This window comes from Emys orbicularis, chromosome 9 (assembly GCF_028017835.1).
Source record: "Emys orbicularis isolate rEmyOrb1 chromosome 9, rEmyOrb1.hap1, whole genome shotgun sequence".
Lineage (NCBI taxonomy): Eukaryota > Metazoa > Chordata > Testudines > Emydidae > Emys > Emys orbicularis.
The window spans coordinates 39,188,350-39,328,232 of NC_088691.1; the positions used below are offsets into that span (position 1 = coordinate 39,188,350).

Below are 139,883 nucleotides of genomic sequence, written 5' to 3' on the forward strand. Positions count from 1 at the left end.
CCCTCTCTCTGTCCTGTACCCCAGTTCCCCCTCCCTCATGCATTTCCGTTGCACTCATTCTGTTGCAGTAGCACTGACCTGAAGCCACAGTAAATAGCGAACACATTTTTTTCCCCATGCCTGTTCCAGTCGAGCTGTCTGTAAATAACGTTAGCTCCCCTGCCTTGGCCCTAACACCTGCCCTCACTCAGTGGATCTGCCTCCAGGCTCTGCACTGACTGAATCCTACAGAAGGAGAGTGAAACTCTAACTCAGACAGCAAACAAACCTGGAGAGTCAGTCACAAAAACTCTCCCCATGCTGGAGAGTCTGGAGCAAGGCCCTTCTCCAGAAACCCCCCTTCTTTTTGCTCTGGACAGATGTCTTACTAATCAGTACATTTAGCTGGCCTCTTCCCTTGAAGGTTTATCCTCTCTCCCATAACCTCCACTTTTCTATCTGTTCATATGGGGCCCAATCCCCCTTTGCCTTGTGCAGTCCTTTGCACTAGCACCAAACAGATGTTAAACACTCACACTCTGCTCCAGTAGTCTTTCTACTCACTGCAATGGTGCAAATGATCACACAAGATGTAGGGCAAGGGTGAATTGGGCCCTTTGATTCCAATAAATAACATCTGCATGTGCTCTAGATTTTGGTGAATTTCAGCTAGAAATGGGCCCAGATTAGAGTCACTTATCAGAACCTGGGGCCTCGTCTCAAACTACCCACTTTGGAGTTAGCAACGAGTTTTACTCCTTTCTAATTTCAGCATGAATTTCCTCCACATTAAAAAGCCCTTGACTCAGTGGAAAACAGTGTTGCCAACTGTCATGATTTTATCAGGAGTCTCATGATTTTGGGGGGATTTCTGAAAGCTCGGGGGATCCAGTGAGAACCTCCCCTTCCATTTTTTTTAAAAGGAAGTTTCTAGCCCTCTTGGTTGCAGAGAAAAGCTTGAAAACATGATTCCCTGGGGGCTCAAAAACCCCAGGAGGCACATAAAAAGAGCCCAGAATTTGTTATTTTTCAAAATCTCATGCTTTTTAAGCGACTCATGCTTGCAAGGGATCCGAGTCGTGATTTTTGAATGCTTGGGGTGGACACTACTAGGGAAAAATCTGGATCTGACCAGCATGGACTGGAAAGCAAAGCTAGGGGAGAATACAAGCATGTGTGGGTCAATAACACACCAATGGCCAGGGGTTGTTCTGTTTTAAACCCACTTCCCTTTATTCTAGGTACCAGTCCACACTGCTGCCTGCTGGGCTCTCCGGGCTGCAGCCTGCCTGCTAACGTCAGAGTGCACTACCAGGCAAGGTGCTAGCTCCCGTGGCCCAGGCCCACCCTACATGCTAGAATGGCACAAGGAGAAGCACCACTCCTGCTGCTTTTCCTCACCAGGCTGGTGTCATCAACATGGTATGAAGGTCAGTGTCCACCCAGCACAGGAGAGTTAGTCAACAGCAGCTGGCGCTACAAGGGAGTGAGGAATCGACAGGGGCGAGTAGGACTCTCTCGGGGCACAGGAGGAGCTGCTTTTCTTTTTTGTGGTGCAGGGCCACCCAGAGGATTCAGGGGGGCTGGGGCAAAGCAATTTTGGGGGCCCCTTCCATAAAAAAAAGTTGCAATACTATAGAATACTATATTCTCATGGGGGGCCCTGTGGGGCCCGGGGCAAATTGCCCCACTTGCCCTCCCCCACTCTGGGTGGCCCTGTTGTGGTGTCTAAGAGTAAATGAGTAGAGCAGAGGGAAGCAGGTGCAGTTCATAGCTGGGAACACTAGGGGAGTTTGGTGAAGGAGGAGGGGAAAGGGAGCATGGTGGGGAGCTCTGACTCTGCTGGAATAAAGGATTGAGTTCAGCCTTGCAGCCAATCCCAGGACCCCTTTTCCTCCAGGCACTCCGGGAAAGGTGACCCAGTTTGGAACAGGTTCAAGGCCTACTGATGGAGGCCAGAGGAACCTCAGCAAGGTGCTCTCTCTCTCTCTCTCTCTCTCTCCTTGTGGAGGTGTCGGGGGAGTCAACTAAAGCATCACTTAAAGTGGACGTGCCCTGAGGGCAGCGGTTTGCTGAGTGCCAGGGAGCAGGTTTGGGTTAGGGGACTAGGGAGGAGCTCGATAACAAAAGACAAACCTACCCCCAGGAGGTTGACATGACTGCTCAGAGGGCCCTGGCGTCTCTCTGCTGGGGGTGGGGGAGGGAAAAGACAGACCCAGCGCTGGGGTTAGGAACACATCCAGAGAGGAGTAAACAACAAACTTCCCCCATCCCAGCCACAGTGGCAGGAACTAAATTTTCCCACATGCCCTCAGCTCCTTCGGGAGCCTTTGGCAGGCGATTGTTTGTCTGGAACAGCTGCACAGACCAAAACCCGAGCCTCTTCCCATCCTTAGCTAACCTGCCCACTTACAACCCCTCAGCTTGTTTGCTATAGAAACCAAACTCTCCCCCCCAGCATCCCAGCTACAAACCATTGCCAGGTTAGCATGGGAGGGGCTCTCAGGAGGCCCAGATCCCCCTCCCCAACACTGTAAAGGCCTCTGCAACCCCCTGGAGAGCTTTGACCCCCAAATGGATTAGATTGGTCTCAGTTCCCACCCCCAGCTCATCCTTGCACCGATAGATCCTCCCTGCTTTGTTGTCTCAGGCTCTGCTCTCTGCCTGATTCATACTGAGCCATGAAATCACTCAATAAATACAGACTGGGGATGAAAAAGCACATTTCCATGTATGCATCACTCTCTCCTGGAGGGGATGGCTCTGTGGCCTCAGCATCAGGTTTATAATAGTGAGACTCCCTGCAACCATACATTCAAATCCCAGCAGGGCTGAGTCAGCCCATCCTTCCTATGAGGTAGATGCATTGAGTTCCACACGCTTTGCTGTGTGTGAGCCTTAAAAACGGAGGTGCTGGCTGCTTAGAGTGGATATCAAAGATCTCACAGCACTTTGCAGCAGAGTAGGGGGTTTGCCTCTATGTTCTAGCCACGGTCTTCCCCTCCGGAGGCTCCCTGCATGCTGGGTGGGTGCCCAGAGGTGGCTGCATTTCAGTGGCACTGCATGTATGAAGTGTGTGAAGGGCTCTGGGGTGAAAGGCTCTGTAGAAACGAGTGGGTCAGAGGAACAGTGCAGTTTAATTGGGGATCAGGAACGGGTAGCGGAAGTTGTATTATTATGGTTCATAAAGCTTCCCCCAACATGGAGGCTCTTCAGAGGGGCTGGTGGATGGAGTGTGCTCAGGTGACAACCCCTCTCCTTTCATCCCCCACCCATCAGCACTTCAGCAGGGGAGGGAGAGAAAAAGAGAAGGCAAGTCTCTGGACTGAGTGTGAGTCAGGGGACGGTATGAGCAGATCTCAGTGAGACTTACCCCGCTCCCCTAGAGCCTGTAGTGCTCCGATCCTGGAGGCCAGGGTAATGCGCTCTCCCTGGTCACTCTGAGCTGGGGTTTCCTTTCCCCACTTCTTCCTCACAGGAGCCTGCATGCCGAGCTTGTAGAGAAACATCTGGGATCCTGCTTAGCACAGACATTTGGTTTCAAGGCTAATTCAGAAACAATGCACGGGGCACAGGCACTAAAAAAAAAAAAATAGGAGCAAAATTGAGCACGCTCACATGCAGTCACTGGAGTGGAGAGGGAAAGAGAGTCTGGAATGAGAGGAAATCGAGCTGAAAGGTGAGCTCACAGCTCGAGAATGCCACTCGTCAGCCCATTTCATTCATTGGGGCTCAAATGCATCCACTGCTGGCCATGGCTAAGAGGGCAGTTCAGTCTCCGTGTTCATTCAGCTCTGGACGTCTGCATGTGTCCCGGCCCTGGCATAGTGAGCATTCCCTTTGCTGAGTCGCACAGGAGTGGGGGCCCAATCCTGTTCTTCCCACCACTCGCCCCATAACTCCGTGGCGGGGGTGTGAGAGGGGAGTGATGGGACGCCACTTCCTGGAATTTTGTTCATGAAAGGACTGAGTTGTCCCCTGTCCAGCTGTGCTCCGCTCCGACACCCACTTCCTGTCATTAATGAGCCTGGCACACCAGGCTGTTTAGTCTGCTAGACAGTGCCAGCCACACAAACCACGTCACTGCCAGCTGAGGGCTGAGGTTTCTGCATAGATGTGCTCCCTCCTCAGCGCTTGGCTGGGGCCCTGTCTGTGGAGGAGCTGAGACAGGGACAGAGTGAGAGAATCAAGTGTCAGCGAGAAAGGAGCACAACCCCCAAACTGCTCCAGCAGCCAATCCATGCAGGACTCTAGGCCTGCTGCTGGTGCAGCCCTTTACCCATGCACAATGGGTATAATATGTGACCACTGTCATCAGATAGCACCCACTGCTGCGCACCCCTCAGACCTAATTCCCCCTGGCCCTGCACCTCAGGCAGTTGTTCACACCAGTGCAGAGTGGGTGTGAAGTGCTACCAGCTCTGAATGGCAGTGTTTTACCCCCCTGGCTGTGGCAATGCAGGCCTTCCCCCTGCTTCTCTCAGTCTAGTGTCTGCCTCAGCACACCATTCCTGGGTACCAAGGAGCCTGAGAGGAGACAGGCATTCCAGGTTGCCAGGGGGTGGAGACAGTATCTTAACAAGGGCTGTGAATGCTGAGGGAGAAGCCAGAGTCCATAGATGGTTCCCCCTGAGGGAGGCCCCACACTGGGAGGCATTGCTGTAGGAAGCAGATGTTGCCCAGGGAGCAAGTCTCTTTCCAGGAGTTCTGGAGAGGGATAATTCCCTAGAGCCCAACGTCAGCGCAGCTCCTGTCACCATTTCTCTGCAGACCCCCAGCACCTCATACGCTATTCTGAGGGAGAATCAGGGGTGGGATGCAGAAGCATGACACTCAGGTTGAGACCCCACCTCACCATTCTCTCCTCCCACTAGGTTCTGGCTATGACACTACTGAGAGGTACAACAATGAAGTGTATGTGGAAGAGGCTCCCCAAGCTCCTGCCTTGGACTATCGAGGTAACAGTTGCACAGTGAGCTTCCACCAGGCCAGGGGAAGTCATCCCAAGCCTTCTCCATGGCTCCCCAGATGCCCATAGAAGGGCGCCCCTGACCGGGACTGATGCTGGGCTGCCCCTCATCCGGGCCACATGCTGCCCCAAGACCCTGGAAATGAAGCACAGAGTTTGCCCAGCTAGACTAGCCCGTCTGAACATTTAGCACTGACATCTCCCCTCCTTTCTCTCTCTCTCCTTAGTTCCCCAGTGGTGCTATTCATTAAACGTCCACCACGGAGAGGCGACCTGCTACTCCCCCAGGGGAGGGAATTACCGCAGCAGCCTGGGGACGCGCTGCGAACTCTCATGCGATCGAGGTTTCCGGCTAATAGGACGGAGGTCAGTGCAGTGCTTGCCGAGCCGGCGCTGGTCTGGCACTGCCTACTGCAGACGTAAGTCCTGTATGGGAAAGGGGTGTGTGAGCATGCTGTCCTTATGGTGACTAGTGCTGAGGCAATGGGGAGGGACAGAGGCAATGGGGAGGGACTGTTTGGTGTCTGTGTTGGGTGCAGCACTTCATGTCCATTAGGACCTGATCTCCACTCACTGCCTGCTCTAGTCTCTTGCTTATTTGCTGCCACCCCAGGGCTCTGGTGTTGCATCAGTTGCAATCGTCTTTCTTTTTACATCAAAGGAAGAGCCTGCTGAAGAGAGACATGAAGCATCTGTGCAGGGGCAGGGTGAGGAAGGGCTTTTTAAAATTGCATTGGTCAAAACCAAACCCTGGAAGCCCTAAAGGAGTCCTGACCTGAGCTGTCCCTAACAGGAAATGGCAGTGACAATGTCGCTGACTCTCTTGATTTTATCACAAGTCTCCTGATATTTGATGTTTGTCTTAAAGCCGCAGCTCCGGGACTCGTTTGATTAGGAGAGATTCTCAGCTTTCATTAAAAACATAGGGTCCCAGTCCTCCTGGTTGGGGAGAAAAGCGGCAGAATGTGACCCAGACACACCCTTAGGGCTCAGGAACCAGTAGACAAAGCCCCCAACAGTTATTATTCTTTTAAAAATTCTCATGATTTCTAAGCCAGACTCGTTTCTGAATGCTTGGGGTGACATACCACATTGGAGACTGACAGATGGCACCTGCTGGGGCAGCAGCCCCTCTATCAGGCACCCAGAAAGGCTCTGAGCAACACCCTGGACCACACACTGAGTACCACTGCAGTGCGCAGCTTGTAAAGCACTTTGGGCTCTGTAGAAGAGTGACTTACTGGCCAGTGCACCCCCTCCTGGCTGGGTACGGCCTAGCAGGCTCTCCTTTGGCACTTCTGCAGTGCTCGGCTTCTTTTCGTGGCTTAGCCTGCCCCAGGTCCCGTTCTGGGTAACAGAGAATCCCACCAAACAATAGTCCAGTGACCTTACAGCAGGCCTTCCGCCCCGACTCTGGGTTCAATGGTCTTTCCACCCCTTACCTCAGGGGCTTTCACCCCACCTTCCTTGGTGGCCGTTAGGGGAACCTAGATCCTTCCTCTACTCTGGGTTCCAGCAGAAGGATCCTGTAGCTGGCAGCTAAGCTCTGCTTCCTCAGCATTCTTGTTGCCTCTCTGGAACTTCCTACCATGGCTTGGTTCTGGGCCCTTTCCCCAACCCATTCCCGGGCTCTGGAGAGTTCTTTCTCTCTGGAGCCCCAGCTCCCACCTGCCTTCCCTAGGCTCTCTGTGTCCATGTCTCTTTCCACCAGAAACCTGACTCCAGGTCCTACCTCCTCAGGTCTGTGATGGTTCTCAGGGTGCCCAGGACTGGGAGTCACCTTGTTACTCCTCCTGCCTGCATTGGGAGGAAAATGTGTTTGTGCTTAACTAGGTGCCAGCTCCCTGTTACCACCAGCCTGTCAGCCTTCCAAGCACTCTCCTCCAGGCTATGCCAGCCCTTACTTTGCCTAGAAGGTTAACAATAGGTGTACCCCAGTCCTTGAGCCCCTTTGAAGCATTCCCCTGTAGTGTTCAGCCCCTCCTCCACCAAACGCTCACAGAAATACCAGGTCTTCTGCCCCAGGGGAACAGCGCACACACCAGCTTGAATGATTCAGCTCAGGATCAGCTACTTGAGCAATACCACAGCACTGAGATATATTGACAGTGCAAACAATGATAAGTTTACCATCACAGTTTCAAGAGCCAAGAGATAGTGAGTGAGGATAGTGGAAACAAAAGGGTTACATATAAAACAAAATCTGAACTCGATTTCTAGAGACTAAACTTAAACTTCTTTAGACAGAAGATTAGTGTAAGTTATCATCTCACCCTGAATGTTCTTCTCAGCCTTTCAGCCAACTTGGGTTTGGATCCAGTTTTCACAAATGTCGTCATGCTGCCCGTTACTTCCTAGGTGCAGGATCAAGGGGTGTCTTCCTTGTCTTCTCCTTATATCCCCAAAGTTCATTGTGCCAGAACCAGGATAATCCCTGTGGCTTGTTCTCCCATGTACTGCCTCCCAGTTGATTTCTCTCTCACACACACACACACCTTGACTTTGTATGTAAATGGGGCTTCCACTGTGTTGGCTGACCGTGTTTAATTTACATGTCTAACACAAAGGCTGTTTGCCAACTCTGCCTTGATACAGACTTGGAGAATGTATTTTCAGCCTATATAAGACATTTCACAACAAACGTAATGACCATCATGACCCTGACTATCATTTAAGACCTGACCTGGCATTCTTTGGTGAACCAGAAGGTACATACCAGAATCAAGAGATTCCTATAGCCCCTTGCTAGCTGGGATGGAGGGGTTCCTGGGTCCTTTTGTCCAGGATCACTCCAGGAGCTTGCTCCTCTCCTGTGCCTTCCCACAATCTCTCCTAACCCTCGGCTAGGCTTCCCTCTGCAGACAGCACCCCAAGACCCATTCTTTCCATGTTCTCCTGCCTAGGTTCCTTTCTTTCTTTATCACCCAACGCCTCTCAGCTGGGCCAGGTGCATCTGGAGCACTAATTGCTCTCTGGCTCCAATTAACTCTTTCTTTGCCAGTGTGGGGCTAGACATGCCATTACAGACTCTTTCAGGATCACCCTACTTAAGTCCTACAACCATCACTAATGTCTGAGTGCCTGGATGGAAGGCCCTTCATTTCCGTGTCCTGCTCCCCCTCCTGCAGCTTTCCCCTGGGGTTTATTGCCCCACATTAGCAAAGCTGCATGAGGGCTGGAATGGAAAAAAGACTCAGGAGCCCTATAAGCCAAGCCACCCCATGGCCCAGAGCAGCTGAGCTCAAGGCCATCCTGTCTGGTTCTGTGTCATTCCAAACCCTCCCCAGCCCCAGTGCTGCAGTCCCGAAGCATGTGCTGCCCCCAGAGGGATTTCTGCACGCCTGTGTCTGCTGAGCAGATCTGCTCGTTCCGTTGCAGAGATCCGGTGCCATGTGCTGCCTGCAGTGATGAGCGGCTCCTACCAGTGTTCAGCCGGGGCGCTGCTGGACTCTCACTGTGATTACTCCTGCCTCCCCGGGTACCACCTGGAGGGTGACCGCAGCCGGATGTGCATGGAGAACGGGCGGTGGAGCGGCAGCGAGCCAATCTGTGTAGGTAAATTCTCACCCTGCTGTCTTTACTGCCAGCCTGGCTCATCTTGCACATATGCCCTAGAGACTAGGATTGCCCAGAGTGTCTCCTCAGTGCCTGCTCTGTGGGGATATTACTGTGCTCATGGTTGATCCCTGGTCCCCTCACTCCCAGAGGATTACAGACCCCAGCTAATCCTGGATACCTTCCACTGGGGACTGCTGTACCAAAGTTACTTCCCATGGTTTACCCTGCTTACCTCCCCCAGAGGCATTGTATTCCCCTTGGTTTAAGGTGATTGCTTGGCTCATGAAAGGAATGACTCATATCCCTGTGCTTTGTCCTAGTTCCCTCACACTGGGCATGGCATCTCAGTGGGTTATTCTGGGTCTCTGCCCCAGGGGGCATTGCTGTCTGCATGGCTCACCCTGGCTAGCTTCCCTAGGGAGGGAACTATTGCATGTCCCTGTGCTTTCTCCTAGTTCCTTGCCCCCGTGGGTTTTACTGCCTCCTCCCAGGGTTTATTGCTGAACGTCACCTACCCTGTACTGTGGCCCTGCCCCACGTGGTTCCCCTGGAGTTTCTCTCTGCTTTGCTCGGGCAGATATTGAGCCCCCCAAGATCCGATGCCCGGAGACACGAGAGAGGATGGCGGAGCCAGAGAAGCTGACAGCCACTGTGTACTGGGACCCACCCCATGTGAAGGACTCTGCTGATGGCATCATCAAACGGTGAGTGCTGAGGGCTGCAGGACCCTCAGCTCAAACAGGGTCTGGTGGCTTTGTTGCCCTGATGTCGCTTCGTAGGGATCAAAACAAAGGCCCAGCTGGGAGAAAGGCACCGCACACTGAAGCAACTCTGTGTCTTTTGGGTCCAGAGTGACACTGCGGGGCCCAGAACCTGGGTCTGAGTTTCCAGAGGGGGAGCATGTTATCCGTTATATCGCCTACGACCAGGCCTACAACCGAGCCAGCTGCAAATTCATCGTCCGAGTCCAAGGTAAGGGACGGGTCACCTGCTGCACCTGGGATCCCAGCTTCCTCACACCTTGGCTGGAGGAGCCGATTCTTCCCCTGCGTGGGCTCAGGAGCTGCGCTCACACCAAGGATGTGTGGGAACAAGTTTTGGTTCCTGCACGTTGTCCCCCATGTGATCAGTGTCATCTGCAGGTCCTGTGCTCCTGCCACCATCAGAACCCTGCTAAGCCCAAGCCATTCCAGGACACCTGGCACTTTCTCCCACTCTCCCTAACTGTCTCATGACCTCTGACCATACCCCAGGACACATGGTGCCAAATCCCCAATCCTGCATCCCTGGCTCTCTTGGACCTTGGAGCTATGGGCACTCAGGTCATTCCTGGCCCAAATCCCTCTAGGGCCTCCTGGCACCTTGGCTAACCCACTCCTCACTCCTCCAGCACTGCAGCCTGTGCTAGGTCAAGGCGTCCCTTATCCTTGACATCCGCTCTCCCTTTTGCAGTAAGACGCTGCCCTGTTCTGAAGCCGCCGCAGCACGGCTACCTCAGCTGCACCTCTGAAGGCAATAACTACGGTGCCACATGCGAGTACTTATGTGATGGGGGCTATGAACGCCAAGGGAGCCCCTCCCGCGTCTGCCAGTCCAGCCGCCACTGGTCGGGATCCCAGCCCATTTGTGTGCGTAAGTGTTACGGGGAGAGTTGCTGGCGTGGTTGCGTGCAGGCTGAGGCTATAGCCTGGAAACAACTGAACTGCCTTCACCAGGACACCTGCACAGGGCTTTATGAATCAGGCAGCTCCCCCTTGTGCTGAACTGGGTCTGTTCTGTCTCCAGTTCCCAGGAGCTCATCAAATCAAGGCCCTGATATTCATCGGTGAGCATAGGGCTTTCCTGGCAGCATCCGCACTGCCTGAGCATCCCCCAGCCAGCCTCCTCATGAGGGACATCCCCCTCCATCCAGATATGGAGCCTCCTCCCTTCTATGGTGGAAAATCACTTATGGTGGAAATAAGGAATGGCAGTGCCAAGGCTTGGGAGCCATTGGCAGACAGGGATAGCATCCCACAACGGTCCTCTTGGGTCTCTGGCCCAGCCTCTCACCTACTGCTGATCATGTGACTCTGAGCCTCATTCTGGGCCTGATCCATAGTGGGGATGAGTCTGTGATTACCTCAGAGCTTGAGCTCAAGCTGTAGCTGCTTGTGCTTGTAGCTCTGGAGGTGTTCGGCCAAGATGGCAGCTGTCACCCATGCCTCCCCCCAGGGCCGGTGCAAGGATGTTTTGCGCCCTAGGCAAAACTTCCACCTTGCGCCCTCCCCGAGCCCTGAAGCAGCCCCCCGCCCTGAGGCACCCCCCCCCATGCGGCAGCTCCCCACCTCCGCCCTGAGGCGCCTCCCCCATGGCAGCTCCCCCCCCTACCCGGGGAGTCATGCAGCAGTTCCCCACCCCAGCTCACCTCTGCTCTGCCTCCTCCCCGAGCACGCTCGCTGCTCCACTTCTCCCGCCTCCCAAGCTTGCAGCGCCAGGGAGGGAGAGAAGCAGAGCGGGGCGGCGTGCTCAGGGGAGGAGGCGGAGCAGAGGTGAGCTGGGGTGGGGAGTGCCCCGCGTGCCGCCCCCCCCCCCTTACTTGCTGCAGGCGGCCCTCCCCCTGCCCCAGCTCCCTCCGCCTAAATGCTGACGACGACTGGGGTGGCCGAAGATCCGGCCCCCGTGGTCACCGCCGAAGAAAATGCCACCCCCAAAATGCTAGCGCCCTAGGCGACCGCCTAGGTCGCCTAATAGGTTGCACCGGCCCTGCCTCCCCCATTTGGGCAGTGGCGGGTTGAGCAGCTTGCCTCAGTCTGAGCAAACTCCCCGAGCCCTGTCCGAGCCTGCCCCACGCTTGCTGACAAACCTGAGATGAGATCTTCCAAATGGCCCTCTTCTCTGGTTGTTCTAAGGGGCTAGTCGGGAATGTGGAGGGGACGCCCCCTAGGCCATTACACTCTCTGTGCATCACCTCTTTAGAAAACAACTGCACAGAAGCCCTCAGTGCAGCATGTGCTGCCTTTAGGGGCTGGTTGGATGTTCAGATGAATTGGATAAGGGAAAGGAAGGAGTACAGTGCAGCTGTCTCTAGCAGCCCCCACGCCTCCTCCGTCAGAATTAAATTTGCTCAGCGGCCCCTTACCTTGAGTTCACACTCATTTTCTTTCTCTCTTTGTTAATATCAGCCAGCCCTGTCCCAGGGCTCACTTTGGTACTGGTTGTCAGAGCCTGCCTGGTGGCAGAGCTGGGGATGATGCTATTCTTACTGGCCTTGTCTCAGATACACACATGGGCCTGAACCAAACCCCCACCCCAACCCCCTTGCCCTTTGGGGAAGTTGGAATCCAGATCCAGACTTGGCAGCTGACCCCTCTCAGCGTCGTGTGCCAAACCAACCCCTGGATCTGACCACCACCTGCATCCAGGGCAGGTTGGATCCAGATCTGAGTCTTGTGGCGTAGGCCCAGGTCAGGTTGCACGGGAATCCCAGCACCTGCGCTGCCTAGAGAAAATCCCCCTCTCCTCTTCATAAGTACTATTTAAAACCCAGGAGACCCATGGCCATGGTACTGGAACTGAACCTGCTGCTCTCCCTAGACTGGGCTAGGCAAAGGCTCCCCTGCACCACCCCATTCATCTTGCTCATACCATTGTTTACAAAGCCCAAGATATACCACTCCTCTCATCCCAGGGCAAATCAGGGGTAGCACCACAGAAGCCATTGGAGTTGCCCCAGCATAAGCCTGGGGAAAGGGGAAAAGACTCAAAGCCGTCCTGTTTTCAGACATTCGTTAAAACAGTCACAAACACCATCCTTAGGTTATATCCCCTGGCTAGTCCCCATCTCCTGCTGGCCACTCCTAGAGCAGTAATGCAACATAGCTGGCCAGCTGGCCACCGTGAAGTCCCCAACCACATTCAACGCTGAGATGGAGGTCTGGTCTGCTGAGGCACTGGGTTCCTCCTTGATCTGCGTGGCCTGGCTGGCATGGCCCTGGGGCATTCTCTCTCTCTCAGGCTGATGAGATGCAAGCCATCCGCTCCTGGCTGCTCTTGACTGGGTGAGACGCAGACTCCCTGGTTTATGTGACAGTGGGGTGTGGTTCCCCTGGCATATTTGCTGCCCTCTGCTGGAGAAGCTGGTGAAATGGTTCCTGCTGATAGAGAACAGAGAGCCCCAATCCAGGCAAGACACGTCAGCTTGCTGGGAGAAGGCAGCTGACTTCTCGGGCAGGCTACACTAGGATCCTGCAGACAGAGCAGGGGTCAGAAGCCCCCACTAGCCACCTCCCTGTTTGTGCTCACGAGCTCACCTTCCCACCTCAGCTATGCAGATCAACGTGGACGTGAACTCGGCCGCTGGCCTCCTGGATCAGTTCTATGAGAAACGCCGTCTCCTGATAGTCTCTGCTCCTGACCCCTCCACTCGCTACTACAAGATGCAGATCGCCATGTTGCAGGTGAGCCTCTCCCCTGTGCCTCCTCCAGCCCCAATCCCACGAAACAGCATCTGACTGGCTCTTCTCCTGTCTGCAGCAAGCCACCTGTGGGCTGGACCTGCGGCATGTCACCATCCTCGAGCTGGTGGGGCAGCCCCCCCACGAGGTGGGCCGCATCCGTGAACACCAGCTCTCAGCTGACATCATCGAGGAGCTCAGGTATCAGGGGTGGTGGACAGCCACAATAGCTCACAGCAAGCGGGATCATGACCCCCAGTTCAACCTGTGGGTGCAATACACTGCCAGGGGTGGATGACTGTCTCAGTCTTGGGGCAGCTCCTAGCAACCGTAAGAGCCTGCTCCTTAGAAATCCTGTAGCTACTGCTTTAGCTCATGTAGTGGGGGGGGGGGGGGGAGGCTTGTGCTTTTGGGGCTGAGTGTCCCAGCAGTGACTGTGGTGGAGCACAGCTAGAGAGTCATTAGAGACACCTGCTTGCAGGAAAGGCACCCATCCTCCTGAGTGCTGGTGGCCTGAATCCTGTCACAAGTGCAGATGACAGATCCTTCTGCCTGTGCAGCCGGGAAAGTGAATTCCAGCCCTGTCACCTGCTTATGTCGGACACTGAGCTATCCCCACAGAGCAGCAGGGTGGTATCTTAGCCCTAAATTATCCTGCACAGGCCTGTGGAAAGCCAGAGGGTCCCACAAAATCCAGCAGTCAGTAACCCAGCTCTCAGGGGTTGGAGTGCTGGCAGTGGGGAACTGGGCTGTACGCATGTAAATGCTGTCAGTCTCTGTGGGCATAGCAGGCTCTCATCTACCCACTCATTGCTTCCACAGACAATTTCTGCACATCACCCGCTCCACTTTTAACATGGTGCTGATTGACAAGCAGGGCGTGGACCGCGAGCGCTATATTGAGCCCGTTACCCCTGAGGAGCTCTTCACCTTCATTGACACCTACTTGCTGAGCAGCCAGGAGGTCACCCAGCGAGCACAAAGCAGGGACATGTGTGAATGAGTAACTCTGCACAGGTGGGGGCAGATCCCTGCAGTCCGGGTGCCAATGCTCCCACCCCTTCACATTCAGAACCCCATAACCTCAGAGGACAGAGAATTCCCTTTCCGCATCGTCTTGGGTCAGCTGTGAGGAAGGAAACAGTGTCAAAGGTCACAGACTTTTCAGTGGAGGGGGGAGCTAGCTGGGCCAAGCCAACGTCACACCAGCCTTTTACTGCACTAGGGCAGCAGTGAGGTTAGGAGAAAAGAGTTGGGGAGCATTCTCTTCCCCCCTCCCCCCATCAGCCTCTGCCCAGGCCCAAACCATCACTATCACACCAGCAGGGGGAGGCTGCCAGTCAGGAAGGAGGGAACACAAGCCCAGCAGGGTCTGAGCTCAGGTTGGAATAGCAGGAGCTGCTGCATCTCAGCAGCAGAACATCAATGGGTAAACTTAGGTCACCTCCCTTGTTATTTCATTCCCCTCTCTTGTAAGAAACAAGCATGTCTAACAGCAGTAGGGTTCTCAGCCATGCAGCATGCCCTGCCTGCACCCCAGGCCAGGTTTGCCATGCAGTGCTAGCACAGCATGCCCATGCCACACTAGCCCCCTGGTAGAGGATGTGTGGCTCCAGCAATAGCACTCTACCCCAGCACACCATACAGATAGAATCATAGAATAGCAGGGTTGGAAGGGACCTCAGGAGGTCATCTAGTCCAACCCCCTGCTCAAAGCAATCCCCAACTAAATCAGATCATGACAAACACATCAAGCATGTTTGTGAAGCCACCAGAGGTGGAGCTGGGATGCTCTGGCAAGGGATGACAGCAGCCGACAGTGGGGCTGCCCAGGGCAGTCTATGAATCCCTGCTGCATAAGGCTTGTTACCAAGAGCTGGAAGAGGGTGAGGCCGGCTGCAGCCCACCACCACCAAGAGCCTGACAATTCTCCAGGGAAGATGGCTTCTCAATCCCAGAGCAGGAACAGAAGATGTTTGAATGACACACTCAACCACACTGGGCTTTGTTTAGACCCAAGCAGGCACGAGGTAAGAGTTGGAGAGTAGAAAGAAAGCCACATGGGGAGCAGGCCCAGTGCAAGCCACCTGGCTCAGATAGGGACTGAAGCTGGTGAAGGCCACTCCTTGTAACTTTCCTCAGGCAGCAGGATCTGGCCACCCAGGAAGTTTCTTTCCTATTTTAAAAACGGGTGGGGAAGTGCTTGGTTCATTAAGAGCAAAACCACCCCAGAGCCCCCAACTTCCCTGCACACTAGGGCCTGGCCAACGGTCTTAGGGCCACAGCCCATTCTCCTGCCTCATTACAGGACTTCAACAACAACTTACCTACTGAAGAAAGGCCAGTAGTACAGGGGACAGGTTTGTAACCCGTCTCTCTTGCCCCCACCCATCATTCCCTTTCTCCAAGGAACATGGGGATGGGTAGTGAGGTGAAACGAGGACAGCACACGGGGCAGAGTGTGGGTAGCAGTGAAGGGTTGACAGAGCTTGCCCCTGCTGTGCTGCTCAGCCAGTGGCAGCGATGGGTCCCTTAGCTCAGCAAACATCTAACTGCAAGTTTCAAAGTCTACCTCTTCCCTGGAGCAGACCCTCGGGGACACAGCTCGAGGACATGCTGCCACAAAGCAGTGCTAAGACTGATAGCTGGACACAAGCAGAGCAGACAACAATCTGCGGTGGAAGGCAGCCGGCTGGGGCAGACCAGATTCTATTCTCATCACAGTTAGTGGCAGCAGCTTTTTCCTGGTCTCTCTATGCTGCTCCCTGCCCTTCATACCAAGCTCCAGGAACTCCCTCCCAGAGACAGCAGTAAGTCCCCCCCCGCCAGCCCCTGTGAATGACTAGTCCTGACACCACCGGCAGCAGCAAGAAAACCTTTATTAAAACAGATGGCCCTTTGTGGTGAGCCTTGACACAGTAACCAAGCAGGCATTACAGTGCATCTGCCAGTACAAAGACTGCCCTCCCAGACAGTTGCTTGATGTGGATTTTAACTCATGCCCTAGAATTTGCCTTTCCTTTCCTCCAAGAGGGGCTGTTGCCCTCTTGTTGGGCACTGTTTTGACCCCCACAACATTTTGTATTTTAAATGAATAAATCTGTGTAAAATAGCTGGAGCGGGCGTGCTGGGCAGAGGGGAGGGCTTGGCGGGTGGGGGGAGGGGGGGCAGAAGCAACAGTAAGGACTGCTAACAACCCACAGCATAAAGGGGAAATAGACCACCGCCCCACCGGAGTCCTGCAGCTCTGGCATGACTGATACCCAGCTACCAGCTCAGATCAATAGCATGCCTGCTCTCAAGAGGAGACAGCATGTGGATGTTTGTTTCAGAGCCACCTCCCCCAGCGGAGATCAGCACAGAGCTCTCTGAGCTGCTTTCCCCTCTGCCAGTGACACAAACACCATAGCCTGATCAGAGGACAGTCCTGTAACAGGCTGGGGCTTGTTTCTCCCTCCCCACACCAGCCCGTGTCTCAACAGCACTGGGTATTCTCACGCTCTACATACCAAATATTGATTGCTTATGCTCATGCAGCCTCTAGTTTGTACAGTCTGATTCTATCTACACCATCCCAGGAGGACAGAGAAGGGGAGACAACAGTGGAAGCTGTAGGTGGGGCAATCAAACAAACTACATGGGAGAGGTGAAGAAACTAAGAAAAACAAGTTTTAAAAGCACTTAGCCCCTGCAAGGGGGGAGACCCTATGGAATTCAATTCCAGCCAAGTTAGGAGACAAAAACCCTTTACATAAAATAAGCTGCTGCCAAGAACAGGCTGTTAGGCTGAGCCTGCAGAAGACACAATTAGCTTTACTACTACACAGGTGAAAGCCAGAGAGCCTGCTCCCACTCCCTTAGATCCTACATGTGGCCCTTGCTGGTGCCATGGTTTTGGCTCTGTTGCCTCCGCCTGGTGCTGCCTTGCTATAGCTGGTTTCAGGCCCAGCGCCCAGGCTATGGCTATGCTCCTGGCTTGGCCATGGTGGAGCGGAGCTGTAGTGTTCCTTCTGCCCAGGAGCCCGGGAACTGGCGCATCTTCTGCCACAGGCTCACCTCCTCTCCTGTGGAGTCCATCCAGTCCACCACCTGGTCCTTACTCATACCTGAGAGAAGGGGAGCGACAGAGGTGAGTTACTGCAGTGCACAGCCCCGTTCCCAAGCCCTGGGCACACAAGAGCAGCCTCCAGCTGCACAGAAGGGATGCTGGGAAACGGAGCAGCAGTAGGTAATGACTGGGACGGCTGAGTGTGAGGGGGAGCATGGTGCCCAAGGGATTTCATCTTCCTATTAGGCATCGAGCTTCACTGGATGGTGAATGGGGTTCTCCAGGGCAAAGCTGGGATTGGGGGGGGGGGAGGAGAGAACTTGGGTGACCCAGCCCACCCATTACACTCTGCTACAGCCCCAGGAGGGCAGGGGCAGCCCCACCCAACAACTGAGACCAGGGGGCAGCTCACCATTCCCAACTCCCAGCCTGACTCCTCCCAGGAAGTCATTGCTGGACAATGGCTCGCGGTCCCAGACAGTCAGCTCCAGACAGATGTGCTGCAGGTCCTCCTGGCTGACGCCATTGTAGACAAAGGTGTGGTTGTAGTGAGGATTCAGGGTCTTCTTCATCACAGGAGTCTTCCTCTTGGTGGCCTTGTTTCGGAGCGGCAGCAGGTAGCTGTGGGAGAGGCCCTTATATAGTTAGCAACTCCCCCTCACAGTGCCCCCGCTCCCACCTGAGCAGAAGAGACCATGATGGCTCAGGAGATTGGTAACAGGCTAGGGGATTTCAGATAGTGGGCCCACCAAGGCAGGGATCAGTTCTTCTCTAGAGCTGTAGAGGACCCAAACAAGTGGTCCCAAGTGAGGTTGGGGCCCCAGACTATAGCAAATACACCCAGTGCCGAAGGGACAGCTTTGGATTTGGCCAAGTAATTTGCATCCAATAGTAGTTCAGTGACTAGGGAAGAGGTTGTGTGATTTCAGTGCAGCTCCAACACACGGGAGTCAGTTCTGGAGTGTGAACATAAAGAACAGCCATAATGGGTCAGACCAATGGTCCATGTAGCCCAGTATCCTGTCTTCCAACAGCAGCCAATACCATGTGCTTCAAACCAAATGAACAGAACAAGGCAATCATCAAGTGATCCACCCACTGATGAACAGTCCCAGCATCTGGCATTCAGAGACCTTCTGACACCCAGGTCCATTGATGGACCTATCTTCTATGAACTTATCTAAATTCTTTTTTTGAATCCAATTATACTTTTGGCCTTCCCATCTCCTGGCAACAAGTTCCATGGGTTAACTGTGTGTTGGGTGAAGAAGTACTTTATGTTTTAAACCTGCTGTCTATTAATTTCATTGGGTGACCCCTGGTTCTTGTGTTATGAGAAAGGGTAAATAACACTTCCTTATTCACTTTCTCCACAGCAGTCATGATTTTATAGACCTCTATCATATCCTGCCCCTTAGTCATCTCTTTTCCAAGCTGAATAGTCCCAGTCTTTTTACTCTTTCCTCATATGGAAGCTGTTCCATACTCCAATCATTTTTGTTGCCCATTTCTGTACCTTTTCTATTTCTAATATAGTATTTCAAGTGTGGGCATACCATGGATTTATATTGGGGCATTATATTTGGTCTTACCCATCCCTTTCCTAATTGTTCCTAATATTGTTAGCTTTTGTTTGACTGCCGCTGCACACTGAGCAGATGTTTTCAGAGAACTATCCACGATGACTCCAAGATCTCTTTCTTGAGTGGTATCAGCTAATTTCAACACCATCATTTTGTATGTATAGTTAGGATGTTTTCTAACAAGCATTATTTTGCATTTATCAACACTGAATTTCACCTGCTATTTTCTTGCCCATTCACCCAGTTTTGCGAGATCTCTTTGTAACTCTTCACAGTCTGCTTTGAACTAAACTAACTTGAGTAATTTTGTATGGTCTGCAAACTTTGCCATCTCACTGTTTACCCCTTTTTCCAGCACTGGCCTGAGGACAGATCCCTGGAGGACCCAGCTATTTACCTCTCTCCATTCTGAAAACTGACCATTTATTCCTACCCTTCGTTTCCTGTCTTTTAACCAGTTACTAGTTCATGAGAGGACCTTCCCTCTTATCCCATGGCAGCTTACTTTGCTTAAGAGCCTTTGGTGAGGGACCTTATCAAAGGCTTTCTGAATGTCCAAGTACACTGGGTCCACTCTATCACCCTTGTATAGATGTTTGTTGATCCCCTCAAAGGATGCGAATAGATTTTGTAAAATCTATTAGCAATAGATTTGTGCCAAACAGTGTTGACTCTTTCCCAACAAATCATGTTCATCTGTGTCTAATAATTCTGTTCTTTACTATGTTTTCAACCAATTTGCCCGGTACTGAAGTGCGGCTTACCGGCCTGTAATTGCTAGGATCACCTGCAGTGGTGCTGGAACTAGAGGTGCTGCACCCTCTGGCTTGAAGTAGTAACAACAACCCAAATACATGGTTTCCATCATCAGCACCCACACACACACACACACACACACAAAACTATAAAAATGGTTCCAACACCCCTAATCAACGATGAAGCCTTTTTTAAAAACTGGTGTCACATAAGCTATCCTCCAGTCACCTGGTCAGAGCTGATTTAAGTGATGGGTTACATACCACAGTTAGTAGTTCTGCAATTTCATATTTGAGTTCCTTCAGAACTCTTGGGTGAATCCCATCTGGTCCTGGTGACTTATTACTGTTTAATATATCAATTTGTTCCAAAACCTCTTCTATTGACCCCTTGACGTGGGACAGTTCCTCAGATTTGTTACCTAAAAAGAATGGTCAGGTGTGGGAATATCCCTCATGTCCTCTACAGTGAAGACCAATGCAAAGAATTAATTTTGCTTCTCCGCAATGACCTGGTCTTCCTTGAGTGCTTCTTTAGCACCTCGAGTGTCCAGTGGCCCCACTGATTGTTTGGGAGGCTTCCTGCTTTTGACGAACTTATTTTTTGTTATTCATTTTTAAGACTTTTGCTAGTTGCTCTTCAAATTTTGTGGCCTGACTAATTATACTTTTACACTTATTTTCCTCAGTAGGATTTGACTTCCAATTTTTAAAGGATGCCTTCTTGCCTCTGTCAGCTTCTTTTACTCTGTTTAGTCATGGTGGCATTTTTATTTTTTTTGGTACTTTTACGATTCCTTTTAGTTAGCGGTATACATTTAATTAGAGACTCTATTTTGGTATTTTAAAAAGTTTCTATGCAGCTTGCAGGTATTTCACTGTTGTGACTTTTCCTTTTAATTGCTGTTTAGCTAGCTTCATTTCTGTGTAGTTCCCCTTTCCTAAATTAAATGCTACTGTGATGGGCTTTATGGTATTTCCCCTCCTCCCCCACAGGGATGGTAAATTTATATTGTTCCACTGTATTCACCTCTTGGACCAGATCCTGTGCTCCACTTAGGACTAAAGCAAGAATTGCCTCTCCCCTTGTGAGTTCCAGGACTAGCTGCTCTAAGAAGCAGTCATTAATGGTGTCTAGAAATTTTATCATTCCATCCTCTGGCGACATGTTCCCAATCAATAGGGGGATAGTTGAAATCCCCCATTATTATTGAGCTATTTATTTTTATAGTCTCTCTAATCTCCCTAAGCATTTCACATTTTGGTCAGGTGGGCGGTAGTATATTCCTACTACTATATTCTTATTCATGCATGGAATTTCTATCCCTAGACATTCTATGATACAGAGTGATTCATTTAAGATTTTTACTATGCAGCAGAACCCCATTTATTCAACCATCCATTAACTGTCTCCTTGTATTAAATGAACAACCAACACACAGATCCAAAAGCAGGCGATCTCTTTTGTGGCTGCTAGATGGTGCTGCAGCCTTGCACTTTCCCATTCTCCAAGTTATCCAAATCTTTGATTATCCGATCTGGCCTTGGTCCCAATTAGATCAGATAAACGGGGTTCTGCTGTATTTGACACTACACTTTCTTTTGCATATTGTGCCACTCCCTCACCAGCACAACATATTCTGTCATTTCTATACATTTTGTACCCTGGTATTAGTGTCCCATTGACTGTCATCATTCCACCAAGTTTCTGTGATATTATATCAATAGCGTCATTTAAATACCAGGTGCTCCAGTTCACCCATCTTAGTACTGAGACTTCTAGCATTTGTATACAAGCACTTATAGAATGTCAGTTTTTAGTTGTCTGCCTGCATGATGTAATTGAATGGAACTGTTTCTCTTCAGCTCCTGCCTGCATTTCATCAACTTCCATCCTCTCCTCTTTACTACATATGGAGAATGCCAATTAATAGCTCCTCCCTCCCCCCGGGAAGTCTGTGTGGTTATATTGGCTTGTGACTTCCATCCATGCCCATGAGCTGGAACTCGCCTCTCTCTGCCTCTTATAGAGGACCCCTCCGTGGCCAGGCACTGGGAGGAAGTTTGTGGACCACGCTGCGCTTCTCTTGGCGACAGACCGCAGATTTCAGCTGAGTTGTGGATGCTCAGCACTTCTGAAGCATGTAGGGGTGAGCTGCTCCAGACCCCTCCTATCAGCATTTAGGACCTTTCACCACAACAGGAGCACAAGCTCATCAGCATAAACACACAACCCTCAACCCCGTCCCAACACCAGGCAGCTGGGAGAGGGTTGGGGACAGAGAGGCCCATTCATTCCCAGGCCCCTGGGTCACTCCATTGCAAAGCATTATCCAGGGTCATTGTAGCTGGGAGGGCTGTTCTGTAGGTGCCGTCCATCTCCTCTGTAACTGGCATGGTTCCGACACACTCACCCCTTGACAAAGCTGTCAGAGGTCCCTCCAGATTTGGCAGCTATGAGGTTCTTGGCCTCTTTGATCCAGACCTGGAGTTCGCCTCCTTCCTCCCGTTTGCCTGGAAGAGAAAGTCTGAATCATCCATGTTTTCAGCCACAGCTTCTCTCCAATCATGGAATGTGACCCCTTCTTTGCATCCCTCCACTGGCATCAAACATAAGCCGCTTGTCTTTGCTTGCAAGACTCTTCACGGTCAAGCTCTCGTTCACTATTGAGCCATCAATCCTCACCTGCAGCTGGCCCATGCTGCCAGCTTCCATCACCCACTTGTTAAATTTGCAGACAAGCCCCTAAGTGCATTCTCCCATGCTGCCCCTCATGCGTGGGAGGTGCTCTCTGTAAACATCTGCAAAGCTACTTCATTGTCCTCCTTCAAAACCTACCTTAAAACTCTCCTTTGCCATGACGCCTACAGAAAACCTGACAGCGTTAAGGCTGCTAGTGTGCAAGGACCACTGGCTCTTATGTGGACTCCTTGTACTCCAGTTATCTGTATCCATCTGTTGTCCCTACAACACCTAGTACAATTCGGGCCTGGTCCACAACTGTGGCTTTTAGGCACCAAGGTAATACAAATAAATAGAACTGCTGGCTCACTGAATCCCAGAGAGGCTGGCCCACAGACATCCTCATCTGTAATAGATGTACAGGTCCCAGCATGCTGTGTTTTATCTGCCCCTGAATTGCCTAGTCCGATTCAGGCTGGGTCCTGGATCTTGGGAGAACTGTCCCACAACGTAAGACAAGGGCAGCTGATCTGCTCCAGAAGCAAACTGGATGCAGATTGCCAATGCAGCTCTCCGCCCAGGAACCCGGCTCTAGCTTGCATCAAAGCTTTACTGCAATAGCAGCCATTACCATTCAGGCTGAATCTGCATAGAAGGAAAGCCTAGCTAGTAGCACTGCTGAAATAATCATGGATCAGAGTCACATTTCTGAGCTGAAGGTTAAAATATTACAGCTGCTTGGTCCATTAATGGATTAGCTTCTTCCCGAAAACACAACAAGCAGTTCCTGTTCCCGGATGAGCTCTGGATGTTTGGAGACTAGGATTACATACTGGATGCCAGTGTGGATTAGCATCTGGATCTGTTTTCACATATTACTTTATGAGCGGAGGTTCTGCAGCAGCTCAGACACTCACCCTTTTTCCCATTACCCACCCCTGGGTGTTTGGAAGATGGGATGTACTTCATGGAAACAACCAACTCTCCTCTGTACTGCTGGGAGCCAGCAGAGTCAGCACCAGCCTGAAAAATGGGTATCAGAGATTTTAGGGCCACACTTACTTAAGTAAATCTTAAATTATTACCACTGCAGTCTTGTCTATACACTAATGTGCCCCAGTTCAAAGGGTTTGTTCTTTTAAAAACCAGTTTAATTAAACCAGTGCAGATGTGTGTGGACTCAATATGATTTTTACCAGATTGATCATAAAGTAAGACATCTAACTTGTGCAAACCCCACATAGACACTTCTTTTGTTTAACTATAGATAGGTTTCTTATATCAATAACCAGTGCAAGCTGGTGTATAGACAAGGCCTTACTGAAGGTGCTGCCACTCAGACAAACACACTCAGGGTGGAGCTCGCCCAAAGGTCTCCTAGAGATCAAGGAGAATTGGACTCATGCAGAATCCCAGACAGCTGGAAGCTCAGCCACCTCTACTGCTTGTGCAAACATGAGTTTGCCATGATGGCAGCTGTTCCACAGTGCCTTACTAATGGCACCTGCTGGCCTGCAATAGGATTTGGATCGGGTCCTTAGAGGTCCATGGGAGAGAACAGTCTCGGACCTTCCCAGCAGGAGAGATGCCAGAGTGTTGGCACCCTGCAGCGGCAGGAATCCACACTAACTTATGAATGTTCACAGACTCCCCTATTGTCACATAAGGCAGGTGTACTAAGCAGACCCAGAGAGCCAGACTCAGTCAGAAGGACTTTATATGACTATAGACATTGATTGACTTGTTCAGTAAGTCCAGATCTCTGAAGGTATATGTGGCAAGTGTCTTACTTTAGAAAATAACCAGGTGTCCATCACCCCCCTAGGAAGCAGACTGCCTGCTGACGTTCACTTCTATGTACAGACTGACAGACCAGAGTGCTAAGACGCCCTGAGTACGTACTCGTGTGGCTAGCTTGTACGGTCATCTGTGTCACTCCAGCTACATTGCTTTTTTCAAGTGCTCTCTTGAGCGGAACTAGCACATGTACATCTATGCAAGCTGGGAATCACCCCCAGTGTAAACACAGACATACCCTGTGAGGGATCTGTGTCATTATGTTAGAGGAAAGAGCATCTCCCACAATAAAAGGCACTGGCCAGACTAGTGAAGAGCACTGGTCAGTGGAAGTTCACATCTGCTCCAGAGCCACTTTCCTTATTGGGAGAAGCTGTGGTGGATTCCTAGGGTAGGTCAGATGCAAGAGCTACAGGGGCCATACCTTGCCATGCAGGGGGAGACGCTCTTCCACCTGGTTCTCAAAGTTCCAGGATTCCATCGGGATCTCCACCTCCCCCAAGAAGGTGTTTCGCCCAAAGCGATCGTGGTGCCAGACTGAGAACTGCAAGGTTCTTGTGAGCAGGAGGGACTTGCTGATCTCATACTGTGAAGAGACAGGACCACAGAACCAGATGAGCCAGTGGTGGCTTCCCAGAGCAGCTAGGACCATGCCTAAAGCTTTCACTGTGAGGAGGAGATGCCCCTCGACACTCCTAGGGAGACTGAAGTCTTCCCACCTCCTCCTGAGAGCCTAACTGGTGTGTTTGACTATTGTCACATACTCCTTTTCTCTTCAGGGTTTCACCCACTGTGAGGAAGGTACCAGGCAATGGCTGCCCAGCTGCATTCCAGGAGTCTAGCCACACTGGAGGCATGTACTCTGGGTCCACAGCAGGGACTCCAAAAGCTGCCCACAGAAAAGGAAGGGCAGATTCTGGGAAGGAGCCCCAGGAGCTTAGAGGATTTTTCTACTGAGGCTCAAGTTTTCAGTAAGTCTCCAACATGTGGGACTAAGGTACGTGCACACATGCAAGTGGGCTGGACATCTCATGACCTGCTTTGCCCAGGCAGCTTCAGGTGTGTACACTTGCTGAGTGACTAATCCAAGACCCACGGAGGAGCTGGGCCTGCACTCACCCATTCAAGGGACTCTCTACACTGGGCAGCCCTGGCCTCCTGGGGGCATGGGAAGCACCTTTAGGGTAGAGGTCTGGAGGCTGGGGAGCAGAGAGTTCTGCTCAGTCCATCTCTGAGCACAGGCTTGGCCTTGGGTGGGCACAGTGGAATTGCTCAGATTTGGGGATGAAGGTTACTGAAACAGGAGGCTCCAGAAACTACTGGAGCTTTCTGGATTCCAAAGCTTTAATTGCCACCCTCCGTCCTTTGTGCTCCCTGCATTTATAGCAGGGGAGGGGGGCTGCCCTGGCATTTACTTATATCGGCTACAGCACAAATTCCGCAGCAGAAGCCAGTAAGCGAAGCATGCATCTGGCAGCATTCCCCCTGCTGGATCCACACGGCTTGGATTTAGCTGGCTCCCTGCTCAAGTGACTGTACTGCCCTCTGGTGACATCGCTACGGCCGGGAGGGGCCACAGAAAGCAACCTTTCAGAGATGGGAAGGGTGCTCTGAACAGGAAAATGCCCACCCTCCGGTGACGGTGGCAGGATGCTAGGCAAAGCAAGCAGAGCAGGAGAGTGATGTGTCTGCAGGGAGGTCATGGCCAAGTCACCACTTGAGCTATGCCTGGCCAAGTCACCACGGCAACAGGGCCACACAAAAAATGCAGTGACGTCAGCAAGACAGCCCTGCACAGACTGTCAGTTATCTTGGTCCCTGCCCCAGTGCTCGGAGCCTCGTGCAGGATTTTCAGAGCTCTGACTCTGGTCTACATGGGAAATCAGCGTCCCTCTCCCTCCCAGCAGCCCCAGCTGAGGTCCAAGAAGGAAGGGGCTGTTTTCACTCCATCAGTGAAGCAAAAGGATGAAGAGAGGTGCTTCTGGTGGTGAAGCCTCCCTGCCCTGGGTCTTATGATTTGGGCCAAGCATCTGCCTCCCCAACTGAGCTTGTGATGGAGCTCTCTCTAGGGTAGGTTGGAGACAGCCAATAACCCCTGCCCCAGAGCTCACCTTGAGCAGCTCATTGTACAGCGGGTTGACACTGTTGCGTTTGATGGTTGTCTTGCGTTTGCCTTGCCGGGATTTATCAGGCAGGAGGTACGTCTTCACGTATCTGGAGGAGGCAAGCAGGCAATGTCACCCATTTCACGGGCATCTCCCCAGACCTAGCACATACTCCTGCTCTTTGCCCCCCGCCCACCACTGCCAGCCACACCTCTGTTCCTGGATGGCAGCTGTCCATCTCAGACTCCTAGCACAGGAGCTTTCCTAATCAGTACGGCAGCACGTAGCACAGGACAGGTCCAACCCCCCCCCCCCGCATCCCCCCCAGTAAGGTCAGCACCTGTGGCAGGCAACCCCCCATTTGTCCAGCCCCATGCCCATATCCCGTGCCAGAGGCAGCTTGCTCAGCACTCACGGGTTGGAGCGCTTCTTGGCCTCATCGGCATAGGCTAGCTGGCGACACTCCTTCACATGGATGAACAGGGTCTGAGTCTTGTGCTCGTAGCTCAGAGAGAAGGCGATCTCTCCTGTGACACAGACATTGCCAAAGTCACCAGCCTCGCTGTAAATGCTGACCATGCTCCCCAGGGTGCTCTGAAAGACATGGTCCCGGTAAGATTTACGCCCCTAGTGCATCTTCAATTCCTCCCGCCATGTTTGCCCTCCTGACCACTGGACTGGAGTCACCTTCCCCCAACCAGTTAGCCGTGGTAAGTACTCAGCACCTTTCACACCCTCTTGCGAGCTCTATCAGAGAGAGACGCTCAAGCTGAAAGTCCAAGGCAGAGCTCGGCACAGTACCTAGCTCTGCTAACCCTGTGCTCTAACCACGAGACAGTGCTGCCTCCCTGCTTCCTAACCCCAATCCTCACTCAAGCATTTCTTCCTTGAGTGGGGTGGGGGGGTGGGGCAGTGGCAGCAGAGCCAGAGGGACTCTGGCAGCAAAGCCAGAGGGGGGATTTGATAGTAGTCTTCAACTACCTGAAGGGGGGTTCCAAAGAGGATGGCGCTAGGCTGTCCTCAGTTGTGGCAGATGACAGAAGGAGTAATGGTCTCAAGTTGCAGTGGGGGAGGTTTAGGTTGGATATTAGGAAACACTATTTCACTAGGAGGGTGATGAAGCACTGGAATGGGTTACCACCTAGGGAGGGTCTCCATCCTTAGAGGTTTTTAAGGCCAGGCTTGACAAAGCCCTGGCTGGGATGATTTAGTTGGTGTTGGTCCTGCTTTGAGTAGGGGGTTGGACTAGATGACCTGCTGAGGTCTCTTCCAACCCTAATATTCTACGACTCACCGAAGAGGTACCGCTGCGCATGCTGCTTCTGGCCGTCCTCCGGCGATGGATCTCCACCAGGTTGTCAATGTCTTCCTCCTCCTCATCCTGCAACAAGGGATACAGCCATCCGTACCAGCTGGAAAACCAAGGCAGCTAGACCCCTCCAGCAGCAACCCTGCCAGGGAAGCAGCCCCAGCCACTACGGGTACAGCTACATGGCAGAGAGTCCCAGAGCCTGGGTCAATTGACTCAGGGTCCCGCTGCAGGGCTAAAGATAGCCACGTAGACTTTTGGGCTCGGTCTGGTGAAACCTGGCAAGTGGGGAGGGTCTGAGCACCCAGGCTCTGGACCAATCCCGGATATCTACCCGGCCATCTGTAGCCCCACACCGCAAGCCCGAGTCAGTTAACCCAGGCTCTGAGATTCGCTGCTGCGGGGGGCTATTTGCTGTGTAGATGTACCCGAAGGCTCCTTGCCCAACACCCAGTCCTGTCAGGTGTACTCGCCTCAGACCAGGGCAAGATGCCCTGAGCAGGCAGGCCAGCACAGAGGAGAACAATGATCCAAGTTCCTCCCCCACAGCCACAGAGAGTTCATTCAGACAAGATGTGAGGCTATCGCTGGAGACCCGCAGATGTGCAACAGGGTCTGTGCTTCATTGGGAGTTTAGATAACAGCATGGTAGCCTGCAGTTGAACTGAAATGGAAGGAGGCCAGGTGGGGAGCAACTCCCCTTCGATCCCATGGGCCTCAGAGAAAGGTGGGGTGAAAGAGAAGCCTCCCTCTTAAGCAAACAAGTTGATTCAACGCAGCTCAATAGGCTCTCACCACTTCAGTTTTGAGACCTGGGACCGACTTGCTTCTGTCTCCCATGGAGCCACTTTCACTTCCCAGCTCCTCCGGGCGCAGATCAATCACTGACTTGGTGTAGTCTGTGTCGGAGACAGGAAGGTGAGATGCCTCCAATCCCAGCCATTAGTGCAGTGCTAGCACGCTGTTACAAGCATATCTAGTGCTCACTCATCCACTGGTCAAGGTGTGTTACAGAAGCAGGGAAGCATCGCTATTCCCCTTTTGAGGGCGGAGGAACTGAGGTGGGGTGAAGTGACTTGCCCAAGGTTGCCCAACAGGTCAGCAGCAGAGGTGGGAACAGAACCAAGGTATCCAGACTCAGCCCTGCACTTTGTTTCCCAGAGCACAGCTGCCAGGGTCCCCAGAGGGCAACTCACCTGCAGGCCTCAGGGTTCTCCTGGGATTCTTCTTGAATATGGTTTCATTCTCATCTGCGGATGCTGCACCATGGCTCCCCACACGAGCCTCCTATGAAGGGAAAACAGGCTGTTCAGAGAGGGGGAACTAGACTGTATATAACCCCTGGCCCCAGAGCCCACAGGGCAGGAGAACCCGATCGCTGCAGCACTGGTAGCGGACACATACACTTTCTGAACCGGAGGGAGTAGTGTCTCTGGAGCGGGTGGGGATGGGCAAGGTGGATACGTTGGAGCCCACGGGACCAGGCCTTTGCTTCCCCTCTTGGAAAGTGACAGTTTTATCCAGGGAGTTTCTCCTGCAGACAGTAGAGGAAAAAGTCAGACTAGCTCTGTATCCATCCAGCATGAGAACTCTTTGCTGGGGGGGCCGGGAGGGGGGAGACTGCCTAGCAACCAGAGTTAGCTTGCCTATCAGCCAATATCTTGACTTTCTCAACAAGCATCGAAACAGCCTTCTGAGTGAGATTAGAGTGTCTCTGTCTACCAGCACCATGTGCTAAAGGAATGAGCAGGGGAAGACATGGGGGAATCCTGCCTACCCAGTGTAAGATTTAAAAACAGTAAAAAAAAAAAAAAAAAAAACACCTTTTTCCCTAGCACTGCATTCTGCACTTGCCACTCTGCCTGCATCACAGCCAGCTCAGAGTTACCTATTGTTTAGGCAGCAGCAGCACTGCTCCCAGTTCCTCTCATGGCTCCAGGCCTCCTGGGGTGTATCAGGACTTTACAGGCAGCAGGGCACCAGCCTGTTCAGCACACGGACCGGAGCACCCATGGGCTCAAAAGGGACCAGGGCTTGGGAGACAGCTGTACCTGTTGGAAGGGGAGGGGAGCAGCATCTAGAGCAGGTTAGGGAGTCATCTCCCCATTAGTGTCTCAGCTAAGCATTCCTGGGAAGTGGGGTCCCAGCTCACCTTCAGAAGCATCCCTAAAGTGTGCCCTTTTCCTCCTACTCCAAATCTTTAAAGGACCCTCTCCACCTGCCCTTTGAACCGTTTACTTAAGGCAGGGGGAGAGAGGGAGGCAGGGAGAAGACAGCAACACAGGAAGTGGGAGAAGCCAAGAATCTGACCGCTCCTATTGACTGTTTCTGGGCACAGGAATCAGTCTCTAACCTGGAGCTGACACCTGTGCCAGAGGCGTTGGGTCTGTACCCATCCAGACTCATGTTCTCCATGGACTCGGTATCACTCTTCCCATCTCGGGGGTCCAAGGCTTCAGGAGGCATGCTGGGGAAAAAACAAATCTGTCCCTATGGTAGGAAGGGCAGTTCCAGACTGCAGTGCAGGAGGCCCAACCCCTCCTGAGAGACAGGGAGATCCAGGGTGTCAGCCACTATGCTGTATGGCAATATGGGCCTTTGGAGCAACTGGCAGCACTTTGATTTTTGCCACACAGGGCCTAGAGGAAGATACCAGCCCCTGAACGCAGCCATTTTATTTATAAGGGCAGAAGATGGGTTTAAGATAAGCAGAGCCACGTGGTGGATTTGTAGGTCAATAAGAGAAGGGTTTGATCAGATTAGACCTGCATCAGACCATCACCACCACATTGATCATGGGAGAGCTGGATTGGCTTGGAGACCTATTGAAGCTCTCTGGAAAACTCCATTGGAGGGTTGGGTTACACAACGGCAAATCCTCCTCATCTAACAGCATCAGGAAGGGGCCTGGAAAGGAGCATCAACAAGACAAGGGAGCTTTAAAAAGGTCTGGTCTATTTTAGCTGTATATGGTCTCCATAAGCCAAAGTGGCATTACCGGACAGCCACCGTAATTTACATTTTCATGCCATCACCCAGATGAGCCACTTTGGTGCCAGATATCAGAGGGGTTGCCTTGTTAGTCATTTTGGTGCCAGAAAGCATAATGGGCTGGGATAACACCCATCTCCCATGGTTCCTCTTTTGGGACAACAGATTCCAGCTCAGCGCCCCGTGGCCAAGGGGTGGTATCATTCCCACTGCAGGCAACAGGAGGACATAGTTGACCATATGAAACGATACAAGAGGCAGAATATCACACAAAGTCCATGGGACACAAGCACAGCCAGCTGATCAGGTGCAACCGACAAGCACCAAAGCATCTCACCAACAAGGGGAGAGTATCATGCTGGGGGCCTTCTGGCTGAAGGAACAGGGCAGGAGCAACAGCACTTGTTTAGCCCTTCTGCAGTTCGTGGCTCTTGGCCATTCTTACATCACACCTTGAAGTGATTTTCTAATACGTCCATCAGGCATAGTATCTGACTGTCTGTGCAAGGGAAATTGGGAGCGACAGACAGTCCTGGTCCCCTGCCCCAGGGCTGGGAGGGCAACTGAGGAAAGGATCTTCCCCAATCTATTTGCCAAGGCCTAGAGATCCACAGTCATCTGCTGTAGCATCCACCAGCAAGACTCAGTCTGTGCCAGGGGTTCTCACAACAAATTTTTTGGTGACCTCAGAGTGCAGCCACCAACCCTTGCTGATGGCCACTCTGACATCATGGTTTTTCTGTCCCTGCCTCCCACAGCCCTTCAGTGAGAGCCTGCCCCGTGGAAGGTGGTGTGACGAAGTGGGACTGTTCTTAATGTTTCCTCTGAATACTGTGTGGGTGCCTCAGTTTCTGGCCAATCCTCTGTCGCCTGGCAACTAATGGCCAGGCCCTTCCCCCCTGCAAGGAGATGCTAAAGGTGTGGGAGAACAAAGAGGTCAGGTGACCTCCTGGCCCAGGAAAGAGACAAAGCCCAGAGGAGGAGGGGCTGGAGGGGGATTTCTGTGTGAGCTTCTTGCCCTGAAGACAGTCTGCTCTGAGGGAGAGGAGGCTCCCCAAAGTCCTGGCTGGCTTTGTGGGGAGCAGTTCCAGAACATCGCCCAGGGACTCCGTGACAGGTGGGTCAGGAACTCACCAGCTGCCTGCAGAGTTCCAGGCTCCCCATGCCCCAGCCTGGCAGGAATAGGGGAGCTGCCTAAGGGAGTGCCCCGGGGACCAAAAGCTGCAGCCGCCTCCAGCACCGCGCGCACTGACCTCATGTGTCTCCAGAAGTGCTGCCCAGAGCCCCCGAGGAAGTTGCACGGTGCAGGGCACTGATCCCTGCTGGTGGCACCAGCACATACACCAAGGCAGCGCATCTCACTGCCCTTGGTACCAGCTATTCAGGAGCAACAGCTGGGCACTGCAGGGAGGGGGTCGCTGCTTTGCCCCCCCCCCCATCTCCACCCATGGTTTGGAGGCTGACATGGCCGCATTTGAGAAACGCTGGTCTATGCCCTATACAACTACCAGTCCTCTTCCCATAAGAGAGAGCATCTTCTCAAAGCCCACTGCTCTGCCCCATGTACATGGATTCCAGGTCATTGCTTCCCTGAGAGATCTGAAGTGAATGCAGGGAAGGTGGGAATGCAGGGAAGGTGAATGCGGAGGCTCAGAGAACACCTGCAGGATGGACTTAAGACTCACCTGGGCTCCTTCTGTCGCTCCTGGGGACTCTTCTGCTTTGCCACGGGGGAGTCTTTTGGATCGTTCGGCTGTGCCTGCTGGAGAAGGGTTTGCCCCACAGTCTCTCTTTTGTTGGCTGGAAGAAAATAAAAAACAATGCAAAGGCAACCAAGATGGCAGGAGAGCAGCCCAGCAGGGGCAGCTTGCAGAGACCTCGGGCATCTTATTTCCCCATCGAAGTGCTAACTCTGGCATCGCCATGAGCATAAGAACATAAGAAAGGCCGTACTGGGTCAGACCAAAGGTCCATCTAGCCCAGTATCTGTCTACCGACAGTGGCCAATGCCAGGTGCCCCAGAGGGAGTGAACCTAACAGGCAATGATCAAGTGATCTCTCTCCTGCCATCCATCTCCATCCTCTGACGAACAGAGGCTAGGGACACCATTCTTACCCATCCTGGCTAATAGCCATTTATGGACTTAGCCACCATGAATTTATCCAGTCCCCTTTTAAACATTGTTATAGTCCTAGCCTTCACAACCTCCTCAGGTAAGGAGTTCCACAAGTTGACTGTGCGCTGCGTGAAGAAGAACTTCCTTTTATTTGTTTTAAACCTGCTGCCTATTAATTTCATTTGGTGACCCCTAGTTCTTGTATTATGGGAATAAGTAAATAACTTTTCCTTATCCACTTTCTCAACATCACTCATGATTTTATATACCTCTATCATGTCCCCCCTTAGTCAAGAAAACAAGTGCCTACATCCAACCTGGAGAGCCCCCTGGAGTGAAATGGGGCCTGTGTCCATGGCCTCTCTGTACAGAGGCCACCAACTAGGCTGCATCCCAGAGGTGGTTTTCTGGAATAGGGCCCCTCCCCACCCAGAGCTTGGCTGTTCCTACCTGGAGGTTTGCGCCGAAGGGACATTCTCACTATGTCGCTCCCCAGCCTGTTTGCAAAGCGATTGATTCTTTGGTCATAGAACCAGTCACCGGTTGTCTTCTTCAGCTCTCTGCAGGGGAAAGAGGCAGTGAGAGGCCATTCTCACCCTGTGTAAGGTCAGTGTTCTCTGCTTCCTTTGCTCTACCACCCTGCAGGAGGAAACACTGTTGGAGTAATGTAGATGAGCATGGCAATTTTAGGATGCAGATGCATTGAAAGACAAGATCCCAGCCCCAAAGAGCTGTCAGGCTAGCCCTGGGCATGCAGTCCCAAAAAGGCCTGCATACACTGTCAGCAAGGAACAGACACAGGATACCTAGTGCACAGGCAGCAGGAAGCTCTCCCGGTGTGAGCAGCAGCAGGAGAGATGCTGCAGAGCTACAAGTGGGAGAGGGACAAGGGACTCAGGTAAGGCAGGGCAGAAGAGGAGAGAAGGGTCTGTTTTTTCACCACCGAAAGCTTGCATACTGCCAGCTTGGTGCACAAAGAGAATGGGACGAGGGGCATTGGAGGGGAAGACTAATAGCAGAAGTGCTTGGAACAGACTGGGAGGGAAGAAGAAAGGCTGGACTCCAGGGTAGGTGGAGAGTGGAACAGCTGCGGCAGGAGATAACCAGGACAACAATCAGCAGCAATAGAGAAGGATGGATGGGTTTTAGAGATGTTGGAGGAAGCCATGAGGTCTTTGCAAGAGCTTACTGTGGGTGGGAGCAGGGGAAGAGAAGAGCAGGATGGCATCCAGGTTGCAAGCCTGGCGACAGGGAGGATGAGGAAGGCAGCCATGGCCTGTGCAGAGAGAGACACTCAGCCTGAACTCTCCCCAGGGAAACACTCACGCTTCCTTGGTGCAGACTTTGCAGCGCCAAGTGCTGTTGATGCTGTAGGAGCGGCAGTCCCGACACACCAGGTGGTTGCAGCCGCGGCAGGTGTTGGCCTTGGGGCTCACGCGGCCCAAGCTCTGCTGGCACCGGGCACATGTCCGCTCGCTGTAGCGCTGACTGCCCCGCTTGGCCCCTTTGCGCCGGATCTCCAGCAGCTCATTCTTCAGTCGCCTGTTCAGATGCAAAACCCATGAGCAGTTAAAACCCACACCGAGCCCTGAGTCGATGCTGCCTCTTAGAGCAAGTCAGGACAGGGCAGTGATGCCTGGGCAACCACCACCATTTACCTCCCCATCCAGGGGAAACAGAGCACAATACCAGTAGGGCAGCTAACTACAAGACCCATGTCCATCCCCACCCTGCCATTTACAGGCAAAACCCTACCAGCCATCAAGGAAGCACAGACTGCAGCGGAAGACTTTGAAGGAAAAAAAATCTCTCCCCTACCCAGGCTCTCACCTGACCCTTCTCTCCTCAGCCTTGCGGAGCTCTTCATCTCGCTGCAGGACTTGCAGGATCATATCCCTCTCTGCCTCTGACAGGAAAGACAGGTCCACAGCCTCCGACATGGCTTATCCCAGGAATCGCCTGCCTTTTCCTGAAAGCAGCTGGATTCCTCAGAGCTGGAGGCAAGTTAGCAAGTTAGTACAGCCAAGTGCAACACTCCTGGGTTCTTCTAAGCCCCTGTGCATTTGCATGAAGCAATAACTCATTGATAACTCCAGGTGGCCATCAACTGTCCCTGTATCTACTCTGCCTCACTGCACTTTGTTGGTCCCACCTCACAGCAAGGCTGTGGGGAGTACCTACATTAGTCACTAAAGCATGATCAGCTTCATCCCTGCGCCTGGCCTAAGAGCATGCTGCCTCTGCTGCCCTCCCAGCACCAATTACACACCCTGGTTAGAGAGTTCAGTGTTTTGGAAGCTCTTAGCCCCCTGCATGTGGCCTTAATGAGCCTCCATGGGAACATCCAGTGGCTGAGTTGTTCCACCAACACACTTGGAGTTTCCTGCCTGCATCCAGCACTTGCAGACAGACCCAGCCTGGAAAGGGATGGTGGTGAAAAGAACAAAACAGGATGGATTGGAGTTCAGAGTTACAGCGCTGCGCCTCCCCTACTGACAAAGACCCAAGTGTCCAAGCACAACAAGGCCTTCTGAGCCGCAGACCTCCCCAACCCCAAGGAAGCAAGGCTACTGCAAGGACCCTGGAAGCACAGGATGTAGGATCTGGCCTACGAGGCTTCCCTCAGAGCCCAGAAGAGGCAGGAGAGCAAAAAGATCAGGCCCCTCTCAAAGCTGCCATGAGCAGTTGCTTGTAGTATTTCTATAGAGCTTGGACCATATCTAGGTCACTTCCTGTCCCAGCTTAGCTCATCGGGGTCAGACACACCACACAAGAGCGCCAAGCAAGAGCCTTCAAAAAAAAGTGTCCCTCCCTCATCTCAGGAACAGTTTCCTCAGGGCTCTGAAGCACACAACAGCAAGCATATGCTGCTATCAAGAGCAGCACTCCCCCCTGCCTTGTTCACCCAGAGCCTTGCAGGTTCATTTCCTGGTCTGGACCCCAGCTATGTCCAGTGATGCATTTTCCCCTACCGCCAGCAGGAAGTTCACACTCCCTTGATGCTGCCCCTGAGTGACCTTCCTGCCTCCTAGATGACATCACACTCCATTGTTATGGCTACAGATGTGCTGTGACTTCTCAGGACAGTGGGAATCAGGGATTGCCTAGGAGCAGGAGGCCAGGACTCCCAGAAGGAGGTTGAGAATCTCATTGAGTTCCAGCTCAAATGTGTTGGGGTTGTTTTTTTTTGGTTTTGTTATTTTTTAAATACAAAAGAAAGCCAACCCTGCCTTAGGATTTGCCTATGAATTAACTCAAGAGAGCACAGATCAAGACAGAGCAATATATTAACCCCTGTGCTATTTTCAAACTGAAGACCCTAAGCAAAAATAAGTTGCATATTGGAATTTACTGTACTCAGTGTGACAAACTTCTAAACTTGTTTATATAGAGAAAAAACCTGCACCAAAGATCAACTCTGCACAAATAACCCCATCTTGTAAACTGCCTCTTTAGGGTACTTAGGTTCCAGGTTTTGTTTGACCTTTAGTTAAAGAGCCACCTCTACTAGGCAACTCATCTTTGCCGGTTCCTTAGTCCCATTTTCAGTCTATTTAAGTGAGATTTTGTGTTTTAAAAAAGCACACCATTCCCATTGTGATGGGTGCAGTGTTAAAGACAAAAAGCCAAGGGATTTGGCCCCAATGTTTTGTTTTTCCATTAAAAAAAAATTTTCACAAGATTCTGAGATGACTAAAAATACCACCTGGACTGTTTAAAAAGCATCACCCTCTGGTTTACAGTACTGTGCTAATCCATGTGAGAACTGGAAAGTGAAACTGATCAGCATATCATTGTTCAAGCAGAACATGAAAAACCGTTAATATTACATTTTTTAATAACCCAAGGTGTCCTTTATTTAGGTTGCTAAGAAAGGTAACATATGAATTTTAAACTGCCCATGTTCCTTTAAATGGCCTTGTTCTACAAACATGCAAGAAGGTAGAATCTGGGTTCCAAAGGAATGGAAAAAGGAGCAGCAATAAGAACAAAAGCAATGGGGAATATTAGTGGGCTAATTGAAGTCATTATCAGTACTTTATTCAGAGCCGCTCTGAAACAGTCCCTCAGCCCCATGTCAAGGAGTAAGATGCATTTCTTACTTCATGACTTGCAGTAAGTTGGTTAAAAGTCTTGTCTGGATACCAGAGTGATTGGCACTTTGATAGACGATCCAGGAACAAGCAAAGTAATGACACAGTCTCTCTGCCAGCACCCAGTTAACATGCTTATATACGCTATTCACTTCCTACTCAGTCACCATTATCAAGCCCTACCCAGAATATATTCCTCAGACTCTTAGCCGTAGAAATAGGAGTACTTGTGGCACCTTAGAGACTAACAAATGTATTTGAGCATAAGCTTTTGTGGGCTAAAACCCACTTCGTCGGATGCATGCAGTGGAAAACACAGTAGGAAGATATATATACATGGAGAAAATGAAGAAATGGGTGTTGCCATACTAACTATAACAAGAGTAATCACTAAAGATGGGCTATTTCTAGCTCTCCCCATTCCTGGAGCTCCATGCTCCTGACACATTCAGCTGAGTCTGTATCAGCTACAGGGATTTTAGCTAAGAAGCAGGATGCAGATTTGAGACCTCTCTAGAATCACAGCTGTATTGGCCATTTCCACATTTTCTGTAGCATAATGTTCTGGGAAAGAAGGGCTCACTAGGACTGGGTGAACATCTGGAAGAGACAATATCCTCAACCATCCCACCATCAGTAGGCTTTGGTGATGCTCTCATTTATTCTCTCCCCTTTCAACTCTACTGTAGCACTTTTCCTCACAAATGGGATCTGTCTAGATAGGTATCTAGAGTTCTAGGCCTGAAGAAGAAAATCAACAGTGAGCAGCTTCTAAGGTAGTTGGAGCACCAATCCAGCTGAGAGAAGAATGGAAGTTGCTGAGATTCTGTTTGGTTAGAATTGGCTTTTCTAAATTGCTAGCCAAATGAATGCTTAGGCATCATAAGGCAGGTCTGCAGAGAGACAAGCATCTTCCCTTTTAGTTCTGTATTCAGGAGTACCCTTTTTGGACTCAATACTTAAATGGACTGGATGGGTCTTTTCTCAAACTAACTTTTAAGTTCAGTCATGCATCCAGACAGATGGATGTTGAGAAATTTCTTCTGAGAAGTTCAACAAGCTCTCTCTTTAGTGCAGCCACTCCAGAAGGTACTTTTGTTCCTGTAGATCCCACCTGAAAGCAGCCATTCCAGTACACTCCCTGACAGTCATTGCGAGGGCCTCTGCAACCCAGGGGTTAGAGCAGGGAAGGGTCACCACTTGAAGATGGAGTGTCCACACTCAGACCAGGGGAAGGACCCAGGACAGTGGAGGCTGTTTGCAGATGCAAGAAATATTAGCCCAGCAGCTACATGCAAGGAGGTCAGCTCCAATTCCCCTCTCCCTGTGCAATGTCCTCTTGTACCCAAGTGACCATGAAGAGAAAGAATGAAGCTGAACAGGTTGAGTAACCTCTTGTTTCTGACAGAGTGAACTGGCCTCCCAAGGGAGCCTCACCTCGCCATATGTTCTCTGATCACTATACTTCCAACTCCCCAGGCTTTGCTTCTTTAGTGAAGTGGGAAGGGGCTGAGGACAAGGGAGCCAGTGCTTCCCTAGGAACACTGCACCCTCTAGGACAGTGCCAGAGCAAGACTCAGAACCGCAAGTACCCACCCTCTTCAACCTCCAAAGAGCCAAGAGCCATGCAATCCCAGTCCAGCCTGGGAGGGCCACTGCTTTTTATTCTCTTGGAGCTACACAGCCCCAGGGCTACATGCTGGCTTCCCTCCAACCCAGGGGTATTTGGCAGTACCTGACTTCCTCACAAGGCCTGGGACTGTCAGGCTTTCCTGTACGTGGAACTGCATAGGAAAGGCTGCCAGGGGACACCCTGCAAGAACCCTCCCTCACCTAGCTATCACCTACCTGTATTTAAGAAGTGCATAAGCTCTGGACCAACTATGGTTAATACAGAGGGAGTGCAAACCTCTTTAGATTACATCTTCTTCTAACCCACTCTGCGTTACACTAGCTGGACTCTAAACTCATTTCCCAACATGTAACCCATATCCCTAAGAACACAAGAATGGACCATTGGTCTGACCCAGCATGGCCACGTAGCCCACCAGCCTGTCTTCCAACAGCAGCCAATGCCAGATGCTTCAGAGGGAATGAACAAAATAGAGCAATGTATCAAGTGATCCATCCCATCATCCAGTCCCAGCTTCTAACAATCAGAGGTTTAGGGCCACCCAGAGCATTGGGTTGTGCCCCTGACCATCTTGGCTAATAGCCATAGATGGACCTATTTTTCACGAACTTGTCTAATTCTTTTTTGAACCCAGTTATACTTTTGACCTTCACAACATCCCCTGGCAAGGAGTTTCCACAGGTTGACTTCCGCGGTACTTCCTTTTGTTTGTTTTAAACCTGCTGCTTATTAATATCATTGGGTGACACCTGGTCCATGTGAAGGGGTAAATAACATTTCCTTATTCACTTTCTCCACCCCAGTCATGTTTTTATAGATCTCAACTAAGTGGGAATGTGATAGTCTCTTTTCTAAGCTGAACAGTCCCAGTCTTCTTAATCTCGCCTCACATGGAAGCTGTTCCATCCCTCCACCTTCTCCCGCATTCCCACTTCCACACCATCTCTGGATTGGGCCCCCAAGTTCAAGCTGCCATGCCAAAGGTCAGAAGAAAGGAGTTAGCATGGAAAGTGACTGCAGGATGTGAACTGAAACTACCACCCCCTTCTCTAATTTACACCTTCTGGCCACACAAGTTACACCAACCACACACTCTCTCTGACATCTGTACATGTAGACTAATCCACATTGCATCATCTTACATCTGAAATTGGTCTGTCTCCAGTGTTCTACACACACAGGAGCACCTCTGCAAATGGGAGAGAAAGTATTTGGATAAAGGTTTTAATTAGGAATGTGACTCACAGATGAAGATTAGCAGGATCTAACAAGTGGAGAAGGTTTCAACACAACAGTCCCATAGCTATTATTCCACATGAACGCCAAGCAATGTCCAAGCATATAAGAAAAATACAGCCCCTACCTCCGTACTTATAAGCCCCATTCCTTCACGACAGGATGTGCGCAAATGAATGCATCCTCCCACCACCCAGATGAAGCAGGGAACTGAGTTATTAGAGTCATGGTCCTTTCCTGTGGCAGGAAGCCTGGGACTGCTGTGCAAGGTTCTGGAAGGCTCGAGCAGATCTGGAAACAAACTCCCCCTCCCCACCAAACACAAGCTGCAATCCTTCCTCTCCTCTCCTCACTGACCTGCCCTGAGAGCTGGAGAGACTGAAGGTTTGGGAGTGGGAGCAAATTCCTGACCAGCTTAAGCAGTGAACTGCCACAGCCAGCCTGACCCAGACACCAAACCCCTCATGCCCGCCACGATAAACCCCAGCCATGCACTACTATGTGGCACACCCCTAATCTACCCACCACCGCACCAACGGGTTTGCTACCCGCACAGCAATCCCCAAGCTTGCTTACCACACACACTCCAGAACTGGCATCTACACTCTGCCTGTGCTGTCCCAGCTGTGCTGCTGTGTAGGAAACACGTCTGTAATAAGCCAGGCTCTGCTATCCGAAAGACAAACCTCTCCAAGAATGCCAGGAAGTCAGGATCACAACCAGCAGCCAGTCCCAGCGAGCTGGTCTGGGGCCAGCACCCCAAGCAACACACAACTCGGCGGTGGCCGGGCTCCGCCGCAAGCTCAGCGATCGCGCAGCCCTGGAAAGCCCCTGGCAAAGCAAGGAGAGAGTCAGGCCACGGCCAAAGCCAGAGCTTCTTTCCCGCAGCCCCTGAACAGTAACGCCCCAGCAATTCCCCGGTCACGCCGTCCGCACCCCGGGCTGGGGGACACCCCGCTCCGGCACAGGGACCGGCCAGCACCCACGTGTCCCCACTACCCCCAGCGCCGGGCACCGCCACGACCGGGTGTTGGGGCCGGAGACAGCGAGTGCCCAGGCCGCCCCCTGCACGGCACCGCGGCCCCAGGCCCGCCCACAAGGACCTGCCTGCGGACACCGCCCCGATCCACCGCTGCGCCCCGGCTCCCAGGGGGGGGGTCCCGGCTCCGCAAGCGGCACCCGCCGGCCGGCACCGCCCGCTCCTAGCAGCCGCAAGGAAGAGGGGGCTGGACGGAGCCCGGAGCGATACCTGCGGCGTCTCCTGGCCCGGCGGCTGAAACTTTCGCCCCGCGTGGGTGGGGCCGGCTCCTTAAAGGGGCCGCGCCCCCTCTCACCTGCTCCCGCCCTTAAAGGGACCGTGCCCAGCCGGAGAAGAGCCGGCGAGCGCACGGGGCCCCTGGCACCGGGGAGGGGGACAGGGAGGACACGACCCCCCCCCCCGGAGCCTCCGATGATGGGCGGGAAGCCTGCCCCCGTTCCTAGTTCCACCGCCGCCCCTCCATGCCGCCCTGCAGCCCCCTAGCCCTGGTAATGGCCCCCCATCCTGAGCCAGCACCTACCCTGTTCCAGCCCCCCCGCCCTGGTAACCCCCATCTTGAGCCAGCGCCTGCCCTGTTCCAGCCCCCCCGCCCTGGTAATGGCCCCCCATCCTGAGCCAACACCTACCCTGTTCCAGCTGCCTTCCCCCCCCCCCCCCCAGCCAACACCTGCTGTTCCAATCCCACCTCCAGCTCTGCCAATGCATCTCAGCCATGACAATGCAGCATGCCCTGAGAATTCCAGGGGTGGCATCACTTGGCATCAGACATCAACTTGGCATGGCTTTACATGGAGAGGAGACCTTTCAGGTGCCCTATACCCCCCAATGCAAGGGAGCAGTCAATGAAATTGAAAAGCAGTAAATTTTAAACTGATGAGAGGAAATACATTTTTACATGATGCATAATAATCTGTGGAACTCACTGCTACAAGATAGTAAAGAGTTTAGCAGGGTTAAAAAAAGGACTAGATATGGATGTGGAAAATGAGAGTATCCAATGAGATGAAAGGATTAAATAAGTTAAGGGATATAAACTCTTATTTCTGAAGACATAAGCCAACAATTAACTCATTTTGTTGGTGAGAAACTTTCCCTCTGGGAAGGCTATTCCAGAATTGTGCACTTTGGGGCTTCTTGCACTTTGCCCTGAAGAAGCTGGTGATGGCCAGTGTTGGTGAGAGGCCACTGGACGACATGGACCCCACTCTTGCATTGCCCAGGGTTGTGTGTGGTGAGTTTTGCAATATGGACAAATGTTTCTAAGCACACGCAAGGAACCATGGAACTATTTTTTCTTCATGGTCTGCCCTGAGCCAGAGCTGGACCCCAGTCTCCAAAGGTGAAGAGCTGCCGTATTAACACACTACGCAACCTGAAACTAACTCAGTCACACTGAGAAAGACTTGAATGTTGAGCCCCTGTCACGATGTTCCCTCATCCTAGCAGTAATGAAAAGGACTGTGCTGAGGGTCCAATCCTGAGAGGTGCGGAGCACCTGCATCTGCTAGAATTTGGAGGTACCCAGCACTTCTCAGGAGCAGGTCCTAACATGGCTGCTCAGTAAATGTTTGTTAAGGTGGCACGCAGAACTTCCCTCTCACACCTGTTCCCCTGAAGACCCACCCTGCTGTGATGCAGCTGCCTGAACAGCCTTGCATGAGGTTGGATCTGATGAGCTGTAGGGCTTTGTGATGTTGAAGGAGCTTGACAGGCAGGACTTGTCTGGAGCCAAACATAAATCAGGCAGGCCAGGTGTCAGTTCTGACACATTACCAATGCACCTCGCTGCTGATCTCCAATCACACTGTTAATCCAGTACTGGGGCCCGCCCACAGCTCTCTCAATCTATCTTCATCCTGACCTGCGGCATGCTCCCACCTCGAGCCACAGTTGGGTAATCCAATATAACAAACACAAGCCAATACTGCTAGCAGTGATACATTTTTCCATGTTGTGAAGTGAGCAAATGCTTCCACCATCCTAGTCTGAGAACATCAAACTCAATGCATTGGTGATCTGCACAGTGAATTCTAACCCTGGGAGGTGAAAGGGTAGTATGCTGACCGAATACATTAAAATTTTTATTAGAGAATATTTAAAAAATAAACGGTACAAAAGATTTGAAGAGTCAGTTGTCGATCATTGGGGGAACATACAGAGTATGGGGGGGATGTTGTTATGTCAGGGTTGGCAGCACACATAATACATACAGACTGTGATGTCTCCAATGGGGGGGTAAGCGGTGGGCGAGATCAAGACACAGTTGGTAAGCGGTGAGGGTCAATCATCCGCATAGGGGGTACAAATAGTCATGGGTACGAGTAGGTGGGCTGGGTAATGGTGATGGGGCGACCCTCACGTGGTGGGATTCAGTTAGGTTGGGTAGGATCGGGGTTCAGCGAAAGAGGCCCAGCGGGGGGGAGGGGTTAATAGGTCCCTTCCCCCTTGCGGGTGGGCGAGGTCTCCCCGGCTCACTCTTGGCATTGGCGGTGGCCGGTGAGGTTGGGTGGGTTCAGGGCTCAAGGGATAAGGCCCATCGGGGGGGGGTATATAGGCCCCTTTCCCCTTGCGGGTGGGCGAGGTCCCACCGGCTCACTCTCGTTATCGGCGGTGGCCGGTGGGGTTGGGCTGGTTCAGGGCTCGGGGGGGATATGGGTCCCTTCCCCCTTGCGGGTGGGCGAGGTCTCCCCGGCTCACTCACTGAGTTGACGGTGGCCGGTGAGGTTGGGTGGGTTCGGGGCTCCGGGGGTAGGGTCCCGTAGGAGGGGGTTTAAAGGTCCCTTCCCCCTTGCGGGTGGGTGAAGTCTCCCTGGCTCATTCTCGGCATTGGAACTGGCCGGTGGGGTTGGGGCTCAGGGGGTAAGGTCCCTTCCCCCTTGTAGGTGGGTGGGGTCCCCCCGGCTCGCTCTCGGAATTGGCGGCGGCCGGTGAGGTTGGGTGGGTTCGGGGCTCAGGCCCAGTGGGGGGGGGGGGGGAGGGTTAGTGAGTCCCTTCTCCCTTGCAGGTGGGCGAAGTCTGGTCGGCTCACTCCTGGTATTGGCGGTGGCCGGTGATGTGTTCCGTGTAGATGTCCCGGGACCAACGGATAGTGTCTGAGACCATTAGGCGTCTCATGAGCCGTGCGTAGTGACGGCCCACTCCACAGGTCTTCAGCACTCGCTCATTGCACGGGTCCCAGGCACCCAGGGCCCCGACAAGCAGAGCGTCTGTGTGTACCTCGTAGCCCTTTGACCGCAGGGCGTCAGCCAGGGGGGCGTATTTTTCAAGCTTGCGGGCTCGGGCTACACGGAAGGCCGGGGTCCTGTTCTCGAACGGAATCGTTACGTCGACCAGGATGATCTTTTTACCGACCTCGTCCGTGACGACGATGTCTGGGCGCAGCGGGCTGTCGGTGCCGGGGACGGTGCGGTTGACGGTGACTTCCCCCAGGCGCGGGTCGATGGCCTTCACCAGGCGGTCCTGGACGGCGTTGTGTCGCAGTTGCCAGGCTCTGGCGTGGGGCTTGCAACTGCATAGGACGTGGGGCAGGGTTTCGGTGACGTACCCGCACTTCCTGCAGCGCTTGTCCCGGTTCCCGTGGCGGATGGCACCGTTGAGGGGGACGCAATTCAGCCGGGCGCGGTGTATGAACCGCCAGTCGGCGAACCGGGTGAAGCTGCCCGTGGGGAGGAAGTGGTTGCTGGAAATACATTTTACTACACTCTTCTAGTTCCGATTTAGGAATGTCCTATCTTCAAAATGTAGGAATTTTCCTTTTAGGAAAGGACATGCAGTTTATTCTGTAAAGGAAGTTCAGGTTAAGTGCAGAGCCAGTGTGCAACCTAAACAAGTATCAGGGGGTAGCCATGTTAGTCTGTATCCACAAAAACAACAAGGAGTCCGGTGGCACCTTAAAGACTAACAGATTTATTTGGGCATAAGCTTTTGTGGGCACAGCATCAGAAAAAGTGGATTTTTTACCCATGAAAGTTTATGCCCAACCTAAACGAGACACAGTAAGTGGCTGAAACAAGCAGAAGTTTAACCCAGGAGACATTTCTAGTATTCAGAGCATTAAATCTACATGGGCCCAACCACTGCAGCCTAACAGGTCACACACCCTGTAGATAGCTGCCTGCTCCTTTATCTGGGGACTGCTGCCTGAGAGTCAGCACAATGGCTGCACTAATCAATCCCACACTGGCCTTGTTTCTCTCTGTGCCACCCCCACATCACACGCGACATCACCGCCGAGCCCTCAAGCTTTGCACTCTCCTCTCTGAAATGTTTCACTCTCTCTCTCTTTGAAAAATCATAGGCAACTTTTCAGTGCTCATGAAGTCAGGGGCTGATAGCAGTCACTACAGACAGTTACAGTACATAGGATACGTGGGTGACCATGCAAGCTACATGCCTCTGACAATGCACTTGAATCCTGCTCTCACAGCATCACTGCAGTTGCAGTCCTGGGCCTACACACAGCTCTGCTGGCACATCTTACTTCTGACATGCAGCAGCCCAGATAGTCCAGTGTTGACACCTACATACACAAGCGTGTGCATGCACAAACCAGCACCCCCTGCAATTCTAGTCCTGCAATCGAATACATCTGAATTCTGCTCTGCATCCCCTTGGCTAGTGCTTGTAAATGTGCGGTGTGAAAGGGGAACACTAAAGGACTTAGCGATCATGGCAGAGAACCGAAGCTCCCCAAGTGATGTGATGGGTAAGAGGGCTAATGCAATCCTTGAATGGGGGATTATCAAGTAGGAGTAAGGAGATGATACTGTATTCAGGTCTGATCACCAACCCTTTGAAAAGGATGTTGAAAAATTTGAAAAGGTCTAGAAAAGAGCTACAAGAACAATTCATGGTCTGGGAAAACCATTATTTCAATGAGAGACTTAAGAAGCTCATTTTATTTGGTTTATCAAAGAGAAGGTTGAGAGGTTACTTGATCATGGTCTTAGAAGTACTCACAGAGGAAGAAGACAGACAATACTACATGGCTCTTTAATGTAGCAGACAAAGGATATAACAAGATCTAATGGCTGAATATTGACGTTAGAAACATTCAGTCTAGAAACAAGGCAGATATTTTTAACACAGAGGATAATTAGCCACTGGAACAGTTTACCCAAAGGATGTGGTAGATTCTCTGTCTAAAAGATCTGCTCTACTTGCACCACAAGTTATTTAGCTAGATGGAGGAATTACTGGATGAAATTCTCTGTACAGGGAGGTCAGACTAGATGATCATACTGATCCCTTCTGACCCCTAAAATCTATGGGAGGGAAGGGGTAGAACTCCTGGATTTGGTCCAGCTCAGAGGAGCAGCCCTGTGTGAGCCAGATAATATTTGCATGTGCAAATGAATTAGCAATCAGTATGCAGGTTAGCTCTTGGCTGGCAGATTCTGTGATTTTCACATGGTGCGTGCAAGTGAGATGTGCTGAGATGAAACTGGCTCTCAGCCACTGCACCGCATTGCTAATGAATTCTGCTGCTGCTTCTTTTACTAGTAAAATTTAACAACAAAATGATCACAGCCAATAAATAAAGATAAAAACACCAAGCAACACAAAGGGGAAAGAAACAGAAGACAAACCCTAACAGAATCAGTCCCTAGGATGTAGGGAAGAAACACAAAACATGATATTAAACCAATGCTCACATTAAGACTTCCTTATACTTCTGCCCAGTACAAAGGGAGGGAAATATACAAATCCTTGTTTGTTTTGATTCCAGTGACCATACTGTTAACCCAGTCAGCTGGCATCTGTATTTGCTCAATAAGATCTAATTTTACCCTCCAGTCAATTTCAGGTTTTACTTTATCTGTGCCCATTGGTCATTCTGGGGTAAGTGTATTTTTTGGCAGCACGCTGAGATCCATATCCAGGAGTTGTATTATGTCCTTAATGTATCTCAGCCCACTGAATGCCTCATCAAAGCATTAAAGAATGTCTTTTGCCTCCTATACTGTAGCCAGGTTAAACACCTCTTCGATCATCTGCATTTGCAGGTTGCTTTTCAACCCAAGGACACATGGAATCTGTTCTTCTATTTCAAACTCTTCTGAGTGGCATGTCCTTATGCAGACATGTCACGGGGCCTTAGCCACACAGGCTTATTTTGAGCACAGGATATAAAACAAGCTGAGGCTTTGATTATAACAGGTGAGCTATATTAAGGATATAGTACAACTCCTTGATATAGTTTTGACACATGGTGGTCACTAATCTTCCTGCTGTGATTACAGGCTATGCTACTGGCTAAAGTAATTCAGGCTATAGTGCCACAGCAGACAGTCTTAGAAGAACCAATCACTACTTTTCTTTATTTAGGAGGAGAATAAAATTCCAATTGTTTTGTTGCTTCCCAGTGCTCAGATGCTCATGGGAAGGCTCTTCAGAGGCTGCCCTAAAAGCGTGGGAATGAAAAGGGCAAGGAGACTCCATCCCCTCCTGTCTGAACACATCTGCATCGGTCACCAGCATTTCCTGAACATGCAGAGCTGACTGGGCCCCTTCCCCTTTCTCTGAACTACTCAAATATGCCCCATAAGTGCTTTATCCTGGATTCCCAGGATTGGTTTCTAGAAGGGCCCTGCATGCTGGATTTGGAGGTTGTTTTGCACTGGAAAAGGGCCTGAGCAGCACAATTCATTTCTAGCTTTTGGAATCCTCAATAGTCGGGGTTGTTTGGGTCCAAAATGTTGGTTACGCCCATTACAGAAACAGGGACCTAGCGTGAAACTCAGCTACAGATCCTGTTTAGGTCCAGTCTCCTTCCCCCCAAAGTGTGGGGGCACTTAGACCCAAAGGTTTGGCTCAGGTCACTCTGGTTACCAAAGTGTGTTTTGCTGTAGTAGAGCTTGTGGTTTATTTGCATGAAGGCTCCTGCAGCATGAGAGCTGGGGAAGCCAGCTCCGCCCAGAGAGCACACACACAGAAACTGCTGCAGTAGGAATTAATCTGGGTGGGGTCTGACTGGTTTGCAAAGCTCTCCCTCTGCAGGGGGAAACGACAGGAACACGCAGAACTTCTTCTTGGCTGAGCCCTCAAAAAACATGCCAGCATCACCTGGGTAAATTCCTTCCCTCACCCTGACTGGCCCCCTCTGCTGCTCCCCAGAGCTCCCTAAAATGAATCCAAGGCCCTGCTCTAGATTCAGTGACATCTGTGCTGTGGGGAGGTGGCTCATAGAATACACATGAGTCACATCATTTACACTCTGCTCTATCTCTGTGTTATAAAGGAGAGCCCTAGGTGTGCACATAAAACCACCCTCTTGGGAGTTCACAGCCTCTCTGCTATTGTCCTTCAGGGAAAAGAGATCAGAGGGAGAGGGAAGCACATAAAGGCAATGCTGTATCTGGAATGAGCGAGAGTTAAAAGCACTACAAGAGACTTCTTTCCACACTCTCTCTTTCTCCCTCAGCCAGATCTCAGGGCTGTAGGGTCACCCCAGCACAGATGTACAGTAAGGGTAGTGTGAATGGGACATGAGCTGGAGTTGCAGGGACAGCACAGCAGGCCTGGGGGAGATCTGTGAGGACCTAAGACAGGAACAACAGAGGGACAAGGTGCATTCCCAAGACAGAAATAGCCCAAAGTGCAGTAGGCCAGAGCTGAATTTGCACTGGCAGCAGTTTACCATTACATGCACTGCTGCATCTCAGGATCAAGCTGTGTTAGCAGAACTATTTGGGGCCCAAGACTGTGGTTATAGGGATGCTCTGAGACCAGAATTCAGATGCATTGTGCAGCAGGCATCACGCCCATCTGTCCTCCATATTGTAATTGGTTGTAGTCAGTGCTATCAGCCCCTCACTCACAAAGCATGAACTCCAGTTATTTTGAGAGAGAGAGATTGCCACATTTCAAAGAGGACAGTGAGCTTTGGAGGCTGCCAGTGATTGGTGTGTGTGTGTGTATGTAACACCTGGGCAACCCAGATCACCACAGTATCAGCAGCATGTGTACACACAGAGGAGGAGACTGCAGCAGCTATTATGCTATCTCCTAGGCAGCAACTCACAGACAGGCAAGCTGGGTGTGACCTGTTGGGCTGGATTATTTGGCCCATGTGAATTTAATGCTCTAAACTCCAAATAGTTCCTGCAGCCAGGGCCGGCTTTAGGAAGCGCGGGGCCCAATTCGAACATTTTCGGTGGGGCCCCGGCAGGGATGACTAACAAAAAAAACATTTAAAAAAAAGCCTTTCATTTCTTCCATGTATTATTTACTTTCCATAACTATATAAATAATAAAATTATATATTATGTACATTGCATCATATATGCTGTTGATCAGTTATTAATGAGCTCCGTTTCACATGTGTGGGTCCCCGCCACTCCCTGGGGGTATGCTAGGGTGACCCGATTTTTGGGTCTTTTTCTTATATAGGATCCTATTACCCCCCACGCCCTGTCCCGATTTTTCACACTTGCTGTCTGGTCACCCCAGCTGGTGTGCACATGTGTGGGTCCCAGCTGCTCCCTGCCCCCCTCATTGAAGCAGGTGTGCAGGGTTACTGCCCTGGGAACTGCAGGGCACCAGTGGACATGGGGCTGGTTGGAGGTAGGGGCTGACTGCAGGCAGGGCAATGGGTGCGGGGCTGGCTGGAGACAGGGGGGTGTGGGGCAGGCTGGCTGGCTTCAGGCAGGGTCGCAGGGGTGTGTGGCAGGGGTTGGCAGGGCTGGAGACAGAGGAGTGCAGGACTGGCTGGCTTCAGGCAGGGGGGTGCGGCAGGGGTTGGCTGGAGTCTGGGCAGGGGGTGCGGGGCTGGCTGCAGGCAGGGCAGGGGGTGCAGGGCTGGTGCGGGTGGGAGGGGTGTGGGGCTGGCTGGCTTCGGGCAGGGCCGCAGGGGGGTGTGCGGCAGGGGTTGGCTGGAGACAGGGCAGAGGGTGCGGCAGGGGCTGGCTGTGGGCAGGGGGTGCGGCAGGGGCTGGCTGTGGGCAGGGGGTGCAGGGCTGGCTGCAGGCAGGGCGGGGGGCCTGGTGTGGGCAGGGCAGGGGGTGCAGGGCTGGTGCGGGCAGGACATGGGGTGCAGGTCTGGAGGCAGGGCAGAGGGTGCAGCAGGGGCTGGCTGCGGGCAGGGGAGGGAGTGCGGGGCTGGTGCAGGCAGGGGGTGCAGCAGAGGCAGCTGGAGCCCCGGCCCTTTAAATAGCCCCCTGGGGAAGCCAGGCCACGCCAGTACGCCATACCGGGGCTTGGGCGCGGGGCCTGATTCAGGGGAATTGGTTGAATTGGCCTAAAGCCGGCCCTGCCTGCAGTTGTACACGTTTCAGCCACTTCCCCTGTCCAGCAGGGGTTGTTCATTGATTGTTCACTGTGGAAGAATCTCGTGTTATTGAAAAAGCTGCATATCAGTGACCTGTTTCATCATTTCCCTTGTTTCCCTGCATCTACTCGAAATGAAAGGCTCTGCCATTTGGATATCATGGTTCTCGTGACCAGGGACATGCAGGTGAACAGTACAGCTTCGGGTCTGCAATCAGAATTCAAAGCTAAATACACCAACCGACTCCTCTGTTTCCTGCGCAAGGGCCAACCTCTACACCTTGGTACACTGCCAGTCACAAATCAACAATGGGCAAGAGAAGAGGAGCAAATGAGAATAGGGAGCAACGTGTGATCTCTCAATTCCATGCATTTTCTGTGGGTACCAACTAGTAACTACCTAACAAAGAAGGGCAGCAACTGTCTCGCTCATCTCAAGGGCAGGGTGGTAATTTTTTTTCACTCCTGACTGTCCACTTCCTATGCTGACACATCGGCTTGTGTGACACCATTGGGCTCCCCCATCGGGTTGCCTTCCCAAAACTATGTGCCTGGCCAACAGGATCCCGAGGTGTAGCGGGAGCAGCCCCTTCGCACATAAGAATTTCGTGAAGGAACAGCAAGTGACATTTGGAGGAAAACACAGAGCTGATCTGGAGCAGCTAGGGTAGCTGATTCTCGCTGCCACTCTTCCCCTGTGCCAGGGCTCAGCGCACACGGCGACCATCTTTGATTTGGGCAGCTAACTCAGATAAATCGGGAAAGGAAAAAGCCATCAGTCTTACTTCTTATTCAACCAGTTGCTCAGACACACAAGTTTGGTTACATTTGCAGGAGAAAATGCTGCCCCCTTCTTGTTTACAATGTCACCTGAAAGTGAGAACAGGCATTCGCATGGCACTGTGGTAGCGAATGTCGCAAGATATTTACATGCCAGATGAGCTAAATATTCATATGTCCCTTCATGCTTCAACCACCATTCCCAGGGACATGCCTTCCATGCTGACGACGGGTACTGCTCAATAACGATCCAAAGCAGAGCAGACCGATGCATGTTCATTTTCATTAACTGAGTCAGATGCCACCAGCAGAAGGTTGATTTTCTTTTTTGGTGGTTCGGGTTCTGTAGTTTCTGCATCAGAGCGTTGCTCTTTTAAGATTTCTGAAAGCATGCTCCACACCTCATCTCTCTCAGATTTTGGAAGGCACTTCAGATTCTTAAACCTTGGGTCGAGTGCTGTAGCTGTTTTAGAAATCTCACATTGGCACCTTCTTTGCGTTTTGTAAAATCTGCAGTGAAAGTGTTCTTAAAATGAACATGTGCTGGGTCATCATCCGAGATTGCTATAACATGAAATATATGGCAGAATGCAGGTAAAACAGAGCAGGGGACATACAATTCTCTACCCAAGAGTTCAGTCACAAATTTAATTAACGCTTTTTTTTTTAACGAGCGTCATCAGCATGGACGCATGTCTTCTGAAATGGTGGCTGAAATAAAATTATTCTACTTAACTGCCAGGGGGCAAATTTGTCACGTACACATGGGAGATAGAAGAAGGGCAACATGCAGCGTCAGCTATATCTTAACTCAGGAAGTATGACAGTGGCCAAAGCATGATGGGGCATACAAACGTTTAGCATAATCTGGCATGTAAATACCTTGCAATGCTGGCTACAAAAGTGCCATGCAAATGCCTGTTCTCACATTCTGGTAACATTGTAAATAAGAAGAGGGCAGCATTATCTCCTGTAAATGTAAACAAACTTGATTGTCTAAGCGATTGGCTGAACAAAAAGTAGGACTGAGTGGACTAGTAGGCTCTGAAGTTTTACATTGTTTTGTTTTTGAGCGCAATTATGTAACAAAAAAAAATCTACATTTGTAAATTGCACTTTCACTACAAAGAGATTGCACTACAGTACTTCTATGAGGTGAATTGAAAAATACTATTTCTTTTATCATTTTTACAGTGCAAATATTTGTAATCAAAAATACACACTTTGATTTCAATTACAACACAGAATACAATATATATGAAAATGTAGAAAAACATCCAAAATATTTAATAAATTTCAATTGGTATTCTATTGTTTAACAGTGTGATTAAACCTGCGATTAATTGCGATTAATTTTTTTGAGTTAATCGCGTGAGTTAACTGCGATTAATCGACAGCCCTAATCCAGAGCCTTTCACCTCTTGTCACAGGCCTGACTGCAGCCTAGGTCAGTAGCAACCGGAAGTCATTGCCATTGCATGGCTGCTGAGCAGTAGGTTATGTGAAAACAATGTGGTGGTTCCAGTTCAGTTCCTAGTGAACAGGTGGCCCCTTTGAAAAGCCCAATGTCCCAAATGGCTTCTTATTTGGCAGTTTCTAAATCAAGGCCAAGGATTAAATGGGCAGCTACCCTCTTAGCATTAATCACTAGAGAGAAGGTGGCAATGAACGGTATTGAGAAGGCAGGTCAGGAGCTTTTCTTCACCCTCTCTCGCTGTAGAAGAAAAAGGGGACACAAAACGAAAGCAAAAGGTGGTGAATTAAAAACTGATAAAAGGAAATACCTTTTCCACACAGTACACAATTCACCTGCCACAAGATCTCACTTGTGATGCCAATCCTTGCTCAGGTCAGTTAGAATGGTGAGGGTTACAAATAATGCAGAGGTTTGGAAGGGATTTAAACCCTCCTGCTTCAGGGCACAAACCAGCCTCTAACAAACAGGGATTAGGAAGAAATTATTATTGTGGGCAGGATATTTCATAACTGCTTTCTGCGGGGTTTCTTGCACCCTCCTCCGAAGCAGCTTGCACTGGCCACTGCTGGAGATGGGAGACTAGATACACCACTGGCATGACCCAGTTTGGCAGTTCCTATGTTCCATCCAGGGCAGGAGTGAGGCAGAATTGCTGGGTGGGGAAATCTTGCACTGACTCTGCACCTGTTCTATGGGGAGAGGCTTTGGTCTCCGGGGATCTCAGTTTGGCACCTTTCAGTAGCACTATATTCATTCATTTCTCACTATTTTAAACAGAGACAGGCCAAAAATCCCAAGTAGCAGCAGAGGATCTGCTTGCCCGGGCTTCCTGAAACTTGTGGGCAAACATCATAGCAACTTCAGATCCAGGCTTGGAACAAGAGGATGAACAAGCCCCCTTTAGATGCTAAGAAACAGGAAAGTTCATATCTGTTGTGTGATAAAGTACATAGGGCCCGATCCCGCAACTGGCTCCACACTGAGCCCCACTTACATCAGTGGGGATCTGCCTGTAAGGGGGCTCACTGCAAGATCAGGATCGTAGTGCGGTAAATAGGAATAGACCAGGACAGCAGCGGAGGGAGCAAGGTCAGCTCACAGGGACTACACTACGTCCTGGAGCTCTTCACATGCCCACAACAAATGAATACCATGAGCAAAGCGCTCAGCATTTTCTGATTAGACCACAAGGGCAGTAAGTCTGGTGAGTCTGAGCCTAGGTCCTAGTGGTCACAGAGACACAATTTGCCCACAGCCTGGCACCAGCGGCAACCTCTGTGCAGGACTAAGATGCTCTCTGGCTCAATTGGTGAATCTTAACTCAGACATTCTGCTAAGTTCACAAGCCCAGGTCTCTTGCTGGCATTAGTGGTGAGAACAGAGTTTGGAGCTGAGTGCTGGAGAACTCTGCCATCCCGCTGGGAAAAACAGCAAGACACGACCCATGCAGATAAAACTTACAACAAATGTTTTACCTGGTTGCAGGAAATGGAAATAGAATGAAGCTCACAGAGAGCAGGGAATGCACCAGCTGCAGGGAGCACCATGATGGTCAGGTCAAGCTGTTACAGGCCAGTCTGGAGAGAAGAGGGGTCCCAGGAGGGCTGAAGGCAAAGACCAGTGTCAGACTGAACCAGTTCACAGGGTGCCAGCGGGGAGCACTCATCTCTGTGTAGGCTTTGTGCACTTCTCAGGCTTGGGCCCTGAGCTCCCCCTGCGCATTTGCTAGCGGAGAAGGCGACATTCCTGGGGAACCCAAGGGTGCAGTCCACTCTCCCTGTGTACTAAGAGAGGGGGCGGCACTCCAGATCCAGGACTATGTGATTCACATGGGGTGCGTAGGATTTCACTGGCTCAATGTGCAGAATGTTTGTCCTCCAAGGCTTCCCATGTAGCTGCTGAAGCAGAACCCTGATCCGCGTTCCCGTGGTCTCTGCCCACCTCTGCCACTCGGCCCTGGTCGCAACTGCCTGGGTCTCCCTCCCAGGATCCATGATGTCAGCATCCTTTGGGCTCTTGCGGTTCCTTTGGCCCATTTTGTCCTCCTGCCTGTTGGATACGGCTTGCTCTGGACATTGCTGCAGCTGCTGCTCCTCCAAGTGGCCACTATGCAAATGAGCCTTTGCTGGGAAGGACTCCACGTTCTGGTGGATGTGGAGAATGCCCCCTGTGCCCTTCTGCAAAAGCTGGCAGGCAATAGGCCAGCCCTCCTCCGAGTTGGGGAGCAGCCCCAGATTCACCCTGTTGGCCACGTCCCGCAACTCCAGCTGGAAACGACAGGGGGAGGTGAGAAAGAGGAGGATGGCATGGTGAAAGGACATACACTACAGAGGGCCCCACATCAGGGAGGGGAAAATACACCAAGCAAGGCACTGCAGGGCATCGAGAGGTTCTCTTTCCCTCAGGGGAATATAACAGTATATAAAGGTTGCCACAGCTCTGTCTCTTGCCATCTACCATAGGAAGGGGGTGGGTGAAAGTGGGCACTGCTCGCACGCTCTTGCTCTGAGTTGGGAGTAATATATAACGTTTTCGCCAGAACCATGAAGCCCCACCACTGCTCTTGTACCTCCTCAGAGCCCCGCCATCCTACCTGAGAATTAACTAGCAGGTCGCATGCATCATTGCTTCTCTAGGCCGAGCTCATTGCACATGCTCCTTGCATCCCTCCATTTCCCTCAACAAGCTCCCTGTGTGCCACCTTCCCATTCCCCTCTATTTCAGGGACTCCCTGCAACCCACCCCCACCTCCTCCCCCAAGTCAGGGGGCTCAGTGTGCCCCCCAGGACCTCCTTCTCCCCCATTCCCGGGTCTCCCATTCTCCCCATGCTAGGGACTTGGTGCCCTCCTTCTCCCCACCATTCTCATTTTGTTGTGTCATTCTGACACATTTTAAACTGTATTGGGAGGCTGTACAGAGGTGATCTGAGGATACTGGCTGCCATCAGATGGCTCTTTGATCTACAGACAATTACATTGAGGCCGAGAACATTCCCTGAAATTTGAACTGCTTGGCTGCAGCATTCAAAAGTTATCATGTTACGGACAGACAGAGAAAGGTCATCAAGATGGATTGAAGGCTCTTTGTTTCAGGGACCATCTGTGTTTGTGCAGCAGTTAGCACCTGGGGGCCCCGGTCCCTGGCTAGGGCTGCTAGGCACTAAGGTAACACAAATAACAATAATGAAGTTGAGTGTCGGGCCTGACTTCGCTCAGTCAGATATAAACAGCTTGGCCAGAACAACTAGTAAGGATGTAGCGGGGTCTGATAACCGGGGCAAGTGTTTAACATGTGAGAGTTATTTAGGATGGCACATGGGGATGTCTCTGAAAGCAATAGGATGAGCTGGGCCTGCTGGCTAGCCAGACAGGAGTCAGATCTACAGTTTCCTAAGGGAAGGGTATGCAGTCCCATTGCTTTGGGCACTGGACACCGCCCTGGAATACACACCCCAAGCCCTCCAGGAGATGGAACTTATTAGGTCAGGGGTCTCAAACTCAGATGACCCCGAGGGCCGCATGAGGACTAGTGCATTGGCCCAAGGGCCGCATCACCGACAACCCCCTCTTGCTGCTCCTGGCCCCATCCCCACTCCACCCCTTCCATGAGGCCCCGCCTCGCCTCTTCCCGCCCATTCCCTGCCCGCATTCCAACCCCTTCCCCGAAGTCCTCACACCAACTCTGCCCCCTCTCGGCCCCCAGGGGGTGCAGGAGGGCTGCGGCAGGGGTTCAGGGCAGGGAGTTGAGGTGCAGGAGGTGTGCAGGGTACGGCAGGGGGCTCTGGGCAGAGAGTTGGGGTGCGGGAGGGGTGAGGGGTACAGCAGGGGGCTGGGGTGCAGTGTGTGGCAAGGGGCTCCAGGCAGGGGGTTGGGGTGCATGAGGGGTGCAGTGTGTGGCAGGGGGCTCAGGGCAGGGAGTTGGGGTGCAGGAGGGGTGTGGGATGCGGCAGGGGGCTCCGGGCAGGGGGTTGGGGAGCAGAAGGGGTGCGGGGTACGGGCTCTGGCCCGGCGCTGCTTACCTAGAGCGGATCTGGGATGGCAGCGCAGCGCACTGCAGCCAGGGCAGGCTCCCTGCCTGCCTGCCCTGTCCCCAGCCCCGCTCTGCTCCGCTCCAGGAAGCAGCCGGAGTTCTTCGGGGTGGGGAGGGGTGCCATGTGCTGCTCTTGCTGCTCCTCCAGGTACCTCCCCCAAAGCTCCCATTGGCCGCGGTTCCCAGTTCCCGGCCAATGGGAGCTGCAAGAGCACGGAGCCCTCTACTCCCATCCCCCTGCCCGGGGCTGCAGGGACATACAGTAGGTCAGCCGCTTCAGGGAGCGGAGCAGGGCTTGCGGCGGCACGGGATAGGCGTGGGGGAGGGGGCGCGGGGAGCTTGGCGGGCTGTATGAAAGAACCCCGCGGGCTGTATGCGGCCCGCGGGCCGCGTGTTTGAGACCCCTGTATTAGGTCCTTCTCATCTGTGCGCTATAAAACTACCGAGTCCGTCTGATCAGACCTCAGTGCACCAGGTCCCTGTCTCCTACAGTTTGCATACATAACAGAGTCTGCCTCCCACACAGAGATTCTTTGGACCTTTGCTCCCATCCCTTGTACCATGGGGAAGAAGCTCTGCCACATCAGAAAGAGGAGAGGGATGCGGGGAGAAGAGCAGTTTCCTGGGAAAGGAATTCCTGTGACATCTAGAGCCAGGGTTAAAGTTCAGAGGCACATCACTCCCCTTAAGGAGTCTCAGCAGCACGGGCTGTACCCTTGGAATTCCCCTCCCTAAGACTCCATTGCGGCCCCTCAGCTGTGGAAGGGTTGCTCTCTGCTCACCTGCCTGTTATCCCCTTGGTGGATCTGACACCGATCCTGCACGCCATTCAGCTCCAGGTTCTTTCTCAGGGCCTCCACAGCATGGGGGTTCCACTCACAGGCATGGACAAAGGCAGCACCGGCGTGAACTAGGTACGGCACCGTGAAATAGCCAATCCCTGAGGGCACAGGAGACAGACGCCACTGACAGCACAGTCCAGAGGCACCTCCAGTGTGGGAACAAAGTGCTCAGGCTCAGGGTTAAGGCCTCATTCTCAGCAGCAGAGATATACTGGATTGAGGCTGTTGGCAGAGCTTAGGGGGAGAGGGAGAAGGTTCCAGGGGCTGAAGCTGCTGTTAAGCACACAGCATTGGCTACTGGACAGATACTACAGCAAGCATGGGGTAGAGGATGCCACTGGATGGATAGTGCTGAGCAAATTATGAACATTGGGATGAACTGAATTCTTGTGATAAACAGGGCAGTCTATGTTATCTGGGGCTGGGGTGGTTCCAGACAGGAGAATGGGGAGCAGTAATCCACGGCCCACAGGCTCTGCTCTCAGAGCCCCAGCAAACTCCTCAGAATGGACAGAGCATAGCATTATTCCCAAAACTCAGAGGAGGAAGCCAGCCTTTCCCATGGCCCCAGGGACAGTTACCTGCATAGAGATCCACTAGCACTTCCCCGGCACATGGCAGCGACGCCACCCGCAGCTTCTCTGTGATGTTTCCAGGAGAGAACATGCACCTGGTCACATCGAACGTGTATCTGGGAAAACACCATAGGCCCAGTGAGAGCCGCCAACATGGGGCTGGCCAGTAACCCCTTCCCAGGGGCATCTTGGCTCGACAGCCCCTTCCTGCTTCTTCCGCCCGTGCCCCATCCCACCTTTCTACCTGATTCCATTGTCCACATGCTCCACCCAGCCATCCTGCCCCAGCAACAGGGTCACTGTCGGGGATCGTACTCCATCCGGTGATATTCGCCCTCGTTTGGCTACGCGTCGGGCGCCCAGAGCAGAAGCAACTGTTTCCCAGAGCTCTGGTCCTGGAAGAGAGCCCCAAGCAGGTGGGTTAGAGAAGGTTGGTTCAGTGCATCTTGGAAGACAGAGTCACAGGTCCCTCTTACCCAGCTCCTTCCACAACGCAGCCCTGAAGCTGTCCTCGCTCAGCAGGATGAGGTCTCCGTGCCGCTGCCAAGAACGAGGGAGATCGTCCTCCAGCTTATCTGACCATGTGCCCCCAGAGGCTGACACTAAATGCTGCAGCTCCCTGCACAGCTTCCGGGCAGGCGACTGGACTCGTGCTGCCTTTGAGGGAATGGGGTTCTGGGAAAGAAACACAAAAACACTGATGCTGAGATAGGCTCTCTCCCTCCCTGCGCTGTGACAGGATATGTGGGGGGGGGGGGTAATCTCCCTCCCACAGCTGCTGTGCTGGGTCATTTCCCTTTACCTCCCCCAGGGACTGGAAAGTCCAGCTCATTGGGTGTGATTCTTCAATCATACTGGCTGCACTAACCCACAACAGACTGAAGGGGCTTCAGGACCCATGGGCCACATCCACCATCTCCAGATAACGTCCCTCAGGCTGGAGCAGCCACTGCTCTCTAAATAAAAGCAATGAGTTACCCATCGCACTGGCAGCTCCTGAAGACTGTGATGGGCCTGGGGACCCTGCAAGGAGGGCACAAGCTCCTCCTTTTAAAGCAGGGAGGTTTGTCTGTTTGTTTAATGCGGCAGGAATTTATTCCTTTTGGTGCTGGGCATTTTCCCAGCCGGCTGTGGGGGAAGCAACTAGTAAGCCCTATGCAGACAGGCACGGAAGAGCAGCTAAAATGGAATATTACTGCTCCCTGCAATCCCAGCTCCCACGGCACTAGAGTGAAAGTCTCTGCTCCATCAGTGACCCACAAGGTCTGTGCCAAGGAGCCCCTCAATTGAGACTTAGGAATTCAATCAATCCCTGCTAGGAAGGAGTAGAACTGCCTGACCTCGGACAGCCCTGTCATTGCTGAACTCAGACAATCCCAGCACATGTTCCAAACCTCACAGGAAAAAGGAACCTGATCCTGAGGTCCCAGGTGCTTCCTGCAAGCTGCTGAACAGCCTCATCTCTCACTATCTTCCACAGGAATGGAGTACGCTCAGCAGCTGGCAGGACTGGGCCCTAAATAAAATACATAGGAACTGAATCGGACTATAAAGTGAAACTTGCTTTCTCTTTTACCTAGCTTCCAGGAGCTCCCTGCCAGCGCCAGGCAAGTCTAAGATAGTCCCAGGGAATTTCAGTCAAATTCCCCTTAAGCTGATGGCAGAAGGGGTCAGAAAAGAATGTCACTGTCTTCAAGTGATGTATTGTACAAATGGCTAAGGTGCATTATGGGAGGGGTTGGCATGCCAATGACCCATGGGGACACAGCAATTTGCAGAGACAGGATATGGGCACAAGAGCCTGGTATGGTAAATCCTACCCGATTCTACTGAGGAAGCCAGTGCTTTGCTGACCTGAACCCACGTCAGTGTGCATGTCGTCTCAGGGGGCAGGCTCTCCCGCAGCTCCTGCAGGTGCTGCTCAGTGAGTTTCTCTCCCAGCACAGGCAATGCCACTGTGCCATCCAGCAGCTTTTGCACACGATGGCAGACATCCAGAACCCTCTCGCTCTCCAAATACTCCCTGCAAGTCCAAGGATGTATTCAGGTATTTATTCATCTGTCATTATACCCTCTAGGCTTTCTGCAACCCTCTTATGTAAGCCTGAGCAAAGCAATGCTTTATACACATTGTTCAGTCCTGATCTGATGAGATCATCATCTCCTGGAGTAACAAACTGCACTGGTCTAGTGTCAGGAGAGCTGAATCTATTCCCAACTCTGTGAAAGACTCACTGCGTGACCTCAGGCAAGTCATTGCATCCCTGGGTGCCTCAGTGTCCCCTCTGTAAAATGGGGATGATACCCACCCACCTTTGTAAAGGCTTTGAGATGACAGTGCTGACTTGAGCCAAGCAAAGTACAGGCAAGTGCTGACTGTGCAAGCTCTGTATCTCATTTCTGACTTCTCATCACCCTGGCCTTCCTATGAATGGGTACTGGCAATCATTCCAATTTACAGTATGTGCTAGTTTTGAGAAGTGGATCAATGCCCATTAAGGACTGGGCTGAGATCCACCAAATGGTCCATCACTTGTGAAAGTGAGAATTCCACTGCAGCCCCTAATGCTCTGAAGCTGGGGCTGTGTGTTGATATAAGCAGTTTATTACTACTAGTAATGTACTAGTCTGGAACTACGAGTTCTGCTCCCACTCAAGTGAGCCCAGATCCACAGGATAGTTTTTTTTTACTCTATTTTGCCATGTTAATGACCATGTGTTCAGCTCAATACAGGTACAACAATGTCTTTCAGCTTTCTCCCTCCATCTGCATCTCCATACTGCACCTGAACCTCTGGGCAAACGGTGACTCAGTAATAAGTACAGAGATGGGACCAGAATTCAAATTCTTTGCATCCATCTTGCCAGAACCTAGAAGAGAAGAAAACATCACCACCTAGTTGTCTGGCTTGGCAGTAAGCGAAGCTACTCAACACATGTTTGGCAATTCCAGGGAGCTGCAGCCTGAATGTCTCTCAGCACCCAAAATCTTCTCCCCAAAAGAGTCATTGAAGATGCAAACTGCTGCAACCTGTAGCCCTGATCTCTCTGCTAAGGATGTCAACAACGGGACCGATTGTGATGTGGACACTTATATACTAGGAGATAGATCAAGGGCAACAAACTCATTTCACACAGGCCACCAAACAGCAATCAGATTACGGTGACTTTTGATTACTATTGACCTGGGCTGGATTTTTACCTTTATGGAGGCAGAAGTCTCCATATCCCCATTATCAAAGCCCTGCATAGCACTGCATGCTCTCGGTGTGCACCTCAAAGCTGCGTCGTAGGAGAGCCCTATATACCAGCAACCCAATCAGTGCTGTGGGTGCAGCTTTATTAACATGACCTATGCCAGAAATGCCCAGAAGTCTCCCCTTGGAAAAGGGGAGGTGGCAGAGAGAAATGCTCCCTGCTAGCACTACAGCACCTCTTGTTCTAGATTTCACAGCCCATGTGATAACTGGGCTGCACTTTGATGGATGTGTGGGCAGTGAGGCTGCGACCTCTGTGAGTGTGCTTGAAGGGCAACGTGAGGATGCTTCATGGCCCTGTTACAAGTGGGACAATCTGCAGAATCCCAGGAGAGGTGGCAACCCTAGAGGCACATTTCCTGCCTCCCTCGAGGGCACGGAGAGTGGCAGTGCCAGCAGGATTAAGCAGGAGCAGCGACACCATTTACTTAAAAATCACAGTGAATTCATCACCCTCTGCTCCAACCACCGCACATCATCCTATGCATCCGCCCCAGCACAATCTCCTACCCTGCCCTGCCCACTGCCATGAGCCCCTGGCTCCTACCCCCATACCTCATGGCCACACGCCCCTGACTCCCACTCCCTTACCCCACTGCTACGTGCTCCCTGCCTCCCATGTGCTCCCTGGCTCCCACCCCCTTTCCCCACTGCCACGCGCCCCTTGGCTCCCACCCCACTGCCACGCACCCCCTGCCTCCCATGTGCTCCCTGGCTCCCACCCCCTTTCCCCACTGCCACGCGCCCCTTGGCTCCCACCCCCTGCCTCCCATGTGCTCCCTGCCTCCCACCCCCTTTCCCCACTGCCACGCGCCCCCTGCCTCCCATGTGCTCCCTGCCTACCACCCCCTTTCCTCACTGCCACGAGCCCCCTGCCTCCCATGTGCTCCCTGCCTACCACCCCCTTTCCTCACTGCCACGAGCCCCTGGCTCCCACTGCCACGCACCCCCTGCCTCCCATGTGCTCCCTGGCTCCCACCCCCTTTCCCCACTGCCACGCGCCCCTTGGCTCCCACCCCACTGCCACGCACCCCCTGCCTCCCATGTGCTCCCTGGCTCCCACCCCCTTTCCCCACTGCCACGCGCCCCTTGGCTCCCACCCCACTGCCACGCACCCCCTGCCTCCCATGTGCTCCCTGCCTCCCACCCCCTTTCCCCACTGCCACGCGCCCCCTGCCTCCCATGTGCTCCCTGCCTACCACCCCCTTTCCTCACTGCCACGAGCCCCTGGCTCCCACTGCCACGCGCCCCCTGCCTCCCACCGCCTTACCCCACTAGCCCCCTGCCTCCCATGTGCTCCCTGGCTCCCACCCCCTTACCCCATTGTCACGCGCCTCTAGCCCCCCGCTTGGCTGCCCCGGCCCTTGGCTCTGGGCTGGACGCGGCTACCTGTCCCGCGAGGGAGACTCCGAGGCACAGACACGCGCGGAACTAGACGCGCGGGGTTAGTGTTTCCCACCGGAACTGAGTCGTTAATGCCGTTCGGCGCCTGCCGCCGCCATCTTTTCTGTGGGCCGGTCGCCTGGTTACGGCTCTGCTCACTCCCGGAAGCGCCCCGGAGCCTTGGCGAGGCTCGAGCGGAACGGAAGTGGCTGTGCTCGTTTCCAGCCGGAGCACGAGGGTGCCGGAAGGGGGGGGGAGAGACTGGAAGCGTTGCACCGGCGGTGGGTGAAGGATGGCGGGGCTGGCAGTGCGGGACCCCGCGGTGGATCGCTCGCTGCGCTCCGTGTTCGGTGAGCAGGAGCCGGGGAGCGAGACCGGGACAGAGACCCCAATACTCCCTCACCCAGCTATGTCACTGGGGGGGCAACGCCCGGGACCCCCCCGGCTCCCGGACCCCCCCCCATATCTGCTTCCCGGACCTCCCTCCCGCCCGCCTCCTCTGCGCCCAAGACACGACCCATCCCGGCTCTCCCCTCTCCACTTCCCAGAGCACGGAATCCCCCCCGGAGCATCCCTCTGCCAGGTGCCCTCCCACCCCCGGTTAGACCCACTGCTCTGGAACAGAGACTCCCCCCAGGGCTTTCCCTCGACAAAGGCCCACAGAGTAGCCCTCCTGTAGAGATCCCCTTCTCCGCCCCTTCCCCACAACCAGGGACCCTTCCATAGAGGCCCACACTCTCTTTCTCTGTGACATCACGGCAGCTTGTTGCAGTGATCATTGTGATGTCGCAATGCTGGTGTCAGAAATGGACCCCCAGAAATAAATAATATGTGTTTCTGAGCAGAATGGGTTCTCAATAAAACTCTTCTCAAACCTCTGCTTGTGCTATCTGTGACTCACCAGATACTGGCTGGAGAGAGATAATACCCACAGCAATGTGATCTCCTGCCCCCAAAGCCTTCCCTGGGGACTGTTGCAGTAAGGGGGAGCAGCACAGAAGAGACCATTGCCTTGTGCATCACATGAAAACCTAAGGCAGGTAGTAAAAGGGAAATTAAGCACACAGTGCAGCCTTGCAAAACAGACATGAAAGTCTACCAGCTCAGGCACTAAAACTCACCTGTTCCTTACTGTAAAGCTGACTTAGAAAGCTAGAGATGCTTTACTTACCCTGAGCAAGTGGTGACTGAAGTGTTGCAAGTGCATAAAGATGCTAAAGTGTCTACGGGGCGTACTATATATAGATATGAACATTTTTTGCTTTCAATATGAAAGCTCTTTTCTGCTGTACTACCTCTTGTGTACAGCTGGTAAAAAATTTCCAAGGAAAAATGCTAGCCGCCTTATTCAGTTCCCAAGTTGTCTGCATGGCAGGGAGTTTGGGATCCCCTGAGAGCCAGGCAACCAAGCAGCCTGCCAGTTAGGCACATCAGGCAGCCAGTGATCCTAGGGAGCTGGGAAGCCAGCCCATCTGCAAGGTGGGGAGCTTGGCAGTGGGCATGTTTCATTGTTTCCCAAACCATTTTTGGGGAATTTCAGTTCTTTTGACTTTTTGTTCTGAATTGGAATGAAAAAAACTTGGAAACTCTTAAGTTTTTTGTGGGATGGAATTTCCGTTTTCCAGAGAGCTCTGTTCTTATGCATGTCACCTGCACAGAGATGTATCATAAGCATCCCTCTATTGTGGGGTTGGTACAGAATGTGGTGTGTTTTTATTTGGTGTAGTGTACCCAGTTTGTATGGACCAAAGGTGTTGATTAATTGGTATTGTATAAGTGGCTTATGCATATGCAAAGTTTTTAAAAGCTGTGATTATTTAATCAGGACAAGGAAGAATTAGACGTGACTAAAAGGGGTTAGTGAAAATTGCAGTACCTCCTTTGCCTTTCCCATTATAAAAGAATGGGTCACTCAAAGTCATAGCAGGTACTCTAGGAACAAACTAAAGAAAATGTCTTTCTGCTGCACATACTCAACTTCTGGGATTTGCAGCTCCAGAGTGTCATGGAGTCACATTGTAGAGGGGTTTTAAAAGGGGCTGGATAATTGTAGGAGATATTGGTTGTTATACAGGCTGAGATGAAGTAATCACATCACATACTTCAGGTCACAGGATAACTACCTGTAGGATTTCCCCTTCCCTCCCTCCAAGTGATGTGCAGAAGGGTGCAATCAGCCTGGTGTGTAACAGGGTTCAGGAGCTGCATTCCTCCGAAGCATCAAGTACTGGCCAGTGATAGTGGAACTGATGGACCAGTGATCTGCTCCTCTATCCGAAATCCAATTTTCCTACTCACGGGGGGTGCAGGCTGTCTCTGAGCCTCCGCCGTGTCATCCTCCTCAGAGCCTTTCTGTGTTCACGTTCTTTGGTCATTGATGTGATGAGTGGAGTTAAAAAGTATACACACAGTTTTTGACTGTTCTGCACTGATTAAGGGCCCGGGCCAAAGTCCAGAGACATCAGTAGATTTTGGATTGGGCCCTGGATGCAGAGACACCTTGGTGTGCTGTGGAAAATCATAGCACTGCCCCTTTACCTTCCTCAACATGGGCCCTTCATACTCCTCAGGCAAATGGAACCACCAAACCTGATTAAACTAAATATTCCACCAATATTTTCACTAAAACAGATAGGAAAAGAGTGGCAGAAAAAGCATGAAATGAGACCTGCCATCCCTCTAATAAAGGGTTAGGAAGATGTCCCAGGCTCGCTGTAGTCCCTGTATTGTACATACCTGTGTCCTGCACTGATTGATACCAGCATGGTAGTAAAAATGGGGAGAAAGAAGGAACTTGCACCAGTATTGCTCCACTGTTTTGTGATTCACTGACCCAGTGTATGACCCACTCATCTGACAAATAAGGTCAGACCTTCTCAGATGGTGATTCCTAACCTTTTCAGGCAAATCTTTCTGTTTGGACTTCAGTAGTACTAGCCATTGCCTGCTATCTCCCATTGGATTATGTACACTCTAAGCTCTCATGGAGCTCTTGGGCTACTCCTAATCCTACTTTTATGAGCACTCTACGCTCCATGGTGGGTTGGGCAGCACAACTGAAAGGGAGGCAGGCAGCTTTGGCATTCTGGAGACCAGAGGCTCATCATTAAGCTTGGGGGAGGGGAAGAGCCTGGTGGACGAGTCCACAACATCCTGAAACATAAGTAGTAGTATCCAGCCCATAATAGGAACCATTATTTTAAGAAACAACTACACACTTTCCTGAAATTCCCTTCTGACCTGTACCTGGGTTGAGGCACATTACCAAAGTCCTAAAATGTGCCCCAGCCTGGATTCTGTACTAGCAATGGGACACTGCACCAACATGAGCATCAGGAGCAATGGTGTATATACACAAAAGTCTGCAGTCCTGCAGCAGATTGCCAGAAACCTGTCTGTGTGTGTGTGTTCATGCAGCCATCCCTGGGTTCATTTCTGTTCTTTCCTGTCTTCTCATGGAGAGATGTTCATGCCTGTGTTTTTTCCTGATACTTGATGTCTGTACTGATATGTTGCTCCCCTCTCCCATAGTGGGGAATATCCCATACGAAGCCACAGAGGAGCAGCTAAAGGACATTTTCTCAGAGGTTGGACCTGTCGTCAGTTTCAGGTGAGAACTGTTTATCTTTTTGGCATCTCCCATAAACAGACAGGTGATCTCAGCTGTAGCCGATTCTGCACTCATCAGCACTCCAGCCACAAGCAGATGGGTCTCAGGCATACTTGGCAGACACAAGCTTTGAATGAGGTAGTTCGTCATCCTGTTGGGGACTGAACAGAGGGTATGGAGATGGCATTACCAGTCAGGAAAATGCTGTGGTATTGTGTAATACTCTCCCCATGTGCCGTACTGCATCTAATGCCTGTGATTCTTTCGGCTTTGCCATCCAGATTGGTGTATGACAGGGAGACAGGCAAACCAAAGGGATATGGCTTTTGTGAGTACCAAGACCAGGAGACAGCGCTCAGCGCCATGCGGAACCTGAATGGGCGTGAGTTCAGCGGGAGGGCGTTGCGTGTGGACAACGCAGCCAGCGAGAAGAATAAGGAGGAACTGAAGAGTGAGTCTGAACTTTGGGTTGAGGGGGTTAATGCTACCATAATGTTTGGCCTAAACCAGCCTTACAAATCTGTAACAAAAATCTACTAGCCAAGACACAAAATCTAGACCCCCACCCGAATCGGGATGAGGTTGACAATGAAAAGCTCACAGATAGCTGATGTGCTGCAGGTAAGATAGCAAGTAGAAGTTTTTGGGGGGATTGTAATTTCCATGACCAGACAAACCCTACCCATACCTGCTTTTTGTGATTAATGAAGCTCCACATTTGACAAAGAGGTATATGAAGAATAGCCACATTATTGTGACATCCAGGGTCCTAGCTCATGTAGGAGACTGTATTGCAGATCTGTGTGAAACAATCTTTCTAGTGAACCATGGCACAGCCCTCAACTCCTAATTGACTTAGTAGGAATTCCGGGCATGTTCAGAGCCCAGACTTTTAGTCAGTGACCCATATACTCTCCAACTGCAGAATGGTGCTCCTGAATCTGTGTTTCAAAAGTACATTTCCCTCCCTCCTGCTTGTGAAGATGCAGCTGTGAGTACATCATCCTTGAGTTATTGGCCTTTCAGCTGAAGGGGTCAGTGCGAGAAAGCACCAGCAATTGTTCTGGTGACTCCTGTGATGTGAAATGAGACTGAGACCAGCAGCTTAGGGTTCCCAGGACACTTGTGTGTTTAACCTTTCCTCTTTGTCTTCCCCTCTCTATCCCTGCCAGGCTTGGGCACAGGTGCCCCTATCATAGAGTCACCATATGGAGATCCTATAAATCCTGAAGATGCTCCTGAGTCTATCAGCAGAGCAGTTGCCAGCCTGCCGCCTGAACAGATGTTTGAGCTGATGAAGCAGATGAAGGTGAGTGGGAGCGAAGTGGCTGGAACCAAGTCACGAACTTGCAACCGTGGTCTTACAGTGCAGAATAACCCCACCCCCATCACACGAAAAAACAGGCAGCAGCAGTTCCTCACTCACAACTCTGTGACATTGTCACTCCTGTTAATGCCTCGTATGTGCCACTGCTGCTGCAGGGTAGAATGGTCCAGAGGGTCAATCAGTATCTGGGGTGCTGCCATGAGGAATATAAGCAGGTTGGACGAGGACGTGAGCTGGTCTAACAGCTGGACTTGCTGTTGTGGAGAGCTGGGCTGTCTAGTGTCCTACTTCCCTATTTGCACTCCTTGGTTTGGCTAATACTGTGGACATTGGAGAAGAGGAGATGATCATGGACAATAGGATGTGGATCAGGCACATTTTTATGAGCAGCCTGAGCTGTGTGATTTCATTATTAACTGTCCTTGTGTTTCAGACAGTCCACAGCATGAGTCTCTCAGGTGCATTATTGGTTGTTTTATTAACCATGCCAACACCGTGTAACGTACCAGGCAAATGAAGCAAAACGCTCCTCCCTTTGAGATATTGCCATTCCTGCATTTCCAGAAACATCGCTGCCCCCATGGGGTTGCAGCAACAGTTATCAGCGAAGGGCTTAATACTGCACAGCAGCAGCGAGGCCCATTGAGAGCTCTGATCTGTGTGTTGCTCTTTAGTTGTGTGTGCAGAACAGCCCTCAGGAGGCACGGAACATGCTGCTCCAGAACCCTCAGCTGGCATATGCCCTGCTCCAGGCCCAAGTGGTGATGAGGATCGTCGATCCAGAGATTGCTCTGGTATGTATGATCCCGCTCCTCAGTCTGGGATCGACGGGGACACTTGTCTGGAGAGGTGGGGCTGTGGGTGGATTCCAGGAATGGCCATGTCTAGTTGGTGCATGCACAACTTCTTTCTCCTCCATCTTCTGCCCTTAGAAAATTCTGCATCGTCAGACCAGTGTTCCACCTCTGATTCCAGGCAACCCACAGCCAGTTCCAGGGCCCGGGCCTGGTCCTGGACCCGGGCCTGGTCCAGGTCCTAATGCACAGATGAACCAGCAGAATCCCCCATCGTCCCAGCCACAGCCCATAGTAAGAATCTGTTTGTTCAACCCACATTATTGAGATGGAGGTTAAGGGTGTGAAGTCTCCATGTGGAAGATGTAGGTGTGTGTTGTTGAGAAGGCTTCTCAGTGTGAAACCCTGGTGTGTGTGGGAGCGTTGTGAGGAGGGGTTCTCCGCCTGCAACCCTGGTGCAGTGGGCGATGCTCATGTCTGTTGGTGAGAAGGGGCTCTCAATGTGATTTCTTCCCTCTACAGGGTGGCATGCATGTAAACGGAGCTCCTCCTCTGATGCAGCCTCCTATGCAGGGTGGAGTGCCAGCCCCAGGACAGATGCCAGCCTCCGTAGCCGGCCCAGGCCCTGGCCCCTTGGCTCCTGGAGGTGAGCTCCGTGAGCATGTCTGAACTGCAAACTATAAAAGTTTTCCAAAGCTTCTGCAGGGACAACATGCCCCATGAGTACGGGGGCCTTGCAGGCTTTTAAGAGAGGCAGTTGCAACTGGAGGGCATCACTCTGTCTCTACGGCCTGTTAGGCCAGGTGGAAATCTGTCTGCCAGTGGCAGGGTGGGGCGTCTTTATAGGAGCAGAATAGTGAGGTCTGTGGGGACAGATAACCAGAGAGAGGGGTTGTGAGTTCTCTGCTGTTCCCTCCCAGGTGGAATGCAGCCTCAAGTCGGGATGCCAGGAGGTGGACCAGTGCCCTTGGAACGTGGACAAGGTAAACCAGATGTCAGTTAATCCATGTTTGATGCAACGTGTCATAGGGATACCTATTTCCAGGCCAGGACGTTGAGACGTTCAAGGCCACATGCCAGCAGAGTTGTTGACGGAGCAGGGAAGCCCCCCCGAGCTAACTGAATGTGTAAAAGTTTTCCCAGCCTGTCTGTGTGCACCTGTCCTTCTGTCTGTGTGTGAGTATAGTGAGCAGGGAGAGTGATTCCTTCTCCAGTAACTCTCCTTCTGGTACTTTGCATGTCCAGGTGTGGGCGAGCCAGCCTGTTGCCTGCTATTTGCTACTGTTGAGTCTCCTGTGCTTTCTTTTGCTTGTCCAGGAGAGGGAGCAGTAGCTTTTCTTTTGCACAGAATAGTGATGTGTGTGGAGTGATGATCAAAGCAGAGTATGTTTCTATGGAGATGTTTTGCGTAGTCCTCCCTCCCTATGTGGAAGGCTGTACACCAGTGTCTTGGAATGAGATTTAATGCAATTAGACAGTTAAAGTGGGGACATCTCATTGTCCAGTAGCCCCAGTTTATCACAACAAAGGGATCCCTGTTCTTTCATATTGTGGGACATGGGGGGAGTGAATATCCTCCCTCAGCCTTCTAACAGAACATGGTAAATTCCTTTTGGGATCTCATATTTTTACATACCTTAAAAGCAGCTGAATCTGAGAGAGGCTTGTTGTGATTTCACCTTTGGGTCCTTCACCCCCATTAACAGCCCCAGTGCCTCCCCACTGCTGCCAGAGCTTTGCCAAGAAGCAACCACATGAAATAATTCTTAGCAGCTTTTCCTGCTGTTTTCAGGGCTTTGAATAGCAGTGATGAAACTGAACCAGACTTTTGTTAATTTCTGTGTCTGCTTGGGGAAGCTCTGAGCAGAGGCAGTGGAGCTGTCTCCTGCGCACTCAGGCACAGCCTGACCACCTCATGCTGCCTCCCACTTACAGAAGGTTATTCTGAAACTGTAAGGGCTACAAATGTAATATATTTTAAATGAAAGTGTAAATGCAACAGAACTTGATGGTGTAGGTCCCTGTCCCCTCCGCCACACAGTGACCGGGGAAAATAGTGCCTAGGTGAGTGGGCTTTTCAAGACATGCAGAAGAGACCATCCTCCTCACAGGACTGGCGTTCGATGGTCTCCGTCCAGTGGGAAGATCTGACAAAGCCAGGCCTGCAAGATTGGCAGCATCTCTTTAAAATAAGCTGTCTGATTCTGTGGGAGCCTGCCTTACGAGGAACGAGCTCACTCCGCTGAGGCAAAGGAGTCTGTGCAGCACTAGTGGGTCTGTGGTGTGTGTGTGCACGTGCGCTATTTATGTGTCTGCTCTTTTCCCTCTTTTCCTGCTGCTCACCCAGGAAACCTGCAGCTCTCGCCCGTGGGACCTGCCAGGCCTGCATCTATTGAGCGAGTTCAAGGTATCCATGACAGCTGACAGCTCCCTTTGTCACGGGGCTTAGTGTGGAATGCATGGAAAAAGCCTGGACTTCAGCACTAGGGTTCTCTTCACTTGGGGTCGTGGGACTGCTCTGTGTAGTCTGCCCAGTGTGGAAGTGAACACTTGTCAAAGGCAGAGCTGCCCCCAGTGTAGGAGGAGAGACTAGCCTAGGGTTCTGCATAGAGGGGTAGGAGATTAACCCAGTACATGTGGAAACAGACAGGAGAGAGGAGGCCATCCAGGCTCATGCTCGGCTTTTGGACCTCATGGACGTGGGGTGACCGGGTTTGATCTGGGCTGTCTAGGCTCACAGCTGACCTTGTGACTCACGCTGGGTGTGACCAGACTTGTTGGTAGTTATTGTGATCTTGGTTCTCGACTTTTGTCAACAAGCCATGGCAGTCGCTGTGGGGGACAGGAAGGTCTGAACTTAGCACTGAGGTTACCTGCTTCTGTGAGCTGCAGTGTTGTCTATGGGAAGATTTCCTTCCTGTTTGCTGTGCATCGCTTCAAGCCACATCGTGGACAGCAGTGTTGACTCTGTCCAAAACCAGTGTGTGTCTGTGAGCTACAGGGAGCACTGGGGATGGGATTCGGTTGCATCTCACTGCCAGGGGCAACAGGAGTGGTGCTGTCTCACAGGAGGACTTTGGTGTGATTGTTCTTGCCAATGCTTGACCTCAGTAATTTCCCTTGCTTGCCTCCCTGGCAGTGCCCATGCCGGACCCGAGGGCCCCTATGCAGCGTGGACCATTACCTGCTAGCGGCCCACCACCCCGGGGCCTTCTGGGAGATGCCCCAAATGACCCACGTGGAGGGACCCTGCTTTCAGTTACTGGAGAAGTGGAGCCCAGGTGAGTGGGCCAGAGGATGAATTGGTACCAATCTGAGCTTTTGAGGCTCTGACTCCCCGCCTCTTGTGGTCGGAGTGTTGGTTAAGTGGCACTGCCTGCCGGGTGAACTGCTGGGTCCCATGCTGGCGATCCAGGTACACATAGCTGTGCAGCAGGAAGGGAGGATGGTATTTGTGGCCATTCAGACTGACTAGGCGAGGTGGAAACATTAGCATCCATCCCTATGTGCCAAACTCCCGCACTTTCTGTGCAGCTGGCTTTGTGCTTTTGTCAAAATACTGTACCTGCTCGGTGCCAAGCTTGTGTCCGATTCACCTTTCTCCTTCTGCTCTGTTTTCCTTCTCTCTCTCTACAGAGGTTACCTTGGGCCACCCCACCAGGGTCCACCCATGCACCATATGCCCGGCCATGACAATCGTGGCCCACCCCCACATGAAATGAGGGGAGGACCAATGGGAGAACCCAGGCCACTGATGGGAGAACCTAGAGGGCCTTTGATGGATGCTCGAGGTGAGAGGGTGGCTGTAAATGAAACGTGAAATGACCAAGAGAGGAGCCGGTTACCCAGGGATGTGAGGAAAACGGGAAGGTGGGACATTTCAGCAGTGAAGTGAGATGCAGAGAAAGTTACACAGGGTTGGAGGGAGGCACTGGGGGGAGGGGGAGGTGTAGTTACACAGGGCAAGGGGAGGAGAAGTTCAAATTTGTCATTTTCCAAAAGCAGGTGCCGTTCACACACCGTTCCTGACCCGTCTTGGTTTTCTGCCAGTCATTAAACCAAAGGAGGCTTAACTTTCAAAAGTGGGTCTATGCCCCCAACATTCTCCCACACACAATTCCCTTCCAGTGGTTTGCTTATGGCATGTTTTTTCTCTGCAGGTGGAAGAGATCCCAGGGGCATGGAACCGAGAGGGATGGAGCCCAGAGGGATGGAACCGAGAGGGATGGAGCCCAGGGGCATGGAACCGAGAGGGATGGAGCCCAGGGGCATGGAACCGAGAGGGATGGAGCCCAGGGGCATGGAACCGAGAGGGATGGAGCCCAGGGGCATGGAACCGAGAGGCATGGAGCCCAGGGGCATGGAGCCCAGAGGGATGGAGCCCAGAGGCATGGATGCCAGAGGAATGGAACCCAGAGGGATGGAACCCAGAGGGATGGAGCCCAGGGGTCCTGGCCCCAACCCAAGGGGCCCAATGCCTGGTGGAATTCAAGGACCTGGGCCACTTAACTTGGGAGCAAGTGGCCCTCAGGGACCTAGACAGGTACACACAGCGTCTTCTGCTTTAGTCTTAATCTGATAGATAACAACAAGCACTTAGTGGCAGGGTTCTAGGTGATGTCAATTCTTTAACAGCCTGCATTCCACTTGTAATGCTAACCGGCTGACCAGGCCTACCAGCAAACCCCAAGGAATTGATAGCATTCCCCCTCCCAAGGGATCCTAGGTCAGGGCATCCCCTGCTAGCTAGCACCAGGGTATTACCATGTGGGCTGCAGGGACCTGGGGCTGCTGGCTCTTGTCCGAGTTATAACACACGTGCCAACCTGCATCGTTCTCCTGACCCCTCTTGTGTGGAACTCACAATACATATAGGTGAGGTTTGGAAAAAGTGTAGGGACCCCCAGGCCACTTCGGCCCCTCGGCCTCTTCCTGTGACTTGCCCTCTCCTCTGCCAGGCCTAACCATGGTGCACTGGGGGGGGGGGGGGGGCATGTTTTCCCTTTTGCTCTTCTCGCTCTGCCCCTGCCATGTTTCCAGCTCTGCTAGCTTGAGGGAGCCACGTACTGAGCCAGGACGTTTCTGCGGGGAGCAGCACTTCTGGGGAGCAGGCCAGCTCACCTGCACTCCTCAGGCAATAGCGAGTGCCTCACACTTGTTGACAGATTTCTCCTCAAATCCCTGCTGTAAGGTAGGGGAATGCAGTCCCATTCCATGAAGAGAATTGAGGCACAGGGAGACTAAGGGCCAGATTTTTAGAGGTGTTTAGGTCCTATTGATTTCAGTGGGAGTTAGGTGTCTAAAGACCTGTACAAGTTAAAAAGCTAAAAAGTGACAAGTTTTTAAAGTGCTTATATACAAATGATAGAAGTATAATAATAATAATATGGGGGAACTAGAGTGCCTCATATTAAATGAGGATATTGATATAATAGGCATCACGGAAACTTGGAATGACGATAATCAATGGGACACAGTAATACCAGGGTACAAAATATATTGGAAGGACAGAATAGGTCAGGGGTGGGCAAACTTTTTGGCCCGAGGGCCACATCGGGGTGGGGAAATTGCATGCAGGGCTATGAATGTAGAGCTGGGGCAGGGCGTTGGGTTGCGGGAGGGAATGCAGGGTATGGGAGGGGGTGTGGTGTGCAGGAAAGGGCTCAGGGCAAGGGGTTGGGGCAGAGACAGGGTGCAGGGCGTACAAGGGGGCTCAGGGAAGGGTGTTGGGGTGCAGGAAGGAGTGCAGGGTGCGGCAGGGGGTTGGGGTGCAGGCAGGGTGCTCAGGGCAGGGGAATGGGGTGCAGGAGGGAGTGCAGGGGGTTAGGGTGCAGGCAGGGGGCTCAGGGCAGGGGGTTGGGATGCGGGGTGCAGGAGGGGTTCGGGGTGGGGGCTCCTGCACGGCGCCACTTACCTGCAGCGGCTCCGGGCTGGCAGTGGAGTGCAGCGGGGCCAGGGCAGGCTCCCTGCCTGCCTTGGCCCCGGCCCCGGCCCTGGCCTTGCACCACTCCGGGAAGCGGCCAGCACCATGTCCCTACAGCCCCTAGGGGAGGGGGAGCAGAGGGCTCCACGCGCTACCCTTGCCTGTGGGTACCTCCCCCGAAACTCCCATTGGCCGCGGTTCCCCATTCCCGGCCAATGGGAGCTTTGTGGGAGGTACCCACAGGCAAGGGCAGCGCACGGAGCCCTCTGCCCCCCCTTCACCAGGGGCTGCAGGGACGTGGTGTCGTCCGCTTCTGGGAGCGGTGCGGGGCCCGCAGTGCCATGGGGGTGGCAATCCCACGGGCTGGATCCAAAGCCCTGAGGGGCCGGATCCGGCCTGTGGGCTGTAGTTTGCCCACCCCTGGAATAGGTCGTGCTGGTGGGGGAGTGGCACTATATGTGAAAGAAAGCGTAGAATCAAATGAAGTAAAAATCTTAAATGAACCAAACTGTACCATAAAATCTCAATGGATAGTGCTACGGATTGCTGTACCCAACCCAAGCGTGGAGGCCTGTTTTTTTCCACAGTTTTTTTTTTTCCAAGTCACGGCACCAAATTGTGGAAGAAAACAGGCCTTCACGCTTGGGTTGGGTACAGCAAGTCAGAGACAGTCTTTATTCTCAAGCAATTGCAAAGAGGAGAGAGAGCACACTGGCAGGGATTCACCCTGTCCAGGCAGGTCTCTGATACATAAACAATTAGAGCAAGCTTTTATACCTTTTTGTTACATATAATAATGAGCAACAGCTGCATTTTGTTATCCATATTTCTTCCTGATATCTCACTTTTCTCATTAATTTCTGCTACAGTCTAGATTCCATTCTTATCTAACACAAGGTCAAAACAGTATCTCTTACTGTCTGTTCCCATTCGCTTTCTCGCTTTCTACCCGCCTAGGTCCTGCCTTCAAGTCTCGCGTTATTAGAGTCAGTGTCTGCCTGACTTTGTTAGCCTGACTCTTGCTCTGTTCCTAGAGACCAACTAAGATCTCTATGTTCAAATTCCCTTTATCCCTTTCTCCACTTCCACAATAGTAATTCCATGCTCTAATCATGAGAATATAGCAGTAGGGATATATTACGAACCACCTGACCAGGATGGTGATAGTGACTGTGAAATGCTCAGGGAGATTAGAGAGGCTATACAAATAAAAAAATCAATAATAACAATGGGGGGGGGGGGATTTCAACTATCCCCATATTGACTGGGTACATGTCACCTCAGGACGGGCTGCAGAGATAATGTTTCCTGACAGTTAAAGTGACTGCTTCTTGGAGCAGCTACTCTTGGAACCCACAAGAGGAGAGGCAATTCTTAATTTAGTCCTAAGTGGAGCACAGGATCTGGTCCAAGAGGTGAATATAGCTGGACCGTTTGGTAATAGTGACCATAATATAATTAAATTTAACATCCTTGTGGTGGGGAAAACACCACAGCAGCCCAACACTGTAGCATTTAATTTCAGAAATCCCTGCAAGCTGCATGGAAACTTTTTAAAGACCCCATAATAGAGGCTCAACTTAAATGTGTACCCCAAAGTAAAAAAACAGAGAACCAAAAAAATGCCACTGTGGCTAAACAACAAAGTAAAAGAGGCAGTGAGAGGCAAAAAGGCATCCTTTAAAAAGCGGAAGTTAAATCCTGGTGAGGAAAATAGAAAGGAGCATAAATTCTGGCAAATGAAGTGTAAAAATATAATTAGGAAGGCCAAAAAAGAATTTGAAGAACAGCTAGCCAAAACCTCAAAAAGTAATAGCAAAACATTTTTTAAGTACATCAGAAGCAGGAACTAAACAACCAGTGGGGCCACTGGATGATCGAGATGCTAAAGGAGCACTCAAGGATGATAAGGCCATTGCAGAGAAACAAAATTAATTTTTTGCTTAGGTTTTCACGGCTGAGGATGTGAGGGAGATTCCCAAACCTGAGCCATTCTTTTTAGGTGACAAATCTGAGGAACTGTCCCAGATTGAGGTGTCTTTTGAGGAGGTTTTGGAACAAATTGATAAACTAAACAGTAATAAGTCACCAGGACCAGATGATATTCACCCAAGAGGTCTGAAGGAACTCAAATGTGAAATTGCAAAACTACTAACTGTAGTTTGTAACCTATCATTTAAATCAGCTTCTGGACCAATTGACTGTAGGATAGCTAATGTGACGCCAATTTTTAAAAAGGGCTCCAGAGGTGACCCCAGTAATTACAGGCCGGTAAGCTTGACTTCTGTACTGGGCAAACTGGTTGAAACTATAGTAAAGAACAAAATTGTCAGACACCTAGATTAACATAATTTATTGGGGAAGAGTCAAAATGGTTTTTGTAAAGGGAAATCATGCCTCACCAATCTACTAGAATTCTTTGAGGGGACCAACAAGCATGTGGACAAGGGGGATCCAGTGGATATAGTGTACTTAGATTTTCAGAATGCCTTTGACAAGTCCCTCACCAAAGGCTTTTAAGCAAAGTAAGCTGTCATGGGATAAGAGGGATGGTCCTCTTATGGATTGGTAACTGGTTAAAAGATAGGAAACAAAGGGTTGGAATAAATGGTGAGTTTTCAGAATGGAGAGAGGTAAATAGTGGTGTCCCCCAGGGGTCTGTACTGGGAACAGTCCTATTCAACTTATTCATAAATGATCTGGGAAAAGGGGTAAACAGTGAGGTGGCAAAATTTGCAGATGATACAAAACAATTCAAGATAGTTAAGTCTCAGGCAGACTGTGAAGAGCTACAAAAGGATGTCTCAAAACTGGGTGACTGGGCAACAAAATGGCAAATGAAATTTAATGTTGATAAATGCAAAGTAATGCACATTGGAAAACATAATCCCAACTATACATATAAAATTATGGGGTCTAAATGAGCTCTTACCACTCAAGAAAGAGATCTTGGAGTCGTGGATAGTTCTCTGAAAACATCCACTCAATGTGCAGCAGCAGTCAAAAAAGCAAACAGAATGTTAGGAATCATTAAGAAAGGGATAGATAAGAAGACAGAAAATATCATATTGCTTCTTTATAAATGCATGATACGCCCACATCTTGAATACTGTGTGCATATGTGGTTGTCCCATCTCAAAAAAGATATATTGAAATTGGAAGATGTTCAGAAAAGGGCAACAAAAATGATTAGGAACATGGAACGGCTGCCATATGAGGAGAGATTAATAAGACTGGGACTTTTCAGCTAGGAAAAGAGACGACTAAGGGGGGATATGATAGAGGTCTACAAATCATGACTGGTGTGGAGAAAGTAACTAAGGAAGTGTTATTTACTCCTCATAACACAAGAACTAGGGGTCACCAAATGAAATTAATAGGCAGCAGGTTTAAAACAAACAAAAGGAAATATTTTTTCACACAACACACAGTCAACCTGTGGAACTCCTTGCCAGAGGATGTTGTGAAGGCCAAGACTATATAACAGGGTTCAAAAAAGAGCTAGATAAGTTCATGGAGGGTAGGTCCTTCAATGGCTATTAGCCAGGATGGGCAGGGATAGTGTCACTAGCCTCTGTTTGTCAGAAGCTAGGAATGGGCGACAGGGGATGGATCACTTGATTATTACCTGTTCTGTTCATTCCCTCTGGGGCACCTGGCATTGGCCACTGTCGGAAGACAGGATACTGGACTAGATGGACCTTTGGTCTAACCCAGTATGGCCATTCTAACATTCAAGTCTGGCCCCAAGTGACTTGCCTAAGATCACAAGGGTGTTGATGACAGAGCTCGGAACTGAACCCAACTGCCCTTAGTCGAATCCAGCGTCTTAGCCACAAGGCCAGCCTTCCTCCGGGAGGCTGTTATTGCCAGGGTTACATGGACTAAGATCTCTTGAACTTGGGGGGCCTATTTCCTTGTTCCTCATGGCACCCCACTTTCAGGCCTCATCTGGGCATAGGTATTAATCTTTCATGGTGCCAGGGACTTGTTATCTGCTTTACGTTCTAGTGCATGCATTGTGCTTTCCATGACTGAATCCAGACTATTCACAGTTCTACAAGAGCAGAGGGGCCCAGCTCATCCCATCTCTTTGTGCCCACAGGTTCCCAACATGCCAGGGGCAGGCATACAAGGAGGTGGTATGCCAGGGGCAGGCATACAAGCAGGAGCCATGCCAGGGGCGGTGGTACAAGGAGCTGGCCAGCCAGGAGGCTTTAGCCCTGGGCAGAACCAGGTCACCCCCCAAGATCATGAGAAGGTGAGTAAACAAAGGGCAACTCAGGCTCGGAGGGAGGAGATGGAGGCTGGATACCCCATTGCCGTGGGAATGAACTCAGCGCTCCTTCTCTCTGGCACAGCAAGAGTCTCCAAGTCTTGTAGTTTCTGTGCTGGGGCCAACTCAGCCTGGGGAGTTAATGCTCCTGCAGCTTTCCAGGAGAATGTTCATAAGCAGCAGCAAGGCGGGTGGTTTGAAACTTTTCCTGTAGGTGTGGCCAGTGAGCCAGGTCCTTTCAGCTGATGAGAGTTTATACTGCTCCTGCTCTTTGCCTTCCTCCTGTCTCCTCCTTCCCTCCCTCCAGCAGCCTGGTCTCTGGAGAACTTCCTCTTTACTGGCTTTTCTGTAACCCTTTGCTGCCCTCTTCCTCTTGGGAAATTGCTCTTGCACATGGTGTTGCAGATCCTCACCTCTCTCCACAGGCTGCCCTGATCATGCAGGTTCTCCAGCTGACTGCGGACCAGATCGCCATGTTGCCCCCCGAGCAAAGGCAAAGCATCCTTATCCTAAAGGAGCAGATCCAGAAATCCACTGGGGCTCCATGACAGGTGAGATGGGATGGAGGCTGCATTACTGCAGCCAGGGAGGGGCGAGGCTGTAGCCAGAAAGGTGATGGGACAGCTTGTATGAACTAAGGGGGTGAGGAAAGTATGGAGAGCAGTGTGAAATGGAGAAGACCCCCTAACCCTGCCATTGAATTCGATGCCCTATGGCCTGCCCTGGTTAGGTGCCACACATTCTCCCATGCGTTGTAGCAGTGGTTCTCAACCGGGGGTACCCAGGTCTTCCAGGGGGTACATCAACTCATCTAGGTATTTGCCTAGTTTTACAACAGGCTACATAAAAAGCACTAGCGAAGTCAGTACAAACTAAAATTTCACTCAATGACTTGTTTATACTGTACTATACACTGAAATGTAAGTACAATATTTATATTCCAATTGATCTATAATTATATGGTAAAAATGAGAAAGTCAGCAATTTTTCAGTACTAGTGTGATGTGACACTTGTATTTTAATGTCTAATTTTGTAAGCAAGTAGTTTTTAAATGAGGTGAAACTTGGGGTATGCACGACAAATCAGACTCCTGCCAGGAGTACTGGAAAGGTTAAGAGCCACTTTATTATAGGGTTGCCTAGTTAGGTGTGTTGTAGGGAGGGTCACTCCTCTCTCTGGTGCATCTCCAGCGATTTCTGTGTCAGGCAGGTACTGGGTTAGGGCTGGTCTGTTCCAGTGTGGCCAGCCTTGTGGCACTGTAGCTAACCCAGCCCTCACCTTACAGCTTTCACAATAAACACACATACTCCTGTAAGCAAGAGATGGGGCATGGCCTCGCTCTGCCTCTGATTCACTGTATGATCTGGGGCCAGTCACATCACACTGTGCCTTAGTTTCCCCTCTGTAAAGCAGGGTGCTAGTTACACCCCCCAGTGTCACCCAATGAAGGCTGGTAGCAGGTGAAGCTGGAAGCTGCTGCTGACATACTGGATATGCTGACTCTCAGCTAGCCCCTTGCTCTTTCGCTCTCCCCGAGGTTCTTTGGGCCTCTCCAGACAGGCCAGCCTCGGTTTAGCTGTTACAGCTCTAGGGGATGGGCCCCACTTAATCCTGCCCAGGGAAGTGTATGGGCTTTGCTCCCTGCTTGTGGCGGGAGGGGAGGCTCAGAGCGCTCCTGCAGCTGTTGGGTGGGAGGCCATGGGCAGCACGCTCCTGTGTTGCATGTCATATGGACGGCTGAGGGGCTAGACCGGGCAGTGGGATCCGTGTGTGCATTGCTGGACTGTATTCAGCTGTCCTGGAGAGAGCAGCAACAGTGGCCAGTGGTGCCCAGCAAAACCCTGTGTCTGCAGCCACTGTGCTAAATCTCTTTAAAGGAGGGGTATCTCCTTTCACAAGGCTGTGGAAATGCAGGAGGGTTGCTCCTTGAGGAGCTGCCCTTTGTGCTGTGGGAAATTCCCATTGGCTGGGCCAGGGCCTGTAAGGACACATTCCATTATTTCTCCTGGGAATGCAGAATGTCCTGGCTTGGGCACCAGGTCTTGTGCACTCCCCTCAAATATCCCTCTTATTTTTGCATGTTTTAGAAGACCCTTGATGACCCTGAAGATCCAGACCTGTGGGATGGAGGAGGCACCCAAGGCAGCAGCTTCACTTCATCACAGTCTGACCTGGTGCAGCCATCAGGGGAAGGGTTCCCCCTTCTTCCCACCCAGCATAACCCCCGTACTTTTCATTCTGTGTTTTGTGTGTGTGTTTTACAGTATTTGAAATAAACTTGGAGGAGGATTTGAGTACAGTTCACGACTCTACCTGATACTGCCTCCAACGGGCGCCTCTTTCTGTGCCTGACTCAGAAGCACTAGAGATGGCAAAGGCCTCTGGGTCGCTCGTGTGAGCCCTTCACCTGGCCAGGCATGATGGCCTCTCTCCAGTATAGTCAGGGAATTCCTTCATCTGGTGCAGCATGTCCTGGCTCCAGGACTGATCATTAGTCACTTTGTTCCTGCAGACACCAAGCTCCATGTTTCCCAGCCTTGTTCCCTTAACCACACAGGAGGTTTCTTACAGGCTGATCTGTGCTCAACATGCCTCTTCCTAAAGGGGATGGAGGGAGAAAGAGATGGTCCCTCTAGGCAGCTTGTTGCTATTTGCTGAACAGATGAGATGCTGCTGTTATTACTTGCAGTCTCTGGCAGAAGATACTCAATAAACTGGCGTGTCTGGAGAAGGCTGGTGCACTGAAATCGTTATCTGGGGAGTGTGACAAGGGACAGTTAGGCCAGCCTGACCACTGTGGTGGGACAAAGAGCCGGGTCTGTATTATGTCTGATCTACTGAGTTTCATACATGTGGCCTCTGAGGAGTGAAAGGGGCATGAGGTGAAGATGTCCTCTTACCAAGAATGTCCCAGTTGATCTGGAGACCTTGCCAGGCATCAACTGGCCCCACTAAAAATGCCCACAGCTGTGTCATTTTTCTTTCATTAACAACCCCATCAGTGAGAAAAAAAACATTTCAAACAGTTCATGGCAACCCCCCATTTAAGCGGTAAGGTCTTTTGTGATAGCAGGCAGGTGGGAACATTTGGGCCACAGGCACTTTGGCAAGATTTATGAGGCACCCTTACCAAAGCACCTGTGATGAAAATGTATGGGTCGCACTTGTCTGATTGAAGTTTGTCTTGGGCATTTCTTTCAGTGAATTGTGTGCTGGTGTAAGACACTGAATTGCAGCATTGGAGCACTCTGCCCACAACTGGGTGCAGCACAGGAAGCTGCAGTGCAACTGTTCCCACAACAGCCCTTACGCTTGTGCACATCCTTCTGTGGAAGATCTCCTATGGGGCTGAAATGGGTAGCTTATCTTTCAGTCCTACCCAGCCTGACATGAAAAATGCCATAGTGGATTGCTCAGCCCCTTGCTCTCAACTGGCAAATCAGCTGTGGCTGCTGTATCATTTAAGATATCTTCCATTCCTGGTAATATGTTTTTCTTCTTTCTGGATACATTCAAGCAGGTTTCCTTTCTGTGAGTCACTCTCAATCGGGTTGTTAAACCTTTCTGCTGTGGCTACTGGATGACAGAATATTAAAGGGTTCTGCTCACAATGTCACCAAACAGAACAGCTGTGATGGGAGAGTAGGTGGCAATTTGACTTTACTACTCTTTGTTTTTTACAGTTAGCGCAGGCAGAGCACAGGTTCAACAGACACTGTCAGGCACTAGGTAAATGCTCTGCATTTGCATCTTAAATTGAACAGAATGGTTCACCTGGGTTGGGTTTTATCCCAAGCTATTTACAATGGAAGCAAGTTTTGTTTATTTTAATATTCATTTACAGAAACATTTATTGGAGACTATTTCCCCTTTGTGATGGATTAACTACAAACAACCTCTGTCCTTCTCCCCAGCAGATTTCCCCCAAGCTCATCATCCTGGAATTCTTCTGACCATGCCCAAAATCACGTCCAATCATCAGTCTCAGCCTTTGTCAGTCCCTCGTCCAGGTGCCACAATCAAACTTTAAGATCATGCTGATTGCACCAGAAAGTCTATTTCAACTCCCATCTGCATGTGAGATCACTGTTGACCTCTAGTGAAGGAGACCCATTCCCCTCCCCTTCAAAAGAGATGCAAGGTGGAAAACTCAAAAGACGCTTCCTTTGGAGGAATGCAGTGTTGTTTTGGAAGCTCACTTCTTCCTTGAGTTTAGTAGGTAGGAGACACGTGGTTTGAATGGCAGCATTTCTCAGTAGTTTCAGTCAGCGCATCCTCAGCAGGGACAGGTTGATTCAGTCTTAAAAGGAGCTGTAGAGGATCAGATAATTGTTCTCTGGGAGGTTGTGGTGTCACACAGTGTAGTCGCCATGTTCCTGCTGCTTAGAAGTTCTCCTTGTTGAAGTAGAATTTGACCTTCCTAGGATCCAGGCTGGAGTACTGATGGCAGCACTTCTGCAGACTCTTTGCCAAAGCTTGAGGCCCACAGAGGAACACCCCCACTACAGACCTGCACAGAACAATGGAGATGTTAGTGCTGGGGAGAAATAATCTGCCCTCTCCAGGCTCTGTCCAGGGCCCTTCACCATCTGTGGGCCTTCACTTGCCTCCATCTTCAGAACACCCCCCCCATCCTAGTCATTCATTGGTCCCTGCTGCTCGGGCAGCGTACCAGATGAATTACATTACATGTATTAGTCCATAGCTCCAGGGAACTCTGAGACCATGTGCACACTTAACTCCTAACATCCCTTACGCCCATCACCCCTACCTCAGAGGAGATTCCAGTCCTCTTTACAGCGTTCAGAAGGGACAGCTGTGTGTGGAGGAGCCATGGAGAAGGATTTTACTGTGCAGGGTATTTATGATCTGTGCAGGAAACCTTCAGTTCTTCCCAGTGCTTCTCTCAAGAGATGCTTTGCCATCATCCTATAGAACAGTGGTTTTCACTCTGTGGTCCGCAGGTTTAAGACCTGTGGTCTAAGATCATTCAAAAGGGGTCCGCACCTCCATTTGAAATTTGTTAGCGGTCCGCAAATGAAAAAAAGGTTGAAAACCACTGCCATAGAAGATCCTTGAATTTCGGCCTTGGGCCCAGTTTTCAGAGATGCTGAGCAGCCATGACTCCACCTGAAGTTAGTAGGAGCTGTAGGTGTTCGGCACCTCTGAAAAAAACCCAGGCTGTTAGAATCCAATAATCTGGGAGCTCTTCGGTAATTAACCATTGGAACAATTTACCAAGAGTTATGGTGAATTCTCCATCACTAGCAATTTTTAAATCAAGATTGGCTGTTTTTCTAAAAGATCTGCTCTAGGAATTATTTTGGCAAGTTCTCTGGCTTGTGTTATACAGGGGGTCAGATGATTACAATAATCCCTAACCTATGAATCCAATCATTCTGTTTCTGTAGCATATGCAGCTCGTTCTCAGTGTCCTTACTTGGCACCTGTGCTTACAGAAGCAACACTAGACTTGCTGGGCATGCAGTCTGAGGAGGAAGAGGCCAGGTAGCTTGAAGAGACATTTCCAGCTCTAGCAACCTGGTCTCCAGGGCACTAGACACTTACCTGGGGTGGGCAGTTGCCACTGCAGAGAACTCATTGCTCCACATGGGTCTCCCAAAGGAGGTTTTCTGTTTGAGACCTGTCACCACATCCGTGTCTTTATCAAAGTTGAAAACTGCTTGGCCAGCCTAGAGTTACAGGAGATGAGGAGTGAGAACAGGCAGACGTCCTGCCAATGCCTGGAACCCAACAGAAGGGCTGCAGGAGCCCTCATTTATGAGGCTTTGGCCTCAACTGTTGCCACCCTCCCTGAGGGGTTAAATGGCAGAATCCCCTCTCTGGTGCCTGTGTTCATCTTGTCTAGCTTTTAACATGGTGTTCTCACTTTCTTCCCATCCCTATCTACAGACATTCTCCCCTGTTCCCTTCTGGGCCATAGTGTTCTCCCCTCCTAGACTGTGACACATCTCCTGCCATTAGGACCGTATGGTGTATGTGACTCACAATGCTGTGGTCCCAGCCCGTGAGGAAGAGTCTGTAGTTCAGGAAACCTGTTTTGCCAGATTCCTCCATCTCTTGCTCCAGGGAGGCGAGCAGGTCATTGAACCAGGCAAACGCACCTGTATCCCGGCAGAGCCAGTAGAAGTAGATCTGGGATCCAACAGCACAAAGAGAGAGAGAGATGTTACTGACAATGGGAGAGCTGTGCACTGCAGTGGAGCAGAGGAGAGAGTCCATTACAATAAGGACAGATTCAGCAGGAAGGCTGTAGCTTTGCACTCTAGGATGCTGTGGGATGGTGGGACATTGCACTTTAAGGACACACAACAGGTTGCTGGGAATGAAGGTCAGACAGGCAGCTGTAGGCCAGCCTTTCCCCCATTGCACTGGTTACCTTTTTGGTTTTGAGACGCTGGTCTGCATGCTGGAACTTGTACCAGATTGATTTCAGTACAGAGGCAAAGGGCGTGACCCCGATCCCTGCTCCCACCAGCATAGCAACCTCATACTGGAACACATCTTCACTGGCTGTGCCAAAGGGGCCATCCACCTCTATCCTGGTAAAATAAGTCAGGATCCAGGTAAGAGGTCGAAGCTGCCTTCCTGCATCACTTCGTATCACAAAACTCTTCCCAGGGGGTGAGTTTTATTGGCTTCCTGACTCTAATGCTGCCCTGGCCTACCTGGGTGTCTTTGGTTTCTGCTGCTGAAAGGTATCAATAAGATTCTCTGTCCAGTCCCCTGCTGCCCGGATGTGGACAGAGAAGAAGTCTTCTTCTGGTGCAGAGGTCAGGGTGAAAGGATGCCACTCCAGGCGCGAGATAGAGGGGCAATTGATGAAAATATACTGGCCCACTTCCATGCTGAAGCCCTTCTTGTGCATCTGTAGTTCTAACACTTTTGATGGGTGCACGACAGCCTGTAGGAAAGACACATCCGCAAAGCATGAGTATGTCCCACCCAGCTGCCTCTACAGTGACACCACTGCTGGGGCTGAGCGTGGAGTAGCTAGGAGCACCCCACACAGGGAGCATACTGTGACTCCTGCTGGGAAAGACTGGGATTGGAGTGGCTAGGAGCTCCCATAGGTAGTGCTTCTATCCCATTGCCTACAGTGACTCCTGCTGGGAGAGGCTGCACTGGCTGTGCCGAGACACCCCTTACCTTTGTGATGACGACCCTCTGTCGAGAACGCCAAAAGCGTAAGACCCGCTCAAAGACATAGAGAAGGATTGGGGTCAGCACCCACTGCCAGGACTGTGGAGACAGGAGTGAGTAATATATTGTGAGAGCCTTTCCATCTCTGGAGGAGCCGATGTGCACAGAGGGGAGGTTTGGCAGTGTAGGGCACTGAAGTCCCTACAGGGTGATTCCCAGATCAAACGTTCTCACCTAATGTTTTGGGAAAGGTCTTTATGACACAGGAGACATGGCTCCATGCTGGTGCAAGGTGACATGGGCACACCAGGATTGGCATTAGTACCTTATACATATAGAGCACTGTCCCACCCACTCTAATTCAGGTTCTCAAGCTCCCGTCACCAGGAAGTCTGGGCAGAGGGCGAGAGCCATTGCTCAGGAGTTGTCCCTGCAATCCATGCCAGCTTGGCACAGAGCTCCCCGGGGCGATGCTCACTAGTGCACTGTGGGTTACAGCAAGTGAGGGGAGGGTATTTCAATCTAGACTAACATGTATTGGAGCATAAGCTTTCGTGGGTGAATGCCCACTTCGTCGGCTTATGCTCCAGTACATCTGTTAGTCTTAAAGGTGTCACAGGACTCTCTGTTGCTTTTTACAGATCCAGACTAACACGGCTACCCCTCTGATATTTCAGTCTAATGTCAATTCAGAGAGGAGAAAAGCTGGGTTTCCAAGCCCCTCTTCAGAGGGCTGTGTATATTGTTCATGTCGTCCCCTCTTCTTAACCCTTTTGAGAACTGGCTACTTCTCAGCTGGATGACACCGAGGGCTACCCCCAGAGCAGCAGGTTGGAGCTACTCTGGCCTGATAGGAGCCTTGCCCTGTGCTGCTGCCATTTCTCACCCACCCTGTCAGACTGGGAACCAGCAGGGAAGAGGTGGGTTGGCCAGGAGTGTACATTGGGGGAAGGGAGGGGCTGTCTTGGCAAGAAGCACCTGGAAAGTTGAGCAGGGCTGAGGCAGGCTGTGAAGGTCCCCATGTGGGATACTTGGCATGGAGAGGCTTTAGGGAGGTGGGAGGGAGCTTGTTCCATTGGCAGGCATGAGTGGCAGGGAGGGGAAATTAGGAGGGTCAGAGAACTCCTCTCCCATCACACCATGGAAAATGAGATTGTGTCAGTGGCTGCGCTGCGCCCTCCTGATGGGACAAGGGTGAGGTCTGTCAGTTAGCTCAGCGTGGTCTCCTGCCAGCTATTGTCTGCACTGGAATGACTCACCTCAGCTGGGATGCTCCCAAACTCGGGCTCTTCACAGTGGGAGAGCGTGTTGTTTCTTCCCCAGTGTGTAGGGTCCTGCGCACAGTGCTCGGGGCTGTGCTTATTCAAGCTCTCTGCTGTCTGCCCACGAACAAGACCACTGGGAGAGGAAATAAATGTCACCACAGCTCTCCTGATCCAAGCCTACCTCCCTGCTTCACCTTCATAACTGCTCAGCAAATGAGGAAGGGGAGACGCTGGCCTAGAGATGGGGAGCATGTGATAGCAGGAGGTTCTGCTGGCAAACGGGGGAGGGTGGAACAGTCAGAGGAGGGGGTTGGGTAAAGGGAGGGTGAGACAGGTGCTTGGATGGGCAGCAGGGAGGGTGCCAGATGCTCCGTGGCAGTAGGGATGTGGTGTGAGAGTCACATGCCAGGGTAGGAAATGGGGAGTGCATGACAGACGGGGAGGTGGACAGCATCTGCCAGTGAGATGCCATTTGGGAGTGACGTGTGGCTGTTGTGTGGTGCCTTACGCGATGCCATGGATGACAAGGCCGGCGAAGTAGATGACGAAGAGATGGTGTGTGTACCAGAAGACCTCGAAATAGCTCCTGCGGATGAACTCCATGGAGGAGGTGACCATGAGGATCAGCGCCACAGTGATGATCACGCCTGTCAGGCCCGGGATGGTAGTGAATGTTACGTACGCTGGAGTCTGCAAGAGAACACAGCGAGGACATGGGGATGGTCACAAAGTCAGCAGGCAGCACAGAATGAAGCCATGGCGCCCTGTGGCAGCCACCCTGGGGCTCACATCCCCACAAGGCAGGTCCTGAGCACTCACCGTGCTGTTGGTGTGGATGGGGTTTAGCCACTTGTTACTCTCCTCATCTTGGTGCAGGTCGGAGAGGATGGAGGAGAGGCTCCTATCCGCAGCTTGCTGGCTGTCATTGTACCACTCAAAGTTACACAGGTGGGCAATGATGTGAACAGCTGAACATCACCGACACAGAGAGAGAGAGATTGGAACCAACCTACACCCTGAGAGTCCATCACCCAGGGCAAGTCTACACTGGAATAAAAGACCTGTGGCACAGCCATGGCTGGCCTGGCTTAGCTGACTTGGGCTGTGGGGCTAAAATTGCTGGATAGACGTTCGGGCTTGGGCTGGAGCCCAGGCTCTGGCATCCTCCCACATTGCGGGGTCTCATAACCTGGGATCCAGCCCGAGCACAAATGCCTACACAGCAATTTTACAACCCTGCAGCCCTGGCCCTGGGAGCCCACATCAGCTGACCTGGGCCAGGCACAGGTATTTAACTGCTGTGTAGACGTACACCCAGAGACCTGCTGCAAGCCAAGGCAGCACAGCTTGCAGTGAAAGGGTCAGCACCCCACCCCATTGCCCTCTTGGATATAGAATCCATGCTCGCCACATGGAGACCGAGCTCAGACCCTGATCAGCATCCCACTGGGGAGGGCCTGGGCATCTGCTCACTCTGCCCCCAGTAGGGTGCCAATTTTGGTTGGATGTATTCCTGGAAGTTTCATCACATGACAATGTTTAATTCCTGGACACTCCAGGACAATCTTGGAGGGTTAGCAACCTTAGCCCCCAGGCGAGGGGGAACCTGAACCAGCGACTGCTGGCAGGTGCAGCACTTTCCTGTACTGAGCGACGGTTCGTGTGCGAGGTGGGTGCCTGAGTTACCTGTGAATAGGGCAATCGCGTAGGCCACAAGCTTGTGGAAGGTGAGGTTGTGATCCAGCTGCTTCCTCATTGTGCGCCTGCAACACTGCAGGGAGGAGAGGAAACGGTCAGCAAACGGGGGGCTGCTTCCAGACTGTGGGGGCAAGAGGGGCAGGGCCAGCCCCTCACTGAGTGGGGCAGGTGGGGGAGGGAAAACTGGGGGCAGAGTGAGCCCCTCCCCATGTGGGACAGGGGGAGGCCCTAGGGGTGGGCAGGCATGGACACACAGGGCCAGGGGCCGTGTTGTGTATTGAATCTAGCTGTAGCCAATGAGGGGACCTTGGCCTCAGCTGGAGCCACTTGGGCATTGGTGCTAGCAACCCTGCCCCTGTGATTAATGGCTTTCCCCCTACCAGGACCGGCTCTAGGCACCAGCAAACCAAGCACGTGCTTGGGGTGGCACAATTTCAGAGGTGGCATTCCGGGCGCTCTCAGAGGTTGTTTTTTTTTTTTTGCTTGGGGCAGAAAAAAGCTAGAGCTGGCCCTGCCCCCTACCCTGCCTCCTGAGAAAAAGCAACCAATCAGAGCTGCTGCAGAAGGCACATGGAGCCCACCTGGTGCCCTCAGAAGCCAGAACACCTTTTGGGTGAGGGAGGAGATGACACCTTTCTCAGAGTAGGGAAGGGGGGAGGTGTCCCTCCCCCCCCCACCAAACCCTGGGTGAGTCTGTTCCCTGCCCCTTTCCCTCCATCTCTGCAACACCCAGCCTGGGAGGATGCAGAGGGGGTGAAGAGCCCCTGAAGTTGCCCCTTCTGGCCTAGGAAAGGGGAGGAGGGGACCCTGCTGCAGCCCCCCAGGTCCAGGAGAGGAGGCTGAAGAACCCTTGGAGCTGCAGGAGGAGCAGAGGGGCAAGGAGCAGATGCAGGGGGTGGATAATTAATTGCTAGGCTGAAGGAGGGGCCGTGGGGGGGACACGGAAGTAATTAATGGGAACTGTGAGCATTGGGGAGATGGGGGGGGGGGAACCTCACCCCACCCCACCCCATCAGGCAGCAGCAGTAAAACCTCCTCACACTGTATATGTGGAAGTGTTGGCATCACTGATTTCACACACACACCCTGAGGCAGGGGGAGTTCAAAGGCCACATCACAAACACAGTAAAATTTGACACCATCAGATCAGGATTAAACAAAGACTGTGAATGGCTAGCCAACTACAAAAGCAGTTTCTCCTCCCTTAGTGCTCACACCTCAACTGCTAGAAGAGGGCCTCACCCTCTTGAACTAACCTCGTTATCTCCAGACTGATTCTTGCCTGCATATTTATACCTGCCTCTGGAAATTTCCATTACGTGCATCTGACGAAGTGGGCATTCACCCACGAAAGCTTATGCTCCTATCCATATGTTAGTCTTTAAGGTGCCACAGGACTCTGTTGCTTTTTACAGTAATATTTGTAAATGACTTTTGGGCCAATCTCCTGATGTTTTGGTGTCTGGCTCATTCTGTCACTAGTGCGTGACCGTGCTGGGTGTGACTGGCCGGGAGTGCCAGGTGAGGCCAGAATCAGTCCTAGTCCTGGGTGAGCATTTGTGCAGTGGGTTGGGGAGTGAGGGTGGGGAAGGGCTGGTCACTCACCGAGCAGGCGCCCCTCAGGAAGGAGAGCAGGTTGCGACACACTGGTAACAGGATCAGCATGCTGTTAAAGTTAAGGCATTTTGCAGAGGCCCGGGCCCATGCCAGTGCAGACTGGTGGGGGATGTGCAAAGACAGGGTCAGTCTCATTTTGTGGCTGCCCACCAATAACCAGCTATCACTGTATACCCCACACTGCATTTGGCTTTAATGCAGGAGCCTGAGGCCCTTCATATACCCCAGGGAGGGTGGGATTTTTCCATCCTCCCCTCACTGAACTGCAGTGGGTGCTACTGTATGTCAACCACTACTCGCTAGTGTTCTGCCCCAGACTACTAGTGTGATGAAATCCCAAAGGGGTCACAGCCACAAAGAGCCTCCCTGTGTACTCCATTTGGAGCAGCACCAGCAGGAAATGGGAGGAGTTTACATACCTGGCCCATCTCCAGCCCCATGTGGGGCTGTGATGGGAAAGGCTTCCTATTTCTGAGATGGGAAACACTCCCAGCTGATAAGGTCAGTGTCTGGCAAAAAGAGAGGCAGGGGAGAGAGAGGGAGACTGTCCTTACCCCAAGTAGCACTCTGGTGTAGTAGAACTTCTTATCCCTGTCAAACAGCAGGAAATAATATACGAACAGGAAAACATTCAGGCCCAACCAGGCTGCCTAGAGGGGGGGAGAAAATACAGTTAAATGGCAATTGAAAGACCCCACAATCAAACAGGGTGTTAGTGTGTTTAAGGGGAGGAGGTGACAACACAAGAATTGTGTTCCTTTATTTCAGTGAAGCTTAAAGGGAAATGCTAGTGTACTATAAAACTCAGGAGAGCCAGATCCTCAGCTGCCATAGTTCTACTGACTTCAGGGGAGTTATTCCAATTTATATCAGCTCAGGATGTGACCCATGGGCTGTAATCACTGCATCTAATTACAAAGCAGAGTGATCACTCGCAGCAGCACTTTCAGAGAGGCCCACTGATTTTGGTGCCCATTTTGAGACGCTTTGTGCCTGATGTTCTGAGGTGCCATGGCGCCCCTTGAGACCAGTAGAAGCTGTGAGAGCTCAGTACTGTGCTGGTGTTACTGGGAGAAGGAGTTGGCCCTGTAGCCCTAGAGGGTTAAGGCCTCATTTTCTGAGGTGAGAGCACCCACAGACAGCTCCTATTGAAGTCACGGAGAGCTGGATGCCAAGGAGGACGCAGAGCTTGCAAGGCTGAAGGAACTTCCGTTTCCAAATGCTCCTTGTATCGGCAAACTTTAGTAGGGCAGACGAGTTCTCAGCGTGAGTCCAGGGGAACTGTGGTGGAAATGAAGGGAGAATGTCCCTGCTACTTCCCCTTATCTGAGGCTATTTGCCCTATAGGTGATGAAGCAAGGGCCGGACTAACAGAAAGTCCATCCAGGGCTGGCTCCAGGCACCAGCCGAGCAAGCTGGTGCTTGGGGCGGCAGCTTGTAGGAGGCGGCATTCCGCCCAATCCTAGGGCGGCACGGCCGCTTTTTATTTATTTATTTATTTATTTTGTTGTTCCGCTCCGGCCGCCATGTAGGGGGCGGCAGCGCGGAGGATGGGAGCGCCCTGCAGCAAGCCCAGCAGGGCAGCCCGCGTCCTTCCCTCCCAGCCGACCGGAGTGGTGCGGAGGCCTCCCGGCAGGGGGCACGGCGGGAGGGGCCGCATGGCAGCGCCCCGCTGAAGCCCTGGCCGCCCCCCCTTCTCTCTCTCCCCCTGCTAGCCGGGGCACATCTGCAGGGCAGGGAGTCCCCCTGCACCCTGGCTCCGGCCGCGCCACAGGTTTTTTTTTTTTTTGCTTTGCCGTTCTGGCCGCTGCGGGTTTTTTTTTGCTTGGGGCGGCCAGAAAGCCAGAGCCGGCCCTGAGTCCATCAGCTGGTTCTGCTTGTGTCACTGTTCCCCTGGGTCCCACCTGTCATCTGGCTTTGGGGTGCTGTTCAGAGCCCCAGATAGGACTACAGTAGTGCTGCTCAGTCTCTCAGTGAGAAGGGTTAGCATCTCCCCTTCCCCCCAAATAAGAGCATGATGCTGTTCATGGACAGTTTCCATTCAGCCCGTCGGATCAAGTCAGTGACAGGACAGTTCATGGATATCTGAGGGCTGTGTCCTGGCCTAGGTGAGAGGAGTTGCTGGTTCTCAGTCTAGCTCCCAGTGGAGAAGTGCCCATATTACAATCCCCTGGCATAGCTGGCACTCTGTCTCAGCAGAGAGGCCAACGGCAATGCGTAAAGTGATCTGAAAAAAGTGGTAGGACTATCATATTGTGGGAGCAGCAGGTTTGGTAAGACAGTGTTTAAAATGCACCCCTCAGCAACCCAGGTCAGTGTTTATATATTTCTTTAATTTGTTGGGTCTGTGACTCCTTGCAAACACGGCCTTTGCCCTCCCTCAGCACACGCACACACACTAAGCACTGGCTGAATGGGCCATGGAGACAGAATTCCCCTCTCATCCCTCACCCCTCCAGGCCAGGGTAGCAGCTGTTGGGAGGAAGCCAGCCCTACCGTACCTAAACTGTCTGTGGTCTGTGGATAAGTAGAGGGCTTCCATCTCCAGGGCAGTCAGGCCAGCATCTTTCCCCAGCAATAGTAGCACTTATCAAACGTCAAGAGAGCCAAAATCCCTCAAGCACAAATCCCACATCAGATCTCTGTGCTTCTATGGTAGCTGTTGGCCACTGAGTTAGATCCTGATCCTGCAGCTGGCTCCATGCAGGCAAACCCCTGTGCCCAGCCCATGCAGAGTCCACTGATGCCAAAGCAGCTCAGCATGGATGCAGAGTTTGCTTACACAGACCCAGTTGCAGGATCAGAGCCAGGCATTGCAGATCTTCCAAGATATTTAGATGCCTAACTCCCTTTGAGCATTTGGGCCAAATTCCACTTTCAGTGACATAGGTGTAAATGCAGAGTAACTGCTAACTTCTGTGCAGTGACTGGCTTTACACCCCTGTAACTGAGAGCAGGATCTGACCCCATTTTCACTAGACACTGTAGATCATTTCTTTCATCTTACACCATAGTTTAGCTTGCTTAGTAATTTAGTAGGCATAGTCACACAGTAATCCTGGGACCAACATGGCTGCAACACCACTGCAAACAAAACTGTCTATGGAATTTAAAGTGTTCTCATGAAGTCAGTGTGTGCGAAGCTGTAAACTCAAGGGGAAGCAGAAGGAGGCATTTAATTCTTAGCAAAGCACCCAAAGTATTTACTATTGGATAGATGCTACCACGACACTAGCCAGCCAGAATCCTAATGGGAAACACTGAAAGAACATGCATTTATTGTTTTAGAATGATTTTTTTATCATTACAATGTTTTTATTTTATTATGTTATTTGAACCAAATTCAGCAGTCCTTATCGAGCAAAAGTCCCATGGACTTTATTAGGAGGTAACTTGGGCACTTCGGACAGAGCTCAAAAAGGTACCTAAACTCGTGCCTAACTTAACTGTGGCATGTAACCAATCGCTTAAATCAGCCATTGTACCAGCTGACTGGTGGATAGCTAATTTGATACTGATTTTCTTTTTAAAAGGCTCTAGAGGCGATCCTGGCAAGTATAGGCTGGTAAGCTTAATTTGAGTACTGGGCAAATTGGTTGAAACTATAGTAAAGAACAGAATTATCAGACATATAGATGAACATGGTGTGTTGGGGAAGAGTCAATTCCCTTTTGTAAAGGGAAATCATGCCTCACCAATCTATTAGAATTCTTTGAGAGGGTCAACAAACATTTGGACAGGGGAAATCCAGTGAATATAGTTTACTTGGACTTTCAGAAAACTTTTGACAAGGTCCCCCACCAAAGGCTCTTAAGCAAAGAAAGGAGTCCTGGGATAAAAGGGAAGGTCCCTTCATGGATCACTAACTGGTTAAAAGATAGGAAACAAAGGGTAGGAATAAATGGTCAGTTTTCACAGCAGAGAGAGGTAAATAGTGGGGTCCCCCAAGGATCTATGCAGGGACTAATGCTGTTCAATATATTCATAAATGATCTGGAAAAGGGGATGAACAGTGAGGTGGCAAAGTTTGCAGACGATACAAAATAACTCAAGATAGCTAAGTCCAAAGCAGACTGAAAAGAGTTAGAAAGGGGGATCTCACAAAACTGGGTGACTGGGCAAAAAAATAGCAGGAGAAATTCAGCGTTGATAAATACAAAGTAATGCTCATTTGAAAACATAATCCCAGTTATACACACAGAATGGTGGGGTTGAAATTAGCTGTTACTTCTCAAGAAAGGATAGTTCTCTGAAAACATCTGCTCAATGTACAGCAGCTGTCAAAAAAGCTAACAATGTTAGGAATCATTAGCAAAGGGATAGATAATAAGACAGAAAATATCATAGTGCTACTATATAAATCCATGGTCCTCCCATACCTTGAATATTGGGTGTAGTTCTGGTCACCCTTTCTCAAAAAAGACATGTTAGAATTAGAAAAGGTACCGAGAATGATTAAGGGTATGGAACAGGTTTCATATGAGGAGAGATTAAAAAGACTGGTACTGTTCATCTTGGAAAAGAGACAACTGAGGGGAATATGATAGAGGTCTATAAAATCATGAACGTTGTGGAAAAAGTGAATAAGGGAGTTATTTATTGCTTCACATAACACAGGAACCGGGCGTCACCCAATGACATTAATAGGCAGCAGGTTTAAGACAAACATAAGGAACATGGGCACAGTCGCCGCATCCCCAGCCCCAGTACTCAGGTGGCTGGGCAGCGCGGTTGCCGCACCCCTAGCTCTGGGGCTCTGGCCAGCCCCCAGTTCCAGTGCTCGGGCAGCTAGCCCCGGAACGCTGGGCAGGCAGCCCAGCCCAGCACCAGCCGCCCCAGCACCCCCGAGTCCCTGCAGGAGGCACACTGGCCTGGGGGCGGGGCCACGGTAGGCTGTCCCACCACCCATGATAAGGAAGTTCTTCATCACACAACCTATAGAACTCGTTGCTAGGGGATGTTGTGAAGGCCAAAAGTATAACTGGGTTCAGAAAAGAATTAGACAAGTTCATGGAGGATAGGTCCACCAATGGCTATTACCCAGTAAGGTCAGGGACACACACAACCCCGTGCTCTGGGTGTCCCTAAACCTCCGATTGCTAGAAGCTGGTACTGGATGACAGGGGATGTATCACTCAATACATTGCTCTGTTCCATTCACTCCCTCTGAAGCATCTGGCCACTGTCAGAATACAGAATATTGGACTAGATGGCCCATTGGCCTGACCCAGTATGGTCCTTCTTATGCTTTTATGTTTAAACATATGATTAACATCAAGGGGACTACTCACATGCTTAAAGTTAGGCACGTGTTTCAACACCTGCCTGAATCGGGGCCTTTATTATTTAAGTGTTGCCAATGTGTGTAACGCAAGCAAATAGTCCTTGTCCTGAAGATCTTACTGTCTAAAATGGATAACCTATTTGGGCCTTGATACTATAACAAGCTTTGCACCGGTATAATATGGGCCCTGTGAAGGAAGAAGGGGTCCCCTGGGTGTGTGACCCTGGTAAATCAGTAGAGCCCTGCGCAGACACAAAATTTGTATCCACATCCAATCCGCAAAAATGATCCGGATGCGTTTATCAGTGGATATAAAGTGGATATCTGCAGATATGCAGGGCTCTGTAGATCAGTGCCTTAGGTACAATGCTGTTTTTCTATCACTTCCACAAAGGCAATGAACTGGATTCCACAGCAAGCAACTATGATGTAATATATAAGAGATCATGATCTTAGGTTGGAACTAAGCAGGGGAGCAGAGAAATTCTTAACAAAATTATGCTGTTGTCATTCCTTTATCTATAAAGAATGAGGAAAGGGAAATAGAGAAAATGTTTGACATGGCAGCAGGGTTTTGTAGTTTTCTCTGAAGAAATCCTTAAATATAATAAAAGTTGAACTGACAGAATGGTGGGGGGGGGGGGGAATCTGTGAATATTCATTCAAATTGAAAACCGGATTTTGATGTAACTGTGTTTGGCCCCATCTTTTGTCGCTTTTGCTTTCCACGAACATTTGAGCAGCCAGGTTTTACCAGTGTGAATATTCCCAAAAAGCAAATTTGAAGCCTGAATATTTCCCAAAAGCAATATTTCAGATTGTGTATTCAATTACAATATTCAGCATTCTAAATGTGTGATGTGTTGGTTAGTTGGAATAGCTCACAAACAGAGCAAGTGTCAAAATATTGGAATTTCCCATGCAATGGAAATTCCAATTTTTGCTAAGCTCTGTTTGTGAGCTATTCACATTGGGGAAACATTTCATGAAGAAAGTAACTAATCATTTTGGATAAAAATATCTGAGAATTTCACAATCTGATCATTAAATTTTCTTTAATGGAAAAAGGGAAATTCAAGGAATAAATTATTTGCTTAGTAATAAATACTGTAGATTTTAATCAGTTAGTTTGAACATAAAACAAAGATTTGAGTGTTTTTTTTTTTTTTTTAAATACAGATTTTCAAAAGACCTCAGGCCAAATTCGTCCCTGGTGTGACTCATTCCAAGCCAACTGAATCATGCTATAGATTAATTTTTCCTTTCTCTTTCCTGTTTTAATGGTTTATACCTTGTCTTTAGTAGCCAGTCTATTTATCCTCCTTCCAAGCAAGCCCCAGATGTGGAGTTTACTTGTAAGGACCCAATTCAGGGCAGCATATCAGCATGTTCTTAACATGTGCTAAAATCCCTGTGCTTACAGGTAAGAATGTGCTGAATTGGTGTCCTGAGTTGGTGCCTAAATCTTTTTAAGTTCATAAGTCTATTTCATTCAGGTTTATTCAGTAAAGCTACTGGTAGTTGTACAAAATGAGCAGTATTTGCCATTTCTCCATGACCAGCTAGTGCTAGATATCTTTTTTTTTAAATGTGTCCCTCATGGTCTAAAAAGAATCTCTAACTGGATATGAGTAAAGAGTCACTTACTATCACCACAGCTGGAAACCAGTGGTTCACGACCCAGTTTCCCATTGGTGTTCTACAAGGATCTGTGCTGTGGCCGCTCTTCTCTGGCTGCCTGTGTGTCCAGATAGATTCGCCTTTTCTCTCTCTGTATCTCTCAGGATCTGTGTGTGACTCTGTGTGTGACTCTTTTCACTTGTTTCACCTGTTTTATAAGCTTGGCAGGTGGTCTGGAATTTGCAGCCCTGCCTGGCCCATGAGAATGGAACTGCAGGGGTTTTCCCCGCTGGACTTCCATTAAGGAAATGCTAAGCATTATTTTTTTTAAACTCAAACAGATTCTCCCAGAAAGGGCCTTACTGCTCTACCAAGAAACACCCGCAGCAAAACACCAGCCTTGTCTATCCAGAATAATATTCATGAGCCTTTATTCATTCATTCAATGCACCCAGGCTAGGGCACACCCAAACCAGGGCGAGTTTCACACTACTTGGTGTTTTTCTGCAAGCCCCAGTTCCTGGAGTCAAGTGGTCTTGAGAGATTCTAGCCCACATGGTTGCACAGAGAAGCTGGAATATGTGACCTGAGTGATGGCTCAGAAACCAAAAACCAAATAAAAAGACCCCCCCTCCCCAATTATTACTTTGAAAAATCTCATGATGTGGGGGGGCCTGACTCATGATATTTGAATGTCTGGGGCTGGCAATACTGGAGATGGGGGAGACGGGATGTGTAGAGCTGGTGTCTGGGTGTATGTATTGGAAATGGGTGTGAACTAATAAACTCAAATCCAGATTTGGATCCAGCTCAGGGGTGTATGGAGTCAGAGTTCTGGTTTGGCCAGTCATAGAGGGTCCTGAACAGGGGAGTTTGCAACCAGCTTGAACTTCTCCAAAGATGAAGTGCTTCAGATCCATCTCCAGAGTGGTGTCAGAACTCTGCAGGGTAGATGGTGGTGTCCCAATCAGCTGTTAGAAAGACAGGAGAATAAGTATCAGAAGGACTAGATGGCTCAAGTGACTGTTACATGGAATACGCTGCCTTTCTCTCTGGGACAGCTCAGGAGCGACAGAAGTGTGTTACAATCCGGTGGCTGTTTGGTGATCCATCCAGAATGTGTTTGGCCTTTGATTAGTTCTTAACTGACAAGTGTTTACATCACAAAAAAATGTACCCCTGCTGAGTGAATTCATCTCTGCGTGGAGGGAAAAGCGGGAGTACTCTCCAGGGATAATTGATCTTTGGGAGTGGAGAGCGTTCCTGCATGAGTCCATTTCTGAGCAAGTGGGAAAATGCACTCCCTGCTCTGTGCAGAAAGGATTTCCCATAATTGGCCAGGTGCTGTATGGGGCTTTTCACCGTCCTCCAAAGCAGTGGATAGCACTGGAGGCAGGCAGAAGATTCAGTAGTCTGGTTTGCTAGTCAAATCCTGTTCTCCATCTGCCTCCCCCCCAATCTCTGCCACAGATGTTTTATGAGAAAAATACAAAAGGGAGGGTATGACTGCACAGTTCAATTAGGTTAGGTGTAACAGTTTAATTTAAACTGTCTTAGCTTTGCTACTGAGGGAGCGGGGCTTGGAGTCAACCTGCAGTCCTGCTACCTAGGATAAGGATCAGGAAACAGCAGCATCTAGGCCTGATTTGCACACCTGCTGGGCACCTGCAGTTCTCATTGACGTCTGCTGGAGCTAAGGGTGCTCAGCATTTCTCAAAAATCAGGCCTACAGTGATCAGGACAGTGGAAGACCAAGAAATCTCATGTGCGTAGGGTACCAGATTTGGAATCAGGACACCTGGGTTCTTCTATGCCTCCCTTTGTCACTGATTAGCTGGGTGACCTTGTACAAGTAATTTTTCCTCTCCGTGTCCCCACTGTCTATTTAGATTGTAAGTTCTTTGATACAGGGACTGTCTTTTACTATGTACAGTAGAACCTCGGAGTTATGAATACCTCAGGAATGGAGGTTGTTCGTAACTGAAATGTTCATAACTCTGAACAAAATGTTATGGTTGTTCTTTCAAAAGTTTACAACTGAACATTGACTTAATACAGCTTTGAAACTTTACTATGCAGAAGAAAAATGCTGCTTTTAACCATCTTAATTTAAATGAAACTAGCACAGAAAGTTTCGTTACCTTGTCAATTTTTTTTAAACTTTCCCTTTATTTTTAGTAGTTTAAATTTAACACAGTTCTGTACTGTATTTGCTTTTCTTTCTTTCTTTCTTTTTTTTTTTTTTTTTTTGGTCTCTGCTGCTGCCTGACTGCGTACTTTCAGTTCCAAATGAGGTGTGGTTGACCAGGTCAGTTCGTAACTCTGGTGTTTGTAACTCTGAGGTTCTACTGTACATGTTCAGCTCCTAGCACAAATAGGGCCCTGATCCATGTTGGGGCCACTTGGTGCTACTGTAAAAAAATAATAACAAAATCCAGGTGGATGTTACTGGATGTTGAGTGGGACAACAAAAAGCTTCCCTGTAAAAACAGAGCTCCCTGCATTGCTGCATGGTACTTGGCCAGTGTCCCTTTCACTCCAGCATGCACGCACGCATGCACACACTCACTCAGGAATCCCAAATCAGCTCAGAACTCTGCCTTGTCTGTGACACAGGTGCCAGCAAGTGCATAGCTGGGCCTGGAGCTGGCAGCTAGAAAACACTGTAAAGGGGCCACAGCCAGGGGTGAATATTGTTTTCCCCCAACCCTCCCTTTACTGTAGCATACCTCTGCTCCTATTCTGTAAGGGGAGAATGTGATAGAGAGGGGAGGAGAGGATGATGGGCCCTGTTTTCTCTCCCCCTCTCAAGGGCAGTGCCCTCCTATTCCCACCCCTGCCTTACATCCCCTGTGCCAGTCTGGCCTGCCTGTGTGGGAGGCAGCTGATAATCATGGGGCTGAGGTGGACACGGCTTCCCCTCCCTAACACTTGTGTTTAGAGTATGTCTACACTGGAAACTTCAAAGCGCTGCTGTGGGAACGCTCCCGCGGCAGCGCTTTGAAGTGTGAGTGTGGTTGCACACGAGCTCCTGGTAATCCACCTCCACGAGAGGATTAGCTCTGAGCGCTGGGAGCACGGCTCCCAGCACTCAGAGCCTGTCTACACTAGCACTTTAAAGCGCTCAGACTTGCTACTCTCAGGGGGGTGATTTTTCACTCCCCTGAGCCAGCAAGTTAGAGCGCTGTAAAATGTAAGTGTAGACAAGCCCTTAGTGGCTCTAGGAAGCACAGGTCTCCTCTACACTGGGTATTAAGCCATCAGGGACCACCCAATGGTATAGCTGCACTGCACAACTCCCCAGTGTAGACAGACAGCACTCCTGTAAGCACAGGGAAGGCTGCACTGATGCATTTTCATAGCCAGTCAGCATTAGGGCTATGCACTAGTTCAGCCATGCTAGAGGCTAGACACCAATACCTGGGGCAAACCTCCAGTGTGGACTGGGCCTTCGGCAGTAAGTGGGAGGGCATGCACCTCCCATGTGGGAGAGGACATTAGAATGCACCTGAGTAATGGAACTTAACACTTAGGATGCTGCAATGCAGGAGGCTTATGCACAGGCGCTACTCCGTCACTGGAGACAAATTTGTCATTTTGTATTTGGTGCCCAGGTGTTTAGGATTTACACCGCACCTCAGGGTAGGTACGAATCATGGTGATGGGCATATCAGAAATGGATGAGTAACCTGCCTTCTACAAGAACCCAAACTCTCCAACCCACCTGCCGTCATCTGGGAATGAAAGGGTGGCCTAAGGTCTGTGCTTGGTGAATGTTTGTGATGCCATGAGGACTGATTCAGCAGGGAAGGGACTAGCCTGCAGGCGCCTGTTTCCCCAAGGGCCTTCCTTCCCCACTGTCGCACCCACCTGCATTTCCCGGGTCTGACGTTCCAAACACAGCATGCTCAGGGTTGGCTGTGGAAATCCCCTGTATTTAACTAATAGCTCTAGCCTCTGGGAGAACTCCCACCATGCTGGCTAATCAGTCTTCTCCATGCTGGACTGATTTTGCTGGACAAAACTCTTATCTATGTTGCCCCCCAAGCTGAGACTCAACTCCCTCATGAGTATCGTGCCATGTCTGTGAAATACAAATGACTAAGCCAGATAGTCTGTGCAGCACCTGGCTGCCTGTATAGGCTGCCAGCCTTCGTTTGTTTTGTCTCCCCATGCTCAAAAACAGGTTATGCAGGTTAGCAATTCCTCCACATGATTCTGTAGCAACACTTCCCTTCAGGGCTCCCTGAGTTATGGCACATTCAAGGAGAAACCTCCCTCTCTGGCTTAGGTCTCCAGGTACTATCTGTATTGCCATCTGGTGGGAGTAATGTCCTGCCTGCACATGAGCCCCATCAGGAAAGCTTCTACACCTGCCCAGCTAGTTTAGAAAATGTTCACAGATAAGAGTTGGATCCTGCTATCCCTTGCTTTCTCCTGGCAGTGCCTCTGTGGAGATGCTAAGCAGGTTTGGGTTGCAAGGCTGGTTTTGTTTGCCCAGCCCTGCTTTCAACATTTCCTGCCCACCAGCTGTCAGGGCAGACTTGAGGGCTGATATTCATAGTGCTAGGTGAGAGCACCGAGACTAGGCAGGAGCGGGGTGTAGTGCTATCCTTCACTTGCAGAGGTCTAGTGCAGTGGTTCTCAAAATGGGTCAGGACCCCAAAGTGGGTCACATCCCCATTTTAATGAGGCTTCCAGGGCTGGCGTTAGACTTGCTGGGACCCAGGGCTGAAGCCCAAGCCCCACCACCTAGGGCCAAAGCCGAAGTCTGAGCCCTACCATCTGGGCGCAAAAGCTAAAGCTTGAGGGCTTCAGCCCTGGGTGGTGGGGCTCAAGTTACAGGCCCCTCATCCGGGCCTGAAGCTCTTAGTTTCAGCTTTGACCACCCAGCCTGGGGCAGTGGGGCTCAGGCTTTGGCCCCCCGCCTGGGGCAGCAGGGCTCGGGTGTGCTCAGGCTTTGGTCCCCGCTCCTGGGGTTGTATAGTAACTTTTGTTGTCAGAAGGGGGTCATGGTGCAATGAAATTTGGGAACCGCTGCTCTAGTGACATAGAGGTGTTCTCTCAGGCTTGCTCTGACCTCCAGGACGGCTGCTGCCTAGGCTCAGGGCTATACTGCCATGTATATTTAGACAAGACCCTCCGTGCACCCACATACTGGATGCTGTGCTCTGAGATATGAGATGTGGTACTTTATCTATACTCTGCTGCTGGGGCCTCCCCTGCTGGGCCAGGGACAGTAATGTTAGCATTTGCAGTTATCCCCACTGCAAACATAAGACTGCATTCCCCACGTCTCCCTGGAGAGGGAACTCTTCCCTCCAGAGATTTGTTTAGCAAACAGCTAAAGGAGGGAAGCTGGTAAATAGTGTGTTGCAATTGGATGTGGGACTGAGGGAAGTTTAAAGCCAGACTAGACTTCCCCAGAATTCAGGGGCCTTTCAGGCTGATGTCTTGGAGATGGGCCAAGCTGTTCAGATCTGGATCCAGACTTTCCCAGAGGATGAAGGGGCAGGATCCAGTGTTCAATTTGGACTCAACTAGCAAACACTACCACAAGCCACAGAGAAAGGAATAAACACACACCTAACTGGGGCACTATTGAACAGTTAGAGCCCAGGAGCAGGGAGGAGGAAAATTCTCCTGATATCCACCCACTGAGCATGAGTCGCTGGAGCTCTCAGCCTCTTCAAACCCAACCGCGTGAAGCTGCCCACGAAAAACCAGAAGAGACAAAAGCCAGACCCAAAGTGACATCAGTTCCTTTAAAACACAACATTTCCCACCATGTCAACTTCAAGATTCATCCTTTGTGAGTTCAACAAATGTACAGTAATAACCAGAGAGAGAACACCGGGAATGGGGAAGACAGGGCCCAATCATGAACAACGTCCCTTCTGCTGAGGTACAGCTGAGACGTGCAGTGCCAAGCAAAGGCACAGGGCAGCAGGGGTGTCCAGGGATGCATGGACTTACTTGGGAGACAGAAATCTCCTTTCATGGCAGCAGAGGGTGGCCCCTGCGCTCCAGGTTGTGGTGTGCAATTGACGCAGTGTATTGGTGGGGAATGAAGCTCTGGACAAGCAGAGAGTCAGGGACTAGACTCCCCTCCTACCCCAAACCAGGGCTCTCCTGATAGGTTAGTAGGTGGGGGTGGGGACGAGTGTGCACTTTACTCATGCAATGTGGGTGTCATAATGGAGACTGAACTTGCCCCTCCTGCTGGACACCTCAGTGTGCATCAGGAGCAGAGTGTGGAGAGGTTGGATTCTCCTCTCCCATTCACAGCCTGCAGTGGGTCCACAGGCACCAGACCCCACCATGACATCAGAGTGCCGAGAGCTGCAGTGTGGGTGGCACAGGAGAATTCTGGTCTTGGTGCCTGTTCAGCTTAGACCTGCTTTGTGCTAATGACTGGTGAGGAGGCCCGTTGGGCCCAGCCTGGCTGATCTCCTCTTCATAAATCACAGCTTTGCTGCCTGGCTGCTCCCCCCCCCCCCCCCCCACGCCCCATTCAGTCTGTAAACAGGCATGTGTCACAGCTAGACACCGGGCAAGAGCCAGGCAAGTGCTTTCGATCGGTCATTGACATCGGCAACTGCCTCGTGTTGGATCTTTTGGACCTGCCCCCTCCCTCTGCTGCGTGCATCAGACGATGCTGTGCCTCACGCCAGACTCGCAGGGTGTATCGAGCTGTGTGGGCCTGACTGGTTCACACCGCTGGCAGCAGACACACTGCAGGAAGTCAGAGACATTGTGCTGGAAGAGCTGGCGGCATGGGTGCAGGTACTGGAAGAAGAGGAGCATGAAGAAGATCGCCAGGCAGTAGCCCACCAGCAGCTGCAGCACCAGCAGTGGGGCGCAGATGTAGTCAAACACGTCTGTCTTGAAGAGGTACCAGAGGACAAGCAGGACAGCGTTCTCCGCCAACCGCACAGCATAGTACATGGCCAACCGGCCCCAGTTCTGTGCCTTGTCTATCAGGTCCCGGTCAGCCAGCTTCAGCTGCACGGCCGACCAGCAGAATATGTTGATGCCAGCGTACAGGAGGGTGACGGAGCATAGCACCACCACAGTGCCCACCCGGCTAAAGTTCTTTTCAACATTGTCAGGCAGCCGGGAGCCACTACGCCAGAATTGCACCCATGGCAGGAAGAAGAGGATCAGCAAGTTGGCGAGCATAATGGGGATGATCCAGTGCTTGAAGACACTGCAGAAGAGCACCAGGACGGCCACACGGGTGGAGATCTCCAGGCTGCGCCACAGGACAATACAGATGAATGCCAGCGGCCGCAGCTGGACCTTGTAGTCGTCGTATTTTATCTGGATGGCCAGGATGTTGCAGACCAGCGCCCCATAGGTGACCGATACCAGGCAGATGCCCATCAGGACTGCTGCATGGGAGGGAAGAAAGGTGGTGACCAGGGGTGGTTAGAGGTTACACAGGGCAATGCACACCTGCTCTAGTCCATGCCTTCCCCTCTGCCCCACTGGCCAAGCAGACCCTGGGTCAGGCACAAAGGTCTCGGCATGGACAGGGGCTTGGAGTGGGTACTGGGGAGGGACAACTCATGCCCAATTCAAGCAGGCACTGGGGAGGGATGACTCATGGAGGGTGGGAGCAGGAGTTTGGAACTGGCACTGGGGCAGAATGGCTCACAGTGGTATGAAAAGGGGCTGGGAACGGGCGAGGGGCAGGGGAGGAATAGCTTGTGGCAGGCGGCAGCAGGGGCCTGCAGCAGCTGCAGGTGAGGGACAGAAACAGTCTGGTTAGCTAGCTCCCAAATGGGAAAGGAATGTCCCAGCTGAGAACGGCCTGGTGAAGACAGTATGTCCTGGTGCCCTAAATCCTCCCCAGCAAGCCTCTTTCTTGTTCCTGTATCTATAAGTGTAGCCACCCAAGACCCTCTTCTGCCCAGAGTAAGTGGGAACATTTACATTCCTTCTTACCTGCTGGGTGAGTGGGTGCTCAGTACCATCTACTCCTTCCCCCACCCCACTAATTCAGACAGCTAACAAACCCCATGTCACTCCAGAAAGGAGATTCAGTTGAGCCCAGATACCAGCAGGCCCAGAGCCATGGCTGCCCCTGCGTCAGCTAGGCCTGAATTTGGCTTCAGACCTCTGAGTTAGGGTAAAATTCTGCTCTTGGCTTGGGTTGTGCGGCTGTAACTGGGCAAGATCTGGTGGCCCAGGTGCTCAAATACAATGGGGACCGGTGTGGTATAAGCACCTAGGTAGTTAGTGCAGTAGCAAGGAGGGCAGGCTGCAGGCAGCCATGAATCTTGCTTGGCCCCATTCCCTCTTCTGTCTCTACAACTGTAACCCACTCAGGCCCTGTCCAAACTGAGGCTTGTAACTGCATTGGAATCTGTCATCAGACACAATTACAGTTTGCATCCGCACCTAACACAGCTATAAACTAGGGAAGAAAGTGGCTGCAGACTTGCCACGGGGCAATCTCTGACAGATTCTGCTAGGAGAGTTATGTTTAAGCAAGTCTCTGTCCACTCTTATTTAGTGCCTAATGTCCTGTGAGCCATAGCAAGTCAATGCAGGACATACTTTGTCTCATGTTTCAGCAGTAGCCAGGCAAAGGATCAGATACTATGATATCAATGTACTGTAGTACGTGTGGGAGGAGTGAGCTTTTGTCCTCTGTGTTACAAAGTCAGCCTTTATATACAGGAAATGTAGCTCGCCTGGTCACTCTAGTTCAGCCTGGACAGGGAAACTGTGCTGCAGCCATAAAGGAAAATTGCTTTTGATCTCGGGTGTAGTGAGTAAATGATGCATTTGCTACTGTGGCATGTAGATTCAAGATGTACAGACAAGTCCCCTATGCAAATGCCTGAGCTAGGGTTACTTTCCTGCAGGGCCGGCTCTGGCTTTTTTGCCGCCCTAGGCAAAAAAGCCACCCGCCGCCCCCTCCCCCCCCCTCCCCCAGCGCGGCAGGGGAGGGCGCCAAGCCTGGCCGCGGGCCTGCAATCCCCGACCGGCCGGAGCGCCGGGGGGAGGGCGGCGAGCCCGGCCGGGGCCGCCCCGCCCCCCCTCCAGGCGCCGGCCCAAGCACATGCTTGGTGGGCTGGTGCCTGGAGCCAGCCCTGCTTTCCTGCATCTGTTGCTGGAATGGCCAGAGGTTTTATTCCAGAGCTTCTCAAAAATTTTCGTAGTGTGGATCACACCTTAATGGAGATTTTCTAGGGGACGCTTTCCCTCACATTCATGATCACACAGCATCCCTGGGCAACTATGGCTTATGTACAAAAGTAATACTAGGGGGGAAAGGTGCTTTTAGCTGTCCTGCAAGGAAGGCAGGCAGCACAGTCTGGCTAGTCAGCACTCCATGAACCACCAGCAAGTCCCCAGTGATGCATGGACCACAGTGTGGGACCCAGAGTGTTTTACAGTTACAGAGGATACAGAGTGTGCAGGTAGACCCTGGAAGAGCCTCATGGAATGAAAAGGAGAGTTTCTTTTTGTGCTTTGTGAATAAGCTCCTCTTCTTTCCTAGGGAGCAGTGCATTATTTGTGACCTGGAATACTGCTCATTGCACAAAACCTTAAATTGCACGTGGACATGAAGGTCAGTGGAAACTGGGTGTCATTCTCCTATTAATTCACACCCCTTTGGGTGTGTAAGTGTTTAGCAGCTTAAGGCATATGTGACGTACACAGGAATGGAAATCTCCACTTTCTGAACTAGTAAACTTTTATGTAAACTAGTGATAAACACCAGTTTTATATCCCAGGTACATTAGGACAGTGGTTCTCAACCAGAGGTATATGTACCCCTGGGGGGTATGCAAAGGTCTTCCAGGGTGTACATCAACTCATCTAGATATTAGCCTAGTTTTACAATAGGCTACATAAAAAGCGCTAGCAAAGTCAGTACAAACTAAAATTTAATACAGACAATGATTTGTTTATACTGCTCTATATACTATACACTGAAATGTAAGTACAATATTTATATTCCAATTGATTTATTTTATAATGCTATGGTAAAAATGAGAAAGTGAGCAATTTTTCAGCAAGTGTGCTGTGATACTTTTGTATTTGTATGTCTGATTTTGTAAGCAAGTAGTTTTTAAGTGAGGTGGAACTTGGGGTATGCAAGACAAATCAGATTCCTAAAAGGGGTACAGTAGCCTGGAAAGGTTGAGAGACACTGCATCAGGAGGTTACATTGTTTACATACATGAGGAATTGGAAAGCTTGGTTTACAACATTTACTGATTATATGCCCAATCCTGCTCCCAGTCAATGAAAAACCTCCCTTTGACTTTAACAATAGTAGGCTCAAATTGTAATAAATTCGATACAATACTACTATTTTGTGCTTCTAGAGCTTCTTCTATCTGCAGATCTCACAGTGCTTCACAAACATTAATGAATCTAGCCTCACCGCACCTGCAGGAGGTAGGTACATGCTGTTATCTTCATTTTACAGATGGGGAAAACTGAGTCACAAGTTAGAGCTTGCTCTAGGTCACACGGGAAATTTGTGGCAGAGCCACACAAGGACCTAGGTCTCCTCCCTTCCTGGCCTGCACCTTATCCATGAGATCATCTTCCCTACCCAAATCCAATTTACTTTACCAGTCCTGGGCCAGGTCCATGCTTAACTTTACTCATGGGAGCAATCCAGTTGAAATTTATAGCCCCCATCCCTGGCTAGTGAAATCAACAATGCTGCTAAGTCAATAGGGTTACCATGAATCACACCAGCCAAGGATATGGACCTATGGGACTCCCTCTGGCTGAGATTCTGTGCTGTGCCTCTCAGAGGAGCAGCACAAACTTGCAGCCCAGGGGGAGGGGAGTTATGGTGGTTTTAAGCCACTTTTGGTCCCTCCCCGTCCTGGACCAGTCCAGGGTCTGGAGAGGCCCTTGCAGTAGACAGCTCTGGGAGCCTCTCTTAGTTAGACTCATAGACTCATAGAATATCAGGGTTGGAAGGGACCTCAGGAGGTCATCTAGTCCAACCTCCTGCTCAAAGCAGGACCAATCCCCAGACAGATTTTTGCCCCAGATCCCTAAGTGGCCCCTTCAAGGATTGAACTCACAACCCTAGGTTTAGCAGGCCAATGCTCAAACCACTAAGCTATCCCTCCCCCCAAGTTACCATAGCTTCCCCCAAATCTCCCCAGTGATGCAAGCTGTGGCCTCACCCCAGCACACCCCTCCTGCCCCAGCACAACCCCTACACCCCAACTTACAAGGGGGTCCTAGGAGGTAGCCTCACTTGCTTATCTTCCATAGTGCCCCTACCAGGGGAATCCTTCCATTCTGGAAGCAGGGCGTTTAGGGCCTCTTTACACAGCTCCTGCCCTTTTATGCAGCATGAATGGCTCAAAGCACGAGTGAGGCGCTCACCCTCTAATTCTATTAAATGAGACTGAGACGGTAGCTCTCAGGATTTTATAAGCAGAGAGTCACTAAACACAGCACTCATTGTACATTAGGAATAGCAACTGATTGGATAAAACCCAATTTCCTCCTCATCATTTATACTATTAGCTTAAATTAAGGTTTATTTTGGTTTGGAGTCTGTTTCCTTGCCTGGATCCTAAGAGCTTTAGTGACTTTTTCCATGGATGTCATATGAACTTATCTGTGGCTGCACCAGCAAGACCAGACCATATGGGATGATTTAAACGTGACTACGAAAAATTCTTTTAAAATATACGTAACAGTAAGATGAGCTCTGGAATGGAAACAGCTTCCAAAGGAGACAGAGGCAATAGTATCACATGAAGGGAGATGTTAAAGTCCTACCTCACTATGCCCCTAGTGGAGATGGGGATCTGCTCTTATGGCCTTCAGCACCACAGTACCAGATCACCTCACATTGGTTCATGGATTTTAGCCTCCCAACACCCCTATGTTGGGAGGCTAAAATGCTAGGGAAGCATTATCCCCAATTGACTGTTGGGGGACTGAGACACAGGATAGACTGTGACTCTGTAAGGTCACACAGGCAGTCAGTGGCTGAGACAGGAATTGAACCCAGGTGTCCTGAGCCCCACTCCAGTGCCCTAGCCACTAGGCCATCCTTCCCTCACCTACAGGGGTTTACTCTACGAGAGAGAGAGAGTGCTGCATGGAAAAATAAGCCAGGGACTGAACTAGAGATGTTTATTTTCCACTCTTTTTGGGTGATATATCAAGTTTAGAAGACTCAGATCTTAGCTGTACGAGCCAGTGCCGAAGACATCCTATTCAGCAGTGTGCTGCCCTACCTGCCATGGATCTTTTCTCTGGTATGAAACAGGCTCCACAGTTACTCACAAGTCTGAGTTTGCTATTTGGATACTGCATTGCTCTTCACCTGCTCTCCCAAAGCATGGTGCAGCATTGCTATGTGCTGTTAAACATCTGTTGCCTTCCATTCCAGAGTGGGTTGAACTAGAGGACTAGCCTGTTCTTATGAGACTTCCACTGTGTATTTGCAGACCTGATAGACTTGGATAAGCACTCAAATTTCTGGGCCTGCACCTTGAGCCTCACTGGTTACTACCCATGCTGCCCCATTCCTCCTTTACCTCTGGCAGTGGGGACATACATCTCAATGATGCTGATGTACAGCTGCAGCGTGAGCTGCGGGGTGGAGCCCAGGAAGGCCTGGATCACTGCCATGCGCTTGAAGGCATTGCGGTGTGTGACCAGCTTGCGGATCGAGTGGCCGACCTCCTGCTCCAGCTCTACCTCAGAGCCCTTCCTGAGCTTCTTCTTGCGTGTGATGGTAACGTATGGCTCCTCCTGCCGCCCCGAGCAACAGTAAACCACCAGGGCCTCCACGCACCTGCACAGACAAAGCAGCCCATCAGCTCAGCGAGCCTGTACCCTCACCAGGGACCCCGTCATGCTCCTCTGCAAGTCTCCTTGTTGGCATGCTCCCCAGCAGGAGGTTGTTGATTCCACTCAAGCAGTTTAGCAAGGAGGCCACTAGTGAAGGAGAGCATGGCAAGGCAAACAGCACCCCGGTTCCCAAACCAGGGCTCTATATTTGCATTGTGGGAAACATGCACCCCAAAACACACTTTGCTCTGCTGCAATGCTTGAAAGGAGCAGAGGTGTGTGTGTGTGTATAAGAGAGAGAGATCCCCTTCCTAACCTGTTGGCATGACAGCTCTGGTAGCATGGCCTTTTCCCCCAAGGGCAGCATTGGCCATGCATTTTGTTTGATTTACTTTAGCCCAGGGAACAGGTACCCTGGAGTCTTTGCCTCAGCCAGATCCTCATTGGCCTCCTTAGAGTAAGTGAAGGGTTGGAAGAGTGGGGAGTCCTTCTACTTATGCTGTATGTGGTAGTTTATGGTTGGTTTTGCCAGCCCTGGAGACACTTCTTACACCGTGCATCTCTGAAATATTCTGGCACTTGGTTTTCTTTGGAAATCCCCATTATGTTACTCTGAGCACTTGGAAGGGTCAGTTCAATATCCATCAAAATCACTGGGGGCAGAGTAAGTTTGAGAGAAAAAGAAATGGTTTGCTGAAGAGAGCTAACACCTAAATATGTTTAGGTTCTAGGACCAATAGTGGAAAACTTTATTAGGACAATCAATGGTACAAGAGAAATCGCCATTTTTCAGATCAACTGAAATTAGATCTCTGCACCACTTCTCTTATGGGACCCGAGCCTCGCCTGGTTACATGTTGTGTTGCAAACTCTGAACTGAAGCCACATTCATCCGAAAGGACCAGTTTCTAGTGAGCCCAGAGCCAATGTATGACTCAGTGAAACCAGATGAGACTCAGCGGTTTGGACTCCAGGGCTGCACTTGAAAGGGTTTGTAGAGAAGTCTCTCTAGAACGTTCCGAGGCTCCTCTCACTACAGCCACGTGCCTGCAGACGTCACAACAGAAGGCATTACAGGCACTCTACATTTGGCCTTTTGCTGCTGAAATGGATGGAGGCCATTTGCAGCAGCATCCCATTGTAGAGAGATCTGGCTGTGTACTTTCACACAGCTAGAGTCTGCACAGCAAGACGAGTCAGGCATTTGGCGCAAGGTGTGGGATCAGAGAGGGCCTGCAGATGGCCTCTACTCTCTGGTACAATTTATGCTACCGTTAAAACCGGCAATGGAAACTTAGCCCTAAAATAACTGTCTCATCCTGATCAAATGGTCTGATGGAAGTCCTCAAAAACTTGGATATTCAGTCAAGGACAGCACTATCCCGTTAGAGCTGAAGCATCGCGTGCTGAGGGACACCCTGATACGCCTCCATTCTTTGCTTCCTGTCAGAGGATGTAGCAGCTCTGAATCTGTGGGGGTTTGTGGGCTCCGCATGAAGTGGAGGGCTCTGAGTTGGTTGTTTAGATGCCAGCTAGATATACCATATTGTCCTGCTTATCTCCTTCCCAAGAATTCTCCATGGAGATGCCTGAACACCACCTGGGTGCATCCCAGGGCGACTGACACCCTCACAGGGGGCAGGCCGGAAGAGAGACACCTAGCCTGTTCCCCAGCCCAGCTGGAAACAGAAACTGGTTTTAAAAGCTTTATTATTTTTTTAGTGAGCTCTGATGCAGCCAGCATGGCTTTCCCACAACATAGGGTATGTAAAAACAGGCTGTCTTGCTGGAGCAGGCAGAGCTAACACTGGGAGGGGCAGATTCCTGTCTGGAAGGAGGCATCACTGTCATTCTCTAGGAATGAGACCTAGGCTTCTTCCCTTCCGGTTTACTGCACCCAGCTCCTCCTCTCTCCCTTGGGCCTATGGCTACAGCAGCCTGGGTGTCTCCCTGCTCCGAGGATTTTTCTGTTCCAAAACTCATCCATTTGCACCAATGCTCTTCCTGTCATTGTCCCATGTCTCCCCATCTCATCCTTCCCACCCCACGTCATCAAACCCAAGGTGACAGCTGCCTTCCCTCAGTCAGAGACAGGACTCCCAGCCACACCTTATTCTCATCTCAGCTCTGAAACAGCCCCAACAAGATAATTCACCCCCCCCCACCCCGTGCCATACAGCTGCAACTACACAGACTTCATAAGCCAATACCCTGTCTCTCAGTGTGGCCAACTAACTCAGAGGGGACAAGAAGTGCAAAAAGCAATCATGAAAAAGGAGCCTTTGTTAGAGAACAGTTCACTGCAGACCTCCCCTTACAGAGAGGCAGTAAGCATTTAGTCTGGAAGGGGTGAGGCAGGAAGCTGCCTGGGTAGGTTCCAGTGGCCACTGTCTTTGGGGGAGATGGCTGGGTAGGAATCCCCGGTTTATTTCCATTGGGGTTAGGAGGAGAAGAGGAAATCTCCAGGGCTTTATTCCTCTGAGCCTGTCCTTGGGTAGAGGAGGAAGAGAGAAAACAGGCACTATTTTGAGATGATGAATGGTCTCAGCCTCATGAGGTTTTGCTAATTTACAGATTCTATTTTTTGTAAGGCAGCTGAATCCAAGCCTAAAACCGGTTTGCTTACTTTCATAACTACTCTTGCCTTGCTGTGGGCAGGAGGAAACAGATTGCAATCTCCTGTTTAATGCTAAAGAGAACCAAATGCAGTAGCTTGGAGCTCCTGGCCAGGGCCGGCTTTAGGAAGTGCGGGGCCCGATTCGAACAGTTTCGACGGGGCCCCGGCAGGGATGACTAAAAAAAAAAAACACATTAAAAAAAATACGTGGGGCTTGTACTCACTGGGCCGCACTCCTAGTCTTTGGCGGCGGGTCCTTCACTCGCTCCGGGTCTTCGGCGGCACTGAAGGACCTGCCGCCAAAGACCTGGAGCACCGCCGGGTGAGTAAAAATTAAAAAGGTGCCTCTAGCCAGGGAAGGGATTCTCTGGCGCTTGCCCCCCACTCTGGGTGTCCCTGCCACTGGGCGCGGGGCCCTCTTAGGCGCGGGGCCCGATTCGGGGGAATTGGTGGAATTGGCCTAAAGCCGGCCCTGCTCCTGGCACCTATAGAATCAGGTTATCAGGGTTGGAAGGGACCTCAGGAGGTCATCTAGTCCAACCCCCTGCTCAAAGAAGGACCAATCCCCAGACAGATTTTTGCCCCAAATGGCCCCCTCAAGGATTGAGCTCACAACCCTGGGTTTAAGCAGGCCAATGCTCAAACCACTGAGCTGTCCCTCTCCCCCCATATAGCTAGCATGTACCACAGGGAAGGATCTAGGAACTATCCCACAGCTCCTACACCTCTCCCCATAGGGACTGGGGCAGCTAAGAACTTACCCACAGCCAGAGCTGCTACTACACCACTCCCCAGAGAGCCTCTCTAGTAACAGTAATATTAGCCTTCATAATGCTTTCCACTGACAAAGCACTGTACAAACAGTAACTCTTGGCAGGGTGGAACTGTAATGGCTGAGAGCTCTATCACAGCCAGTGCTCCTGCATCATTCCCTACTAGAACACAAGAAGCTTCCCTGGTCAACACTGTCCCTGGGACTGACTCAATGTGCAGCTGGTTGACTCAGGGAACAGATCATCTCATCCCTAGTTCATTGGGGTGGGGGGAGGGGAATGTGTATGTATTACAGTGGGGATGGGGAGGTATTCATGCTGCTCACCTGATGACAGGCCCCAACTGTAGAATGTGCATCAGTAACACCAGTGGCTTGTCACTGGTCAAATCCCTGTGGACAAAAATGAGGGTCAGCTGGACCATGATGGATGGATACAGCATGAAGAGAATGGTCATCGCAAGCCAGAAGTGATCATCAGAGTGACTGTAGGAGGAACACAGGAACCCAGCAGCCACACACTCGCCACAGAAGAGAAGTGTGGAGAAGAGGATACTGAATGGTGGCTTTGTCTTGGGGGCTACAGGAGGCTCCCCTATTTTTTCTTCAAGTGGGGGTTGGTCTGAACATTCCCCAATGGGAACCTCGCACATGTTGTCCATCCTTGGAACCCCAGCCTCTCCAGTCTTATCAGCTCTGAGCTATTCTCCCCTTCCTTGAGCCCCAGAAATGTTTAATGCAGTGATGAATTAACCCTGTTCAGCCCAGGAGCCTTTAAGAACCATCCTTTTTCAGTGGGCAGGCTCCCTCTGTCTGGGATGCAGCCTGCTACGAGGGGCAATGTGCAGTGTGTGTTGAATCAGTCTACAAAAGAGCATTGACTGTACAACTTCCTCACTTTCAACCCAGAGCCAGGCTGCTTCTACCGGTCAGGGGGCAACTGTACCCTAGATACGGACAACAGCAACGGCTGCTAGTTAATGGTGATCCGATGCCAATGAGGATGGCCTGGGGAGAGCTGTCTTGGCTTCTGTTAAAAAAAAAAAAAAAAAAAAAAGTGTATCAAATGCAGGCAACTGAACTGGTATCTCTTCCAAAGGAGCGTAGGGGCCACAGCCTGAGTGGGGAGCTGCAGTGCAGGGGAATGTCACACGGGCTCCCGCCGGCGCCGAGAAGTTGGCGAAGAAGATCCACGCGGGGAAGTTGCTGCTGCTCTGGATCCAGGGCAGGGAGAGGTGCCCGTCCTAGACGGCGCCGTGCAGGTGCCCCTGTCCCGACGCTGGAGGTCTCGGTACACAGCGGGCCCGGCTGACAGGCTGCGCCCCGCTCGCAGCAGCGCCGGGCGGGCTCTCCGGGTCCATAGCGCGCCGCACTACCTGCCCGCAGCCAGGAGCTCCGTGCGCCCCGGCTGGCAGCCGGCCGCGGCGTCCTCACCGGAGACTGGCTGCGCGGGACTCTGCGGAGGAGGAGAGACGGGATGAGCGCGGGCACGCACGGCAGGAGCCGCCCGCCGATGGCTCACCCTCCCCCGGCACCGCGTGGGGACGTGGCGGGGACCAGCTCCGGGGCGCACGCGGGCAACTCGGGCGAGGCAACCCGCCCTGCTCCCCCTAGCGGGCTCAGCCGCGGCGCCGGACTGGGCGCGCTCTGCTGCCAGGGCAGTAGCCGACAGTCCAGTTCCCTCTTCCCCACCCCCAGCTACGGGGCTCGCCCCGGCTGATGTGGCCCAGCAGGTGTGAGCGCTTCCGTGCGCCGGCTTCCCGGGTCCTAGCGCCCGACCCGGTGCGGCGCCTGGCTCAGCGCCTAGCTCAGCGCCTGGAGCCGGCTGCAGTTCGGACTCAGGGCTGGGAACGGACTGCGGAGCCCCGCAGCGAGTCCCGAGAGGGTCTCCCAGTGGCGTTAATGGGGGGCAGGCACAAAGTATCCCCCACCATCAGCCTCATCGCTATTCTTTCAGTGCCTTGTTGCATGTCCCCCTCCCCCACCAGGCAGAGGGGACCTACACTCGCCCTGGGACCAGTGCTAGTCCTGCTCTTCCTTCCTCCCCCTTCTCTGTTTCTTTCCCTCCCTCCCTGCCTTTTCCCTCTGCTTTCTTCCCTCTGCATTTGTTTTGCTGCACCAGATCCGCGTTCCCACCCCCATGGGTTTCAATTCCCCAACTAAAATGATCAGCAATGAAATAGTTAATGCCGATCTGTAAAGTGTAAGCCTCTGTAGGCTTTAGTGTCAACCCCTAGTGAAATTACTGAAGGATGGGGGAGTTCCCACCTCTCGGTCATTTTGTCAGACTCTCTACAGACGGCATTGGTTACGCGCCCTTTGTGTTTGGAAGGTTTTCTTTGCAACTGTGAGGGCCCGAAACTTTTTAAAATGAAAACTGAAATTCTGCAGAATCACCATAAACTGTGCAGACCATATAAATGCATCAAGTAGCCAGATGTTTGGCACTATTGTCCTAGACATTATGGACTAGATTTTCAATAAAGTTTAGCATGTTGGGTGTACAAAGCTCCTTTGAAAATCTGGCTGTGATTATGGCTGCTGACTGAGTGACTCTCTCCAAGTACTTGCTGCTTTCCTTAGCTAACTGGCCCAATGCTGCCCTGAAGACCCTAGCTAGGCCCTTGAAGTTAGATTCCTCCTGCTCTCTACCATTCTCTGCACCCTTTCCTCTGCTTTGCAAAGGAGGAAGGAAGATAACAGTGATCTGCCCACAGAAGCTAACATGTGAGCGGAACTCAGCAGATCACTCTCAGATCTTTGTTCTCACCCACCTAGGACCAGCCTACGGGTGTGGAGTTTGTTTGCTGCCTAAGAAGCATAAATTGTGAGGCAGAAAAGTGGGGATCCTTCTAATGCACAATGAGATCAGACCTATTTCCAGAGTTAGTTTCTTGATGAGGGGAACGGTGACTGAGGAGTCATGGATGTAACCAGGTTCTGTGTTAAGTGTGTCTGGTCTCAGCTGTTCTCTATGTAAGGGGAGGCTGTGTGGGAATAGATGTTACTGAGAAGTCATGGCTGCAGCCAGCATTTGGGAAAGATGATGTGGGCTGGAGCAGCTGGCCTCTGCAATGGCATGTGAATTCCTGTAGTAAACAAACCAGGTATTTTCTTTTATTCTGAAATCTAATGGGAAACTGATGAGATCTTAAAACACTTTTGATCTGCACCCTCTCCTAGCTATTCCTATGAGCCCCACCTGAACCCTCTCCCCTAGCCTATTGAGTAGGGTGTTTTCCCTTGTGTCTCCAGGGTCTCCATATGCCTGTGAGCTGGAGACAAGTGGGATGGCTCCTTGTCTAACATAGGGGGATGAAGATTTGAACCAAGGCAACAGAATAGACCTTTCCCTCCATCCTGCAAGTCAGAGACCCCATACTCTTGCAGTCAGGGCTTGGAGCTATGGAAACTTCACAACTGTGGATGTGGGAAGGACCTGGCGACCAGCACCATGTCCCAGTCAGCATCCCTGACCACTTCCCCAATAACATCAACCCCAAGGCAGCACCAGCACCCCTGAAGCATCTGAATAAGTGGTTTTTCACCCACGAAAGCTTATGCCCAAATAAATCTGTTAGTCTTTAAGGTGCCACCAGACTCCTCATTGTTTTTACCAGCACCCCGTCCCTGACCTCAGGCAGGGATCATTCCTTACGTTCCCAAATGTCTGACCTCTTTCTGAATGCATGAGCACTGATACTGCCATGGGCTAGTCAATAACTGTCAACAGGTCCTCAGAGCCTATATGCACTCTCCTTGTCTGCCAGAATTCAATAGGTGGTCTATGATCATATATACTGACAGCACCTATTAGATGTGACTCAGCCATGGAATGTTTGTGATTGGCCAATTTTTCCTATTTTAGGGAGACCTGGAAGCTACAGGTAGCTTTAAAAGCTGCTTGCCAGACAGTCCCTTTGCAACTAGGCTGCCTTGAAAGGCATTGATCCAAATTTATAGGAAAATAGTAAGCTGTGGTACTGTCCACTGCTAATACTACCTCACCTCCTTCTGTAGCAGCCTTCATCCAACGGCCTCCCTGTGCTTTGCAAACATGAACCCTTACAACCCTTGTGAGGTGTGGTTAAGTAAGTGTTATCCCTGGTATACCGAGGGGAAACTGAGGCATAGGAAGGCTGCCAAGGGTCACTTAGCATATCAGTAGCAGAGCTGGGAATAGAATTGGGTTAGATGTTGGGGGGCTTTCTCTACCATCAGAAGCTTTCCCTCTGAAATGCACAGAAACCAGAGTACTTCATTATTGTACTCCTTTCTCAATTGGGTGTTCAGCAGGGCTGTGTAGTAAACAAGTAATTATGCTTTCAGCAAGTGGTCAACGTTTTCTCCTCCACTCCTAGGTAGCAGTATACCAGACTGCTAATATGGGGTGCTACAAGCATGAGGATGTCAGAAGCCCCAGAAGGAACTATGTTCTATCTGAGAGAAGAGGAAAGGGAAGGCTGGATAGGACTGTTAGTGTCCCAGCTTGCAGCTACAATGGCCTATAAGAGTAATAGTATGGGAAACTGCTGTAGCATCTCTGTATCTACCTCTAGACCTTACTGGGTGACTCTGCTTTCCAAAGGTCTCTGTAGGAAACAGGATGGCTGCCACCTGCCTTCATTTTTGTGGGACAGTCAGTAGTGATAGATCTATTCTCCAAACAGAGCTGAAATATCTTCAAGGGCTGATGCAGCATCACAGTACAATGGCATTCATGCCACATTGTGACATAACACATTCATCCCCTAGCACAAAGCAGTAAATGTGCAAAGCACAGCTGGCATCCTCTTCAACACACAGGTGCAGCCTGTGGACATGACTGGTCCCAGCATGCAATGCACCACCTTCATCTGAGCACTAAAGAAACATTGCATGCTGGGGCCAATCATGACTACACCTTTTCATAGACATAAAAGCAACTTGTAATCTGCTCCATTTATGCAAATTAAATGCAACCCTCAGGATTCTGGCAAGCTGCCAGTGCAGCCTGCCTTCAATTGAGCAATGCCTGAGCTCTCCTAACTCAACATAGTCATAGATTTTTAATTGTGTCTTTCCATATTGACTGATAAATGAATTAAATATAATTACTTAGCACATAAGCACTCTAATGTTGCCTTCTGTACAAGAATCTCAAAGTACTTCACAGGAATTAACCAATTAAGCTGCATATCTCCTACTGTGAGGTTGGTATGATCATCCCCATTTTATAGGTGAGGCACAGAGAGAGGTTAAGGGAATTGCCCTAGTTCACACAGCAAGTCACTGGTAGAGCCAGGATCAGAACCTACATCTGACTCAATCTTGTGCTTTAACAGACAGATCATAAAACAAGATTGTAAGCATAAGATCTCAAGCTAAATTCTGCTCACAAATCCACTTAGCATTCCCATTATAATCAATGGGATGGGCATGTATGTATCTGTGCTGAACTGGGCTTGAGGTTACTAAGGAGAAGGTCTTGAACTCTCAGTTTATTGCAGAGCAGCAGTACAAAATAGGACAGAGGTAAACAAGGAGTGACTGTGCAAGCAGAGGGAGGGAACAGAAATAAATCATTCCATGTGAAGCAAGAGTTAGTTCCCATCTGGAGAGTTGTGTGCCATTTTAGTTGCCATGCTGCAGAAGCGGTTGCTGCCTCTAAAATGAGCATAGTGCCAGGTGGCATCAGGTATCTAAGAAATGGAACAGATGAGGGAGTTTCTTATTTCCCTAGATAAGAGGTGACCAAAGTTTCCCAATAGAAATTACAAAATGATGAAAGAAAGTTAGGGCTAAAAATAAGGAATAATGTAGCATTGCTCTAAAGCAGCTAGGAGAGAGTTATTTGTGTATGGTCTCTTGGAACGCTTCCCATAGTCTTTTCCAAATACACTAATTATTACTTATTTGTATCACAGTAGCACTTAGAGCCCTATTATGCTAGGCACTACAGGCCCATAGTGAAACACAGGCCTTGCCTTGAAGAGGTTACCATCTAAGTAGACAAAACAGACAGCATTAGTTCTATTTTACAGATAGATGAAGTAGCTTGTCCAAGATCAAACACTGGAGACGGCTGCAGAGCAGGAAATTGATTCTAGACCTAGTGAGTCCCAGTCTTGGGCCTGAACTACAAGACCATCCTTCTTCTCAGCCAGTGTTGCCAACTCTTCTTGATTTTCACAAATCGCACAATATTTGGCACTTTTCTTAAAGCCCCAGCTCTCTGAGTCCTGTGATCATGGGAGAATCTTGGCTTTTAATTACGGGGAAAGAGGGGGGGAGTTTCTAGCCCTTGAGGTTACCCAACATATATGTGTTCTGTTTTTTCCTCATGATCTTTGGGCCCTGACTCATGATCTCAGAACATTTTGGGGTTGCAATACTGCTCATCCTAAATATAAAACCCAAATACAGAATTAACTGTATGAGCTTTATTTTCTCTCTGTATAAAGTTTGGTGAGACAATTTTATATGCGGTGGGGGGAGGAGGGGAGAGGGCTTCTCCGGTTCAAAATATTCCCTGCCCAGCAGTTTAGCTTCTGTAAATGGAGAACAGAAGCTGCTTTTAAAGAGCTAAAAGACCAGAGAGCTGAGCACATGCTGCTTGAAAACAAGCCTCTCTCCTGTTCTTTGGTGTCTGCCTGGAAACACTGTTGCATTAGGACCCTGAAGAAGGCATTACTACTGGAGGAAATCACTGGGTCATGCCAAGAAACAAACTGTCTGCTTCCCAAATATAGTCATGAACGGGGGTAGAAGCAGCTGGGTTTCAGTGGAGAGACAGGCAGTTATGGTTCCCCATCCCCCGTTTTGGATCAGAAATCTCTCTGCAAACAGAATTTGCATTGAGGAATGACTAAATATTTAGCTGTGGCTGTGGGATCTGATGGAGAGGTGTTTTGAAGCCCTCTTTCCACACCCTGAAAAGAAGCAAAATGCAGCTCAGAATGAGGGAGCTGGATTAAATGTGAATCACCAAATATTAACAAATTAAACATTCAACAAATAAAGGAAATCAACATTGAAACTCTGGGTTCAGAATAATTACAGAGATTAGACCAGCTAAACTGGTGGCTAAAGGGATAATGTAGGTTCAAAATCATTTGCAAGTCAGAAACTCACCCATTTTGCAGAGCAACATAGTGTAGATAACTAAAACTGAACAATTCTTTTTTAAAACCCAGACTGGATTTTTGCTACTTTTTCATTTCAGCATAGATGTGTCAGTTTTACTTTTGCTTCCATTCGCTTTCAGTGCAAGGTTTCCCTGCACTAAATAATGCTGCAATATTTGGATTGCAAACACTTCAGGGGGGTGGCTTTAGAAAAGTGCTTTGATATGATTTTTCTTTCTGACTTCCTGGAGACTTTTGTATTGCTCTTTTTTGTCTTGTACAATATTAGGCCTCAATCCTGTCATCAGATCTGTGTTGGGCAGAATCCTGCACCTGCATGGAGTCCTGGGGTTGGAGATTCAATGGATCTAACTGCAGCAGCCTTGGGGCCGGACTTATATAAAAGCAACCTTTTGTGCCGAGTGTGACTGGTCAGTGTCTGATTAGATACTGAGCAGATAATAACTTGGAACACACTTGGGTAATATTATGTGACCATCTGAGAGTTGGTAGTGTTGATGGGAATTTCATTGCTTCTCTTGTGATAAATCTCAGGCATGGGAAATGTTACTGCAGCTTGTTTGCTGAATTGCCTTTTAAAAGAAATCAATAAATGTCTATTATTTTGGTGGATTTATTTAGTGTAATTCTCTCAAATTCTGTCAGATTTGTGGCAATTCCCATACACACAGCAGGTGACACTGTTACAATAAACCAGGTAGTAAGAACAACAAGGAGTCTGGTGGCACCTTAAAGACTAACAGATTTATTTGGGCATAAGCTTTCGTGAGTAAAAACCTCACTTCTTCAGAGTTTGTCTCTTTAATTAACAGATTCACCTGGTCCCTGGAGGTTTAACCTTATGTGTCCCTGTTAATGCTCTGAGCCAGCCAGAGCGTGTCTGTGAGTGACCTGGCTGTACCAGGCAGGGTCAGGGCCACATCATCATGCCTACCATTGCCATTGCTGCAAGCAGCATGAGGAGGCCGCCAGGAATGGAGCCCAGGCCAGAGTGGAAGTTAACCCTCTCATGCCCAGGAATCCTTCAGGTCCAGCACTGCTGTTCAGAATCTGTGATCAAAGGTTAAGAGAGGGATATGCCCCATGCCCAAATGGAGAGGCACTGTGGAGTGGTGTCTAGCACAGAGAAATTACATGCTAACTTCTCTCTGTTTGGGAAATGGGAAAGAAAGGGTAACAGACAAGCTAGAGGAAAGCATCTAGGCCTGTCTCTGTCATGGGCTTGCTGTCTTAATTGAGGCCAAGTGCCCCAGTGAAACCCAGCACAAAAACTGGGTAAAAAGCAAAGGTCTGCCAGAAAATCAGGTGCTGCATCCAAGGTCACCTTTCCTGTAAAATACACTACAAAACTCCTGGAATGGGAATGGCATGGGAAAACTGAAAGCCCCTGTCCCCTAGCAGCAAACTGCTATGCAAACTAGTCCAGTTGCCCAATGGGAGGGGTTGCAAGCTTTACAGAAGGCTGCCCTTTATGGACATTCTCTCCTCTCCCCGGAGCAAAGGTTGGAATTAATTCTCTTATTGCAACTGAATCTAGCCCAAACAAGTATCTATGTATGTCAATCACATAACAGTCATTCCTGCATCCTCAGGGTGTGAAGCCCTACTCCAGATGGGTACATCACCCTGACCTGCCCCCCAAGAAATCCCAATGGATTCAAAGGGAAACAATCTGGCTCTTCCCGTGGTCTGTTTCCCCATTCTGGGAACTGTTTGCCTTACCTCTTTCAAGCCCGTCTGTTTTCTTACCCATCTCATCACTATGTGCTTAAATGTCTTTGTTTCATAAGGAATGAACAGGTGTTTGTGCAATGTTTTTCAGATGCTGAATATGAATATACTCTAGGATGCTGCTTATCTCTCTATACTTGATTTCAGGTCCCTCGTTTCCTTCATTCCATGGGGTTAAGAGAACTGTAGTGTGTGAGCTCAAAAGGAAAATTTAACTCCGCCCTCCCAAAATGTCTCAAAAAAGCTATTGACTGGAAAAGAGAACTCTGTTAGCCCTGTTTGACAGCGTGCCAGTGCCAAGCTGGGGAACACACCAGGGCAGGATGCTGATATCCAACAGCAAGCTGAACTTTAGCTAGTGCCACACGCGAGGTACATGTACTACTAGCTAACGGGGGGTTTAGTGACAACATTCCTCCTGTTACAGCAGCCCTCCATCAGGCTATTCCATGTTAGCTAGCATTAGGCTGTTGAAGGCCCTTAATTCATCAGCATCTATTTTTTCCTCAGTAAAGGCAGCAGTTATCTTGTGATTCCAGTCAGACCATGTGGTGTTTGTGTGTAATTAGTTCTCAGAGTCTAAAGCCCCCATTATCCGACTTATCATTAGCCACCAGAGCTGTGCTGGAATTTAAAGGGACAGTGTGATATTTAACCATACATATTTGCACACAATTTTGCTTTGACTTGTTGGCATTTATTACAAGAGGCACTTCAAGAAAATAACACTCTCTCCCTCTGAATGTTACAGCTACCATCTACCTTGCCAGTATTGGAACCATAGGAGGAAACGATGCCCACCGCACAGCAAGCAGAGCTCATAGAGAGCAGATCCCACTACTCTCTACAGATCCTATGAAAGCATCAGATGGATCCCTTGAGAACAGATCTCCCTTTTCCACTGAGCAAATCAGGACACAGTCACCCTTTCCTTTTTGTTGTCTTCACTGACCTACCTGAATCTTAAGAAATCCTTACCCAGTGCTGACTGTAATCATCACTAATTGGTGCCAGGTAATCCCTAGCCTCACTGTTTTAACTGCTAATCCTCATTAACCCTCCTTCCCAACTCCAGTCAATCCCATCTTGTTCTAGCAAATTCTCACCAAGTTGGGCTATTCCTAGCCAGTTTTCATGGGTCCCAAATAACAGCAAATCTAGCCCATCCTAACTCATACTCACGGTTCTTAAGCAATCCCTGTCAGAGTGAATCGCCAGTGCCTCCCCATCCTCACGGCTCCTTCTCAGTTCTAAGGATGTCACAGCCGTACTTGTTCACTGGACCTCAGGGAATGCAGCAATGTACACCGAGATTTTTAAAATATGTGCTGACTCTTAAGGGACTTGTGGGCTGGGAGTTTAAACAGCCCCTGAAGTTTCCGGTGCCAGCATGCTCCTTCACGTGCCTCTGAATCTATCGCACAGTGGGCGGTGACAAGGGGGAGACGCCCACTGGCAGCCACACTAGATTCTTGGTCACTGTGTAGCTTTTTAGCAGCCCTAATGGAGAACGTCTTCTGTTATCAACCTGGGGAGTAAATTCTACCTCTCAGTCTCACCTGGCAACGGTTACCAGGGAAACCTGGAACTGCTCCTACAATAGAAGAGAGTTGAAGCCCAGAGACCTCTCCCTGGAGGCTGAGGGAGAGATTCAGCTCTCGCCCACTCCGAAGTAAATCGGGAATAACTTCACTGGCTTCCTTCCAGTTACTCCTGGCTTATGCTGGGGTAGCTGAGAGCAGAATCTGGCCATGAATAGCTACGCCCCGTTGAAACCAAAGCTGGGATGAGGTGTTTATGTCAAGGCCAGGACGTTTGACTGTGTACCCTGACATAGACTGAAGCAATGGGCCGAATTCAGGCCCATAGCAAAATGCCCATTAACTTCAATGGATTAGGATTTGGCCCTGGAATTTTAGGGTCACTGATGCAGTTTTGCCAACTCTCTGATTTTTATTGTGAGTCTTGGAAAATTGCGGCGGGAGGGGTTAAGGGTTCCTGTGACTTGCTGGTATCTGCCTTCAATCTTGGGAAGGCTTGTCCTTATCGAAAATGGCCACCATCTTCCATTACTCGACTGAAGCCACAGGCCACTTTCAGGGGAAATGGGTGGCCCTTTTGTCACCATGTGTGGGCCAGGCAGGGGACAGGAGAACATAGAGGTGCTGGAAATGGGGCTCTGGGCACAGCAGGTGGGGTAAGAGTGCTGAGAAACAGGACAGTAAACTATGAGGGGACAAGTGGTGGGGGGGATGCAGGTAGCAGACAGAGGGGAGCAGGAGGAGACTGTGATGGGCAGGAGACTGGGGGGGGGGACATGAATGTGGGGGGCATGTAGTGGGGGCCTGCAGGGAGAATGGGTGCAGCAGCTGCCTGTCTTGTCTCCTTGGAAAGGAGCTAGAGAGGGATAACATGGCAGCTCCCTATGCCCATGGGATATGAGTGGGTAAGTGGTGTTCCCTCCAAGCAGTGGACAGGGAGGCCTGTGTATGTGTTTCAATGAGCACGGGAATGTATTTAAGGTTGCATTTTGACCCTGAGATGATCCCATGCAAACTGGGGATAGGGAGCAGCTTCCCCAGAGGTGGAAAAAAATCAAGAGATTGGTACAAAACAGTGGGCTTTATTTGGCTTTAAAAATCATGAGATTTTTAGAAGGCTGTCTCATTATTTTTGAGGAGTCCTTGTGGCACCTTGGAGACTAACAAATTTATTTGGGCATAAGCTTTCGTGGGCTAAAACCCACTTCATCAGATGCATGGAGTGAAAAATACAGTAAGCAGTATATATATCACAGGACATGAAAAGATGGGAGTTGCCTTACCAAGTGAGGGGTCAGTGCTAACGAGGCCAATTCAGTTAAGGTGGAAGTGGCCTATTCTCAACAGTTGACAAGAAGGGGTGAATATCAAGAGAGGGAAAATTACTTTTGTAGTGCTAATGAGGCCAATGCAATCAAGGTGGACATCGCCCATTTCAAACAGTTGACAAGAAGGTGTGAGTATCAGCAGAGGGAAAATTATTTTTTGTAGTGACCCATCCACTCCCAGTCTTTATTCAGGCCTAATTTGATGGTGTCCAATTTGCAAATTAATTCCAGTTCTGCAGTTTCTCATAGTTTTTTTGTTGAAGAATGGCCACTTTTAAGTCTGTTATTGAGTGTCCAGGGAGATTGAAGTGTTCTCCTACTGGTTTTTGAATGTTACAATTCTTGATGTCTGATTTGTGTCCATTTATTTTTTTGTGGTAGGGACTGTCCAGTTTGGCCAATGTACATGGCAGAGGGGCATTGCTGGCACATGATGGCATATGTCACCTGCACCTTCTTGTCAACTGTTGAGAATAGGCCACTTCCATCTTAATTGAATTGGCCTCGTTCATACTGACCTCCCTCTTGGTAAGGCAACTCCCATCTTTTCATGTGCTGTGATATATATACTCAGGGCTGGCTCCAGGCACCAGTGAACGAAGCAGGTGCTTGGGGCGGCCAATGAGAAGGGACGGCACGTCCGGGTCTTCGGCGGCAATTCGGCGGTGGGTCCCTCAGTCTCTCTTGGAGCGAGGACCCGCCACCGAATTGCCACTGAGGAATGCAGAGGTGCGGTTGAGCTGCCGCCGAAGTGCCGCCAATCGCAGCTTTTTTTTTTTTTTTCCTTCACCACTTGGGGTGGCAAAAACGCCTGAGCCGGCCCTGTATATACTACTTACTGTATTTTTCACTCTGTGCATCTGATGAAGTGGGTTTTAGCCCATGAAAGCTTATGCCCAAATAAATCTGTTAGTCTCTAAGGTACCATAAGGAATCCTCATTGTTTTTGCTGATACAGACTAACACTGCTACCACTCTGAAACCTGTCGTTATTTTTGGGGTCTGACTGATGATTTCAGTGCTTGGGGTTGGTTACACTTCTGCGGTACTGAATCACTGTCCCCAAAATACTGCCTTTTGGGGGACGGGGGTAGAATCCAGACTTGCCTAGCCTTGGGCTTCTGGGCAGGGTCCCTGGGCCTCAGCTCTGGCTGGGCCTGATATTTCAGAGGTGCTGGACACTCATACCTATGTTGTAGTCAATGGGAGATATGGGTGCTTAGCTCCTCTGAAAACTCAGGCACATGGCTTGTGTCTGTGGTTAGTTCCTATTGTGACTGGCTTCACCTTCCCCACTAGCTGGGTTACAGGTGGCTGTGGTTTGAGAGAGAGAGGCTAAGGGAATTGAAATAAAATGTTCTTGTAGTGGGTCACACCATCTGTCACCAGCTCTAGGGGAGGCTGCTGCTGCTGTGGGAGGTCTCCGATCATGGTAAAGTTTTGTTGGAGTTTTAGATAATGTGGTCTGGCTTCTTTCCTTTGCACGCCTCTGCTGTTACACTGTAAAGAGCACTATCTCTCGGCATACGGCAGTCTGTACCAATATTTGTAAGTCTAGGTTAAGTAAAATTGTTAACGCTACAAAAGTCTGCCTGACCCAGCAGTGCTTAACACTTAGCCCCGCTTGCAAACTCCCAGGGTATCTGCAGGGGCCGTCCTTAGGCATACGCAGCATACACGGCTGCGTAGGGCACCCAAAATTTGGGCCACTCCTGCGTTTTAGTGTCTAACCCCCCCCACACACCTCTTCCTCTCCCTGTTCTGACCCTTTCTGCAGGCTCCCACCACAGCTGGCTGCTGCAGCCTGGTGAGTCTTCCTCCAGAGGGGAGCTAGTACTTAAAAGTGAAAAAGCCTCCTGCCTGCCAGATCTATTAGCACAACACTGAAACGGTTAAAGAGCCCTTCAAGTGGTAATGAAGCCATTTAACAGGCATTTGCCAACCCCCAGGTATATACTGCCAGTTTCTGAATTTACTGACAAAAAACAGTTGTGCATTACAGTAATATTTACTCAGAACATGTTAGTCTACAGCAGTGGTTCCCAAACGTTAACAACTTGTGAACCCCTTTCACAACTTGTGAACCCCTTTCACTAAAATGTCAAGTCTCACGAACCCCCTCCTAAAAATGAATATTTCTAGGGATTTTCTCCTTTACCTGAGTATAAATTATAAAAGCAGTGATCTTGGAAATATAACATTTATTTTTGACATGCTTATTACACACTATTATTATTTATCATTACAGTATTTTTATTACATTATGAAAACGGCAACACTCTTCCAAGATCTCACTTTGGTAGCTTGTATCACTTTGAATAAGCCTGTTATAAGACAAGGCTCCTATGTTTCATCAAGGAGTATCAGATGTGAAACAGCAAGAAGGGATTTAAGAAGCCAACTCAGAGTTCCTCGTACACAAGCATTCAGGTCTTGAGCAGCCCAGGCAAACAACACACATTACAACAAAGCTTAAACTTCTTCTTCATAATTTTAAAAACAATACTAGCTGCCTATTTCATTTTTAAAAAACAGCAAAAAATATCCACCTCCCTTTCCATTTCTTATAAGGAGTCTTGAAGTGTGATGGGGCTCCGTGCTGCTGGCCCCGTGCTGCCCGGGGTCCCTAGGGACAGCTCTGTCCGCCATTAGGGAATTTTTTCCTGAGAACCCCCTGTAACATTTTGTGAACCCCCAGGGGTTCACGAACCCCAGTTTGGGAACCTCTGGTCTACAGGACCTTAGTTTAAAATGTGCTTTAAAAATATTTCATTAGTGTGTTGCTATTAGTGAAGATTATAAAATCACATCTCTAAAAAGTCCTTGCATAGATTTTTAGATGCACAATCTGAGTATTCATCTTTAGCTTTAAATGCTAGGATCTTCAGACATATACACCTCTACCCCAATATAATGCTGTCCTCGGGAGCCAAAAAAATCTTACTGCGTTATAGGTGAAACCGTGTTATATCGAACTTGCTTTGATCCGCCGGAGTGCTCAGCCCCGTCCCCCCGGAGCTCTGCTTTACCGCGTTCTATCCGAATTCATGTTATATTGGGCCGCATTATATCGGGGTAGAGGTGTAGTTTTTTTAATAAATCCTTCAAAAGACCACCCTTATCTAAAATACACATGCGAGTCTGGGCTGCCGTTGGGCATAGGGGCACCAGTTTAATAATACTGCATAGGGCCCCATAAATCCTAAGGATGGCCCTGGCTATCTGGTGCTTCCCTGGCTGAAATCTCGACTCCTCCGTGGACAATACAGGAAGGGAGAGTGTTACCTTGTTCAGTGAGTGGTTTGGGTTTTTTTTAACATCTGCTTTGCCGTAATTGCTCTGCTCTGTTTGGTTGCTGGTGGTAAGACACTAGAGCAAACTTAGCCTATTACTGTTGAACCCCACTGTGTGGCTTGTGCTCAAGTCAATGAACGTTTCAGGCAAGACATGCTGGCCCTTTGTGGTGTGTAGGAAGCTTCTCCACCAAGTGAGCCAGAAGGGAGAGCCTGGAGCAGTTCTCCTCACATTATCTTGAGAAAGAAGTGGTGTATTTTGCCATGAATTCCCACTGCAGGCATGCATTATGTGCTGTGACAGATCCAGACCAGTGGGGTACAGGAGTCTGGTAGAGGGCAAATATACTGGTCACTGGATGAGTAGTTTTTGTTCCCTGAGTGACCAGAGCAGGGGCTGCACTAGAGTAATCAGGAACCTGCTAGAACCAGTTAACCTATTGGGATCCAGGGGGGGGTCCACAGGACCTGGAGACCAAAAAATTCCAGGGGACAACTAATAAAAGAACAGGGACAGGAGTGAGGTCAAAGGGTCAAACGAAGGGAACCAGACGGGGACACCGAGCAGAGAACCCCAGACAGCGCCCACTGCTCCTCGAAGGAGTCAAGGGAGCCAGTGGACGCCGCCCAGAGGAACTCTGCCCGGATATGTGAAAGAACGGAGGACCTGAAATAGGCCCCACGGTCACAGAAGACTCCATCGGCCAACCTCCTCACTCTGGTTTTATAGATGGCCAGTTTCGCTAGGGCCAGGACGAGGTTGACCAGGAGGTCCCGCGACTTTGTGGGGCGACGGATAGGGAGTGCATAAATAAAGGTGAGGAGAAAAGTGCAACCAAAATCTTAACAAAATATCCGTGAGGAGTCGGAATAGGGGCTGCAGCCTGGCACACTCCAGGTAAACATGCGCCAGGGTCTCCCTCACGCCGCAAAAGGCGCAGGTGTCTGGGATAGGGGTAAACTGCGCCAAGTACATGCCCGTGCTCACGGCTCCGTGAAGGAGCCGCCAACTGATGTCCCCGGTGGGCTTTGGGATCAGAGCAGAATAAAGGCTGGCCCACCGGGGCTCCTCACCCTCCAGAGGTGGCAGAAGGTCCCGCCACTTCGTATCAGGGCGGGACGCGAGGGTGAGGACATGAAGAACATGGAGCATGAGCGTGTATAGATGTTTCCTTGGCGTGGTCCGGAACAGACCCGGCTGCAGATCGTGCAGCCGGCTCATGGTGAATGGATGGGGAGGGGGCCGGTTGGGTCCACGGGGCAGGGGCCCGATGAAAAAATCTGGAGGGCTCGGAGTGGAGGGTGGGCGGGGCGTGCCCTCTCGCAGGACCCGGTCGAGATAGTCCCGAGCAGCGGGCAGCAAAGCAGCCCTCACCTCCTGAAGTACGTGCCGGGGAGTACGAGGACTGGAGAGCCCCATGCGCTGAGCAAGCATCAGGGGATCCAGCCAGTCTCCCCGGTCGTAGTCCAGGAGGTCTCCGACTTTGGTGACTTCTGCCAGGACCAACCTCTGGCGCACCATGGGGGACTCTGCCACCTGCACACAAAGCTGGGAGTTGCGTAGCAGGGGCTCCGCGAGGAGATCTGCCCCCACGGTGGCCGCCACGGACCTGGTCACTGAGAACAGTTTCCAGGTCTGGAGGAGGTCCTGGTACAAGACCGGCAGCCCGGAGAGGTCTCACGGAAGACCTCTCGGATGGAGACAAAGGAGCTGCCGGTCATATCGGAGCCCTTGGAAGCGGCGCAGGAAGGCGTGCGCCAATACGCTCCACGCCGGACTACCTGCACCATAAAGGAGCCTCTGCAGGGCCTGGAGGTGGAAGACGTGGACCTGAGCGTGCAGACACTTCAGGCCCTGCCCTCCCTCCTACAGGGGTAGATGGAGAACCCCCGCAGAGACCCAGTGCAGTCCTGACCAAAAGAACTCCACAATCAACGTCCGGAGGTTGGCCAGGAAACCCGGGGCCGGGACCAGGGTGTTGAGCCGGTACCAGAGCATGGACAGGACTAGTTGATTGAGCACCAGTGCTCTCCCTCGAAGGGAGAGACACCGGAGCAGTCCTGTCCATTTCTGGAGCCGCTCCGACACCCTGCCCTCTAAACCTAGCCAGTTCTCCAGCGGAGACGGATGCGTGGCAGAAAGGTAAACACCGAGATAGAGCAGCGGACCCGCGCTCCACCAGATGGCCTGAAGCGCGGGTGGGAGGGAGCTCGCCTGCCACCCGTCTCCTACCACCAGGCCAGAGCTCTTGACCCAGTTGACCCGGGCGGAGGAGGCCGCCGACTAGATGGTCTGGCAAGTCTCCATCCGCACCAAGTCGCCCGGGTCCCGGACCACGAGGAGCACGTCGTCGGCATACACCGACAGGACCAGCTGCAGCACCAGCTCCCGCAGCACCAACCCCGTCAACCTCCTACGGAGGAGACAGAGGAAGGGCTCGATCGCCAGAGCATACAGCTGGCCCGAGAGGGGGCACCCTTGACGTACTCCTCGCCCGAAGCTGACTGGTTCGGTCAGGGTCCAGTTGAGCCTGACCAAACACTCTGCGGAGGCGTACAGCATCTGGAGAAAACCCACAAACTGGGGCCCAAAGCCAAACGCTCGCAGAGTGCCCAGGAGATACCCGTGGTCCACCCTGTCGAACGCCTTCTCCTGATCCAGGGACAGGAGGGCAAACAACAGACCATCCCTACACCCGAGTTCCAAGAGGTCCCGGACCAGATACAAGTTGTCGAAGATGGTGCGGCCCAGGACGGTGTAGGTCTGGTCTGGGTGGATCATGTCCGCCAGCACGGACCCTAGCCGCAGCGAGATGACCTTCGCTACGACTTTATAGTCCGTGCTGAGGAGCGAGATAGGACGCCAATTCCGTAAATCGCGGAGGTCCCCCTTCTTCGGCAGTAAGGCGAGCACGGCTCGCCTGCACGAAAGAGGGAGGACCCCGCCCTGCAAGGACTCGGCCCAGACAGTGACAAGGTCTGGGCCGAGGACATCCCAAAACACGCGGTAGAACTCCACGGTCAGCCCGTCCATGCCCGGAGATTTATTGGTGGGCATGCGGTGGAGGGCATCCGAGAACTCGGTCAGAGTGAGAGGCAGCTCCAGCCGGTCTCGGTCGCCCGCGCTGACCGTCGGGAGTTCATTCCAGAGCATTCTGCAAGCGTTAGGATCGGTCGGATCCGGGGAGAAAAGGCCTGCGTAGAAGGCCTTGGCCCTCCTGCACATCTCCGCCGGATCCATGAGGGGGGGTGCCGTCCTCTGCTAGAAGGCAGGTGACGTGCTTCTTGGCCCCCCTCTTTTTCTCCAGGGCGTAGAAGAAGCGGGAGCCGCGATCCATCTCCTGAAGGAGGTGGATGCAGGATCGAACAAAGGCACCTCGGGCCCGATGGTCCTCGAGGGTCCGGAGCTCCTCCCGCTTCTCCCGGCACGCTCCGCAGAGGGATGGATCACCGGGGCTGGCGGCCAGACGCCTCTCCAGCCCTAAGACCTCCCGTTCCAACTGCCCTATTGCCGCATCCCTCCGTCGGGTGGCACCCCGGGTGTAGTCACAGCAGAAGAGTCGGGTGCGCACCTTCCCCAGGTCCCACCACCGCCGCGCCAAGGGAAAGGCACGCCGCTGCCCTCGCCAGGCCAGCCAGAACTCCCGGAAGGACGCCACGAAGCCCACATCCTCCAACAAGCTATTATTAAAGTGCCAATAGGCCGGCCCCGGCCTCTCCGCGCAGAGAGGCCACTGGGTGGGGGGGGGGGGTGGCACCCCGCAAATAGGCTCAGGGATTTGCGGGGAGGGAGGGGGGCTTTCGGCGATGACGGGTTCGTGCCCCAGGGCAGATGGTAAGGCCACGGCATCCATAGGTGGAGAATCAACGATGGGGCCCCCACCCGGGAAGGAGTTTGGCTGCCCCGCAGATGTGAGGGAGTTCCCTGGCGACTTGGGTCCTGGCCGCGTGGCACTGGCCGTAGCCGCAAGAGGCTCGGCGGCCGCTAGCGGGGTGCCATCTGCGGCCAGGTTGGTGGAAGAGTCCAGGGGCTCCTCGGAGGCAGGAGCGGAAGCAATGGATAAGGGGACGGAACACGGGGAAAGGGGGGCTGGGGTGAGGTCGCTCAGATCGAGGCCCGCTGGCAGAGGGTCGTCCTCCCCCTGGGTAACCGGGGTCAGACCCAGGGCCTCGATCTCCTCATAAATGGAGGGGAGATTGCCTTCCACCACCCCAGGGCTCATCCCGCCAGCACTCGAAGTGACGCTCGCCTTGGTGCTTGCAGGGGCTCCAGATTGTAAGGGGGCGAGAGGGGCTCCATCGGGGGCTTCCATAGGGAGAGACTCCGGAGGAGGGGCGATGTTACCTTCCGGTGCTGCCACGGCGTCCCCAGTCGGCACCATAGAATGGGAATCAGCAGGGGGCAAAGTGGAAGGCTCAGCATCGGTGCCTCCCTTCCTGGTCTTCCGGGGGGCTACCGCATCAGATGGGAGGAGCGGAGCTCGAGCCTTCCACTTGCCCCGTTTCCCCTGTACTAAGGACCAGCCCTCCATGGCATCATCCGGGGGCTGGCTAACAGGGGTCGGGTCAGGGAGCAAGGGCGAAGGCTCAGGGACTCGGGGAGGCAATGGTGGGGCAGCATGTAGGAGGGAGGATTCTCCCTGGGGCATGCCCTCTTCTATGCCCGGCGGTATCCCTACCTCACCCTCCTCCACAGGCCCCGCCAGATCGCAGGCGGCAGAGGCGGGGCCCTCCCGCTCGTCTGGGTGCACTGGGGGAGATACCCCTTGGGCCCGAGCGGGAGCATTGGTGGGCCGGAAAGGAGGAGGGGCGGCTTCGGGCGCCGGACAGCCAGGGACGCCGGCGACGACGGGGCCGGTGCACTGCCGGGGCTCGGGGGTCCCGGATGCCCCTCCATGCCAGGCCAAGGGGCAGTCCCTCCGGACATGTCCCATCGCCCGGCAGAGGTAGCACCGGGCCTCCCCCGTCGAATAATGCACCCGGTAGCGGGCCCCCTGGTAGGGGACCAAGAAGGACCCCTCAAGCGCCTCACCGTCGCGTGCCGCTGGCAGCAGTTGTAACTGTACCTGCCGGCGGAATGAGAGGACATGATGGAGGGCGGGGTCTTTGCAGCCCAATGGGAGAGGGCTGACCATGGAGATCGGCCTCCCCAGGGTAGAGAGGGCGGGTAACAGGGCGGCATTAGGAAGGAAGGGAGGGACAGAGGTCAGGACCAGTCGGGCACCCAGGTCTTCTAGCGGCTCCAGGGGCACGAAAACACCCCCCACCGCCAGGCCCTTCTCCACCGCCTCCTGGGCGGCGGCCTCCGATGCTAGGAAGAAGATGACTTTTCCGTACATCTTGGAGGCCACCACAATAGCCATGGGCCCCACCACCCTCGCCAATGCCCGCACGTGGATCTCCACGTGGGGCGAGGCGGGTACCAGGAGGCAACGGACGCCGTGCTTCCTGGTCAAGGTGGGGAAGGGGCCCCGGCCACTATAGATGGTAGCAGAGGCGGTGGTCGGTTGAGATGATGATGCAGCGGCAGGCGGGGGGGCCGCCGCCACCTGGGCATATGCCCTGGGGGCCGGGGGGAGAGACACCTACAGAGCTGGTGGAGGGAACAGCGGGGAGGGACGCCGCGGCCGGTGGCGGGGCCGCGGCAGTGGGGGCAGCCCCCGCCATGGAGGGCCTGGCCTTTTTGGCGGGGCCTTTACCTTTCTTTGGGCCCTGGCCCTTCCTGCCGGCTGGGGGGGCTCCCCCAGAGTCGGCGAGGGCCATGGCAGCAGCGGAGGTCACCCCGTTACCCACCGCTGCCGGCGCTCCAGCAGGGGCGGTAGCAGGTGGCACGGCAGCGGCGGTTGAGGTAGAGGCTAGGGGGGACGATGGTGGGGCGGGTGGAGGAGGGGCAGCAGGGTCTGCTCGAGGGGTCCCACTCGCCTCGTCCCCTGCCATAATGAGGACGGGGGGAGAACAAACACCGGAGGGGGCAGGGAGAGGGGAAGCAGGTCGACCACTCCTCCTCGCTAGGCTGCAGGCAGGGGAGGAGGGCGCCAAAAAGGGGTTGGGCTGGATGGGGGCAGGACTATCAAGGGCTAGGGGTCAGTCACCGACTCGGGGAGGGTTTCCGGCTCCTCTAGTTGCACCAAGAAAGGGGGGATATAACAGCATTGGGGGGTGCAGTGAGACAGGGTCAAACTAAAACGGGGAGGGGCACAAGCGCAAGGGAGGGGACATGGGCGCACGAGGGGAGGGGCTAATCAGGGCAAGGGGGCCGCAGGGGGAAGGGAACAACCAGGCTGGGAGTGGGGCAGGGGAACCACAGGGTTAGCTTCAGAGGCTGGGGCGGGTCAAACAGACAAAGGCTGCAGAGGGAAAAGGCAGGGCAGGCAAACAAATGGGAGCTAGCGAGGGGCTGGGGCAAGGGAGAGGGGCAAAAGGCTGCAAGGGGCAAATGGGTAGGCAGCAGGGGTAAAGCTGGGGGCTTGCTGCAGGGGGGAGGGGGTTAGTCCAAAAGGGGGGGGGCACGTGCACCCACGTGCGCTTGTAACAAAAGAGAAAGTCAGTGTAGGTTGGCTGCTGCTTCAGGCCCAATGGTGGCAACAGGGCATGGCAAGCCTAAGTGAGCAGCTGAGTCCCAGAGGCAGGAGCTCGAGGCAGTTGGTGAGTAGCCGGTGGGGGTGGTGGAGGGGGCAACGATGATGGTGGTGGTGGGGGTTGGAGGGGGACACAGATGGACCAGGGGGCAGGCTCCACGCCACACCCCCTGTGTCCCCACAAACACAGTCAAGACCCCCACCACAAGAGCACAGTTCAAAAGTTACTCAGTCCGTGAGGGCCCCCTCCACGGTGGTCCGTAGAATTCCTATGCGCTCCCCCACTGGTAGATGGTCCTCTTCTTCTTCTCCTCCTCCTCGGGGCTCCAGCAGCTCCCAGCAGCAAACACAGCAGCTTTAGGCGGCAGTCTGGTGGCCAGCAGGAAGGACTCTTCTCAGGTGAAGGTGGTGGCGGTGGTGTCCACAGCAGCAGGAGCAATGGTTGGGGTCCCTCCCTCCCCTCCTCTGGGGAGTGGGCCAACAGGCCCCCCCCCAAGGGGCTGTAGCTGGAGCAGCAGCAACCAAGGGTGGGGGGGTCTAGCAGCCAGCCAGCAAGCAGGTAGCAGAGAAGGGAAGGGGGGAGGTCTGGCCCAGCCAGGGGAGTAGCTGGAGCAGCAACAGCAGTTGCAGGGAGAGCCCAGGACCTAGTAGCAGGAGGAGCAGCCCCCTACCTGCCTCCCTTCAGGCCAGAAGGCTACAGGAGAGTGATCTGTGGGAGAGATCTACTAGGCTCAGATTAAGCAGGTTTTCTGTTCCCTGAGTGACCAGAGAAGGGGCTGCACTAGAGTAATCAGGAACCTGCTAGAACCAGTTAAGGCAGGCAGGCTAATTAGGACACCGGGAGCCAATTAAGAAGAAGCTTCTAGAATCAATTAAGGCAGGCTAATCAGGGCACCTGGGTTTTAAAAAGGAGCTCACTTCAGTTTCTGGGGGGAGTGTGAGGAGCTGAGAGCAAGAGGCGCAAGGAGCTGAGAGTGAGAGGGTGTGCTGCTGGAGGACTGAGGAGCACAAGCGTTATCAGACACCAGGAGGAAGGTCCTGTGGTGAGAATAAGGAAGGGGTTTGGAGGAGGCCATGGGGAAGTAGCTCAGGGAGTTGTAGCTGTCATGCAGCTGTTACAGGAGGCACTATAGACAGCTGCAGTCCACAGGGCCCTGGGCTGGAACCCGGAGTAGAGGGCGGGCCCGGGTTCCCCCAAACCTCCCAATTGACCTGGACTGTGGGTTCTCCCAGAGGGGAAGGTCTCTGGGCTGTTCCCCAACCCACATGGTGAATCTCTGAGGCAAAAAAATCCGCCAATAAGCGCAGGACCCACCAAGATAGAGGAGGAACTTTGTCACACTGGTGTCAGGAGTGGGATCTTGGGGTGCACAGTGCGGCGGAAGAAGGAGGGTGATTTAAACAAAAAACAAAACAAAACAAAAAAAGGAGAGGGTTTATTTTTTTCACCACAATGGATGACGTAGTACAGGCACTGATACAAGCTACGGCGGCCCAGCAGGAGGCAGTACGGCTGCAGCAAGAGACTAATCGCCTGCTGATGGACCAGGCTGCTCAAGACCGAGCTATGTTGCGGGAACTGGTAAACCAGGTAAAGTCCCTTACAGAGCTGAATCGCGGCCATGATGGGACGCGGCTCATACGGGCCAGCCATTGGCTGCAGAAAATGACACGGGAGGATGATGTAGAGGCATACCTTCTGGCCTTTGAGAGGACAGCCCTACGAGAGGCCTGGCCTCGAGATCAGTGGTCTGGCATCCTTGCCCCATTCCTGTGTGGGGAGGCCCAGAAGGCCTACCATGATCTGCCTGAAGAGGCTGCGGCAGACTACCCCCAGCTGAAAGCAGAGATCCTGGCCAGATCTGGGGTAACGACAGCAGTGCGGGCCCAGCAGTATCACAGTTGGAGGTACCAGGAAGACAAAACCCTGCAGTCCCAATTGTATGACCTCATCCATCTCGCACGAAAGTGGTTGCAAACAGAGTCCCGGAGTCCGGAAGAGATACTAGCGGTTCTGGTCATCGACCGATACATGAGGGGACTACCACCAGACCTTCGTGCCTGGGTAAGCCAGAACGAACAGTCCACCTATGATGAGGTTGTCGCCCTGGTAGAGAGGCGAAGGACAGCGAGGGAGCTGACCCGACCAGTTAAGGAAGAGGCACCCCGGGTTAAACTAGCAGCACCAAGCCCTAAAGTTCGGGTGACTGGGCCACCAGGAGGAGGGCCCAGGTGGAAAAAGAGAGAGGCTGAAGGCCCATTAGAGGCCACAAAGAGTCGGAGCACTGAGGGAGAAGAGGGTCGTGATGTTAGACTGCCCAAACCAAGAGACCGGGGAACGCCTAGGGCTCCATACAGATGTTATGCCTGCGGGGAGTGGGGACACATAGCTGCACAGTGTCCCAATGCTGAGGAGCCTATGCAGTGTAACCTGGGGAACTGGGCAGATCCATGCTCCCTAATCCACCTTGTGGGGGTCTCACTAACCCCACATATGTATACCAGACCAGTGAAACTAAATGGGGTAGGGACCACGGCACTGGTTGATTCGGGGAGTGCTATCACGCTTATCTCAGGGAAACTCGTGAAGCGTAGTCAGCTGCTGCAGGCTAAACGTGCGGGGATAACATGTGTCCATGGGACAGTTAGTTACTACCCCACCATCCCAGTAAAAATTGAGATCCAAGGGAACACTACTGAGGTAGCAGCAGGTGTAGTCCCTAAACTCCCATACCCGGTGCTCATAGGGAGGGACTTCCCAGGGTTTGGAAACTTACTCCCAGTAGGGGGATTGGAGAAAGATGGGGACCCTAAAATTGGTGAGGCATCCACAGCAGACTGTCAACCCCCAATCTTCTCTGAAATATCCCCAGATTTGTTCTCCATTCCCAGACAGGGTAGAAAGACAAAAAGAGAAAGAAGGGCAGCTAAGGCCTTGGGAACCCGAATACTGACCCAAAGCCAGAGGGTCGCTCTTGTAGGTAGGCGGACCCGCGCAGCTGAAAAGGAGGCCACGCCGGAGGGAGAAGCATCTGAGTCTGACCCCCACCCTAATGCTTCTGAACCAGTAGAGGCAACAGAGACTGGGCCCCTAGATCTTGGGCAGATTAGCCCCGGGAGAGGAAATTTTGGACGGGACCAGGCAGAAGACCCAAGGTATGACAACATTAGGAAGGAGGTGACTGAAATAGATGGGGTCCCCGTGGAAGGAAAAACCCAGGGACCAGGACCCTACTTCATAATGAAGAAGGATCTCTTATACCGGGTTGCACCAGTACAGGGGCAGAAGGTACAGCAGATCCTAGTACCTCAAAAACACCAGAACGCTGTATTAAGTCTTGCTCATAGTCATCTTTTTGGTCGGCATTTGGGGGTAGAGAAGACCCTGGCACGAGTCCTACGACGGTTCTTCTGGCCCGGAGTACATGAAGAAGTGCGGAGGTACTGTGCCTCCTGCCCGGAGTGTCAGCTGCACAGTCCCCGTCCCCACTTGAGGGCACCTTTAGTACCCCTTCCCATCATAGAGGTTCCCTTCGAGCGAATAGCCATGGATCTAGTGGGACCCCTGGAGAAGACGGCTCAGGGCCACCAATATATACTTGTTGTTTTGGACTATGCTACTCGCTACCCAGAAACCATCCCCCTGCGGAACACAGCCTCTAAAACTATAGCCAAAGAGCTGGTGGGGATCTTTGCCCGAATGGGGCTACCAAAGGAGATATTAACCGACCAAGGAACCCCATTTATGTCGAAGCTAATGAAGGACCTCTGTACGCTGCTCCATATACATACCCTGAGAACTTTGGTCTACCATCCGCAGACTGATGGGTTGGTAGAAAGGTTTAACCGAACCCTTAAGGCTATGATAAGGAAGGTGTTAAGTCGGGATGGGAAGGATTGGGACACCCTACTACCCTACCTTATGTTCGCTATCCGGGAGGTACCACAGGCCTCAACTGGGTTTTCCCCCTTCGAGTTATTATACGGGCGTCACCCCCGTGGCATACTAGATATCGCCAAAGAGATCTGGGAAGAGGAACCCAATGAGGGGAGATAGGGTGACCAGACGTCCCGATTTTATCGGGACAGTCCCGATTTTAGGGGACTTGTCCCGCGTCCCGACCTTACATCGGTCGTGACGCACTTTGTCCCGATATCGGGGGACCGTTGGTGGAGGACACAAGCCGGTGCTGCCGGCGCCGCTCACCTCTTCTTCCTAGGCCTGGGGCAGCGAAGCTGAACTCCAGGCGCTCCCAGGAGCCTGCAGAGTGCTGCAGCCCCACTCCCCAGGCACGCACAGAGACGGCGAGTAGGTCTCCACTGTGTGCTGCAGGGGCGGGGCTTGTAGGCGCTGGCAGCGAACCGCGCCGCCAGCGAGCCCCCCCGCCCCTGCCCCCCTCGACCCGACCCGCGCGACCTTAGGAGTCAGAGGGACGGGACCTGCCTGCTGGATGCTTCCTGGGAGCTGCTCCAGGTAAGGCTAGCACTGCCTGGGACTCACCTGGCCCCCTGGCAGGTCCCTCTGGCGGGGGGGGGGCTCTGCGTGCTGCCCTCCTCCCTCCCCGAGGGGGGAGGTGGAGATGGAGCAGAGGCAAGCTGGTGGGCGGGGCGTGGAGCTGCCGGTGATTTCTCAGTTTTTCCTGTGCTACGGCAGTTTTTGTTGTTGTTTTGTTTTGCTCCGCCGCCTGCTTGTTTTTTTTTGCTCCGCCACCCACTTGTTTTTTTGGTTTTTTTGCCCACCCCTCCCCCCCCCCCCCCCCGTGTCCCGATATTTGACCTCTGTCATCTGGTCACCCTAAGGGGAGAAATATAATAGAGCATGTAATGCAGATGCGAGACCGGATAGCCCGGGTTACCCCTATTGTACGGGAACATTTGGAGGAGGCCCAGCAAACCCATTACAATCACCAGGCAAAAGTGCAACAGTTCCAACCAGGGGATCGGGTTATGATGTTGGTACCCACGGCAGAAAGCAAGCTTCTGGCCCAATGGCAGGGGCCCTATGAGGTGGTTGAACCCGTGGGGGAAGTAACCTACAAGGTTCACTCTATGCATCTGAAGAAGTGAGGTTTTTACCCACGAAAGCTTATGCCCAAATAAATCTGTTAGTCTTTAAGGTGCCACCAGACTCCTTGTTGTTTTTGTAGATACAGACTAACACGGCTACCCCCTGATACTTGACTACAAGGTGCGGCAGCCAGGACGCAGAAAACAAGAACAGATTTATCACGTTAACCATCTGAAACCCTGGCATGCACAAGAGGCATGCATAGCGGTCCAAAAAGACCTAACCCAGGGAAAAAAAGCCTTCCAAACAGGTGAGAGTGTCTCCCGATTTAACAGCAGACCAGAAGAATGAGGTGTCTGAGATGATCTTCCGGAACCAAGATGTGTGCTCGACAAAACCGGGTCGAACAACCGAGACATATCACCACATCGTCACGAACCCTGGGGCCAGAGTAACAATGAGGCCCTATCGGGTGCCAGCGGCCAAAAGGGAGGAAATAAAAGCAGAAGTAAAAAAAATGCTGGAGTTGGGGATCATCGAAGAATCCCACAGTCAGTGGTCC

At 51.4% G+C, this 139,883-nt stretch overlaps 6 protein-coding genes across 8 annotated transcripts; 2 read left to right on the forward strand and 4 right to left on the reverse strand.

Moving 5' to 3' along the window:
• Window positions 1–1,339: 1,339 nt before the first annotated feature.
• On the forward strand, window positions 1,340–13,945 carry SRPX2 (sushi repeat containing protein X-linked 2). The gene is made up of 10 exons (XM_065411002.1): window positions 1,340–1,409; window positions 4,854–4,937; window positions 5,176–5,367; window positions 8,327–8,503; window positions 9,084–9,210; window positions 9,357–9,478; window positions 9,959–10,138; window positions 12,812–12,945; window positions 13,022–13,143; window positions 13,765–13,945. The coding sequence occupies exons 1-10, from the start codon at window positions 1,340–1,342 to the stop codon at window positions 13,943–13,945; spliced, it is 1,389 nt and encodes a 462-aa protein (XP_065267074.1).
• Window positions 13,946–16,905: 2,960 nt separating this feature from the next.
• On the reverse strand, window positions 16,906–34,270 carry SYTL4 (synaptotagmin like 4). The gene is made up of 16 exons (XM_065410971.1): window positions 34,161–34,270; window positions 33,657–33,872; window positions 32,781–32,890; window positions 31,899–32,013; window positions 29,576–29,689; window positions 28,627–28,756; window positions 28,419–28,509; window positions 28,018–28,121; window positions 27,208–27,294; window positions 26,329–26,507; window positions 25,920–26,022; window positions 24,233–24,394; window positions 22,929–23,034; window positions 21,743–21,842; window positions 17,403–17,611; window positions 16,906–17,048 (listed from the first exon to the last, which is right to left on the reverse strand). Exons 1-16 carry the CDS (start codon window positions 34,268–34,270, stop codon window positions 16,906–16,908), a joined length of 2,079 nt encoding a protein of 692 aa, XP_065267043.1.
• An 18,173-nt stretch (window positions 34,271–52,443) lies between these two features.
• On the reverse strand, window positions 52,444–60,193 carry TRMT12 (tRNA methyltransferase 12 homolog). The gene is made up of 7 exons (XM_065410935.1): window positions 60,090–60,193; window positions 59,158–59,326; window positions 57,780–57,978; window positions 57,548–57,698; window positions 57,310–57,419; window positions 56,669–56,826; window positions 52,444–54,123 (listed from the first exon to the last, which is right to left on the reverse strand). The coding sequence occupies exons 1-7, from the start codon at window positions 60,191–60,193 to the stop codon at window positions 53,641–53,643; spliced, it is 1,374 nt and encodes a 457-aa protein (XP_065267007.1). The 3' UTR covers window positions 52,444–53,640.
• A 2,013-nt stretch (window positions 60,194–62,206) lies between these two features.
• Window positions 62,207–80,173, forward strand: CSTF2 (cleavage stimulation factor subunit 2). Its single transcript, XM_065410458.1, has 15 exons — window positions 62,207–62,293; window positions 65,475–65,553; window positions 65,835–66,004; window positions 66,726–66,862; window positions 67,555–67,674; window positions 67,813–67,968; window positions 68,197–68,320; window positions 68,595–68,657; window positions 70,022–70,081; window positions 70,814–70,955; window positions 71,311–71,479; window positions 71,906–72,217; window positions 77,703–77,858; window positions 78,299–78,424; window positions 79,962–80,173. The coding sequence occupies exons 1-14, from the start codon at window positions 62,236–62,238 to the stop codon at window positions 78,419–78,421; spliced, it is 1,869 nt and encodes a 622-aa protein (XP_065266530.1). The 5' UTR covers window positions 62,207–62,235; the 3' UTR covers window positions 78,422–78,424; window positions 79,962–80,173.
• A 1,991-nt stretch (window positions 80,174–82,164) lies between these two features.
• Window positions 82,165–96,594, reverse strand: NOX1 (NADPH oxidase 1). 3 transcript variants are annotated; one of them, XM_065410786.1, is made up of 13 exons: window positions 96,546–96,594; window positions 90,173–90,264; window positions 89,607–89,717; window positions 87,990–88,074; window positions 87,123–87,271; window positions 86,812–86,993; window positions 86,298–86,436; window positions 85,045–85,137; window positions 84,564–84,799; window positions 84,275–84,437; window positions 83,884–84,030; window positions 83,443–83,567; window positions 82,165–82,384 (listed from the first exon to the last, which is right to left on the reverse strand). In XM_065410786.1, the coding sequence occupies exons 1-13, from the start codon at window positions 96,592–96,594 to the stop codon at window positions 82,258–82,260; spliced, it is 1,698 nt and encodes a 565-aa protein (XP_065266858.1). In that variant the 3' UTR covers window positions 82,165–82,257. The 3 variants fall into 3 exon arrangements, with proteins under 3 accessions (XP_065266858.1, XP_065266860.1, XP_065266861.1); XM_065410788.1 differs by lacking the exon at window positions 89,607–89,717; XM_065410789.1 differs by lacking the exon at window positions 83,884–84,030.
• Window positions 96,595–103,016: 6,422 nt separating this feature from the next.
• On the reverse strand, window positions 103,017–113,749 carry XKRX (XK related X-linked). The gene is made up of 3 exons (XM_065410897.1): window positions 113,043–113,749; window positions 109,071–109,330; window positions 103,017–103,916 (listed from the first exon to the last, which is right to left on the reverse strand). Exons 1-3 carry the CDS (start codon window positions 113,375–113,377, stop codon window positions 103,171–103,173), a joined length of 1,341 nt encoding a protein of 446 aa, XP_065266969.1. The 5' UTR covers window positions 113,378–113,749; the 3' UTR covers window positions 103,017–103,170.
• Window positions 113,750–139,883: the final 26,134 nt, after the last annotated feature.

Bases quoted from the DNA above. Each gene is read 5' to 3' on its own strand.
- CSTF2 (XM_065410458.1), top strand. From the start codon at position 62,236: ATGGCGGGGCTGGCAGTGCGGGACCCCGCGGTGGATCGCTCGCTGCGC. The intron at 67,675-67,812 runs GTATGTATGATC...TTCTGCCCTTAG, and splicing joins TCGATCCAGAGATTGCTCTG to AAAATTCTGCATCGTCAGAC. The intron at 70,082-70,813 runs GTATCCATGACA...CCTCCCTGGCAG, and splicing joins ATCTATTGAGCGAGTTCAAG to TGCCCATGCCGGACCCGAGG.
- XKRX (XM_065410897.1), bottom strand. From the start codon at position 113,377: ATGGACAACATGTGCGAGGTTCCCATTGGGGAATGTTCAGACCAACCC. The intron at 109,331-113,042 runs GTGAGCAGCATG...TTGTCTGTGCAG, and splicing joins CAGTTGGGGCCTGTCATCAG to GTGCGTGGAGGCCCTGGTGG. The intron at 103,917-109,070 runs GTAAAGGAGGAA...CCTCCCATGCAG, and splicing joins GTATGTCCCCACTGCCAGAG to CAGTCCTGATGGGCATCTGC.
- SRPX2 (XM_065411002.1), top strand. From the start codon at position 1,340: ATGGCACAAGGAGAAGCACCACTCCTGCTGCTTTTCCTCACCAGGCTG. The intron at 10,139-12,811 runs GTAAGTGTTACG...TTCCCACCTCAG, and splicing joins ATCCCAGCCCATTTGTGTGC to CTATGCAGATCAACGTGGAC. The intron at 13,144-13,764 runs GTATCAGGGGTG...TTGCTTCCACAG, and splicing joins GACATCATCGAGGAGCTCAG to ACAATTTCTGCACATCACCC.
- TRMT12 (XM_065410935.1), bottom strand. From the start codon at position 60,193: ATGTTTTCTTCTCTTCTAGGTTCTGGCAAGATGGATGCAAAGAATTTG. The intron at 56,827-57,309 runs GTAACTGTCCCT...CTGTGCCCTCAG, and splicing joins GCTAGTGGATCTCTATGCAG to GGATTGGCTATTTCACGGTG. The intron at 54,124-56,668 runs GTGAGCAGAGAG...TGTCGTTTCCAG, and splicing joins ACCAAGGGGATAACAGGCAG to CTGGAGTTGCGGGACGTGGC.
- NOX1 (XM_065410786.1), bottom strand. From the start codon at position 96,594: ATGGGAAACTGGGTCGTGAACCACTGGTTTCCAGCTGTGGTGATAGTA. The intron at 85,138-86,297 runs GTGAGTCATTCC...CTGTCTCCACAG, and splicing joins TTGGGAGCATCCCAGCTGAG to TCCTGGCAGTGGGTGCTGAC. The intron at 84,031-84,274 runs GTAACCAGTGCA...GTTGGATCCCAG, and splicing joins AGCGTCTCAAAACCAAAAAG to ATCTACTTCTACTGGCTCTG.
- SYTL4 (XM_065410971.1), bottom strand. From the start codon at position 34,270: ATGTCGGAGGCTGTGGACCTGTCTTTCCTGTCAGAGGCAGAGAGGGAT. The intron at 28,122-28,418 runs GTGAGTTGCCCT...TCTCCGACACAG, and splicing joins GAGAACCCTGAGGCCTGCAG to ACTACACCAAGTCAGTGATT. The intron at 23,035-24,232 runs GTATGGCCCCTG...CCCATTTTTCAG, and splicing joins GTCTCCCCCTGCATGGCAAG to GCTGGTGCTGACTCTGCTGG.